This window comes from Rosa rugosa, chromosome 1 (genome assembly GCF_958449725.1).
Source record: "Rosa rugosa chromosome 1, drRosRugo1.1, whole genome shotgun sequence".
NCBI classification, from domain to species: Eukaryota; Viridiplantae; Streptophyta; class Magnoliopsida; order Rosales; family Rosaceae; genus Rosa; species Rosa rugosa.
In genome coordinates, this window is record NC_084820.1 from 16,822,526 (window position 1) to 16,936,477 (window position 113,952).

General features: G+C 39.0%; 8 protein-coding genes, 1 long non-coding RNA gene and 3 pseudogenes across 21 annotated transcripts; 6 read left to right on the forward strand and 6 right to left on the reverse strand.

Moving 5' to 3' along the window:
* Positions 1-975: 975 nt before the first annotated feature.
* Positions 976-6,911, reverse strand: LOC133721353 (cytochrome P450 81Q32-like). Its single transcript, XM_062147938.1, has 2 exons — positions 5,890-6,911; positions 976-1,741 (listed from the first exon to the last, which is right to left on the reverse strand). Exons 1-2 carry the CDS (start codon positions 6,799-6,801, stop codon positions 1,133-1,135), a joined length of 1,521 nt encoding a protein of 506 aa, XP_062003922.1. The 5' UTR covers positions 6,802-6,911; the 3' UTR covers positions 976-1,132.
* A 10,701-nt stretch (positions 6,912-17,612) lies between these two features.
* On the forward strand, positions 17,613-19,143 carry LOC133714879 (protein PXR1-like). The gene is made up of 4 exons (XM_062141175.1): positions 17,613-17,789; positions 18,091-18,216; positions 18,695-18,790; positions 19,135-19,143. The coding sequence occupies exons 1-4, from the start codon at positions 17,613-17,615 to the stop codon at positions 19,141-19,143; spliced, it is 408 nt and encodes a 135-aa protein (XP_061997159.1).
* A 6,398-nt stretch (positions 19,144-25,541) lies between these two features.
* On the reverse strand, positions 25,542-26,701 carry LOC133714951 (cytochrome b561 and DOMON domain-containing protein At4g17280-like; annotated as a pseudogene).
* Positions 26,702-28,417: 1,716 nt separating this feature from the next.
* Positions 28,418-31,784, reverse strand: LOC133721361 (uncharacterized). 11 transcript variants are annotated; one of them, XR_009852173.1, is made up of 10 exons: positions 31,429-31,782; positions 31,217-31,286; positions 31,020-31,063; positions 30,739-30,914; positions 30,570-30,640; positions 29,999-30,228; positions 29,642-29,905; positions 29,420-29,549; positions 28,886-28,952; positions 28,418-28,798 (listed from the first exon to the last, which is right to left on the reverse strand). XR_009852173.1 is itself a non-coding variant. In XM_062147951.1 (3 exons), exons 1-3 carry the CDS (start codon positions 29,591-29,593, stop codon positions 28,719-28,721), a joined length of 321 nt encoding a protein of 106 aa, XP_062003935.1. In that variant the 5' UTR covers positions 29,594-29,635; the 3' UTR covers positions 28,418-28,718. The 11 variants fall into 11 exon arrangements, 1 of the variants encoding a protein (XP_062003935.1); XR_009852172.1 differs by having other exon boundaries at positions 29,420-29,569; positions 29,642-29,716; positions 29,855-29,905; positions 29,999-30,640; positions 31,429-31,778; XR_009852168.1 differs by having other exon boundaries at positions 30,496-30,640; positions 31,429-31,775.
* A 2,758-nt stretch (positions 31,785-34,542) lies between these two features.
* Positions 34,543-35,740, forward strand: LOC133727412 (uncharacterized). The gene is made up of 4 exons (XM_062154994.1): positions 34,543-34,879; positions 34,954-35,055; positions 35,193-35,357; positions 35,493-35,740. The coding sequence occupies exons 1-4, from the start codon at positions 34,646-34,648 to the stop codon at positions 35,529-35,531; spliced, it is 540 nt and encodes a 179-aa protein (XP_062010978.1). The 5' UTR covers positions 34,543-34,645; the 3' UTR covers positions 35,532-35,740.
* Positions 35,741-45,212: 9,472 nt separating this feature from the next.
* On the reverse strand, positions 45,213-46,937 carry LOC133727460 (isoflavone 3'-hydroxylase-like; annotated as a pseudogene).
* Positions 46,938-47,859: 922 nt separating this feature from the next.
* LOC133742081 (small ribosomal subunit protein eS28-like) lies at positions 47,860-48,158 on the forward strand (annotated as a pseudogene).
* An 8,283-nt stretch (positions 48,159-56,441) lies between these two features.
* LOC133721428 (cytochrome P450 81E8-like) lies at positions 56,442-58,277 on the reverse strand. Its single transcript, XM_062148049.1, has 2 exons — positions 57,345-58,277; positions 56,442-57,210 (listed from the first exon to the last, which is right to left on the reverse strand). Exons 1-2 carry the CDS (start codon positions 58,233-58,235, stop codon positions 56,572-56,574), a joined length of 1,530 nt encoding a protein of 509 aa, XP_062004033.1. The 5' UTR covers positions 58,236-58,277; the 3' UTR covers positions 56,442-56,571.
* A 13,009-nt stretch (positions 58,278-71,286) lies between these two features.
* Positions 71,287-78,346, forward strand: LOC133721447 (WD40 repeat-containing protein HOS15). The gene is made up of 14 exons (XM_062148070.1): positions 71,287-71,495; positions 72,396-72,541; positions 72,652-73,009; positions 73,784-73,872; positions 73,990-74,036; positions 74,498-74,648; positions 75,257-75,320; positions 75,454-75,612; positions 75,704-75,825; positions 76,284-76,358; positions 76,766-76,819; positions 76,927-77,000; positions 77,512-77,586; positions 77,818-78,346. The coding sequence occupies exons 1-14, from the start codon at positions 71,435-71,437 to the stop codon at positions 78,035-78,037; spliced, it is 1,695 nt and encodes a 564-aa protein (XP_062004054.1). The 5' UTR covers positions 71,287-71,434; the 3' UTR covers positions 78,038-78,346.
* Positions 78,347-78,496: 150 nt separating this feature from the next.
* LOC133721438 (pentatricopeptide repeat-containing protein ELI1, chloroplastic) lies at positions 78,497-80,500 on the reverse strand. Its single transcript, XM_062148059.1, has one exon. It carries the CDS (start codon positions 80,425-80,427, stop codon positions 78,568-78,570), a length of 1,860 nt encoding a protein of 619 aa, XP_062004043.1. The 5' UTR covers positions 80,428-80,500; the 3' UTR covers positions 78,497-78,567.
* A 13,935-nt stretch (positions 80,501-94,435) lies between these two features.
* Positions 94,436-95,378, forward strand: LOC133727413 (zinc finger protein 7-like). The gene has a single exon (XM_062154995.1). The coding sequence runs from the start codon at positions 94,644-94,646 to the stop codon at positions 95,259-95,261; it is 618 nt and encodes a 205-aa protein (XP_062010979.1). The 5' UTR covers positions 94,436-94,643; the 3' UTR covers positions 95,262-95,378.
* A 5,412-nt stretch (positions 95,379-100,790) lies between these two features.
* Positions 100,791-105,715, forward strand: LOC133727414 (uncharacterized). Of its 3 annotated transcripts, none has more exons than XR_009855173.1 (7): positions 100,791-100,904; positions 101,741-101,819; positions 102,536-102,603; positions 102,802-103,751; positions 103,838-103,945; positions 104,095-104,480; positions 105,417-105,715. It is a non-coding gene; the product is annotated as an uncharacterized LOC133727414 (long non-coding RNA). The 3 variants fall into 3 exon arrangements; XR_009855174.1 differs by having other exon boundaries at positions 102,544-102,603; positions 104,028-104,480; XR_009855172.1 differs by having other exon boundaries at positions 102,544-102,603.
* Positions 105,716-113,952: the final 8,237 nt, after the last annotated feature.

The window sequence follows — 113,952 nt, forward strand, 5'->3', positions numbered from 1 at the left end:
AGCAAACCTTTTATCTAGTTGAAACCAGCGAAGACAAGGTAACGCCCTAGCAACCCAGCAAAGCTAAAGTCACGCTTTAGCAAACCTTGTGTTTTCTTGTACTTCCCGGTGATTGCATTGCTTAACCTACAATGTTGAGTATCGATTCGGTGATGCAAGATATCACAACAAAAGTCTTTATCCGTAAGGCACAGAAAAGAACATTGTGACGAGGTTGGTGCTCTCCTCGTCCACACCGTTTGAGAAGAAATTAGGTCAAGGGACTCCCTGACGACTACACCATCGGTGTTGGCACGCTCACGCATCAAAAAAGAGATTGTTTGCTAGTCCAAACTAGGCGGAAGCCAAACACCTTTTATGGTTTTTGGTATTATCGGTTTTGTTGATTAAAAGACAGAAGCTAAACACTAGAAGCGAATTTTAAAGAAGACGACTCATGATGAGCACTGACCCCCGAGCTCGCAGGTTTTGTTTTTTCAGTCCCTCAATAACATGTAATCAATAGTCTACGGTACTATTAACTTTCTTTTTCAGATTATGCAACCAATTTCTCTGGTCACTTGGTGAAACTTTCTCAGGCTAATAATCTCATTCCGAGTCAATGGAGCTGCAAGCCTGCAAGGAACTGAATTCCATGAACAAAGAAAAAGCATCACTCGGTACTGATCACATACATATCAATATTCTTTTGCCTTATCTTATCTCACATTATGATTCTGAAACATGTACACTACGTTCTATACTTCTAGTGAGCTTGGCAGTGGATATCTAGTTTGAGTTTGGATTTGATTAAATTAAATTCAATTGGACAGAGTCGAACTGGGTGGAGAGAGGAGTAATCAGGAGTGGTTTAGATTCTTATGATCGATCATTGTTATGTGATCAAAGAGGTCACTATAACTAAAGAGAAGTATGCAATTGACAATACAGGCAGGTGTCGAAGTCACTAGGATGTTCTTATTTCTTAGACAAACCTTTTATACGAAGATAGAAATGATTGATCAATTTGCACCCTGATAATACAAATATACAGTACACACATTATTTCAATGTTTTGATAAATTACAAGACTTGGCACAAGGAAGAATGGACATATCTTTTAATTTACAGTACTCTTGCCCTGCATTTTCATCTAAGACAGAACCTTGTTCACAATTGGGCGGGCTTTGCACATAGCCTCCAGTGGCACAGCTTTAGGCATTGTGAGTCCTTTACCTTCACTCATATCAACCTTCATCTCACTGACTTTTTCCCACTCGAAACATTGTATCAATGATCCCAAAGTTAAGCCAACCACACGTTGGGCCAAGCCCATACCAGGGCAAGCCCTTCTTCCTTGTCCAAATGGCATGAGCTTGTATGGCTCTTCTCCACCATTTGCAAACCTCTCAGGCTTGAAGCTTTCAGGGTCATCCCACAATGTTGGATCTCTGTGTATGGCCCACGCGTTGATCATTACTATCGTGTCACATGGCACGTCGAATCCTCCAATGGTGCAGTCATCAGATGTATAATGTGGTACTAGTAGTGGCGCTGTAGGGTACAAGCGGAGAGTCTCAGAGATGATACCTTGTAGGTAAGGTAATTCGAAGATATCTGGTTCATCTATTAAGCGTTCTTGTCCAAATTTAGCATCCAGTTCAGCTCTAGCCCTTTTTAGCACCTCAGGATGGTTGAGCAGATTGGACATGGCCCATTCCAGTGTCAAGGATGACGAATCAGTACCCGCCAAAAGCATGACCTGAAAATCATTGATGGAAGTTAGATTGTCGCCATAAGCCAACAACTATGGAAGCTGGTATTGGCACTCCCTAAAAGTTTATCATCCACCAGTTCCTGTTCATTACTTTTTCTTTCATCATTGGAATTGTTAATGCTACCCTCACTTTCTTTTTTCTTTCTGTTAGAGCCCTCACTTGTTTCTGATGTAAGCAGAAGAATTCCTAAAAGTACTCCAACCTAGAACTAAAAATAATGAAATGAAATAAAAACCTGATTGTGGGAATAATTTATTGTTTGGAGTTTGGAGTATATCTTGGAAAGTTAGTAACTAAATGCTTTGAATTGGTTTCTGTGTGTTCTGGGGAAAAAAAACAAAGGATTGGTAATGGGAATTGGTGTTCATTTTTTTTTTTTGGGTAACATTTTGGTGTTCAGTTTTATTCGTGAGAGATTGCGTATTTTTTTACGTACTGTGTCTTGTTGCCTTGAAAATTGTTAATTATTTTTGGTGTTGAATTTCTCTCATCTGGAAAAGAACACGGTTTTCTTCTATTTAATTGTTTTTGTACTTTTGTGTTTTAGTGGGGGATTCGTGTGTTACTGGAAAGCCATGGCATCATGGAATAGGAAAATGATAAGTTACGATATTGTAATGTTTAATCCATTACGTTTGCCATTTCTTTATTGTTCTGTTTGGTTTTGAAATGATGCTGAAACAAAACGTTAGCAGTGAGCTTTTGAAGTTTATTTTTTCTATTGATAGAATACTTGGCCGATGAAAAATATTCTGGAAGCCTAAGGAGTAGGGCTGTCAATAGTTCGTGTCGGGTTGGGTTCGTGTCGGGTCAAAGTTCATGTTGTGTCACAAGAGACAAATCCAAACTCAACCCATTTACTAATCGTGTTGAAAATTTAAACTCAAACCCAATCTATTTATTAAACGAGTTACCTATTTCCAACCTGCCTAACTCATTTAATAAATAGGTCGTGTTGTGTTAGACAAAATGACCCATTTAAGGGTTAACACTGCGATCCATTTAACTAAAAAAATGCAAAAATTAATTAAATTCACCAAAAACTCCATAAGACGAAGAATACAAATAATTATATATAATTCATAAATAATTAAATCCAATAATGATGAAGCAAAATATTTCAAATTGTCCAATTCTAAGATCAAATACTCCAAACGTTCAAAATTTCAAGAAGAAATATAGCATAATCGGGTGTGAGGCGGGTTGACCCGCAGCCGACCCATTTATTAAATGGGTCATGACGGGTTGACCCGCGGCCGACCCGCTTTTTAATCGTGCGGGTTCAACCCGCTTTATTTCGGACAGGTTTCTAGTCGTGTTATTGGGTCGTGTCAGAATTGACAGCCCTACTAAGAAGTAGTAGAAAACTATATGGGAAAATCGTCCAAACAGTGTCTGAACTTTTCCAGACTTTTAATTTTCATACCTATATTTTGAAAAATATCAAAATGGTACCTGAAGATTTAAGCCCGATCCAATATTCATACCTAGGAACAGTAAAACCGTTAACTCCGTTAAATTTTCAGGGGTATTTTCGTCTTTTCAGTATTCATCTTCTCCAAACCAGACAAATATAAAAAGAAATTAAAAAAAATATTAAAAAAAGAGCTTGCCATGGCTCGAACTCACGCAGCCTAACTTACTTCTCAGTATCTTAGCCACTGGGTCAACATTTGTTGGTTGTTAATCATTCTCTCTTTCAATAAACTAAATCTAATAATGGATATGTTATTAATCACTAAGAACACCAAGAACACCTCCATTGAGAGCCGCAGAACTCAGCTACCTACCTCAGTTTTCTATCAGGAGAAAAAATTAAACTCGGGTTCTTTACTCCTAATGGAAGCTCTGGTACTAGAAGATATGTTGGAATTCGGTATTACAGATCAAATCCACAGTGTGAGGCATCAACCACCCAATTATTCCCTCTCAGTGATGGCTTCCCCGGCAACCCAATCTTCTCCAGCATCTTCTCTGCTTCGATTTCAATCATGGCTTCGCCGGCAACCCGATCTTCTTTGCTTCGATTTCAATCAAAAATCCCAAAACCCACAATCCGAAAAATCAAATTCAATTATTTGCAGCTGAAATCAATTTCAATTTTTCTTTTTTTGATGGGTTTGGGAGAAGAAAACAGAGAAGAAGGAAAGAAAAGTCGTGATTAGGTAGATGCATGTGGAAATTTTGGTAGCTGTAACAGCAAAAATGGTTTGGTTTGCAATTGTTTGTTCGGTTTTAAGCCTAGTTCACCGGATAATTGGAATCATGGAGATTATTCGGGTGGATGAACAAGGAAATTTCGATGCTTTAGGTCAGAATCCGACGAGTCTGATAGCAAGGGAATATGAAATTTCGGTAATTCCACTTTGGGTCAAGTCTGGGTTCGATCTCTGTCAGAAATGGAACGGCGAAGCAATTCCGATCTCTGTCGAAATGGGACGTCATAGTTTGGGCAATCTGCTGGTCAGCCTTGATGTGGGACCCTAAGTCAGGTTCTAGGATGTCGGAGGACGTTTCCGAATTCAGGTCGTCGATGTAGATGAAGGTCGGGTTCCAATCAAGTATGGGTCTGAGCATGGATGTTGCACGTTCTTGGAATCATGACAGCAGCTGTTGGCGGTGGTCTGACATTGTACGCCGATCTTCCTGAGTTCTTCTGGATACGGGTATACGAGTATTTGGATCTAGTATACCATTTTGATATTGGTATTTGAATCTTGTATTGGGCATGGTAGTTATTGGCATACTTTTCTGGTACTGGTATGAGAACAAACAAAGTTGTTCTTCGTATGGTATAGGTACGAAGAACTCCAAATTTTTTTTTTTTTTTGTTTCAGAAGTACTGGTTTTACCCCTGAAAATTTAACGGAGTTAACGGTTTTACTGTTCCTAGGTATGAATATTGGGACGGGCTTAAATCTTCAGGTACCATTTTGATATTTTTCAAAATATAGGTTAATAATGTCTGGAAAAGTTCAGACACAGTTTGGACGATTTTCCCAAACTATATTGATTTGATACAAGTTATCACTGATCACTGATGACGTGGCCAACAAAAAAAAACACTGTTAGGCGACTATGCCATTTCAGCCCTCGGATCAGCTGTTAGTTAACAAAGAGGACAACGTGAACAAAGGATAGAAGAAGAGATTAAACAGCGTATGGTATGGTGAATGGCCGTTTCTAGGGTGCGATCTTGGAGGTCATTTCGATGTCGGCGACGGACAATATAGGGCTGATCGATGTTGGATTGGATGTTTGGTGGTCGTAGGAGGTTGATGCCCGGATCTCTCGGGCGGGGTTGGATTAAGACCGTGGAAATTCTTAAGTGGAAAACCCAGTAAAATACTGGTTTCGTAATTTTGGCATCTTAAGTGGAAAACCCAGGTCCATGCTATCTCCCCAATTTTGGTTTCTACTCATCTGGGATACAATCGTCCTCTGATATTCTAAATTGGGTTCATTCATTCATTTTTTTTCAGTTGTATAACACGTGCAAGGCATTTGATTCATGAGAGATTGTGGCTTTCTTACTTCATTTTGAGAATTATGAGAATTAGATTCAACCATTATATTGTTTAGAAATTATGAGAATCGTTTATTCCATGTAGAATAATTTTGACCCATTTATTGGTTGTGCTCTGTGGAGTGGGAACATGATAATGTCCTGTTGCCTTGAATTATATGTTTTTGTTGGTGTTGAATTTTAAATTTTTCTCATCTAAAAAAGAACATGGTTTTTTATTTAATTAATTGTTTTTGTACTTCCTTTTTTTAGTGGGGGATTCTTGTGTCTTATGGAAAGCATGGCATTATATTCAATAGAAAAATGATGAGTTGCGATATTGCAATGTTTAATCCATTGTTTGCCATTTCTTTATTGTTCTGTTTGGTCTTGAAATGATGTATAGCTGAAACAAAAAGTTAGTAGTGAGCTGTTCAAATCACTATATTGATTTGAAAATAAGTTATCAAGAATCTGAATTGATTTTTTTTCCCTTTTTTAAGTGACATTAAAAATAAGGGGAAGGTTTTGCAAAAAGAAAGGCCTGGGCAAAACGAAATGAGGACTGTCAGCAAAACTACTTTCTATCTATGTATCTTGATGCAGAGATTGAATAATTGTACTAACCAGTATATGCCCTTTGATAATTTGGTCGGTGTAGTATTCCGGCTCTGATTCTTGCAGAGAAAGTAAATGGTGGATCATCGTACTTGCTTCACTCTGACCTGATGTAGTTTTACTCAGCTGCTGCTCATCGATCAAACCTTGCAAGAATGCATTCATCCTCTTACTCAAGTCCATCACCTTCTTCTCAAACCCGGCGCCACTCCCAAACCATTTCAAAGTAGGCAGAAAGTCTGAGGGGTTTGTTACGCCACCATATGTGAAAGCCTCCCTCATGATATCTCTGAACCGTTTGGACTCATCTTTGTCCGAAACATCATCCCCATAAAACCTCTTCCCTGCCACCATTGTCATTATGATGTTGAAGGTCATCTCAGACAGCATGGATCTCAAGTCCACCTTTGCAAAATCTTCACGTGAGCTGCGTGAAAGTTTGAACAGCAATTTCTTGACCTCATCCTTTCTGATGCCTGAAAAAATGTTGAGCCTACTGGTAGAGTAGATCTCTGCGGTTCCAATGCGGCGTAGGTTGCGCCAGTGATCGCCATAAGGAGACTCCACTACGGTGGTGTAGTTGTAGCCTAGGTGCTTGCCTGTGAGCATGAAGCGAGGACGGTTTGCCAGAACAAGGTCGTTTTGGGTGAAACATTCTTGAGCTGTTGAGGATGAAGACACTACAACCACGCGACGTGAGCCAAACCAGAGGGAAACGACGGGGCCATATTTCTGTGAGAGTTGGTGGAAGGTTCGATGAAGTGAGGGGCTTAGGAGATGGAGATGGCCAAGAACTGGAAGAGAAGGTGGGCTTGGTGGGAGGTTCGTGTGGCGGTGTTGTTTTGTTCGAAAAAAGTATTTGAAAGTGATTGAGAGGATGAAGATGAGGGACAGAGATGTGTAGAACAAAACGCCATCCATGATTTCCTTCTTGGTTGATATATTAGAGATGCGTGTATACTTATGTAGGGAGATATGTGACTGCCGAAGTAAAGAGCAAAATATATAGTCTGAAGTCTGAACAATGTTGTGGTGAGTTGATGGTCAGCTCTTATGTTTTTTTATTTATGGTGGAATTAATCCTACGCTAGCTGTGCCATTTTGTTAGTTTATACTCATTTGTCTGTTCAGAAGTCTAATCTTGTTTATTTTAAGTTCCGTAATTTGGGTGTGTTCAGTTGTTTCTAGTTTTTGAAGTGATTCGAGTCTGCGTCTAGTTAAAGATCTGATGATTCGTCCAATTAATTGTCTTTTGTATTTCCATGTTTTATGGCAGAAACGTCAGTGGTCCCTTTTACCATTAGAAGAAGAAACATCAATGGTCCCTTAGAAAGCGTCATCAGGCGTTCATATATATGACTAAACAAAAGATTTACAGTGCCTTGATGGATCCGGCAACAGCATCCTGTAATTTATATATTATCCTGCGCTATCAAAGCTTCAAGATGTGTTTGAAATGGCTACCGACGGCTCCTGGAAGGCAAGTGTTAAAGTACGATTTTGTACATCAATTGGGGACATGGCAGTTAATTGAGACATTTTATCAAACACCTTTGCTCCTGCCTCTCAAGGGAATTGTCAAGGAAGATATGTTCCAAGTTCGGGGGAAATTGCTTACTGGACTCAGTTGATTCCTTTATGCACAAGGTATCTCCGTTGCTACTACAGTACAGTTGATTTAAATATCAAGTTGTTTTATCCTTTCCCACTTCAAGAAGGACAAATTTAATGTTATTACTATTACAAATGGACTTCTTGTAATCAAGTGTAGGGATACAAACAGGCAAAGACAGCAACTTCAACCTATATATGACCATAAACCATTGTATCCATTGCCTTCACATCTATCAAGTTCAATACAAATAATGTTTTGTTGAAAGTTGGCTTGTACATCGTGGCTCCTAGTCATAATTATTATTATTTTTTTTTTATATAGTTGATTGTGGAAACTGATGTTTTACTTGTTTTTCTTAATCATCTTAACAACACTAGCAACTAACATATAAGATTCCGCAATAGCTTCAAGGATTCAGCTGTACTTCATATCAGGCCAAAAAGAAATTAGAAAAAAAAAATTGTCAGATATGTAGTTACCTTGGGAGAAGTTAATGTTAAAACTACTAAAAAAAAAAAATTAGGGTCTTTGAAGCAAAATACCAAAATGAGCTAAAATTATTTCACTTATCCCAGCAGCAGATTTTTATTCTCACTAACCCAATTTAAAGTAAAATGACAATCTTACCCTCAGCCTAATTAAACAACTACTATCATGTCACTCTCTCTCTCTCCCCCCCCCCCCCCCAAAGAAGGTGCCTACCCTTGGAACTCCATCATCACCGCCCAATTTATCCCATTTATCCCAGCAGCAGATTTTTATTCTCACTAACCCAATTTAGAGTAAAATGACAATCTTACCATGAGCCTAATTAAACAACTACTATCATGCCACTCTCTCTCTCTGAAACCCCCCCCCCCCAAAGAAGGCGCCTACCCTTGGAACTCCTCCATCATCACTGGCGCGGCCACCGGCGGCTTCCTCCAGATGCAACAGGGCCTCGGCGCCACCGCTAGGTAACCAAGAAGCGCAAGATCGACGAGAACAGCATTGTTTTGGACACCAACCCCTCCATCCCCAAGCTCGATGGCGGTGAACTACTCCTGCAATGTGCTCGAGTATGTTGACTTCACCGATATGTCCAATAACTCATTGGATGTGTTCGTATTTGACCCCCCTCCCTGTTGTAGTGCCACCACCATGTCCGGGAAGTTCTTGTTGCCGCAGCTGCTGCGGCTCTACTGTCGTTTATGGACTCGGCGGTGGAGAGCGACAACACCGAGTTGCACCAAAAAAAGCTGACCTAGAGAAGATCCAAACGGCGTCGTAAGGTGATTGTGAGTGCGACGCCGAGGAGCAGCAGGTAAGTTCCGTTTTCGATAGTTTCTCATCGTAAGATTCTGCTCTCTCTTATGATGCTGTCAAGGGACACTTGGAAAGTATATGGTGATGAAGAATCTCTTGAGGAAGAACAAAGTATAATACTAGCTGCAAGCTGCTGCTACCTGGGAGGGTTGAATTGAATGATTTAGATCAGACCAGATCAATTTGTCAGCGTATAATGGCTAGTACAATAGTACTATAAGATCTCTAACTACTACTACTACTAATTTTCATAATTGTACTAATGCACATCCTAACAGAATGCATTGATTTTGTTATGCCCCACGTGCATTTGGATTTCCATAATCCTTTTAGTATCATAAACCCAGATGGCCGTGGTCATAAACCCATGTGCATTTGGTACCAAATTACCTACTTTGGTAAAATGGGGGTAAAAGGCCCAGAAGGAAAGACAAAAAGAAATTATTGTCTCCAAATAAGACATTTGTTGGGGGCAATAAACGTTTATTGCCCCCCTCCCCCAATAAATATTTTGAATTGATGTAATTTTCTCTTTTTTTTCCTTAATCAAAATTTTATTTGTCTAATTTTAGATAGATTAGTTCCCACTCTGGTGACCTAAAGGTTTATTAGGGGGCAATAAACCTCTCCGGCGATCTATGAGATCTCCGACGACCTCTTTGGGGACCTCCGGCGAGGTTTCATAAACGAAACTTTTATTGCCCCTATAAATGTCTGTGATTACACGCATTTATATATGTGTAATTATATCTAAAACATTAGAATTAAGCTAATCCTCATGTCAATTATTATGTAATTAATCTAGTTTTATTTATTTTGTAGAAAATAAGCGGAGTTACGGAAATCGTGAGAAAATGAGGCGAAATTGGAGCTAATTGAAATTATCGACAAAAGAGCGAAATAATAATGAGAGTGATTAATTAAACAATGTTCAATTAATTAAACAAATATTTAATTAATTAGACAATTGTTTAATTATAGAAGGAGGCACGTGGGCTGTGCATCAACAGAGTGAAGAGATGGCTTATTAACATTAATCATCCCCACCAATGACCATGTGACACGTGGCAAGAAAAAAAAAGAGAGAAGACCAGTTTCCCAGCCACCCACACGGACCATTGCTTTTCCTCCTTTAATCACAGCCATCGATTACTAACTCATTCTCTCCTCTCCCTTCAAAACACACCCAAACCCCATCAGACTCTATTCTCTCTGACCTCACCCTACCAGCGCCGCAGACCCCCAGATCCATATTCTCCATCCTTTCCTCCAACACTAGCCGCACACACCCACCTTCATATTTGTCATTCCTTCCCATTTTTTCTCACCCATCACCTCACACTCTCTCCTCTTCCCTTCTTCAATTTTTATTTCAATCTTTTGGGATTAGACACTCAAGGCTTCAAGGGAATCATCATCAAGAGCACACATCCATTTTTGGGTAGTTGAGTGAAGAAATCACTTGGTTCATACTAGCCCATAGCTAGAAGTGACCAAGCTATCTCTCATCTCTCTTCCTTATTATCTCTTTCATAATTTTTCTCTGCTTTTGGTGATGTATTTGATAATGAGTTGTGAGTAGTTCAATTTTGGGAGTTAGGGTTGTGAAGCCCTAACTCATCTTGTATAAATATTGATGCTTTACTTTTAATAAATGCAATTTCCATTGTGTATGCTTTAAATCCAAATTTATTGGTCCTTAGAAGCATGTTTCTAGGCTTTGTCACCCTTTGAAATTATGTTGTGGGCAATTGTGATGAATAGATTGATAAATTGACAACTTATTAGTCTTGTTGCATCTAGGATTTAAGTGTGGTAACCATTAGCTAGCTTAATTGTAGCTAAGCTTGCTTGGGTCTCTATTATCTTGCACTCTAGGCCTCTAATTTTAGATATTGCGGCCTTAACCGGCGTAATGTCTAAGTTAGAGAGTTGATTGTGGCCCTAACTGGCATAATCGATACACCGAAAGGATAATTTGTTTAGTAGCCTTGACCGGTACTAAATACGAGACTTAACGCATATAGAAAATGCATGCATTTGTGAAATTGGCATCGATATTTGCAAGAGAGTTAGTGTGAATCACCCAACACTCCCATGTTCCCATTACTTTGAAATCCGAATTTAATTTCTTGCTTGATAATTAGTTGTTTGCTTTTATTTTAGTTTGCATTTAATTTAGTTTATTCCCAATTCAAAACTCCCAAACAAAATTCTACCTTCCATTGTGCATAACTCATTTGGGCTACAAGTTAGTGGCTTTGATTAGGCTTAGTGTGAGCTAAGCCAAGCATTGCCAAGGCTTGGTGCCTTGTGAATAATATTTTTCTTTTATTTTTATTTTATATTTTTCTTGTGTGCTTTTAGTATCCTACCGCCAATTACCTCGGTTAGGTCCAACGCCTAATCCCCGAGGTACGATAATCAAGGTCCAAATACTTCCCTTACTTGACAACGATTCGTACGCTTGCGAGAGTTTATGAGTCAAGTCAGTCTACTAGGGGCAATAAACCTCTCTGGCGACCTATGAGATCTCTGACGACCTCTTTAGAGACCACCGGAGAGGTTTTCAGAGAAGTCAAGCGATCGGTGATCGGATTCCGGCGTCCAGTGACATGACTCCGGTGAAGACTCCTATCACTTCTCTATCTTCCATTTTTTATGTGACAAAGGGGTAAGGGCAAAATAGTCTCAAAAAAAAAAAAACAAAAAAACAAAAAAACTTAATTGGATATTAGGGAAGAACTTATTAGAGTCTGTTAATGCTTGGATCCGTTGGGGATCTAATTAACGATAAGTAAAGAGAGAGAGAGAGAGAGATTGACACAAGATGTATAGTGGTTCGCCTCCGCATGAGCGGGAGACTACGTCCACTTGAAAGCTTATACTAGTGTGTCGAGCCTTGCGGCCTAACAAGATTACAAAGTATGTAATGGGATGTCCTAATTGTGGGAGGGGGGCATTCCTCTTATAGATGAAGGAATGCCCTTCCTATACTTATTCTTCGATGTGGGATAAGTTTTCACATAATTCTAGTATAGAAAGCTTAGAAGCATGTAGAAAGCTATGTTGTGGTGACATCTTGGCAAGGGCGGGAAGGTGGCTTCCCAGTGGCGGATTTGTGACTTCCGGATACCGCCGCGTAGCCTGAACATAGGGCTACACGATGCATGTCTCGGTTGGGCCTTGCCATGTCTTGTGGATGTCCCAAAGTGGGTGTTACTTATGCTTGGTGACGTAGTAAATACTCCATATTATTGGAGGTATGTACAAGTCCCCGAAGTCCCCAAGTAAGAGGAGCTTCTTGGTTGGGGAGTTATAACCACGAAGTCGTCAAGCATAAGTAACCGGGCGGCACGGGGCCCCTACAAGTCCCCGAACTCCGTAAGCAAGAAGGGACTCGTTAACCTGCACAACAAAAACAAAAAGCAGGCATACGTAGAATGCGCGTTGCATGGAGCAACAAATGTGAATTGTATGGATATGCGTTGGCATATAAAAACGTATGAGGTGCGTGATACATGTTGATGTATACACGCGAATGGCGTCGAGGACGATCGATTATGACGTACAAGCTCGAGAGCGCGTATGGTCGTGTGAGCATATGGATTGCATATGATAAATGTAAGTTGTACGAGCGCTGCGAAGGTAAGCGTTTGTAGCGTGTAAATGATGAGTACGTGAACGCTTGTGTTGGTTTGGTTGTCGCTCGTATTAATGGAACGCGAAAAGAATTCAATTTGTCAGGAGCGACAAATGGTAGAAGAATTCCATGTTCCATTAACGTGTGGTGTGTCGAGTAGACATGAATGTGAAGATTGGAAATGCCGGGAAGGCATGAGCGGGAAGCTCAAGGGGGATGAGCGGAAGCTCAATGGGGTGCCGGGAAGGCATGAGCGGAAGCTCAATGGGGATGAGCGGAAGCTCAATGGGATGCCGGGAAGGCATGAGCGGAAGCTCAATGGGTTGCCGGGAAGGCATGAGCGGAAGCTCAATGGGTTGCCGGGAAGGCATGAGCGGAAGCTCAATGGGTTGCCGGGAAGGCATGAGCGGAAGCTCAATGGGTTGCCGGGAAGGCATGAGCGGAAGCTCAATGGGGTGCCGGGAAGGCATGAGCGGAAGCTCAATGGGGCGGGCCCCCGGTAGGCCCCGCTAGAGAGTCCCCGACTCCCCAGCCATGTTTGTTGAGGGGGAGCTGCACGGAGCAGAGGGTGTTGGGAAGCGATCCCAATCTTTGGTACCCAAGCGTCGGGGTTAACTGCCGGATCAATGGCTGCCGTAGGCTGTGTTAACTAGTCCCTTGCTGCCGGATCAATGGCTATTATGAGGCGTTGCCTGACCGCTTGGCGGTTTTTGGTCGTAGACCGTGGACTCGTACAGTGTATGTGCACGAAAAAATGACAAAACACACAGAGCAAGCATGTACAAGTAGTAAAGTGGCCAAGAACATGTCGGAGGCATGCCTAAGGGTTTATAGAGACATGTATAGCCATGGCATTGGCTGTAGCTCAAATTGCAAGAGCGGAAAAGGTAAGACATTGTTACTTAACTTATGCCGATTTGGAGGCTAGCGGAGTTATCCGAGCATGACGGTCCGTTGCTTGGCGGATAAAGTACTCCAATAATGTCCGTCGAGTCGTAGTTGCGGTTGAATGCGCAATGGAAATAGAAATTTCCTTGAAGCAAAATATATGATTAATATGTGGATTTGAAAAAATCAACACCAAAAATTTGCATATGTACTTTGATGGAATTATAAGCAAAGTGTATAAGCAAATGTAGTGCTTGATGACAAATATCATGCATATATGTCTATTTACTTTGAATGTCAAATGGGTGAGGAACGGAATTCCTTATGTGCGATGATGGAGCATAGCCGTGACGGCACCATTTATATGTAAATGCACTAGTCAAATGGCACAAATAATCACTTGAATTGACATATGCAAGTAGCAGCCTATACATGTGTGTACACGTTCCTGCCCATAAGATATATGGCTATAAGCATAGCTCAATTAATGGACCGATAAGTGTGTGACGTTGCACATACGTGGTACTATAGTAGAGCATGGCAGATCACGTAATTAGCAAAGCAGGCAGAGACTATTAAAGCATAGGAAATGATCTTGTAGGCCTGTTGACTATTATAAGCACGTGGTAGGCATATACACATAGCATGCTTAACAGATGGCATGTGCGTATAATATGTAGAGTGGTGGACATATGTATGCCATCATGGGCTACCAACTTTAAATGCATGGCATGTATGTGCTTTTGCAAAGTAATGAGAATATAATATATATGCTGTAGCTGATGATAATAGGCATATTTAGATGCTTTAGCTCTGCACTGAAGAAAACTCATCTGTTTTTTAGTTTGTCAGAGAGAAGACGTTGATCTGCACCCGAGGCTTGAGGCAGCAAAGAGGGACTGCGAGATTGAATGGGTGCCCAAAGCAGTTTTCTGAGTATGAAGAGGAGGTTGAAGATCCGCCCAGAAAGTTGAAACTTTGCCCAGAGTATTGAAGCTCCGCCGGGAGTGAAGCTCTGTCAACTAGCTTAAACACAAACATGTTTAAGCGGAGGAGGCTGCAGTCGCTGGCGGAGGAGCACAGCTGAGCTGGTTATCGCTGATGGAGTAGTGCAGCCGGCGGTGAAAAAGTCTGGCGGAGCGGAGCATGGTGCTCGGCGGAGCAGCTGGCCGGTCGAGGCAGCCTAGCGGAGCATGGTGCGCAGTGACGGACCGGAGCGGAAGTTGCCCGGAGTTTCGCAGCGGAGCCAAGGTTGGCGGAAGTTCTCGTTCAGCGGAGCGGAATCCGCTGCCAGAATCCGACGAAGATGCAATCTGCAACAGGGAGCTCGCAGCGGGGACTGCACACCGGCACTGCAGTGCGCAGGGGAGAGCCGGGCGGTGCCGCACTGGGCGGAGTGTGTCCGCTGATGAAGTCCGGCGGAGCCGTTTCGGAGTGGAAGCTCGAGCTCGCAGCAGAGACCTGATGTATGGACGCTGACCCGGCGACATATCGAAGGAGGAGCGCAGCGGAGGCCTGTAGTGGGCGGAACTGCGAAGTTGGGCGGAGCAGGAGAAGGAAAGCGCTGCACGAGAAATTGTTTGGGTGTGGAGAACAATTTCTTGGGTGTCCAGAGAAATTTTTTGCCGCCAAATTTTTTATTTTTTATTTTTTTTTTTTTTGAGTTGGGCGTTGACCGAGCCTTCATCAGCGTTGACCAAGCTTGTCGGCGTTGACTAGCCTTGACCAAGCCTTGTTCGGCGTTGACCAAACGTTGACCGGCCCTGATGGGCGTTGACCGACCCCGCTGGGCGTTGACCGACCCCGCCGGGCGTTGATCGAGCATTGACCGCCCCATATGCTGGTGTTTCTGCAAGTTTTGACCACTCTATGGGCGTTGACTAACTCCGCTGGGCGTTGACCGCGTGTTGACCAGCCCGCAAGGTGCAAATTTCTGCACACTCTGCTCTAGTTGCCTCCAAGAGACATCAATTCAAACATAAACTCAAAGAAGGAAGGAATTTCTTCAAGCTCCGCTAAGCAGACTTAGCTCACGGTAGGTGACGAAGCCACTGTGTTGGCTTCCCACAGACGGCGCCAATGTTAATGCTTGGATCCGTTGGGGATCTAATTAACGATAAGTAAAGAGAGAGAGAGAGAGAGAGAGATTGACACAAGATGTATAGTGGTTCGCCTCCGCATGAGCGGGAGACTACGTCCACTTGAAAGCTTATACTAGTGTGTCGAGCCTTGCGGCCTAACAAGATTACAAAGTATGTAATGGGATGTCCTAATTGTGGGAGGGGGGCATTCCTCTTATAGATGAAGGAATGCCCTTCCTATACTTATTCTTCGATGTGGGATAAGTTTTCACATAATTCTAGTATAGAAAGCTTAGAAGCATGTAGAAAGCTATGTTGTGGTGACATCTTGGCAAGGGCGGGAAGGTAGCTTCCCGGTGGCGGATTTGTGACTTCCGGATACCGCCGCGTAGCCTGAACATAGGGCTACACGATGCATGTCTCGGTTGGGCCTTGCCATGTCTTGTGGATGTCCCAAAGTGGGTGTTACTTATGCTTGGTGACGTAGTAAATACTCCATATTATTGGAGGTATGTACAGAGTCATTATGGATGAGTGGGAAAAAAAATAAGTGAGTGGTGTAAGGGAGAATAAAATACCTAAAATTAGGGTAAATGGTCAAAATTAGGTCGGTGAGCTGTGACCTGTTGGTAAATTATAATTCCAACATTGTATAGGTCATGGGTTCGATTCTCACTGACATATGTAAGGGTGGGGTGGGTTAAGGGTTTAAAAAAAAAAAAAAAAAAAAAAAAAAAAAAGGGTAAATGGTCAAAACAAAAAAAAATGATGGGGTCATGACCACTTACCTAAATTAGGCCCAACAGGAACCCAAACACTCCACCAAGAGATATTTGTGCCCACTTACCCAAAGTAACAGTAAAACAATGCTTCTGGGCTCCGAAAAAAAAAATTACAAAGCGTGCCACTAACACCTACCCACTAACAACACGACTCAATTCACATCCTTTTCAGTTTTCTCTCTCTCAAAAATCAAAAACGTTTCAAACCTCCCTCCCTCCATCGCCGATTCTCTCTCTCTCTCTCTGTTAAATGAGCACGATACTCACCGAACACCGGCGATTAGGATTCAAGGTCAAGTAGCGGTTGTATTTTCTCCTGCTTCGGAAATATCGAAAGAGGTAAAAATTGAATTTTCGATTCGTTTTTTCAGATTTTCAGGTCTTCTTTGAAATCGATTACATAAATCTTCGATTTAAACTAGTTGATAGCTTAAAATTGGTTCATATCTGTGAAATAGACTTTGCATGTGTGAAAATATGTGAAATCTAGGGTTTCTGGTTCATACGTTTGAAATAATATTGTGAATGTTGTTTTTTTTATTATAAACTGTTAATTGAATGAAAATGCAGACTTATTGAAAGCCTATTGTGGAGTCGAAACAAAAAAAAAAACATATTATTGCCCCCCAATAGAAAAGTCTATTGGGGGGCAATGATCACTGCTCTATTTATTAAAGTACACTAATCTGTTATTGGTTAAAAATGGAGTTTTTTTTGTGGTTTATTGGGGGGCAATAGACAGATTATTGCCCCCCAAAATTAATAACTGATATTAGGGCTTTGAAAAGTCTTTTGTTGTTTTGTGTTTATTTAATAACAATAATCTGTTGTTGATTGAAAATGGAGTGTTTTTTGGGTAGTCTATTGGGGGGCAATACACAGATTATTGCCCCCCCCCCCCCAATAATTTCTTAATTGTGGTTATTTAATCACTGAAATTAGGGCTTTTAAAAGTATTTTGTTGTTTTGAGTTTATTAAAGTGCAATAATCTATGAATGATAGAAGGTGGTGATTTTTTTTGTGGTCTATTGGGGGGCAATAGACAGATTATTACCCCGCAATAATGTCTTCTATTGGGGGTCAGTAATGTTAGAATGTTTGATTTTGAATGTCTAAAATGATCATTTTGGTTTTGTTTGCGTGTAGAATGGCAAGACCAAGATTCAACCTGTTGAGTGACTCCAAATACGAAGTACACAGTTCAGAGAGTTCAGATCAATTTTCTGAATCGACATTTAACCAAACACTGCAAAATAAAGTAATAGAAATTAAGAAGAGGAAACGACAACAAGCAGAGGAGAGCACAAAGGAGGAAGAATCTGATGAAGAAGCAGTTAATGAAGAATCAGAAGGATCAATAGAAGAATAATCAAAAGAATCAGAATCAGAGGACGAACAGACAACAAAGCAGTTTGTAATGAGGACAAGACGACAGCAGAAGAGGAAAACAGTTCAAGATGAAGAGGAAGATTCTGATGAACCAGAGAAGAAGAAGAGGAGAAAAGTTCAACTCCTGAAGAGTAAAGGAAAGAAGGAAAAGAAGGAGACAAAAAAGCAGAAGGAGGGCAAAAAGGAAAAGGGGAAGAAGGAAGTGGTACAAAAAGCAAAGATTGACTGGAAGCAGCAGAAATACACGCTCAGTTCTTTCTAGAGAGTGATAAACGCCCACAAAGAAAGAGTACCAAAAGAAACAAAGGAAATATTGAGGGGTACAGATTTCGGGGACATGATCGAACCCTTCCTGCAAGACAATATTACTAAGATACAGCTGCACAAGCATGAAGTGGACCTTGAAATAATAATGAGGCACTTCGACCGAAAGGACAACAAGTTCAAGTTTGGCGATGTTATGCGGGAGATAACAGTAGAGGATTATCACTGCCTTATTTTACCAGCTAGCCGAAGGAGAAGTCTTCAATGTGAACAAGAGGGTCAGCAGAGACGAGATGGAACACTTTCCATTATTTGGCAGCCCTTTAAAGAAGCAAGCTGTACTGAGAACAGAGGTGGAAGAAAAACGGGTAAAAGAGTTGACAAGGCCAGCCAAACAGAGAGATGCAAAAAAGATTGCAGTGTTGATGATCATGTATCTTTTCAACACTTTCTTCTTTAGCCGAATCGGGGCTCAGATTACATGGGATATGGTCGTTGTTTTTGAACACATTGAGACCATAAACAACTACAACTGACCAAAGCTGATTCTCGACTTCTTAATGGAAGGGTTGCAGAAGTATAGGAGAGATAGTCCAGCAACAATGAATGGATGTCTGCTTCTCATTTACTATTGGTTCCTCGAGAAGACCAAAGCAAAGAACTGGATCCCGGGAAAGCAGAAGGAAACTCCAAGATTTGTCTGATGGTCGATAAAGGAAATCTTCAACTTGGTGCAGCTTTACAAGAACGAAAACTTGGCGGTGGTAAGGAAAACACAAAACACAAAAACATTATATACGTGTACATATTTTCTTATTATATCTAACTGACTTATAAATGTAATAGGATCTAATCAAAGCTGGACCGTGGTCTGCGGACCTACGACTAGATGACCTTGAGCTGGATGATGAGGAGCAGGACACCCCAAGCTTCGACAACTGGGTAAGTATAACAAACTGAGTTTGACTCTATTACATTGATTAAAGACAAAAAAAGATTAGATGTTTTACTACCCCCCAATAAACTAATTATTGCGGGGCAATAGACAGATTGTTGCCCTCCCCTCCCTCCCTCAAATAATGTCTTGAATGTGCTTCATTTATTGCTGAAATTAGAGCTTTGAAAAGTAATCTATTTTTTTGGTTTTTGTTTATTAAAGTACAATAGTCTGTGAATCATTGAAACGAGAGTTTTTTTTGTGGTCTATTGGGGGGCAATAATTTTGTCAGGTTTTCACTTTCGATGTTTTTTTTTTACTTTAACAAGTTTTGTTCTATTATTTGCAGGTGCCTTAAGCAAGCCAAAAGGAAGAGAAAGAAAATGAAAGGCTTACGGGAAATATCAAAGAGCTAATAAATGAAATGGAGGCAGCCATCGGAGAGATGAATCCCACCGAAGCAATGGAGGCAAAGTTGGAAAGCCTTGCCAAAGCAAATGAAGACCTCAATGCAGAGATCAGGGATCTCTTGGACAAGCTAAAGCTTGCTGACGAGAAGACTAAAAGTCTTGAGGATGAAAAGAAGACATGGGCACAGGATAAGAGAGCCGACAAGAACCTCATCAGGGCTCTCTACATTAGGCTTGGAAAGGAAAAGGGAGAGAGTCAACCACCACGAAGTCCAATTCAAATGGTTCAACTTCCGCCCCAACAACAAAAAGTGCCCCAAGATGAAGTTGAGGAAGAAACTCCAAACTATGGAGCAAGTATGGGAGATGAACCAGATAATGCAGCAAATATGGGACATACGACAGAGATGGTGGTAGCAGCATCTCCTGACTCTATGCATCTATCTGAACAAGAAGAAGCAAGCTGAGTACAAGCTCAAAACCCAAAAGGTACAAAAGTGCAAGCAGAAGGTGGCAATGAAGAAGATGAAGAAGATCTCGATAACATGTTAGGATTATTGCAGAAAAAGAAGAGAATGAAGCAAAAGAAAAGGAAAAGGAGAAAAAGAAGAATGTACAACCAAAACAGAAGAAAACAATTGAGATCCATTCGATAGAAAAGAATGTCAAAACGTACAAGAGGGCTGCCAAGAAGCCTCAAGAACAGGAATGGGAGTACAACACTCCCGAAGAAGCAAATGCGGTGAGGTTGAAGAAAGTAGCACCTAAGAGAACTAGGATCGTGGACAACAAGATAACAATCAAGGGTGTCAACTGCGAGAAGCCAACTTGGAGAACACTAAGGTCCGGAGTGGCAAAGCACTTTGAAGAGTTCTTCAAAGTTGCAGAGAAAGACACGTAAGTGCACAACCTGATTTCATTTAGTAGAAAAATTCAATTTCTGGTTTACAACTAATAAGAATCAAATTTTTCTGTTTTCACAGATCGGAATATTGGACCAGTAGCGATCTATTAGTCCAGATCACCAAACATGACCTCAGAGTAATAATCCAAGAGGGGGATATCGAAGCTAATGTAAGTTTTTCAGTTCTGTGGTCCATTGAATGTGTTATTGGGGGGCAATAAACTATAATGTTGTTCACTTATATAGTTCTAATCGAAAATGAAATGACACAATTGCAAGTGATTACCATATACATTGGGATGTTGAAGGCTGATGTTGAAAAGCAAAATGCTCAAGTGGGATTTCTCACTGTAGATGCAGCGGTAAGTAATTGAAACAAAAAAATGGAGTTTTGTGTTTATTTAAGAACATTAATCTGTTGTTGATTGTAAATTGAGTGTTTTTTTTGTGGTCTATTGGGGGTGTGACAGATTATTTCCCCCCAATAATTTCGTAACTATGGTTCATTAATCATTGGAATTAGGGATTTGAAAAGTCTTCTGTTGTTTTGACTTTATTAAAAATCAGTAATCTGTTGTTGATTGAAAATGGAGTGTTTTTCGATGGTCTATTGGGGGGCAGTAGACTGTCTATTGCCCCTCACTAATGTCTTTATTGGAGGTCAGTAATGGTTTATTTACCCCACAGTTTTCAGTTTTAATTTGAATTAACTTGGTTGTGTTGTCTATACAGTACTATGCAATATCCCATGAAGAGAAGCTGGAAAAAGGAGAGAACACTAAACCATATGAGTGTGGTATAGAAACATTGTTGATTGAACAGTTGTGGTCTGATTTCGGTTTGAAAAGGGTGCTAATACCTATCCACAACAGTTCCAGCAACCATTACACCTTGCTGGTAATTGACAATGAAAAAGATGCTTCATTCACCTGAATTCATTACGGACAGCAAGGGATGAATTCACCGATAAGGAAAAGTACCATGTAAATGCTCAAAGAGTGGTATGTAATCATTTCACAACACTTGGTTGATTTTCATACTATTTTGGATGATTTTCAAGAACTAAACTTTTATATCTGCAAAAAACAGGTGAAGCACATAAGGAAGTTCATACATGTAGTCAAATTGACCAAGATAAAATTTCCAGATGATAGCCAAGATCCAGAGGTCACAAGAGAGAAATGCAAAGGAGAGGACGACAAAGAGAACCTAATTCTAGTAGAAGAAGAAATGACCGAGGAGGAAAAATACACCAGCAGGCAGCAATTGGATTTTGCAGAACAATATCGGGGAGAAAGACTACGAACTTCAGGAAGATTTTGAATGCCCGTAGCAGAACACATCATCGTAAGTACCTCAAACCAAATTCTTTGATGTTGTAGTTGTAAAAGATGTTGTGGTTGACTAGATTTCTAAAGCTACAAAACAAACTGTTTGTCTATTGCCCCCCAATAAAGTTAACATGAATTCATTTATTACTTTACAGTGCTGATTGGGGACCTTTTATGCTACATTTCATGGAGAGCATAATAAAAGGGGAGGAACCACGCAAGGAAGCTGGGGACAGCATGAGGAAAGGAATTCTATAGAGAATCATGAATCTTGATGAAGCTTGGAGAAAGTGAAGACTGTAAAGTAGGATCTTTACTTTGAAAGTAGGAATTTAACTTTGGGATTCTGAAAGTAGGGATTGTAGATTCTCGTATGGAACTTATTTGCCAATTACAGTGAAATGACATGATTTGGATGATATGATATACTTCTGTTCCTTCAAATTATTACAGGTCCTTTCAAAAAGTTGCTGATAGATTCAAGTCCCGCAAATAATCATCTTTATTGGGGATCATAAAAAGTTTATTGCCCCCAAATAATTTTTTCTACATATGATCAGAAATAACTTATTTGGTTTTAAATTTGTTTACAAAAGAACAGGTATTCAAATTCAATACATGGAGAACTCAAGTTGTCAAATAATCAGGTTTATTGGGGGGTCATAAAAACTTTATTGCCCCCCAATAATCTTTCAAAAGATGGTCAGAAGTTACTCAGTTGGGTTTTAAATTAGTTTGCAGAAGTACAGGTATTCAAAATCAATATTTGGTGAACTTAAGTCCCCCAAATAATCAAGTTTATTGGGGGACAATAATCTGTCTATTGCCTCCCAATAGACCTCTTATAAGCGGTCACTGGAAACTCCATCCTATTCAAAATTTAATCCATCTCTTAAAAAACGACAAAAAATCAAAATAAAAGTCAATATCAATCATCCTCAAGAGAAAAATGTTATAATGGGCTTGAACATAAACAATTATTGCCCCCCAATAAACCTATTACTGCCCCCCCTCCCCCCAATAAAAACTGTAAAACCTAACAATCCTTTTCGTACTACTGCTGAACAAGAGGTTTTGTGCAGCTCAACTTGTTATGACTGCCCATTTTTCCACAACGGCCGCATCGAATCAGCTTCTTTTCAACCTCTCCATTAGACTTGAACCGCTTCACCTTAGGTTTCCCGGGTGGCCTCTTTGCAAAAGGAGGTAATATAAAGTCAGTAGCAGATTCACAAGAAGACATATCAACATTGGTTATCGGCCGAGTAGGAAAACTATAGCTCTTCTTGTACATATCAACATGAAAGTACTTATCAATATAATCATACACATTTTCAGAGGCAGCTTGTATTGCGGCAAGGCCATGAGGACAGGGAAAGCAGTTGGTTTGCTTTTTCACACATGAACATTCATTTGGAAATGTTAACTACATAAGAAAATTCAGATCGAACCTCATAAACACCAGGGCTAGAGTAATGGACACTGAAACGACGGGATTTGTGCATCTCCTCCTTCAACCTATCTTCCATTTTGGGAGTTAAATTTGTGGTCCAACGTTGTGCCTCATCTCTCCTCTCACTCATCTGCTCCATTTGTTTAATTCTGGTCTGATCCAACATACAATATACCGGCATCAAACACTCAAGCGCAATCCAAGAATTAAATGATTCAGCAATCCCATTAGCCATAATTTCATAACGGCAGCTAGTATAAAATGCACGGCACCAATTTTTCACTGGAATTTCACCAAGAAAATTGTCAATAATCTCAACACCCCCCCCCCCTTCTCTAAGCAACTGCAAATTGAATCGATATTCCTTCTCAGTAGAGGAATAGGCAAGCTTAAAAAACTTCTTCTTAACCTCTTCTATCAAAACAGAATTACCTTTACCCCTATCAAATATTTGCTCTAGTTGGGATTTCCAGGTTACTGATGGAAAAGTAAATTGAACCAACTGTTTTGGTTTGGACATAATTTTTTTTCTTAAAATCGCTTAAACAAAACCAGTTACAACATTACAACATAAACTAGAAATATTCGTTATATTACAAGAGAAACAAAGATACAATTATACAAAAGTAATTGATATTCACCTCTTAGCGAAGCCCTAGGGTTTTGAGCAGACAGCGGCACAGCAATCCGAGCGTGTTCAAGTGGACGGCGGCGCAGAATTTCGGCGTCGGTCTCGGCCAGGTAGTACGCTTCCGTTCTCTGGGTTTCTTTTCAGAGATAGTTTTGATCTCGAATCGACACAGGATTGTTTCAATCTAATCAAGGATCGGAGTCGATCTTGGGCGGCATCTGAACGGAGTTCTTGGTAAGTTTGGACTCACGTTGGGCAGCGGTGTTTGGGGACGAAAGCGAGTAGAATCGGGAAGAGGCGAAGTAGATCTCGGACGGAGAGATTGGATACGCGGTCGAACGATTCATAGGCGGCTGTGGTGCGATCGTTGTTCTGCAACACTCCTGGTTTGCAGGTGGGATTAGGTCGGTAGCTTCGCTGGTGAGAGGCGGGGACGGCCTGATGTCCTGCTGGAAGGGTCGGCCGCCGGATAATTGGTCGGTGGCGGCAATGGTATGGCAGAGGTTGTTTAGGGTTGCTGCTATTCTTGCTCAGGTTTGGGTTTGGTCCTCTGGGCCTGGGCCCAAAGGTGGGTTGTTGGGCTCAAAATTGTGGACCAGTAAGGAGGGTGGAGGGTGTCTTGCCACCCTCTTTTGGCACTTAGTGATGAAGCTGGGCCTGGCCTGAGATGTGGACCTTCTTGGGATTTCAGGTCGACTTATGGTCCAGGACCAATCGTTTCGGATCATGACTTTTACGGGAGTTGGTAATTATCTGGAATAAGGTTGGTTGTCAACCGGCTTATGGATGAGGAGTTGTTCATATTTGTTTGCTGGGAAGTGGTTTTCTGTTGGTACTACAATTGCGTGTCTGGCTACTGGGAGGCTAGTTATGATTTTGCCCTAAGAGATACGGAGTAGTTCTTTGTTTATAAGCTCGCTTTATAGTAAGCTCAAAATAGACTTGTAATGAGTTTGCATTTGCTTAATAGAGTTCGGGTTTTGTCTGTATCCTATTCAAGTACATGGTAGACTCTAGCCCATTATGGCTATTGAATCTAATGCAGTCAATATCCTGTTTCAAACAAAAAAACACCACTACAACATAAAATCCGACAGGAATTTTTTTGTCTTAAAATAAGGAAAGCTCTAGCCGTACACATGAACCTTTTTAATTAGATCGAGCCAGTCATAGCAGTACTGTTATATATTTTGGTGAAATAATGTAAAACTTAATATGATTAACCAAGTTAGTTTCATAAATTTTTCTTTTATCATGGTCATAGTACGTTGATTAAATGGCCTATTGGTACGGTTTGTCAGGAGAAAGAAAACTGAACCAGCTTGACGTCCTATATATAGTGGTTCGAGGGTGGAGAACCGAACGAGACAAGTCGCAAGCTTCAAGGCTCGTTTTGAGGTCATTGATATTAATTTAAGAATAGTCGGTCTCGTATGGTCGTAACGTCACGTCGTGCCTAAGAAATTAATTAGTATTGGTCCGGCGCTGACCGTACGGTGGATGAATTTCAATTAGGTCAAGTTTGGTCTGAAAATTGGGTTGGCATTACATTATGTGTTGGGGTCAGTAACTTTTAGGTTTGACAGTAGACTTTAGATTTGGGTCTGTAATTTTTGGTTTGAGGTCAATAAAAGAAGATTTCAAATGTTGTAACGACTTGTCAAAAGGTGTGACATTTTCACAAATAACTTCTGGCTGCTCCACTAACTTCTTCTTTTTTTGTATGTTTAAGAACGGGATCTCTGTTAATAACTTATTATGATGATTGTAGACAATAAAGTTGCTCAGAATTGGTTTTAGTAAATGCAAATAATATGGACGTCAAAACATCTGCTCTTCAGTTCGGGCCAAAAAAGAGAAAGAGAAAAAGAAACATATGCTAACATAAACTTAATTAAGAGAAATGATCGAGAGACATCAATGTGAAGATTGTTCATGTTTCAAGAGATGATTCAACAATTGTTCAACGTAGAATATAGATATATACAGAGAAAAATTAATATTAATGCTACAGGCTGTTAGACGACTCAAACAGTTTCATCCGCCCTTTGTTCCAGTTGTGTCTTCGCAGCTTGAGTCCTCTTGTTGTTCCAGTGGATGAACGCTGCCCCTACTACACCGAGAAACACCAATGCAGCGAGAATCCCCATGTAGGCATACCTCCACGACTTTGGCGGTTCCAATATATCAAACCCTTTGAATATGTTTACTATGCCAAGGACAATTGCAGTGTAACCAAGGGCATAGTGGAACAAATTCCAGAACCGCCTATACTTGTGATCCGGTTTAGGCCGCAAAAGGAACCCAGCTAGCACCTGGACTGTGGCAAGACTCATCAGCGTGATGCCTATGCATTTGTGACCTTTGTATTCGATCCCTGAAGACTTGTGACCCAGGCACCCAGCATAAGTCCGGTGACCGAGCCAGCAATTCCACCAAGAGAACCCAAGATTTGGCAAGAAACGTGAACGTAGAACCATGCTGGACCAAACCCTTTGAAATTCCGAGCCACGATAGCTCCCATTGGCATGAGTATACCCCAACTAATGGTGTTCATTATCCCATGGGCGATTTTCATGGTGGATACAGAAGAGTGATGTGTACGGGTTGCTTCGACTTTGCCTGAAAGAAAATCCAAGGTGCCATAGGATTTAAGGTTAGGGCCTGACATCGAGTGCATACCTGGTGTGTTACCATGAAGAGGTCCTTGTTGCCATAATTGATTCACAGTTGTAACATTGTTTGGGAGCCCTAGGGTGGCAAAGATAGTGATTTCTTCGTTTTCGTAAACCGCGGACAAGGTGTAGACAGGAAAGGAGAGGTTCCCTTGCTCCAAGTGAGTGTCGTAGCTTTTTATAGGTGATGAATAAAAAGCCATGGTTCCATCGCTTCTTTGAAAAGCAACCAAGGCTTGTGAACCCACCATACCCTTGGAACTAGGGTTTATCGCCCACGCCGCCCATTTTGAACCGCCAACTAGGGTTTCTCTGAATGCAAGGTCTACTGTTCCGTTTGATGGGAAATAATTCCAGTAAATAGTGGAGTTTAGGACTGGTAGATCATTACATGCTGCAAAGGTTTTGTGGTTAGGGGACTGGTGGGTTGAGCAGGGTTGTGCGGTTAGGGTTGATAGTGAAGAAGTGAATAAGAGCGAAAGAAAGAAGAGTGAATGAACAATCTTAGCCATGGTGCAAAAAGAAGGAAGAAATAAGCCTTCGTGTTCAAGTTTTTGAGAATAGTATCTGTTAATGAAGGGAGTGATCAAGCAGAGACGGAGAAGAAACCTGTTTTGTGAATCAGGAAACTAGCAATAGGCCCTCTTAAATATAGGTTTCTTTTACCAAACCAATACGGATTAGGATTTCCCTTATTACTTGATGGTTCGATTAACTGATTGGCCCAAATCAATAAAAAAAAAATCCCAAACAAGTCTCAGATCTAGGTCTTTAGCTACTCTAGTTGCTGCAACTTCCTGTGTCATGTTATATTTGTGAAAAGGAAAGAATGTTTCTTAAAATTTTTGCTAGGTAAATTCTAGTACATCTAGCAAATTAAAATCTTGCAATATATGAGAACAAGAGAGCCAAACCTCTTTTTATTTATCCAATAATTAAGAAAGTCTTTTGCAGTCTAAGCCGGTAGAAATTTAGTACTTAAATAACTTTATATCTAATGATCCACCTAAAAAGACTCATTAGACATAGACACTACAATAATCTTACTGACTCAACCATCAATAGCAATAGGACCAACGTAAGGTTGTGGGCTATGGGGTGGATATAGCCCAAAAAATGAAGATTTCTATTTCCTAATGGAGAAGTATCTGCAACATAATACTTATTTCAAAAAAGAAATTTGAAATTTGACTAATTTTAAGCTAAATTTGATCTCCAGCAGACTAGCTAAATAAAAGCTAAATTTAACTTTAGCTAAAAGACCTAGCTATATTTAGCTAGAGAGGAGAGAGAATTTAACTTGAGATTTATGTATTCTGCTGGAGCATAACTCAATATTTAACTAGCTATATTTCAGTTTTAGCTACTTTTAGCTATGAATATAGCTATCACTGTTGGAGATGCTCTAAACTAAATCAGAAAAGTCATTTAAGAGTCTATAGGCACTACTAGGATAAAGTTCATAGACATCAGTTCACAACTGATGTTAAAAAAAAAAAAATCCGATGTCTTAGTGGGTGATGTTAAAGATCGCCAAAACTAAGACATCGGTTCATAACTGATGTCTAGTTTGCAACGAGACATCGGTTTAAGGTTCAGAACCGATGTAAAAACGTTAATGTGATCACCATTTTGGTGTGTTTAGCTATTGTCAAACCTTCATATTTTGGCATTAGATGCTTAATGAAATATAGGTCTAACAACACAATTATCCATTTTAACATCGTTATTGATTTAGAAACGATGTCTGATAATATTTTACACATCGGTTCATGAAGAAGAGCGATGTCCAATGTTACGTTGGACATCGGTTCCTTGGTCTATATCGATGTCTATATTTATGTTAGACATCGGTTTTTGTTTATATATCGATGTCCATAGTAATTCTAGACATCGGTTTTTGTTTATATATCGATGTCCATAGTAATGCTAGACATCGATTTTTGTTTAAGAACTGATGTACATTCTCTTTCTTGACATCGGTTTTTGTTTAGTAACTGATGTATTATATCTTTTTTGACATCGGTTTTTGTTTCCAAACTGATATATTTTCTCTTTTCTGACATCAATTTTTATTTTCAAACTGATGTAATTTCTATTTTTTGACATCAGTTCTTCATCAGTAACTGATGTTTTTTTCTTTTCTTGACATCAGTCTGTGAATTCAAACTAATGTTATAACCCTTTCGTGCTGTATTTGGTACTAGAAAGCTGATCCACACATAACATGAAATTCAAATATTGGGAAATTGCATTAATTTCTATACAAAATTAGAGCTTCAAGCATCAATTCAGTTGTACATGTATAATGGGATGATTTTATTCTGCAATAGATACATAGTTTGAGGACTTTGACAATCCTGAATTACAATTACATATCTGAAATTTGAAATTTGCACACACAAAAAAAAAAAAGAGTACCTAAGGGTCATCATCTTGTGTTGGGGAGTCTAGCCGTCACAGAACAGTCACTGGTTCTGTGGCAATTGATGTTCTTCACTCAAGCCAGTCAACAGTTCTTCACTCATTTCAGCTCGTACTGTCTTTGTTTGGCGGACAAACTACAAGGAAGATTCTGTTGATGAAGGAAGATAAAGTGCTTATCCTCTCTGCATAAGAAGAAAATTTATAAGACAGATTAGATGTCAGTGATTCGATGTTAGTCTATCTTTACACTATTAATAGGGAAGTGAGACCTGTTTGGAAGTTGATCAAGCTGGGATTACAATCAAATATTGGCAGATCATTATTCCCATCCTCCACCTATGTACAACCAAACAACCAAAAAAAGTAAAAAGCAATCTCTGATGCTCGATTTAGTACTCACAATCAAACAGAACAATCTTCAAAGTCAATATTACAGTCTCTGATCCTTAATACATCGGATCAACCAAAAGGTTAAAAGCAATCCGTGATACCGAACCCGATAGCTAATCAGTTGAACTCATAAATCTATGTGGAACAACATTGTTGCAGCAATGGGCTAAATGCTAATCTCAGTCCACAAATGTTTTTTGATATCAGTAGACTGTAAAAGTTTTAATAATCATGTTACTGTACAGATTTCTAAAGGAATTTTCTCTGCTCATCACTGTTTTTTAGTTGGAATGACGGCATATAATGAACAGTACTGCTCATAACAATCTCGCACCCTATAATTTTCTATCAATATATTTTCCTTAAAATCAACTTATCTAAAAGCAAAATAATAAAAAATCTGTTACTCATACCTTGATTATGCTCTCTGCACAAGTAGAGATCAGAATAAAGTAAATTGGTATCAGCAAAAAGGAATAGAGAACCGAGACTTGAGCTGGGCTCCGAATCAAGTATCCAATGCATGAGTACTTGCCCAATCCTCTGCAAAAAGGAATTATAATCTCCAAACCAGAAATTAAAGCCATATCACAAAAAAACTCACACCAAAGTCATGAAGAATCTGAGTTCTTTACCTCAATGAAGCAGTCATGGAAAAAGAGATGCAGCAACTGAGCCGAGACATTCCTCTGCTGGCCGTAAATCCAAGCCTGAGGGCACAAGGAAGCATATAATGAGTACTGAGATATTCTTAGCAGCAGTTAGAGAAGGAAAGAGCATAATTCTATATTGTACTTTTCCACTATAAACACATCCTACTGAGAAAGAAAAAGTCTATATAACTAAACTAATCTATTCTTCTCCAAAGCAGTATCCAAAGCTTGCAAGATATCTCGGAACTGTGAAAGAAAAAAAAAACAAAACAAAGCTTATCTCAAACTCCATACAACATATATATTTTATCATAACTTAAGTGTATATAACATTCTTACCTGCAAGTGCTAGGCTGCTAGCTTATCGGCCAAATAACAGGGCTTCTATTTCATGGCAATATCCACCTAAACTTTTCCCAGCAATATGAAACCAAGCTTGTCAGCAGAAAATTTTCCTTCATCAATTTGTTGACTCGGTTTGTCCCAAGAGGTTGCTGAGCCATTTACAAATTTAAATGCTCCTTGCTTATGTTATTTTGTAGCTGTCTATTGACTCTCTAGTTCGTGTCCTTTGAAGGTGTAAGCATAACAAGAACACAAAAGGGGTTAATTATAAGAAGAACCAAAACAGAAAGTAAAAATTTAGAGAACTTATGCCCGATATAATCAGAACCATCATTGAACACTCTAAATAAATCAAAACAAAACACATTAGTTAACTGGGTTTTCAATTTGCGTCCCGGTTGAGAAGAAAAATAAACAATTGAAATTTAGAAATAACCAATTAAATCATATTGAAGGGAAATACAAGACTATAGATGCGATTTAGGTGTTACCACAGTTCAATTTGACAAGGGCTCATCTTATGTTCTGGGCAATGGTGTGGCTATCCACTAATGAGACCGGGTACCTTGACGTTTTTGCTGTCGCGAACTACGGCGCCGCAATGCTCGCCGTCTTGCTTTTAACAATATCTCCAATCTATGATTAAACATAGAAGATAACTATCAACAATCACCAGTAACCTAAATTCAAATTGAGAAACAGAAACTCTAACCCCCAATTTCACATTCTCGTACCTGACAAATTAATCCCAAATTACTTCCACATTCTGGTGATATAATTGAGAAGCTTCTCAGAATCATCAAAGAACAGAGACACCACTTCCACAACAAAATCTGGGTTGCTCTCATCTTGAAGTTGTTAAAGCTGCAAAACCGGGCCATCCAAAAGCCCCTTCTCTCCCAAAAACCCACTAGGAAACAAATATGACCAAATAAAATCAAGAACACAACAAAAATCAAAACAAACCCATCTGAAAATTATTCATAAATCTCAACATTAATTTTATGTTCCTTACCTCCAAAATTGACAGAAGCTTGTAGCTTCAACATACTCTTGTATCTGGAAAGACCCAAGCACAACTTGATAAGCGAAATAACTAGGACTCAGCATCCAACCCAATTGGAACTGACAGAATGAAATCGAACCAACAACAAGGCAGCAAGAGCAATTTGAACATTCATTCATTTAATCAAGAGTAAAGCAGCAACTTACCCGAGCTTGAAAATTTCTGAAGCGAACCAAGTTTCCAAGAGCAAGATCAGTTGACCACGAGCCCGATACGCTGAAAACCCAGAAATTAACGAAAGAGTGAGACATATATCGATTCTAAACCCAGAACAGATCGATTGAAAACATTAAACCCAGAAATTCAATTCAACCCAAAAATTCAAGCAAAATTGAGAGGATAAAGATGAAAGTGATACCGTCGGGGTGGAAGGAGAAAAGAGAAGGAGGAGGGGCAAGGCGGAGCTCCGGCGTGGACTGCGTCTTTAGCTGATCTGGTGAATTGGAGAAGAGAGATGAGAGAACAAGTGTGCCAAAGGAAGAGGAGGAGGAGGATAGCGGAGGCGGAGGCGGAGGCTGAGGCAGAGAGCAGTTGGGTGCTGGTCGGAGGAGGAGGATGAGGAAGAGGAGGCAAACGAAGTGTAGTCGGGCGTTTAGGGTTTGAGAGAGAAAATTAACCGAGTATAGTCGCGTGGGAAACTGACCAAGTGTTGGAGGCAAACGAAAATTTGTTCCCCCGCCTCATCATTAACCGAGTATAGTCGTTTCCGCCCTTTCTCAAAATTTTGCAAAAAAACAGAGACATCGGTCAAAAATGATAAACGATGTTAATTGTAAAAATAGAAATCGATTTTCCAAGAACTGATGTTACAAATCTCTTTTACATCGCGTGAATTTCTGACCGATGTCTATGACATGATGTCTATTAACATTATTCTAGTAGTGAGGGCTATGAGCTGGGCTAAAGGTGACCTTTTATATAGCCCTCAGGCTATTTTTTCATGGGCTCCGCATTGCTAGTATAAATAAATCATATGAGAAAAAATATAGAGATCAACGGCTGAGATTGATTAAAATCTGCAGCTGGCTGATGTCAACTAGCTATTTCAAAATGTATCCGTTGGTTTTTTTTTTTTCAAAATGTAACGGCGCTTTTGAAAAAATAAAAAATAAAAAAATAAAATATTCCTATAAATACTCATATCACCTCATGTTCATATCTCACATTCTCTCATATTTTTTTCGACCTCAAAATCTATTTCTTCTATCTGACCTAGTCGTCTCTCTGCTAGGGTTTGAGAAACCTCTCCTTTACAGCGGCGACTTCTCCGATTTCCTCTATTGCTCGCCAATAGAGGCTATGGCCGTTCTCTGGCTGCTTCTTCTCTCCTTCGTTGCTTTGGGTGACTGTGTTTCTGTGATAGTTTCGAGTTTTAGTGGCAATGGTGGTGCCGGACTCGATGATTTTGCTTGGTGCCGGACTCGATGATTTTGCTTGGTGGGTAGACCGGATGCTGATTGGGTTGAGATGGAGGTCCACGTACGTGGTGTTGTCCAGATCGGGGCCGAGCGACGGTGGAAAGGATTGGGTTTTTCAGCCCGATCTCATTGAAAGTTCTCTAGCGAAGGCTGGCCGGCTCGTAGCGAACTGTGCGACTGGGTCTGCTGCTCTCGACAGTGGTGTAACGGCTGGAGTTCCTGGTTGTTTTGGTTGGACCCAGACTACTACGTTTTGCTCGGGTTGTAGTCCTTCGATGGCAGTGATGATGGTGGATGGCTCTCGCTCATCGGAGGAGCCGATCTGCTGGCGCCGTGATAGAAGATGGGGTTGTCCATGCTGCGGCAGCTGGACGGAGGAAGCTACTGCACTCCCATCTATAGGCTGAGCCTAATTTCTGACATTTTGGGCTAGCTCAAGGCCCGCTGATCCAGGGTGGGCTATCCTTGCTCATCCCAAAGAATGGAGTGGTTGGGCCTTAAACTAGGGTGTGGGGCTTCTGTTTGGGCTCTTGCTTTGGTTTACCTATTTGGTATGGGGTTGGCTAGATTGGGGCTCTAGGGCCTATAGTACTAGTACTATTTAAATTTTGCTTCGGTCGCAAACACTAGTGCTCGGTTGAAAATATTTATTAATTAGCTTCTGAGCATCTAGTTTTTGTTAGAATAATGGTGAGTGGACTTCCTAAAAAGTTGGTGTACTCTGGGTTTACGGAGTTCTATTTTATATAATAGGATCTTTGTATGTCATAAAGGACAACTCTTTTTGTTGACCCCATTGGGGTGTGTCGTTTGGTACTACTTGCTGAATTATAAAACCGGGCTGACTGGCCTATTTCGATTCAAAAAAATATTTTTTTCTACCTCCTTACTCCCATATCTAAAAAATAAATAAAATTTTATCAAAAAATAATTATATAAGTGTATAAATAGTAGTATAATTATAAAATACTATATATTTGAAAAATATAATAAATATAATAAAATAACATGATATTTAAACTTATAGCCCTAAGGGTTGGAGATTGTCAAAATTATAACTCTTACTATTTGCATGAATAGTAATTATCGGGACTGAAATTTAGCCCGAGAGCTATTTTAGCTCCCCACAATTGTAGATGGCCTAAAGTACAAATCTTGATTATCATATTCCCCTTTCTAGTCTCATTCAATTAATCCAAAGCTCATTCTCTTCTCTCACCGATTTCTCTCTCCATCTCTGATCGCTGTCATCTAATTTCTTTCTCTTCTCGTCAAAAACAAATCAAACTCAATTATTTCCTCCTTGTATATATGCTTCTAAGTCATGCTTGTTCCTCTTGTTAGCTGTGCTTGTTAATTATTTTGCTTCTGATATGGTTTTTGTTTAATTGGGGTCTTTATTTTTGTTGTAAAAATGAATGAAAGCAGAATTTTGTAGATCTAAAAAGGCTCTAGTAGAAACATATTCTTCTTAGATCAATTCATGGTAGATTTGAAAAGATAGATATGAAAATCATGCTTGAAAACTTCAATCTACATGAAAAACTGAATCGATAAGGAAACCAAAGCCGAAGCCAGTTAAACCGACTCAGTGGATGTGGAAAGTTTTTTATCGGCTTCAGTGACTGAGATGTTAAAATCGAGTCCACCCCTAATCATAGAGTGTACTTGGCATCCGTCGATAATTGGGTGGGTCAAGATCAATATTGATGGAGCATGGAAGCATGAGACAAACAATGGGTTATGGAATAATTTTTAGAGATTATAATGGTTGTTTTCTAGGAGTTTTTGCTTACAATATTGATATTCTTAGCTCCGTGACGACAGAGATTATGGCGGTTATCAAGATAATTGAGCTAATTTGGATTCATGTTTGGAAACATAAATTTAATTTTCAATATACAAGTCACGCAAGAAATTTTCATTTCATTCTTCTAAAAAAAAAAAAAAAAATCATTAGAACCTTATTCCAATTTTTCATTCCATTGTTGCCACCCGGGTAAACTGGTAAAGTGGCCGAACTCGCGAGCAATCGGTTTCAACTTTCAGTACTTTAATTAGCCCACGGTTTTGAGTTGGTGCCTTTACTGCTTTCCTTTATATATAAGACAACATATAACAAAGAGAGCTCCATCAAGAAACGGAATCTAGCAAAACATGGTGGGTCAGTGGACGGTGGCGAAGCCAAGCCGGAGCGACGACGTTTTGGATGCCGACGAACAGCTCAGGATCGCCACCCAGATCAAAGCTCAGTTCGACTCTGCAGCGCCAAAGCGACCCATGAAGCCGAATCGAAGCGAACCCGATTCACCAGCTCCAGCTCTCTCCATCGTTGACCCAACCAACATTCCTGAGCTTGACAAGCTTCGTACTCTTCAGTCTCAATCCCATGTCAGTAACCAATCACCGACTCGTCGTTTTCTTCTTTTTCAGGTTCTGTAGTTAATGGAGTTTTGATTTAACAGGTCAGAATCTCAGATGAGGGAGCTAGCATCATGGTACAAGATGAGTTTGTGGATACCCAATATTACAAGGAACTGAATTCCATTGACAAACAGCATCACATGGTATATATGTTCTAATCAAACTGTCAATTGCTTTCTTTCTTTCTTTTTTTCTCTGAAAAAAAATATATGTAGTGGTTTCTAGTGAGTTTGATTATGAAGGTTTAATTTGAATCTGGATTTGATCATAATTTGGACAGACTGGGACTGGGTTTATAAGGGTGGAGAGGGAAGAAGAGGGAAATGAAGATGGCTATGATATTCAGTTGAATGGAATTCATGGTGGTTCAAATGGTATAGTGCGGGCTGGTTTCAGAAGCAACCCTGCAACAAATGACTGGATTCCCAAGACTGATGAAGATCTGGTATGGATTTAGAGTGATTGTTATTATCATTGTTAGTGATTGTTATTACAAGAATTAAGCATGTAATACTGAAGGAATTGGGAATGTTCTGTTTTATTAATTGTACCATGTTTCTTTGTTCTATATGATCACCAGGTCTTCATTTCCTCAAAGCCAAATCGAAGTGAGAACTGAGAGCTGTTTTTAGATCTGGACAGATCTCGTGTTGTATCAATGTACTTTTCTATAGTTCATATTCATGTCATAGTCATAGCTCATTGGCAAAAAGGACCTGATAAGTATGGATTTGAGGGAAGCTTCCAGATTTTACTCGTAAAAAAATTGTCTTTGAAGATAAGCACCAAATTCTTATTTTTTTTGTCAACTAAGCACCAAATTCTTTACTGTATTGTGTTCTTATCCATTTCCATTGTAGATAAAATTTAGTAATCGATTAGACTGGGCCAACTGACTCTGCAATGCACCTAACCGGTTATTTAACTCAAAGCTGTCCTAATCAAACGAAGCTGTTTCAAAGAAATTTACTAGTTCAATATAACTTAATTCTTTACAAACCTTAGACACAAAGATACAAATGATCGATCAAAGACTCAAAAGCGACATAATATTATTTTTCTAAACTGCAATAATTATGCTGTGTGCTCGGTAGGTTTAGTGAGAACATTGTTTAGAATGGGTCGTTCTTTACGCAGCCTCTAATGGCACAGCTTAGTCATATCAACTTTTTCCTCGCTTACTCTCTCTCGTTCAAAGCATCAACCCTAAGGTCTGGCCCAACGCCGCTCCAGGGCAGGCCTTACTTCCAACTCAAAAACCAACACCTAATATATGATTGATCAGTCCTGATCACATGGTCAGCAACTGACCAGGGATCATTTGCTCAATCACCGTCCGATTGAAATCGGACGGTTCACAACTCTCTTCTCCTATCTCATCACTTAGCTGTGAACCGTCCGATTTCAATCGGACGGTGATTGAGCAAAAATTCCATGGTCAGCAGCTGACCATTGGAACGGGATTGATGATATCAACCCTTAATATTTCTGATTTAACTTTTCACCGAAGTAACCAAAAGTTACATTTGATGTTATCCAGCCATCCGTTCATGTTAGTGAAAATACACATTAGTGTTCTAAATCCCTTGGGATCAAAATGGCATAAGCTTGTATGACTCATTCTTGACTTCTTCTCACTTATATCTGAAATATTGTAAAGACTAGCATGGATGCCCGCGCGTTGCTGCGGGTTTTAGAACGAAATCTGAAAGTTTAGGAGGATAGAGCATCTAGTTAAGAACTAACGTATATCATGTTTTACTGAAATTCAGTGTTCAAAAACATATTACAGTTGCTGTCGAAATAGCTTGCCAAAAATAAGTTGTTGTACTTATAGGCTAACTTGGTTACAGCAAATGCCTGATCTGGTTGCTAAAAATAAGTGATGATGTCGATTGCTAATCATGCATGCTGAGAAGTTGTTAGCCTAGTGGTGATCTGTAGTGGAGGTTGTCCAAAAAGTTGCTTCCTCCAGCTCTATTTACATAAAAAGTGCTGCGACACTTCAGTCCATTTTTTCTTTGCTGATGATTTCTGTTGATGATGTTGCTGATTCAACACTGGTTTCCCTGTCACTGTGAAAGTAAGAAATTATAAAAGAGATAGTAAAGGTCAGTAATTATAAAAGATGTAAGTTTCTTATCTCAAATAGCAATAGTGTGAAGCAATAGATATGTCTAATATTGTAATGTGCCAAAAAGAAGTTGGATACTGGAATTGTAAGTTCCTTTAAACCAGAATAAATTCAAATTTCAATCAACCATCTATTCAATGCAAATCAATATCTACAATCACGGAAAGTACCTCACAATGATAAAAAAGTAGTTAGATTGGATCAACTCTAACAATGAAGCAAAACAACTACAGAAACTATAGGAGATAATGACATTGACAAAAAAAAAAAAAAGGAATGTGAAGGAAAAGAAGTGTTCATGAAGAAAAAAAATAAGAAAAACGAAGCCTTCATGAGGAGACCAAATGAAAAACTACACAGAAACAACATCAAAGAAAAAAATGATAAATGCTAACATATGCATGAAACGATTTACTGAATCTAACCCCTTTCCATATGTAATTCCACAAAACACACCTCAAATGCAAACCCACACAGAACCCAAGTTCAAATCCGAAACTAAACACAGCTAGAGATAAACCTACAAACCCACCTTCTCTTACAAAACCAAAAGAAACCAGATTTCCAAGTCTTTTGAGAGCAAGTGAACCTTAGAAAACTGCAAAACTGTAAGATCTGAATCACAATTACTGACTTCCATACCAAAATTCCATTTTCAAGCAAAATTATTTTGGCTACATAAATGAGCTTGTCTATAGAGAATCAAAATAAAACTCTAGAGAAAAAATGTGTTGGAACTGAAACATAATGAACAGAATGAGAATGGAATCAATACCAGACCTTCAGATTTAGTCTCTTCAACAGTGAGCCTCACTTGCAAAACCAACACAGAGAAAAGAAGGCTTGATATATCAGCAGGGCGGATTGTACAGACAGTGTACTAAAAATTAAGAATAAGCATATTGAAACTCAACATCAATTCTCTTTCTATCAATTTCTGTGTATAAAATGCATCTACATTCCATTTATATCTTATCACTATTTTGGCTGTGATTGATCTTTTTCTGTTGTGACATGACATGTAGTTATAGAGGAACGAAACTTAAGAGTGAAGAAGCTGAAAAAAGAAGTTGGAAACACATTGAAATCAGTTAAGAATAGGAGGGGAAAAAAAACTATCAAACTTTAATGTTCAAAAGCAAACAGTATTTAGCTATTTATGACACTTTTACAAATCTGAGTAAAAAAATAAAAACAACTCAAGTAATATCTTTTCAACAACGTAAATAGAAGAAAATTCTTAAAACCATTGACTTGTAGAATGTTTTGAGAGCCTTTTCATAGCTATCTTGTTCATTTCTCAACATATCCTGAAATATATCCAACATTGTATTTAATCGTGATCTTAAGTGCACACACTACAGTCTGCATATACATTCAACGGTCCATGTTATGACTAAAACTATATGTATGCCACGTAGATCAAAAGTTACCTTAAAGAGACATCTGAAACTGCCTTCTCCAACCTTTTTGTGGCTCAAATAGTTGTTTGGATAGATAATATTAGCAGCCAAGTCAAAAACAATGGTAATTCCAGATCTTCCTTCTTGCTGTGCCCCAATTTTCCTGCAAAGCAGTGAAAGGATTAGGCATCGTAGGTGAGCTGATCTTCTTTTACAAATTACCATAAAGTGAAGTAAAGACCAATAACTGTATTATATTTCTAAGAGAAAAGAGCAGCGTGCAAACATATAAAGCCACTGGGTGCTATTGACTTATTAAGACCAGGCAATGGTTTCTAGAGGAACCCATGATATTGCACACATTCAGTATATTTAGAACAACATTACACAATAGAATATCCTTTTTCTTTCACCTAGAGCTTCTTAATTAAACACTCATATGGAAGAAAATAGTAATAATCCTAAACATCATACCAAGATATCCTAGTTCAAAAAAATGCCTGTGTATATTTTCTTCATCATTCAGTCATAGCACTTATCTATCATTATTCATTAAAAACATAGTATACTTGTTTACTGCGTGCCATGCAAAATGAAGACATTCTAAACCATTTGCCACTTCTGTCTGCAGTATCAACTTTTATGCACTATAGTAAATTGAAAAGACATACTAATATCAAAAAGCAATGTTTATGTGCTCTGAACTTTACATGAAACAGATATTTATGCGCTTTGAATTTGATAACAAATTAAGAGAAAGAAAAGAAAAGCAATGTTTTTTAGTAAGCATACAACTGAAGTGTTTTTGGCAAAAACTGAAAGCGCACACACTGATTTTTACTAATGAAATAGAAATATTGTAAAATATGAATGATTTCAATACCATGAAAATAACGACGTTAAATTTGCTCTAATTTTGATATGTACCTCTTTCAAAAGAAACACAAACTGATTCCCCCTCCTCTCTTTCTCACTGCAAAAGGAAACCCCATAAAACAATTATATCAGATGCTACTAATCAGATAGATTATAAAAAAAAAAAATCCTCCAACTTCCAAGCAATTACAGAAACAATTCCAACTGCTAATTCCCATGTTCACTCATAATATTGTAGCAAAATTGCACAAATCATATATCTGCCCTCTACCATATCAACCTCATATCTTAATCACCACCCAAAAATACACACACACACACACACACACACACACACACACACAAAGAAGGCCCAATTTATTGCACATTGAGAAAATGGAAGCAAAAGTAGCAGACCAATAATACAGACCAAAAGAGAAGACACAGATCTTACAGCAGCAGCAAGTGAAATCTGCATACAAAATCAATCCCAATAATTTTTTAGCATCGCAACAGATAACACTGCATCATGAACATGAAGAATGAACAATTTCCACAAAACCACATACAATAATAATAAAAAGAAAATTAAAACCTGCCCCTGAACTCAAAAAGAAGACACAGATTCAACAAAACAGAAATTTAATTACTTGATCAACCAATTGCAGCACCTTTACCTTGACATAATCTTTTTTCATCAATGTTACCACCCCGTAGAGTCAATAAGCAATTGATTATCAGAATCTTCCTGATTCTCTTGGATAGACTGATTGTTGACCGTAGGAGATGGTAACATTAATGAAAAAAAAATGTGAAAAAAAAAAAAAGATACTGCAGCTGGTCGATCAATTCACTCACACATGCATGAAACAATCTGCCAAATCTAACTACTTCTCATATCTAATTCCACAAAACACAGTCGAAATGGAAAACCACACAGAACCCACATAAAAAAATATTAAAAAAAAAAAAAAAAAAACCAAATCTCCCACAAAACCAAATTCAAATGCCAAACCAAACACTCAAAGGAAATTTTTAACCGGACAATAGAATCAATTCTTTGTTCTCTGCATCCATGGGATAGTTTACTTGGTGGCAAATTAACACAGAAAAAAGAAGTATAGCAAGTTTAGGAGGATAGAGCATCCATGAAAATAAATCTAGGATGGCCTCACTTCAGGTTTGGACTGGCATAAGTTTGAGTGTTAGTAAGGGATGCTAAAAAGCATCACAAATGATATTAGGTATGGATGCTCCAAATAATTAGTCATGGACGCTTGATACTCCAAATTGGATATAAGTGGCATGGAGATATAAGTGTATCTGTGTCAGGAAAATTGTTTTTAGCATTAGATATAATAAAGATTCTGTTTTGTATATATATACACATTTCCTGAATTTGTAGATATAAATTGTTACAGCAACAGATATACACTTATATGGAATTGATATGAAACTATATGGACAATTATATGCTCAAATTGTCAATTCCATGGGATTTAGTGTTTTATATACAATTGTCAATTCCATATAAGTGTAGATATAGTTTTGATAAATTATATATTATCAGTGTACCGAAACCCATGTAGTTTGTACCGAAACCCATGTTGTCCATATAGTTTCCTACAGCTAGCTATAAGTGATATACATTGATGAGGGTTATTATCAGCATGGATATTATCAGTGTAGATATAAATTGATATGTGTATATCTGTAGATATAACAAACGCCAGTATTAAATTCTGTTTTGTACAAATTCATTTGACTATGGGGTGTCCAAAACTTTATATTTGTCATGTGATATACACTTATATCTATTCTGATAATCTAAGTCTTACCTGCCATTCTTTCTTATAGCATCCATTCATTATTAGTTTAATGCTAATTGTAAGAACTTCTTTTCAGTTTTCAGTATGACAACCTAGATTTGTGATCCATGAGCAATAAGAAAGAAATAACCGTACATGGTTCTGGTAGAAGTGGGAAAAGCAAAAGACCCAGAAACTCCTCCCACTTCTGGAAAACCTGATCAACGCACCTCTCTCTCTCTCTCTCTCTCTCCCTCCTTCCATGCCTGGCAATCTGAAAGTAAAATCCGATCACAAAAATCCAAAGCAATTTCAATAGATTTGAAAGCAAAGCAATTCGAAAACCCAAAGCCACAAAAACGATGCAACCAAGCATCAAACCACAAAACCCAAAAGAAAAACACAAATTAAAACCAAAAAAGCCAGATACCTCAGATCAATACCCAATTACCCAATCTGATAATCGCAAACTCCTGCATCACCGAAACCCCAAATCAATGACATGCAAAGAACAAACAAACCATAAATCGAAAGAAAACTAACATGATGAGGACATGCAGAACCTATTCTCTGCAATTCTCTCCCTCTCTTTCACTCTATCAACAACAGAAACAGCAAACCTTACAGCAGGTCATAAATATTTATAGATCCAGTATTTTGCATTGGTTTGTTATAGTAGTTGTTGTTCTTGCTTCCATTTGCTTCGCTCTCAGCCAAGAACGAAGAGAGAGAGAGAAAGGATCGCGTCTACCTGCTCATCACGTTTTATACCATTAAGCCAACAGACGAAGGGCAAAACTGTCACTTAACAAAGTCGGCTCGGCTCGAGCCGGTCCTGTTCATAAGCCGATGAACAGTGAACTGAGAATTAGAAGATTATAAATTTTGGGTTGTGCTAAAGTAGCATTTTAAGCGGATCCGTTGCTAATCTGTCTTGTTCCCCCTACTCCCTCGATCAGTTTCTTCTCAATCCACTACCCTCCAACCCAACTCAGAACCGGCAAAAAGTCTGAAGGATTCGCCACCCCACCATACTGCAAAGCCTCCTTCATGATATCCTTAAATTGCCTAGCCTCTCTGTCATCCGACATAGACCACTTGTACCTCTTCCCGGCCACCATCATCATAATGACGTTGAAAATCTCCTACTATTACACTAGGTTTCAACTTTAGTGTCACATATTTACCAAAAAAAACTAGTGTCACATCCAATATCTTTATTAGTAAAAGCAAGATTTTAAATTGTTGCGGTAAGCTCGCTATATATAAATGGAAGAATGTCGAGATGTTTATTTTGTTGGAATACTTATATTTCTTTACAAACCTCACAAATATTGAAATTATTCAAAGACGTGCATAAAAGGTTACATCTAATTAAGCCTCTTCAAATACAGTACTCCCGTTCTCTGACGCAATCGGATTGATAACTAGGTTTACCAGCAATAAACCTAACAAAAGGGTTCTGGAGTCCACCAGAGATAAAAGAGAAAATTCTCTATTTTTATTGATAAAAGATGAAAGATAGGTTCTGCAGCCGCTTGCGGCTGCATAAATAAGAGAAAAGTAACCCTAGGGTGACTAACAATGAAACCCTAAAGCCCACGGATTAAAACAAAACAAATCCAAAATAAACTAGAAAACCTAAAATAAAAAGAATGCAAAACTAGCCTAAAAAATATTAAATCACGAATCAGATAATTAAAACGATACATTTTGGCCTAAATCTGATAGGGCTCACTAAAGTGAGTCTTGAAGATCTCGTCGTTTCCATTCTGGAAAGGAATCATGCGTCTCAAACAGACATTCTGGCCAAAAGTTAGTAAAATCTGATTCAAAATCAAAACCTAACTTTTCACACGAGAAATCCGAAAAGTCCAAAACCAAATCTTCTTGAATATTCCAGCGGCTAGTAACCTGATTACGCGTGAGTACTTATTTTCCAATCACTTTTCTTGATTCTACGCCGCTTCTTTACTTTGATGGTTTTTCGGCTAAACTGGGTCCATTCTCGTCCTACATCATTCTCCTCCACTATGAAAGAACTCGCCCTCGAGTTCCTCTTGAATAAAGGACAAGAATAGGGAGACAAAAGACCTGAGAAAAAATTAGACAATTGAACCTGTGAGCTATTGGCATGATCCTCTGCAAACTTTGATGGCACAATCATGAACCCAACACCAAAGATGAGTCTGTCATATGCATTTTGGCTTTCATAGGCGACCTGTGTAGATTCTTTTCGGCTCTCAAGGTTGCATTCTTGAATGACATCTGGTTCTGAATGTGATGTAGGACGAGAATGGACCCAGTTTAGCCGAAAAACCATCAAAGTAAAGAAGCGGCGTAGAATCAAGAAAAGTGATTGGAAAATAGGTAACTCACGCGTAATCAGGTTACTAGCCGCTGGAATATTCAAGAAGATTTGATTTTGGACTTTTCGGGTTTCTCGTGCGAAAAGTCAGGTTTTGATTTTGAATCAGATTTGACTAACTTTTAGCCAGAATGTCCGTTTGAGACGCATGATACCTTTCCAAAATGGGAACGACGAGATCTTCAAGACTCACTTTAGTGAGCCCTATCAGATTTAGGCCAAAATGTATCATCTTAATTATCCGATTCGTGATTTAATATTTTTTAGGCTAGTTTTGCATTCTTTTTATTTTAGGTTTTCTAGTTTGTTTTGGATTTTTTTTGTTTTAATCCGTGGGCTTTAGGGTTTCATTGTTAGTTGCCCTAGGGTTACTTTTCTCTTATAGAACCTATCTTTCATCTTTTATCTCTGGTGGACTCCAGAACCCTTTTGTTAGGTTTATTGCTGGTAAACGTAGTTATCAATCTGACTGTGTCAGGTGGTATCAGAGCAGGTCTTTCCTGTCTCTCTTATTTACCTCGATTATCCATGGGTGACGAACGTACTACCCCAATTACAAGAGCGGATTTGGATGCCCTTACCGCTCAGATGACAACTCAAATTGCTGCCATGAACGCTTAAATGGCAGAATTTTTTGGGTTGTTGGAAGGAAAAAACAACAACAAATGTAACAGAGGCGGGGAAGGACAACGTGCTAGAGCTCCACGTGGTGGTGGACGTGATATTAATCATGATTATGAGGATCTCATGACCAAGACTGATATTCCTTACTTTTCTGGTCACATGAGCGTGGAGGATTTTCTGGATTGGCAGGTTGAAGTGGATAGATTCTTTGAGATCATGGAAGTTCCAAAACACAAGAAGGCTAAGATGGTTTCTCGGAAGCTGAAGAAAGATGTTGCTTATTGGTGGGATCAGTTGCAGAGCTCTCGTCAGAGGCAAGGAAAAGAGCGTGTTCAGACATGGCGCAAGATGAAAGGTCTTCTTAGCGAAAAATTTCTACCTAGAGATTTTTCGATCAAGAATTACCCTCTTAAAATTTTTGAGAAGAAGTTAAATTCCAAAGAGTTTGCTTTGCCCGTTGAGAGTAACAGTTTAACTGAAGAGAAGATAGAAAAATTTTCAACAGAATAAGCCCCACAAGAAATCATCCATGATGAAGAAGAGATTAAATATGAAATTGCTCGTGTTGACATGGTTATTAATAATGAAGAAGTTTTGGAGCCTGCAATAAATCATTCTGATGTAGGACGAGAATGGACCCAGTTTAGCCGAAAAACCATCAAAGTAAAGAAGCGGCGTAGAATCAAGAAAAGTGATTGGAAAATAGGTAACTCACGCGTAATCAGGTTACTAGCCGCTGGAATATTCAAGAAGATTTGGTTTTGGACTTTTCGGGTTTCTCGTGCGAAAAGTCAGGTTTTGATTTTGAATCAGATTTGACTAACTTTTGGCCAGAATGTCCGTTTGAGACGCATGATACCTTTCCAGAATGGGAACGACGATATCTTCAAGACTCACTTTAGTGAGCCCTATCATATTTAGGCCAAAATGTATCGTCTTAATTATCCGATTCGTGAGTTATCTATTTTCCAATCACTTTTCTTGATTCTACGCCGCTTCCTTACTTTGATGGTTTTTTCGGCTAAACTGGGTCCATTCTCGTCCTACATCATTCTCTAGCTAACCTACTTGTTCAAATAGTTTGACACTTCGATGTTTTACCTATAGCTTAAATAAGAATTTTGTTTACAATGGGACGTGCTCTACACATAGCCTCCAATGGCACAGCTTTAGGCATGGTGACTCCTTTGCCTTCGGTCATATCAACATTTTTATCATCTACTCTCTCCCATTCAAATCATTGAATCAACGACCTCAAAGTTAGGCCTACCACACGTTGGGCTAGACTCATTCCAGGGCAAGCCCTTCTTCCCAGTCCAAATGGCATGAGTTTGTATGAGTCATGCTCGCCATTTTTGAACCTCTCGGGCTTAAAGCTTTCAAGATCATCCCACAACTCAGCATCTCTATGTATTGCCCACGCATTAACCATTACCATTGTGTCACGAGGCACATCGAATCCCCCGATCATGCAATCATTGGACGATAAATGCGGCACCAAAAGCGGCGGCGGATAAAGCCGAAGTGTTTCAGAAATAATGCTCTGTAGGTACGGAAATTTGGAGACATCGGGTTCGTCCACCAAGTGATCCAAGCCGAGATGAGAGTCCAATTCGGCTCTAGCCTCTTTCAACACATGAGGATGGTTAAGAAGATTTGACATAATCCATTCCAGTGTCACCGCTGATGTATCGGTTCCCACCTGTAGTAATACCTGAAATGAGCATCTAGTTAATTAGTAATACTTAAGAAAGAACTGCCAGTGCTGCAATAACAACGTTATCCTGTCTAAAATAGAAACTTCTAATCAGTATAATATAATATATATATATATATATGTATAACTGATAGATGTATGTACCCACCATTATAAGCCCTTTGATGATTTGATCAGTGTAGTACTCGGGCTGTGATTCTTGCAGAGAAAGCAAATGGTCAATCATGGTGGTTCTGTTAACTCCTTTACGCTCATCAATGAGACCTTGAAGAAATGCATCACTCTTCTTCCCCAACTCGCTCATCTTCTTCTCATACCCATTACTCCCAACCTATTTCAAAACCGGGAAGAAATCCGCCGGATTCGACGCGCTGCCGTATGTGAAAACCTCAGTCATGATCTCCCTGAACTTCGTGGCCTCCTCTTTGTCCGAGTCGTCGATGTCGTCGCCATAGTACCTCTTCCCCGCCACCATCGTCATTATGATGTTGAAGGTAAGCTCATTGAACATGGACTTCATTTCCACCTTGGAGAAATCACCTGAACTCGATAGTTCTGAGCCAGCTTGAGGACCAAGTGTTTGACCTCGTTTTTTCAAATGGTGGAGAACATGTTGAGGCGCTGGGAAGAGAAGATCTCGATGGCGCCAATGCGGCAGAGGTTGCGCCAGTGGTTGCCGTAGGGGGCGGAGACCATGGTGGACCAGTTGTAGCCGATGTACTTGCCGAGGAGCCCTCTAGGGCGGTTGGCGAGGACGATGTCATTTTTGGTGAAGCATTCTTCGACTGCAGCGGAGAAGGAGACTATGACCACCCGGCTAGAGCCGAACCAGAGAGAGAAGATGGGGCCGTAGGTTTGGGAGAGGCTGCATGTGGAAGGTGCGGTGGACTGGGGGTTTGAGGAGATGGAGGTGGCCGAGAATTGGAAGTGAAGGGGGGCTTGGTGGGAGGTTGGCGTAACGGCGACGATTCAAGAAGAGGAACTTGAAGGTGAAGAGGATGAAGATCAGTGACAAAGAGGTGTACAACACAATGTCTTCCATTTTTGCTTGGTTTGCTAGGTTGATGTAATATGTGAAGAAGAAGATAGAAAAGTACGTATTTATAAGGACATATACGAGAGAGTACCGGGACGTTGAATTTGGATTTTTCTCTATTTTTTGGTAGAAGTTTTCAAATTGTATCTTTTTCAACTTGGATTTTTCTCTATTTTTCGGTAGACGTTTTCAAATTGTATCTTTATGGCGGCGAGAGCCGAACCAGAGAGAGAAGATGGGGCCGTAGGTTTGGGAGAGGTTGTGGAAGGTGCGGTGGACTGGGGGTTTGAGGAGGTGGAGGTGGCCGAGAATTGGAAGTAAAGGGGGGCTTGGTGGGAGGTTGGCGTAACGGCGACGATTCAAGAAGAGGAACTTGAAGGTGAAGAGGATGAAGATCAGTGACAAAGAGGTGTACAACACAATGTCTTCCATTTTTGCTTGGTTTGCTAGCACTACTAGAAAAACAGGTTCTTTCACACGGATGGTATTGTCACATAGCTTCACACGGACGAATATCCGTGTATAAAGTGTTATAGTACACACGGAAATCCGTGTGTATATATTTTTCACACCGACTATTGTGGCCACATAGGGTTCAGATTGGGACCCAATATTTTACAAGTCAATTTACACACGAATTCCGTGTGAAATAAAGTCAAATTTAGAAATTCCTATAAGGTTGTCAGATGGTAAATTAAAAATTCAAACAGTTTTCAGTGTGAAATATTAGTTCACACGGATATCTGTGTAAAAATATAAATAAATATTATAATACCCACTTAATTTTACACGGATATCTGTGTAAAAAAATATAAATAATAAAATTCTAATACCAGCTTAATATTCACACGGATATTTATGTAAAAATATAAATAATAAAATTCTAATTCTTCATCTCCGATCGAAAGAGTAAAGACTCTACTCTCTCCATCTCCCTCATTCTCACAGATCTCTCATCTCTCTCCGATTTTCTCTCTCAAGAATGGATAGCGAGCTGGGATATTAACATACACACCCACACACCTAGTCAAGCCGCCTCCAACCTCCAAGCCAAGCCGCCTCCTCCTCCTCCAGACCCTCGTCTCGAGCTCCCAAATCTCAGCATGGAATCGATTGTGAAGCATACCCTGGTGGTGAAGGTGATGGGCCGGACCAGATCTAGAGGTCAGTTGACCCAAGTCTGAGTCAAGTTTCTCGACGACCAGAACCGGTTCATCATGAGAAACGTCAAGGGTCCTGTCTGGGAGGGCGACATCCTCACACTGCTCGAGTCCGATAGAGAAGCAAGAAGGCTGCGTTGATGGGTTTTCGTCTTCGTCTTCAACGATGGAAAAGAAAACAGCTATGTTCTTTGCTTTTAACTGGGTTTATGTTTTGTAGTGTTGATTAGCAAGAAAGACTGGTTATTGTAGTGTTATCTGTAATTCAATTTCCTCACTTAGCTCTTTCTTGTGATTCTTTCTCACAGCATACAGATCGACACCATTGACCGCGGCAAACAAATAGAGATTTATAAAGGTATATATAATAACTTTTGGTTTGTTGTTTATTTGCATTCAAACTTACTGATCGATCTATATTGCGTCAGAGATTGAGTAGCTGAAACTGGATCTTATTTGCACCAATACTTGTGTATGATTTACTGCAATAAGATTGACTTAATACACATTTACGCAAGCGTACGTATCATTGTCAAGATAGGGAAGTATTGTGCCCAAGATTATCGTACCACGGGGATTAGTGGCTAACCCACAATCCTTGGGTAGTCAGAACTAAAGTCACTAAGCAAATAAAGGAAAAATAAAAATAAAATAAAAATGCTAATCCAAGGCACCAAACCTTAGCAATGCTCGGCTTTAATTTGCATCAAAAGCCTAATCAAAACTAAGAGCCTAGTGATGGCTATTAACAATGAGGTAGAAATTGTCATTAACCATTGTGATTGTAATTTTCTGAAAAGACCAAGTCAAAAACTAAATTAACAACAACAATTGAAAATGAAGAAAAATAAAAGAGAGATAGATTTTGGGTGCTAGGAATCACTCTCTAGTAATTTCAATGCAACGAACACATTTCAAGCAAACAAACATATATTCATGAGAACCAAATCCCGTACTTAATGCCGGTCAAGGCCACTAAGCCGAATTTCCTTGAGGGTATTCACATTTTCGGTTAGGACAAATATGAACTCTCTAACTCATGAATTAGTACCTTACCAGGGCTACCAAAACATGAGCTAAAGGCGTAGAGCTCTAGAAATTAGGGATTTAAGCATGCAATAGTTACAACCTAAAATGTAATGAGTACGTAGTTCTCTACCTAATGCCGGTTAAGTCCACTAAGTCAATTTCTCTTATTTGGTATCCATTCTTCCGGTTAAGGCAAGAATGAACTCTCTAACCCTAATCATTATGCCTTGTTAGGGCCACAACGTCTAGAATTAAAGGCGAAGGGCACAAAAAAATAGAAACTTAGGCAATCATTAATTCTCGATTAAGCAACTACTTGACACACCACACTAATTACATGAAGCTAGTGAACAAAAGAACCACCAATTGTATCACACAACATAAATCTCAAAACATAACAAAGAGAGTGGTCAATTCCCTAAAATTTATGCATCAAGAATCAATTGACATAGTAATTAGAGTGCACTCATATGAAAATACATTATTTATCACTTGAAAAATATGTCAATTACATCAAAATTGAGCTAGAGTTAGAAACCCTAGCTCCCAAAAGTAACTACTCACAACCCATATTCATGAACATCAAAATTACAAAATTCAAATAGCAAAGAGTAGAGAAGTGTAGGAGAAAACAAAGATAGTCACAAATAGCTATGAAGCTAGCATGACTAGCCTTGAATTACAACCCCACAAAATATCCAAATCTTGAATCTTGTAGAGATTTTGTTCCTTGATAGATCCTTGAAGCTTTGTGTGAGTAGTTCTTCAAATCTCAAAAGAAATTATAAAGAAAAGAGGAAAAATGGAGGGGAAGATGGGAGAAGAGAGCAGCCCAAAGGGCTGCCCTGTTTTGGTGGTGTGCGGCTACTGTAGAAGGGTTTCTCCCCTGGGCGAGGAGTATAGGAGTATATATATGTGGCTGGGTTGTGTGGTCTACGAGCTAAAGAAATAGATAAGCTCTGCGTGTCAACACTTAATTGGTGGGCCAAAAGCAAAACAAAATCCGCGCGTGAGCAAGTGTGATAAATATCTGGGAGCCTTCAGTTCGTGAAAGGAAGAAGAGGTAAGGATTTGATGATTAATTGGGTGTGTGTGTTTGGTAGGGTGGTAAGGCTTTGGTCTCTCATATGAGAGGTCAAGAGTTCTAGCCCCATCAAGGGTGGGAGTGGGGTGGGGTTTAAAAAAAAAAAAAAAAAGGATTTGATGATTAATTGAATGAAGGCCACGTGCTATTAGCATTTGGCAAGTGAATGAAAAGGCAAAATTGCCACGTGTCAAGTGAGTAATTAATCAATGGGTAATCAACCCATAATTTCATTGTGTGCTGCACGTTTTGTGTCTTGGTTAATTAAGCAATTAACATATCCATAATTTTGTCCTTTCGTCGAAAACTCAAATCTTCACCATTTTCGCGCCATTCTTTTCTCGTTTTTGCAACTCTGCTTATTTCCTACAAAATAAATAAAAGTAGATTAATTACATAATAATTAACTCGAGGATTAGCTTAGTTATAGTATTTTAGATATAATTACCCCATAAAAATGCGTATAATCAAAGATCCCAGATTTGCAAACTTTCAATGAAGAATGATGAAGGAAAAATTCCCAGATTTGCAAAATCTCAATGAAGAACGATGAAGGAGAGATCTCCAGATTTGCAAAACTTCAATGAAGGACCTAAAACAACATGAAAATAAATGGAGGACCTAAAAATAAATATCTAAATATTTGAATAATCTGGAAATTACAAAAATTCAAATGTTTGTAAATTTGGAATTTAATATAATTGGGATTCATATGGGACCCACCTAATATACCTCACACAGACGAGTTTTCCGTGTGAAAGTGATTTAGCAACGCTCGCAACACGTACAAATTCTGAATCCGTGACTGTACTGTGTGAAACTACCCATACACACAGATTTCCGTGTGTATTTCAATGTATTTACACAGAATCCATCCGTGTGGAAGTACCTGTTTTTCTAGTAGTGTAGGTTGGTGTAATATGTGAAGAAGAAGATAGAAAAGTACGTACTTATAAGGACATATACGGGAGAGTACCGGGACATTGAATTTGAGATTGGGAGAGGTGAACTTACAACCCGTGTTCAGTGGCGGAAACAGGATTTGATCTTAGGGGGGGTCCAGACATATGTAAGTTGAAAGTAAAAAAAAAAAAAAAACAATAGTATAAAAATAATTTAAAAATCTTGAGTCTTAACATCAGATTGTAGTAAGGTAGCACTAAATTCAGAGTTTTCGGGCGTTTTTCTTTTAGTAAATCATGTATCAAGTGTCTTTTGTGTGGATGACTTACAAATCAAAAGAAAAAAAAAATTACATATAAACAATGAGTATTCAACAAAATCAATCGTAAAAAAATAAGCCAAAAAAAAAAAATCAATCTAACAAAGCAAAATGAAAGAATGGAAAAAAATATAATATAACAAAAAATAAATAAAGGTATCGGACCTTTTTGCTTTGCCTGGTGCGAGAGAGAAAAAAATTAGGTTACAGAATTTGCAAACCACCAACCCCAATATATAGAATAAAAGCTGTCAAAATCCTAATGATATATGAATATTTATTAATTTTTGTTTTGACTTTCTTCTCTTATCCTAAATTCCTAATTAAAATTAATATTTTTTAACCTGACAAAGTGACAATCACGTGGGTTAGAGAATGGGGGAGGTGGGGGTTAGAATATTATATATTTATGTGTACAATTCAATTTAGAAGGGGGGTCCAGCCGTTGCACATACACATAAATCAATAGTTTAATTAATAATAGACATATAATATTATATATCTGCCAAAAAGCTGAGGGGGGTCCGGACCCCGTCAGACCGAATGACGGGTCCGCCCCTGCCCGTGCTAATGTTTTACTCTTCTTCTATAGAGTCCATTTTTTAACTTGGATTTTTCTCTATTTTTCGGTAGAAGTTTTCAAATTGTATCTTCATGGAAAAAGTGACGAGTACGTTAAAACACATTAGGCGTGTACAAGTGGGTATATGCATGAAAGTAACAAGGATTGGACATTTGCCTTTTGGGTTCATGTTTGTGATTGTGATTGTGATTGTGATTGTTTAGATTTGTTAATTAGTGTCATAGAGGTTGTATTAAGCTTATTTACATGTTATGTTTGCCAAATTATTCAACAGATTTATACTCACATATTTAATACCTTCACATGTCTCAAATCTAATACGTACATACTAATGAAGGGAGATGATATTATCTTCCAAAAAAAAAACCCCTAGGGTAGCGCTATGTGTGCAGCCACCAAACCGAACAAACAAAGCGACCTCCATAGCCATTCCTTTGATCCCAAACCCGTCAACATGTCCAACTTTGATGCTGTAACGTCATCCTTTGCTGCATCACTTGCGCTTGCTAGCAGTGATGTGGTGGATGTCTCACGAGCCTCGAATGGAATCCAGAGACGAGCTAAGCAATCCTTTCTGTTGGAACGTCCTCTGGATGAAGAAACCGGCCTCTTTGAAACGTTTTTTCCGGCGAGTATGGGTCCTTGATAAGGATTTCAAGATTCAAGAGAGGGCTCCAAATCGTTTTGTCCTGGCATTTGATCTGCGTAAGGACCGTAACAAGATTTTGAAGGGTGGACCATGGCGATTTAATCAGGCTTTGGTTGTGCTTCAGGAGTATGATGGCATCAAGGCTATTGAAGAGGTTAATCTGACTGTCCTCTTCTTCTGGGTTCGAATTAGCAACATACCGCCATTGTTTGAAGAGCCTGACATGATCAGAAATATTGCTTCGATGGTTGGTAAGTACCTTGAATTGGATGATAAACTCTTTGCAAATATGGGCAAGGTTAGGGTTCATGTGGCACATGACATTTCGAAACCCTTTTTCCTCATGAAAACCCTAAAACTGGCGCCTGGGGTTGAGGTTGAGATTTCGTATTTTTTTGAAAATCTGGTGGGCAAGTGTGATCATTGTAATCTGATTTACCATGAGGGAGACCATTGCCCTTTGCTTGGTAGCCATGCTACAACAGGTACAGGACGTGGAGTTGGAGAATAGAGGAAGGAATTTGTTGGTCCTTTTCTAGGGTTTGCTGCTAACACTTTTGTAGATGGAACCTTTCGTTTTCAAGGTGTGCAAACACCTATTCTGCCATCTATCTGCAGGTCTCTAGTCCAACCCAAGGAAGCATCTAAAGCACGCAAGCCTATCATACTACGTAACAGAGCCGCCCTAAATCCCACAGAGATGGAGAAGGAAGTGCACCAACCCTTGGCGTTGGCAGTGATTGCAGCTCCAGACCTGGAGGTACAAGCTGTTGTACTCAACGCTCCAAGTGAATGCATGGAGCTTGAGAAAGAATTAGTGTCTGCAACAGCCCGAAAGCTTCTAAAGATACAAGTATAGCAGCGCTGGTTGAAGAAGGTAACAAAGAGAGTAGGGGTGACAAGCGTCAACTCCCCCTTCTCCTGCTACATCTCCCCAAAAGCTAAAGATCCTACTGCCGGAGTTATTCAAACTGCTTCTGCCTGATATCCAAGCAAAGAAGCAAAAAATGCCTATGTTTACAAGTAAGTTCTCTGCCAGGTCCTTGGGTATAGTTGAAGCTCCTGGAAATATTTTAGTGCCTAAAGATTTCATGCCAACAAGCTCTGGAACAAAGAAGAAAAGAGGAAGGCCTCTGGGATCAAGGAATAAAAATCCCCCAAAGTCAAAGAAGGTTGCGGATGCGCAAGAGACTTGTTTTGCTTATCTCTCCAAACCTCCTAGCCCAACTGTTAAGGGCAAGGAGAAAATTTAGTTTTTGTCTTTTTCTAAACTTTGCCTAATTGCTATGCGGTACTTTTCATAGTTATTAGGCTCGCTTTTAAATAAGTGAGCACTGGTTGTCTAATGGGTGGTGCTAGCATACCACGTCCTAAACTTGTCATAGGTATGGCAAGGGAAGGTATGTATCCGTGTCATTCTGGCTTGAGTTGAATGAATTGATGATTTGGTTCAAAAATTATTCAACAGATTTCATTTATTTGTATTAGAGACTATATGCGTTTTTAATTTGTGAGTATTCTTCATCTTTAATACTTTCAGAACAAGAAATTAAAAAATAAAAAAAAAGAGAAGGTAACAAACGAGTAATATTTATCCTCATCGAATATTATTATTAATCTATATTATTAAGAGAAGAGAGTTTGTCAACCAAATCAAAAAATTTTACCAAAATATCCCTCCTATATTAAAAAACTTTTACACTGAAAAATTCGAGAAGGACAAAAAAGCCAATTCACAAAATAAAAGAAATTTAATAAAATAGTACAAATACAAAAATAAAAATGGTGGATCAGTTTTCTCCAAATTATGTAAACTAACTGCCTAGTAGTTCTAATTTTACTAATAACTAGGAATAGAAAATCTCGAGAGAGAAAACTAGGGCAGAAAACACCGCACAAGCTTGGTCGAGGGATAGCCGAATTCCTCTCGTCCGGCGGTGCTCTGCATTGGCATGGGGCTTGCCTCGTTGTCGTTGTGAGGCTGCCAGACGGGTGTTGGTGGTCGAGGGTTCTCTGGCCTCTAGGATTTGCAGTACTCGAAGCCGATAACGGGATCTAGTTTCGTTCTGGTTCGAAGCCTCTAGGTGGCTTGGGCAATCGTGGTTCCGATTCAAGGGGCGGCGTGAGCTGGTGTTGGGTCCAGGCGGCGGCGACAATGGCACAACGTCTTTTGCCGGAGTGCGATTGACCTTTTCTGGGGCATATGGGATCCGTTTCCAGTTGGATCAGGTCTGGTGCTTTCAGGGTTCGTTGATGGCCTCTCGGTGGTGGCAGCGTGGTGTTGGCGGGGTTCCTTGAAGCTGGGCGGTGGCAACATGATTGCGGCATGGCGTGGAAGCGATGGCTGCTTGCTGCGTGCGTGCGTCGGTCTCAGCGTTGGGAGGTGGAGGTGGAACTCGGTTGGGCCAGCTGTTGAGCCCAGGGTGCTGTGATTCTTTGGGCTAGTTGGACTCTTATTTAGGTTTTCCTTTTTTTAGTTTTTTTTTTAGGTCTTTCAGGGGCATTCTAGTGGATTTTTTCCTATCTAGTTTAGTATTGGGTCTTGGTCTTGTCGACTTAAGTCTCAGTGTCTCTAGTTGTACACCAATTGAGGTCTCTAGGAGACTAGATTCACTGGTTCAGAGTTAGGTTGGGAGGGCCGGTTCCTTCTATTTTATTTAGTTATTCTAGCGCCTCCGGCGTAGTACCAAAGGGGGATCCCACTATGTCTACGTTGTTTTCAATGTCAAATGAGTGACCTAGTTTTATGTATCACTGTGGGTACTACTACATCTTCTTGTCTGTCTAGATAGCAGCGAAAGGGTATGTAAGGGTCATTCTGGCTTCTGATCAATATATTGGCTACTGCCTTCTTTAAAAAAAACTGCCCAATAGTTCTCCACACTCATAGGGTGTTTTTGACATCTAGTTTTATATAATCACAACTAACAAGACAGTCTATGAAGCAGGGAATCAAGAACCAAGGATGGCCATGTTGAACTTTTTCATAACAAGCATCACCAGCAAACAAATTGTTATATGAGGTCACAAGCTGCCCAATCCTATAGTTTGGTTTGATCGTGTTCCGCGAGATGCAGTTACTGCTTTTAATTTTGATCTGTTAGGTTATGGCTGCCCTAGAGACTTCTCCTTGTAATATTTCTTTTTCTTCTCCAAAAAAATAATAAATAAATAAAATAAAATAAAAAATTGTTATATAAGATCGACGATTGGACATAAATTTAAAGTGGGGCAATTGATTTTGATCCCTTAGCAAGTCTAGATACGTGGCTTTTTCAAGGTTTAATTGCCACAATTATCCCAAAAAAAAAAGGGTTTAGTTGATACAAATTAAACTTTTACTGGTTGAAGATCGACTGTCTTACAATTGGTCCTCTTAGTCTTTAATTGATCTATTTTAATGAGACTAAAGGTAATTGATATCTCAATGATTTAAGAAGAAAACAGCGGTAATCAAAAGAATCAGTTTCAAAGAAGTTACAGGGAAACCACTGCAAGTGGCCTAGTGGTTCTTGCCTAGTTGAGTGTGCTCCCCAACCTAGATTCGAACCCCGAAGCTGTCAAAGTGGCCAGGCACTGTGCTGCAATGCACAGTTGGAGCATTTCACATGCGTTGAAGGGGCTTATCTTGGGCCTAGGAAGCCTTTGGGTTCTCTTTGACAAAATCAAAAAAAAACAAAAAAAGTTACAGGGAGTCTCTTGTAACTCTGCACAAACCTTGCAATGCACAGTTGGAGCATTACACATGCGTCAAATGGGCTTATCTTGGGCCTAAGAAGACTTTGGGTTCCGCTTGACAAAATCAAAAAAAAAAAAGTTACGGGGAGTCTCTTGTAACTCTGCACAAACCTTACACAGTTACATGCAAAGATGGAGGAAATTATTGAACGAATCGAATATGCAAAAGCTTAATTACATACAAAAAGAAACGGTTGCATTTCAATTACATCTACCCAAAGAGAGTTTTGCGACACCAGACCTGTATCGTCAACACATACTGAACTTGTTATCCATAGCTGAAGTGAGAAATTTGTTCACAATGGGGCGTGCCTTACACATAGCTTCCAAGGGCACCGCTTTAGGCATGGTGAGTCCTTTCCCTTCTTTCATGTCAATCTCTTTTTCACCAACTCTCTCCCATTCAAAGCATTGAATTAACGACCCCAAAGTCAAGCCTACCACACGTTGAGCCAGACCCGCTCCGGGGCAAGCCCTTCGTCCGAGCCCAAACGACATGAGCTTGTGCGACTCATCACCACCGTTTTCAAACCTCTCAGGCTTAAAGCTTTCGGGATCCTCCCACAGCGCGGGGTCTCTATGTAGAGCCCATGCATTGATCAACACCATTGTGTCGCGTGGCACGTCAAACCCGCCGACGGTGCAGTAATCAGATGAAAGATGCGGCAGTAGAAGTGGGGCAGCAGGGTAGAGTCGGAGAGTCTCGGACACGATGCTTTGTAGGTAAGGCAGTTTTGGGACATCAGGCTCGTCCACTACGCGATCTGGACCGAGATGAGAATCCAATTCCGCTCTAGCCTTCTTCAATACATGCGGGTGGTTAAGAAGATTGGACATAGCCCATTCCAATGTAACTGCTGACGTATCAGTACCCGCCAATAGCAATACCTGAAAATGAACATCTACTTCATGAATATATATGATTGATTAAGAAATTCAAATAGTGCTAAGTTGCTAACACTACCTCTAAGATCAAAACTTTTATTTCTATGTAGTGTAAGATAGAATTTTGTACTAATTACCACTATAATCCCCTTGATGATTTGGTCAGTGTAGTACTCTGGCTGTGACTCTTGCAGAGAAAGCAAATGATCAATCATGGTGTTTCTCTTAATCCCTCTATGCTCATCAATCAAACCTTGAAGAAACGCATCAGTCCTCTTCCCCAACTCCCTCACCTTCTTCTCGTACCCACCAGCTCCAGTCCAATTCAAGATCGGCAAGAAATCCGCCGGATTCGCCGCCCCGCCGTACGCAATAGCCTCCGTCATGATCTCCCTGAACTGCTTGGCCTTCTCTTTGTCCGAGACGTAGACGTCGTCGCCGTAGTACCTCTTCCCCGCCACCATCGTCATTATGATGTTGAAGGTGAGCTCGTTAAACATGGACTTCATTTCCACCCTGGTGAAGTCTCCGGAACTCGAGTTCTGAGCCAGCTTACGGACCAAGTGCTTGACCTCGTCTTTTCTGATGGTGGAGAACATGTTGAGACGCTGAGATGAGAAGATCTCGATGGCGCCGATGCGGCGGAGGTTGCGCCAATGGTCGCCGTACGGGGAGACGACGACGGTGGACCAGTTGTAGCCGATGTACTTGCCCAGGAGGAGGCGGGGGCGGTTGGCTAGGACGACGTCGTTTTTGGTGAAGCATTCTTCGACAGCGGAGGGGGAGGAGACTATGACCACGCGGCGGGAGCCGAACCAGAGAGAGAAGATGGGGCCGTAGGTTTGGGAGAGGCGGTGGAAGGTGCGGTGGACTGGAGGTTTGAGGAGGTGGAGGTGGCCGAGGATCGGAAGTGAAGATGGGGTTGGCGGGAGGTTTTTGTAACGGCGGTGTTTGGATTGGAAGAGGAACTTGAAGGTGAAGAGTAGGAAGATGAGTGACAGAGACGTGTAGAACCAGATGTCTTCCATTGTTGATTATGAGATGTGAAGAAGGTTGGGGGTGATTATTTATAAGTAAAGATAAGTAACGCATGCGCAAGTAAAGACGAGAATAGTCTGGGTAGATTTATATTATGACATCATGTGGATGCAGTGTTTTAGGCAGAGGAGTGTTGAGTTTGATAGGGGTGAGCGCGGTGCGGTTTGGTTCGGTTTGAGGCCCAAACCGCAATCAAATAGTTTTTTTCGGTTGGTCTATATATCAAACCGCAACCGCATTACAAAAGGGCTGAACCGATTATTTCGGTTACACCATTTTTCGGTGCGGTGCGGGTCGGTTTCGGTTTGGAGTGATTTATTAATTTCAACTAGAAAGAGAGGGTTAAAATCAGACTTATTTTTACCTAACAATTTCAATAAGGCATAAATAAATTTTGAATGCATTTAGAGTCCACATAAACCGGCAAATGTCACCCAAATATCAAGCAATTGCAACTTGCAGAAAGACCATAGCAACTTATTACACACACACACACACACACACACATATATATATATATATATCAATAATCAAGCAAACATAACAACTTATTACAAACTGAAAACCTAATCAAAAATGGATTTCTTATATATTGAAAACCAACATTTCCATCAATAGAGAAATAATAAATAAATAAAATGTAATTAAAATAAATTCGGTGTGGGTCGGTTTAAATCGGGCGGTTTATGACCCGAAACCGCAACCGAACCGCTTTTATACGGTTCGGTGCGGTGTGATCATAAAACGACACCGTTTTAGTTCGGTGCGGTGCAGGTCGGTAACCGCATTTCGGTACAAAATGCCCACCCCTAGAGTTTGATATGCATGGACGCGCGGCATGGTTCTTCTTTCAGAGTCGTAAAATGTGTTGTTTTCTTTCGCTCTTCTGAAATTATGGTCATCTTCAACTTGGATATTGATGGCAAAATGAGTAAATGACAGTGCATTCCGGTATATATTGCTATTTGTTTGTTTTCATCTTACATTTAAGTGGTTGGAAGTCGCTCCCAAACGGGCATGGATGGGATCATTTGGCTTCCTGTAGGATTTAGAGTAGGATGTGATGATTTCGATGGTTTTTAAGTGAAGTGGTCGGTGGATTGTGGAGAAAATTAGGTGGGCGTTTATGCGGATTTTTATTTTATTTTAAGTTTATTATAAAATATATAAGTGTTTATTTAAAACAAAATACTATAGTTCCCAATGATTGATTGAAAATATGGAAAAAAAAAGAATATCACAAATGGTCACTCAACTTTTACCTATTCGACACTTTGGTCACTCACCTTTTAAATATATCACTTTCCTTTTAAATATATCACTTTGGTCACTCAACTTTAACTATGTTATTCACTTTAGTCACTTTGGTAATTTTTTTCATTAAAAAAAAATTATTTGCCACAATAGTAATGATATTTTCGTCTAACCAATTATAAAAAATTGAGAAATCTGTATTAGAATGAGTGGGAGAAGTGATTGAAGTGAGATAAAATGCCACTTGGGTGACTAAAGTGATTAATAAAGTAATAGTTGAGTGACCAAAGTGATATATTTGAAAATTGAGTGACCAAAGTGTCGGATGAGTCATAATTGAGTGACCATCTATAGAATTCTCCCTATGGGAAAAATGTTAAGCATATAATGAATACTTACAAATCAAAAATTAGTTCTTAAGCATTTGATATAAAAAATAAAACTATTCTAAATATTTTTCATAAAACCGAGATCGAGAATAGTCGAGGCGGGTAGCCATTTTATAATGCCCAGGCATTGCCTAAGCTGCAGCCCAAAGGAATCTACTCTCAGCGGGTGGCCATTTTGTTGTGCCTAGGCAATGCCTAAGCGGCAGCCCAGAGGAATTTTTAGAACACTGTCAATTTTAAAGGGTATTGTAATATTAACAAAGATTTATATCTTTTCCAATGTTTTAAGTATATCAAAATAACATAAATTTTACTTGAAATTTTTTAGTTTTTCTGTATTTATCAAATTTTCAAATGATATTTGATTATTTTTTCAATATTTTTGTGAAAATAAATTATGTGTTTAAGGACACCTAGTTTGTGTGTCTGGACCAAACTCTGATTACTTGTCTGAGTTACTAACCCTGTTAGTTTTACCGATATCTACGGAGATATTTCAATCATTGTATGATTCAGTTACCTTGTAAGACGCTGGTTGTAATCTTCTATATAAAGAGGCCCCTATTATCATTGAAAGCACAACTCATTCTCTCCCAATTTAGTTTTCCTAAAACACGTTATCAGCACAAATCCTTAACCCTGAAACAAATAGCCAAAACCTAAATCCGAATACAAAACCTTGAAACCCTTTCTTCCTATGCCGCACACCTTGAATACCTTGACCCCAGAAGTCCAGAACCGGCGGCGGAATCCCAAGAACTGGCCAGAAAAGTACCGAACCGGCCCCTGGAAGCATAAATCAATCCTCCACCAGTTCGCCGCCTTCCGGACCTCTTCTTGCCACCAAACTTTGTCAGTAGCAGCGTCTTGACCGGAGGATTCCAGAAGCGGTCAAATTATTCCAAGAACCGGCCGGAAAAGCATAGAATTGGCCTCCAAAGCCACTGAACCGAATCTGTTAGCCTTGGTTGGATAGCCTCGCCAGCGCACCCTTGTGCCTGCCTTCGCGCGCGCCCCTCGTTGACCCCTCAGTTAGCCTAGCCAGCGCACCCCTCGTCGACCCCTTGCCGCACAGCTAGCCTCGCCCAACGCCCTCACTAGCAAACCCTTCTCCTGCCCCTCCCAGACCCGTCTGTTAGCCTCAACAACGACAGCCCCCGTGGACGCAAGCGACAACCTAACGCATGCATGCAACAGCCCCCCGCGCACGCACGCAGCAGCCTCGCTGATCCCTCAATAACCCCTTAGTGAGCCTCTCTACCAGCAAGCACCTCCGGCCTCCGGCAACTTTTTCCAGCCATCTCCGGCGACCCCAAAAAGAGGTAAATTTTTTAAAAAGTTCCCGCTTTCAAGTAATTTACTTTCTTTTCTTTTCTCGGGGACTTGCAACCTCCCTTCTTCTAACCTCCACTTCTTCTTTTGTGGGGAGACCTAAGCCGAACTGTGGGGGTTCGTGCTATCTTCAAGCTTGGAGCTTGTTGAGATCTCCAAACTTAGAGTTTGTAGAGAATTTATGATCGACCACTTTACATCATTGTTTCGATCAAATCCAACACCTCTTAGAATCTAATTTCTTGGGAGTGATTACGCTAATAAATTCCTAATTTCTTGGGAGCGATTACGCTTAGAAATTTCTTTTGTTTTCATGGTAGTCCTTTTGCTCCGAAACTAAACATTTTTCTTGTTCTCTTTCCGGATGAGTAACATGAACAAACTGGACTTTGCTCCGTTGGGAACAACTAGCTAGCTCTGGATATCACAAGTGGGTTCGTAATGCCCGCCAGCATCTCAAGGCCCAAGGAATCCTAGATACGATTCTTGAGCCTAGATAGGACGTGCTAATTGTTGAGTAAGCTCAAGCTTTGGAAGCAAATAGAGCAGTCTTGGAGGCAAATAAGGCGAAAGCTGTCATCCTAATGACTCTTCATATGGATGATTCACTCCAGTACGAGTGTCTAAATGAAGAAGACCCTAGAAGGTTGTGGGTCTACCTCGGAGAAAGCTTTGGCAATGTCTTGACTCCCTACTTCCTGACCTAGAAGTGAGATGACATAATCTCCGCTTTTGTGACTTCAAGACTATTCTTGACTATAATTCGAAAGCACTTTGCATTAAATTCTTAATGGAATTCTGTGGTAAAGAGATCACAGATGAGACGATGATTGAGAGGACTCTCTTCACCTTCCTCATCTTTGCATTGATGGTTGCTAAGAACTATCGAATCGATGTTACTACAGGACGGATCACAAGGTTTCATAAGCTCATTGGAGCTATGAATATAGCTGAAAAGCATGACAACATCCTTATGAAGAACTATAATTCGAGACCAGTGGAAACATAGACTATTCTGGAGTCTAATTGTAGTCGCGCCCCAAAGGGAGGGCGCCAAGAGCAAAACCCTAATCCTAGGGATACTTCTGGACGTTTTGGTCCATATAATCGCTCTACTTGGGAATGTAACCGCCAAAATAGGCGGACACGGAACCGAAGAGGTCAACGTGGAAAGAGAGAGGGAGGCTATGCCTTTGTCATGTTGGTGGCGCTACCAACACTAAGAGTCATTCTTATGACGCTTTCAAAGTGTCTCAATCAAGGGAGTCTGAGCACGTAGATGTATGTTCTCGATGTGGAGCATCCGGTCATTGGGCACACATTTGTAGAGCTCGTGAGAATATTGTCCCCGCCTACAAAGCATATTGTGAAGTAAGAGAAGCTCACTATATGAAACAAGAAGATCAAGAAGGTGATCTCGAACTAAGGGTTGAAAACTTTAAATCTAACTGGGATCAATAGATCCCCGATTTTAAGTAAGTCTTTATTTTTTCAAGAGATGTAATATGACAATTGCTACAGTATTATTAGTGGATGTCATTGGTTAAGTTTTTCTTCAACTAGGCTCATCCAAAGCGAGTATGATGTCTAGGAAGGTTTTAAGATAAGTGGTACTTTAGAGAGGTTTGCTCCACCAATATCTCTCTACTCACCTGGTCATATTTATTGTAGAGTTACTGAAAGAAGTCAAATGACTACCTTTGTTTTGCATTAGCTAGTTTCGGATTAGATTTTCGTAATAGTTAAGAAACAATCATGTACACCATTGGCTTATGAATAAAATTTCAAGTTCTTTTAATTGTGACTCTATTTGAAATTCTGAGCAAATTACTTTGTGACTACGATGGCTTTTGTGACTACGATGGCTGAGCCATCATGATTGGAATAGCCCAAATTCCGCTTGCTAAACTCTCTACGCTCCTAGGCAAATAGAACCCTATTGAGCTATTCGAGCCAACGGATTCTATGCGAAAACGTATATAGAGAACGAAAAAGAGTTCATTTGCAATATATTTAATGATTGCGAATAAATGTGCATCTTAGAGAAAATTATGTGTCTCTCTAGTGGACTTTATGTCACTACTATTCAAGCTATTAAATCCAATAAAGTTTTGAGAGAAGATCTCTTATATTTAGACACATATTGGCTTTGTCACAACAGGATAGGTCATATATCCTAGTCATGATATGATGATCTATCTACTAAAAACTTCACACGGACATCCATTCTTTCGAGCAGAATGAAGCAAGAATCAAAGATTGATTCTTGGACTAAGTGTGACCACCGCCGCTGCCCCTGGCACCGCCGCAGTCCACTGCCAGCCTAGGGCTGATGCAGTCCATATCCATGACGTCATGGTTGGCATCCATCATGGTGATGGCGCCCTAGGTAATGCTACAATCATCAACTTTGCTTCCAATAGCGTTTAAGACGCTCAGGCCCAACCAAAATCCTCATTGGTTGTTTCTAAAGCCCCTCGCTCGTTCTACAAAGCCTGTTCCTTAGGGAAATTAGGACTGAGACCGTCCTACGCAAAGGATACGAAAATACTCATTCTGTTCTTACGTAGAATCCATACAGATTCTATGAACCGATTCAATATTTCATGACGTTTAAATATTTCATGATGTTGGTTGACACGCAAACACGCTGGTCACATGTTGTGCTATTGTTCACTTGTAATGCTGCTTATGCTACACTCCTGGCACAGATTATATGGTGACGAGCTCACTACCCAAATCATCCAATTCAGTCAATTGGACTTGACAATGCTAGAGAGTTTACATCGAAGACTTTCGATAATTATTGCATTTGGATTGATGTTGGACATCATATTCCTATGTACACACTGAAATGGTCTAGTAGAAACGACTACGATGGTTGCCCAAATATTGGTAATGCACACCAATCTCCCTATATCCGCTAGGGGTGATGCAATATAGCATGCAGTTATGCTAATTCATCTACGACCCACCACCACTCAAGCTATCTCTGCGTTATAGCAAGTGACTGGGTACAAGTATCTCGTATTTACGCATATTCGAGTGCGCCATTAATGTGCCTATTGCGCTACCACAGCGCACTACGATGGGTCCTCACAGATGAATGGGCAAATACGTTGGATATAAAACTCTAACAATCATCCACAAATTAATACCCTTGCTAGGTGATCTCTTTACCGCTAGATTTGCGGATTGTCACTTTGATGAGACAGTCTTCCCGTCGTTAGGGAGAGATAAGAACACTGATATTCAATAGAAATGACAGGAATTGTCGTGGTTCGTCCCCACTATGTATCATCTTGATCCCCGCTAAAATGACGAGATCACACATATCTGCTGCAAACATGCCTGCAAGGATGGACGTCTTTACGAGAGGACGTAGCGCCACCCTACACGGAATTAGGCATGGCACCAACGCCATAGAGAGTGACACTCTGGCGTTATAGGCCATGGCCCCATCTAGGATGCGTGGGGGGCTCGTGGGTTCGAATGATACTTTGGCACAACCTGATCATTTGATCATCGACATTCAAAATCCATCTCATGAGAATGTTCCAGATTAAGGTTATCGTTGAGGGACGCCTCAATGTCAGAACCTAATCCTGAGAATATAGAGCCCTTTGAAAATTACATCAGTGTACATGAGACGTAGGATAAAAACTCCAACATGATTGATGATGTATTTGCGCATTTCATTGCGCATGAGTTCCTTGAATTTGATGATATCGAAACCATGCTCCTTTGATGAATGATAAATGCTAACGTAGATAAATTTGGCCTAAATGGAAAGATGCGATCCAGGTTAAGTTAGATTCTCTAACGAAGAGGAAGGTTTTTCAATGCAGTGATGTTAACACTTCCTAACATAAAACCTATTGACTAATGGGTCTTCATTAGAAAGCGTGATGAGAAAAAGAAATGGTAATCTCGATTCTTGCCTTATGGTGCAAGGCTTCTCACTAAATGCCCTGGAATCGACTACGAGGAGACATATTCTCTCGTAATGAATGTCATTGTACTTCACTACCCTGTCAGTTTGGTAGTTTCTGAATAACTGAACATGCAGCTTATGAATGTGGTCACTACGTATCTTTATGGGGATCTAGATATAGAATATACATGAAGGTTCCTGGTGAACTTCATTTACCCAAGTCAAGTGTCTCTAGATCACAGAGCGCGTTTGTAATGAGGTTAAAACGCTCACTAATTGACTACTTGATTGGGAAGGGATATGTAAATGCCCTCGCATTTCTATGACGAGTTCTGGATTTTATCGTTATTCATGTTGGTGACATGATCTTCATTGGAAGCCCTTAAAGAGTTAAGGGAAACCGCTGAACACTTGAAATCTAAGTTTGAGATGAAGGATCTTAGGAGAACACGATTATGTCTCGGTTTGGAACTTGAGCATCGTGTTGATGGATGCTTAGGTGTTTTGACAAGGTCAAGCCTTCAAGCACACCCATGATCATCCGTAGTCTTGATCCTAAAAAGGATCCTCTTCGTTCGAAGGATGATGACGAAGATGTGCTAGAGGCAGAAGTACCCTACTTGAGTACAATATGGGCATTATTGTACTTAGCTCAATGCACAAGACCGGACATCTCATTTGTTGTGAACTTGTTAGCTAAACATAGTTTAACGCCAACGCTACGCCATTGGACTGGTGTAAAAGATATCTTTCCATACTTGAGATGTATGATTGATATGGGCTTGTTCTATCCCTACATAGAGATATATGATTGATATGGGCTTGTTCTATCCCTACATAGAGATGATGGATTCGGACCCATCACACACCAGGAACGCCACCAACACTAGCATGCGTCCTTTGTCCCTATCCCAAAATGACATTAGCGTTTTGGAAGGTTTCTGATTTTGGGTATCTCTCTGAGCCACACAAATATCATTCCCCAACTGATTATGTGTTCACCATAGGTAAGACCGCAATATCTTGGAGATCTATAAAACATACCATAGTTGCTATATCTTTGAACCATGTAGAGATTATTGCTCTTCACGAAGCAGATCGTGAATGTATATGGATTGGATCCATAATGACTCATGTTCGAAATAATTGTGGTTTAAAGTCTACCACAGATGAGCCTACGAGCATTTATGAGGATAATGCTGCTTGCTTTGAGCAAATGAAGCAATGCTACATCAAAGGCGACAACACTAAACATAATTAGCAACAACAGACTCTCCTCAAGATCAGAGTGAACTAGGTTCAATCTGAGGATAATGTGGCAGGTCATTGCCTAAAGCCACTTTTGAGAAACATGTTGGTAGCATCGTTTGCGGAAGTTATCCGAACTCCCACGATAATAGTAATCAGGGGAAGATGCAAACATCATGGGAGATGTCTACATGTATGGTCTCAAAATGTGAAGGGTGTGTTGTACTCTTTTTCTCCTTCGACCGACGTTATTTTTGTCCCACTGAGTTTTTGTTACTCGACAAGGTTTTTGACGAGGCAATGAGAGGAGCACCACGTTTGAGCGACACAAGGGGGAGTGTTTAAGGACACCTAGTTTGTGTGTCTGGCCCAAACTCTGATTACTAGTCTGAATTGTAATAGGGTTAGTCTTACCTATATCTACAGAGATATTCCAATCATTGTATGATTCAGTTACCTTGTAAGACGCAGATTCTCTGGTTGTAATCCTCTATATAAAGAGGTCCCCTATTATCAATAAAAGCACAACTCATTCTCTCCCAATTTAATTTTCCTAAAACATTATGCTAGTATATTTTCAATATATAAAACCTTACGTTTTGTCGATAAAGTTACATATCTTTGCTTCTCTTGATTTTTTTTTTTAAAGAAAAATCTCTTTGAATTGCAAAGCAAATACACGATATAATGCAAATTGAAGCATAAAATCAAACATATTCTTGCTCACTACAACAAAAGCTATAAAATTGACATGTATAAAAGTCTATCTGCCCATCTTATTGTTTCTTATATTTGTGATGATCATTAGGACAATAGGGGTAGACAGTAGCAAGAATGACCACAAATGACTTGAAGTTGCAGAGGGGAACTTTTCTCAGTAAGGACAAGGTCATATATAGGAATTGAGAGATCCTATAAGAACATTGATGATCATGATCATCACCATGATCATATAGCACCAAACAAAAATCCATCATAAGAACCCTCTCAGACAAGTACTTGATGGGTTTGTAAGAGTGTGTTAAACAGCGACAAGCGTGGCCCGTGGCCCACCATTGTACCGATACTGTCCCAACTTAACCACCCATTAGGTGTTGGGTTTTAATCACAAAAGGCCTCGGTACAATTGGGTGAGATCCACCCACTTATAAGTTATATTTTATTTGTCACTTTTCCAATGTGGGATCTTTCCTCTCCAACACGCCCCCTCACGTGCAACCTAACTCTAGGTCTGCACGTGAAATTAATTCATTCAATTTCCACTTTGGAAATTGGGACACAAGTCTCATATCGGAGACTTGGTCGATACAATCCAAGGCCCACATTGGACACTTGGTAATTTCGATGGCAATACAGGGAACCCCAATTTGGGCTCATGATACGTGCCTACGTGGAGACGCAATTGAAGAAGGACCCGCTCTGATACCATGTTAAACAGCGACAAGCGTGGCCCGTGGCCCACCATTGTACCGATACTGTCCCAACTTAACCACCCATTAGGTGTTGGGTTTTAATCACAAAAGGCCTCGGTACAATTGGGTGAGATCCACCCACTTATAAGTTATATTTTATTTGTCACTTTTCCAATGTGGGATGTTTCCTCTCCAACAGAGTGAAATTAATAACACAAAGAGGTTATGTTTGCAAGACAGTCATGTAATACCCTGCAAATTTGTGACACAAACTATATGATTAGTTAAGATGAAATTTTTGAGATTAATTTTATTATCTCGGTAATCATTAAGGGTGCCTAGGACAAAAATTTTCTGAAATTTTCATGAGTGATAATGTCCAATTTGAGGACTGGGTAAGTTGGTATTAAAGTTCCTATCGAGACGAGTCTGTGGAAATTTACGTGAAATTTTTCGGATACTCAAGCTATTTATTAAAATTTATTTGAAATAAAGGGAATTTAAGTGGTTGAATCTAGATAGTTGTCTATCACCGCTTAATCTTGACCATTGAAATTAAGTATCTATAAGTTAAGACCAGCTGAGGAAGGGGGGAGAAGCTTCTTCTTGCTTCGTGAACATACACACAGTCTCATCTCTATCCACTCACCGACTCACTGACGCCGCCCAAAAACCAATACTCTTAATCTCTATGATTATTATCATGGGAGAAGGAAGGAAGGAGAGGATAGAAAAAAAAAGGACGGAGAAAGACGGGGTCTCTCGGGAACCCTCGAGAAATTCCCCTCTCTCTCTTCTCTTGCAATTTGTAGGAAGCTTTCTGCTTTCTTTACATCACCAGTAAATAACATAGCAAGGCATAGGATTCGATATTAATTATCAATCCGATCACAGCTTTGTGAAGCGAAGATTCACGTAAATTTCGCTAAACCACGCGAATTTCATCTTTACTTGCTCTTTCTTGTCGCTGACACAAATCACGCCAAGACTGGCATCACCATGTTTGATTCTCGTGAAGAACTCATCAGCTAAGCCATGGTTTGATGAGGAAATGTTGAGGTACACACTCCCTCCTTTTCAACTAGAAGGAAGGCGATATGCAAGAGCAACGGCTCTGTTAAATTCCCCTAATCAAAGGTAAACTTGTTGAAATTCTGGTAATTTCAATTCGGGTTTGGGGTGTTACAAGTCACCATCTGGCCTCATAAATTAGGAGTTTGTTCAACTTGATCTGACCAGCTCTTACCATATGTGCTAGTCACTGGAGGATCTAAGCATAGACTAGGACGGGCTCAAGCCTGTTCGAGATTTTTGGGCCTAAAAAAAAAATTAGATGTATACTTTTTTTTTAAAAGTGGGTATTATCCATAGTGGGATAGTCCAGACTCCAGAAGCCCAGCCCAGCCCAGCCGAAGTAACTCTCCACTCCCAACACTTTGTCTTCGTCTCCGTCAATTTCAAATCCAGCCTTAATTTCCTGAAGGAATGACTTATGACTCATCTCCATTCTCGGATTCTCCCAAGCCACAATCTCTTCATAAATCATTCCAGACAAGCGTCCATTTCTTAATTTCCTCTTCAACCTCTTGATTCAAGCAAATTCTGGTTCATGCTTCCACTCATCGACTACGGACTATTGAGCTATTCGAAGTTTCGAACTGGAGAATCGTCTCTCACAGTCTCACTCTCTCCTCCTCCGCCAGTGCCGCATGCGGCTCTCCCTTCTCCACTTCTCTCAGAGAGTCAGAGATCAAGTCTTATCTGGTATGCAGCCTGCTTTCCGAGTCTCCGTCTCCTACTCTCCTTGTTCTGCAAATCTGCAATGTATTGTTTAATTGATGTGGGTTAAATGTGATGCACTGATGTGGGTCTTCTTTCTGCAATTTATTGTTTAATTGATGTGGGTTAAATGTGATGCACTTATGTGGGTCTTCTAATCTTCTTTCTGCTGCAGTGCTGTGCAATTGTTGTGGGTTTAATTGATTATTTGATTTCAAATTTTCAATACTTATCATTATCAAGGTCAGTAGGTTAACTAGGTTTAATTGATTTTGTCAACTTATCAAGGTCTGAAGGTCGATCAGTTCATTCAGTTTTCTTCTTTCTGCTGTGCAATTGTTGAATTTGTTGTGGGTTTAATTGAGTTCGAATTTGTTGTATAACGATGCTCTGCTAAAGTGCTAATCAAGTTTGGGTTTAATTAAAGTGTTGTGCTAATGAACTCTGTGCTTCAAACAGGAGGCTTCTTTATGTTTGTTTGTTTAATTGTGATATGACACTATGAATTGGAACTACGAACTGGAACACATGCAAAAATGGGATTTAATATATATATATATATATATATATATATATATTTTTTTTTTTTTCCTTTTTTTTTTTTGTTTAAGAAATCTTAGCCCGTCCAAGATTTCAATCTTGGATCCACCATTGGTGCTAGTGGTGCTACTCTTTCATCTAATTTAACATGTGATTTGACTAGTAAAGATGGCACCACTGATTATCAATGTTGAATCACTTGCAGTGTCGGTGCATAAAAAAGAATTTCGCACCGAAACAGATACAAAACTTGATTCTAGCTAATGGTTGAAGACAGACCCCGACTGTCGTCAATCGGCGTTGACATCATCTTATGGATGACGCACCCCACTACGTCAGCGAGTTTGTTTTGTTAGTCAATGCGTCACTGAATACGTGATGCCTACAAAAGCTTGAGCAAACTTGCAGATAGGATCATAGGAATAGGAACTTCAGTGGGATTCTTCCTTCAAGTTCGAATGTAGTTGCTCTGCATGTGCATCAAAGTCCGTACAAACACACCTTTCTTACAGTCGGGCTTTGAACCTAAACTAATTGGTGGATTCATTGAGAACTATCGGGCTTTGTTGCAATAGTACACCAAGACACCTCCCTGTCCTTGCGAACCCGAGATTATTATGTATGCCCATGCAAGTTAGCATGTAATTGCCGTTGTGAAAAGTCTTTTTTTTTTTCAAACAACTGAGAATAGACAAACAGTTAGTCTCTAAGTTGAATTTAGACCCTCCCACTACAACGAAAAAATTTATGTCACTGGACCAAATAATATTGGACCTCAAACTTCCAAAATCTCGGTGAATCTTCTTCAACCATATCTCAATCGAGGAATGATGCATTGATTCAAAAGTAAGCCAATTACATGTGGTATTTTTACACTACCGTCATGATAACCTCAAGTAACCAACTTGTTATGAGTTGGGCTAATCTGGTTTAGAATCGTAATTGTCTCCAATTGGGTCGGTTGGGTCTGGCTACGGCCCAATGGACTCGTGTTTTGGATAATTGGAGGGTAAATCCGCTTATTCCCGGGTCACCGCAAGGTCACGGATTCACTACGCCAGATGGCACAACCTGGGTGGCTGGTAATCAAACCCAAGAAAGCGAAGTTAAAACTCTCACATTATCAGCTTTTTTTAAAAAAAGAAACCAAATAATGAAAAAAACCTCAAGAAAATAAAGAAGGAAACTCTGCAAAGAATTCCCCACACTTTTCCCTGGTTTCCGTTCAAACTCTCTCTCTAGCGCCACATGATTTTGTGACCTCTCATCCATACCATTGACGCCGGCGACTTTTTCCGACGATGACCTCCATCACCTCCGTCGAGCTCAATTTCCTCGTCTTCCGTTATCTTCAGGAATCAGGTTTGCAAACCCTTAAGTTCACCTCTGGCTTTATGCCTTCATACTGTAATTAGATTTTGCATGCTAGGGTTTCTTAGCACAATACAGAGAATTTATTTTTCAGATTTCTGTTGCGGAGCTGCAAAATTTTACTGAATTAGGGTTCAAAATTACAATTCTGGGATAACTGTTATATTGGCAGCTCGTTATGTGTAGAGAGGAGGGGGAACTTATAGATCTGAAAACTTTAATGTGTGTAATTTAGCTGTATAGTTATCGGAATCTTAATGTTCATTTTTTTTTTTCCTTTCATATTCGAATTATGCTGCTATAATGTTTGCGGTGAACCGACTAATCATCATTGTAAAACTGAATTTATTGTCATGGTGCTGAGAGTGGTGTTTGTGCAAGTTGTGAAATCCTTTGCTCGCTCTTGGTTCTGTTTCTGTTTCCTTTTATTATTTTGGTGAAGCTCGCATTAGGTTATGATGTTGCGGAACTTTAGCTTTAAGATGATGGCCATATATAACTTTTTACCATTTTTTGCTTGCTGATGTAACAGTCACTGTTAGTGCAATTTCTATGCCTTCATCAAAAGGAAAACTAACTGAATGTGGTCGGTATATAAGATTTGAGAGTTAGTAGTATTGATACACTACCCATAAGCTAAGCAGTTGCAGAAGTAGACGATATTGTAACATCTCCTTAAAAGTTACAATAGTAGAATGAGAAGTGTGGAATAACCTTATGAATGTTAATAAAAAAGCAGATGTCCATCCATAAGTACGTTGTACAGTTGTTATCAAAAGTGTGAGGAGTAAAGCGACAAAGATGTGCTTAAATCAATCTACCATTAGAATGCTGTTTTTGGTGCAATGGATTCTTTTGTTTACCTAGTTTCTTTTTTCATCACTATTGCAGGCTTCACACACTCGGCTTTTGCTCTAGGATATGAGGCCGGTATTAACAAATGCACTATAGATGGAAATTTGATTCCACCCGGTGCTCTCATTACATTTGTTCAAAAAGGGCTTCAGTACTTGGAGATGGAAGCCAACTTGAGTAATGTTAGTATTCTTAGGTCTTTTCTATTAATCTAATTTTGGCCGTTTATGTTGAAATTTTGTATGCACAACCCAGAATGTATGCTAATCAGTGTTTGTTTTAAGCTTGCCAGAGTGATGCAGAGGTGGATGAGGATTTCTCTCTTTTACAACCTTTAGATCTCATCCAAAATGATGTTAATCAACTACGCCAATTGATAAAAGATAGAAAGAAAAATTTGCAGAAGGATAGAGATAAGGACAAAGACCTTGAGAAAGAACATGAAGGAGAGCGTACACGAGTAAGAGAGAAGGAAAGACTAGAAAGGGAGAAGGAATTTGAAAAGAGCAGAGAGAGGGTAGAAAAGAATAAGGAGGTAGAAAAGAACAAGGAGCAAGAAAAGCATCATGAGGACCATAATGACAGAGATAGGGCTACAGACCAGGAAGAAAAAGTCAATGTCAAACATGAAGAAAATGGAGCTTCTGCAGGTAAATGATCGTTTACCGAAAATATCTTCTTTTCTTTTTCTTTCTTTTAAATTCCTTGGGATTTCCCTAAGTTCAGAATAAATACAAAGATGAAGCAGACCAATGTGCATAGTTTGGTTGTGACTATATGTTTGTTCAATGATTCTTTTACTTATATGACTGTTATGAAGTGAGAACTATGACATAGTTCCTTACCTTGAGCCAGCCCTGGTATAAGAGAGTTCTTAACATGTTCGTTATTTCAAGGATCTTAAATTATATCTTCCAGGATAAATCATCTTTTGGCTAGCAATGGACTAAGGAATATATATTTTGAAATTTGGAGGATCAACTTTGTGCTTAAACTTTTGAGATTGGGAGTTTGTAAAGGAAGTATGGAATAGTTTACATCCTACATGGGATAGGAAGTAAGAAACACACCTAGAAGCTCGTGTTGAATTAAGAGCTGCTACAGTGGGATGTGTTTCTCTTCAGAATGAGCATGGTTAAAATTTAATGCCAATTGCATGCTTCATTTTGAGCAATTGTCCACCAAATTATGCATTGTTCACAACAAAATTTGGTGTGCGTTGAAAAAAACAATCAAATTTCTGTTCAACTCTATGGTAAGGCGTAAGTCATCGGTTCAAATCTGATAAGGAAAATGTTATAGAACCCCTTTTCACTTTACCTAATAGAGCTGCAATTTGACATTATTTCTGCATTAATGGTCTCTACAGATACTATTTTCCTGCAATTTTTCTGTGGTAATCATATTTATGTTTGTTGGAGCAGAACCAATGGATATCTCGACAGCTTCAACATCTCAGGCATGTGAAATCCCTAGTTCTGATGTGACCATTCTAGAAGGCCATACATCTGAGGTTTGAGCATGTTTTATATATTCTGGCATTATGCACCTCGGCTCTTTTTCTTAGTTTCTTCTGTTTCCATATGCATGTCTCTATGTAACATTTTATATCTCTTTCTTTCTTCATTAGGTCTGTGCTTGTGCTTGGAGTCCAACTGGATCTCTTCTTGCATCTGGGTAGGTATTTCATTGTCAAATTGTTCATATTTAGTTACCTATCTATTATCTATTTGGCTACTTTATCAGTTATGTATTGTCACTAGGGTTGAGCACTGCCGAGCAACATGCTAACCCTCTTAGCCTTTGGCAACTTATCTTTAAATGATACATTTGTTTGCATATATTAGGTCAATGTCTCTCTTTTCAGAGTCTGCACACTTTAGTTTTAACTATCTGTGCTTGTTATTAATTATAGCAAATGCAACATTGTTTAAGATTGACATGATTCAGTGATATGGGATAATCATGTTATCTTTCTGCCTGTAATGCCTATTCTAATATGGGTTGTTGAACACATGGTGCTACCACACTAATCTCTTGGGATGCGATTTTAAAAATGTTGTTTATTTATATATTTTTTTAAATTCTTTTCCCTCTCCTTCCCTCTCTCTTTACACTTTTGGTTAATTACTTTCTAGGTCTGGAGATTCTACAGCTCGCATTTGGCCAATTCCAGATGGAAGCTCTAGATCTGGTTTACAAAATGGTGCTTTAAATGTGTTGGTGCTAAAGCATGTTAAGGGTAGAACAAATGAAAAGAGTAAAGATGTCACGACTCTTGATTGGAATGTGAGTCATGTTACTTTGCTTGATTATCTGATAAGGCCTATCAAATTTCTTGTAACATATCTGCTTGCCATATGTATGTTCTTTGCAAGTGTTGTTTCAAGTTTCAACCTGCTAGAAAAGCATCAAGTTTATGTTCTTTTCTTTGTAAAAGCAGAAGTATAAAGCATGCTTAGTATATAAGGAGAAACAATAATGCTAACTTGTAAGGGTTGGTGCATCACGGCCAAAAGCATTGACTGGAGCCAAATGTGCGCAATTTTATTGGCTCCATGAATACATGGTTTCTATGGAGAGAAGACCAGGTTGTTTGCTGTAAAACATGAACTTAGTACATGAAGGGATTAGTGGTGCAACGAGTTGTCTTTGCTTTCACTAGTAACAGTTTTTGCTTTATAAGATGTTGCTTAATCAATTCATCTTTTTGGGGAAAAAAAAAAAAGAACAAATGCATTCCACCACATGTCGAGCATGCTACTTTACTGTATGGAGCATTTTATAATTTATAGTGCAGTAGCTTCTTCTCTCTTGTTTTCTACGTCTTCTAGATATATATATATATGTATTTTACCTCTTAAATGTATATGTAAGCAAAGCTTCCTTTCATGCAGGGAGAGGGAACACTGCTTGCAACTGGCTCATATGATGGGCAGGCAAGAATTTGGAGTACAAATGGTAAGCAGATGATTATCGTGATTATCTTTCCTGTTTTTCTCTTGTTTCAGTTGATGTCTGATTTTGAGATTACCATTCACCAATCTTTTTGGAAGTTCGTCACGAGTTTAATCTGGCTGGTATCCTTGATCAGGTGAACTAAGGAGTACTTTGAACAAACATAAAGGTCCCATATTCTCTCTAAAGTGGAACAAGAAGGGAGATTATCTGCTTACGGGAAGCTGTGATAAAACTGCAATTGTGTGGGATGTGAAGGCAGAGGAAGTGAAGCAACAATTTGAGTTTCATTCAGGTATCTCTTGTTTTTATAAAACAACCAATGTTGGTTTTCTGCTAAACAATTTCTGTTGTTGTGATTAACACTTTCCCTCCCCATCATTTAGGTCCAACACTTGATGTTGACTGGCGCAACAATATGCAATTTGCAATGAGCTCCACAGACAATATGATATATGTTTGCAAGATTGGAGAAAACCGCCCTATTAAAACTTTTGCAGGACATCAGGTATGCTTATACATTCAGCCTCTTTAGATAAAAAAGAGGTTAATTCTCCTTTTAATATATTATTTTTCATTTTAATGTAAGAGTGGAAAGGTAGGTTTAGATGTACTTAAATTTTTGAAGATCTGTTTGCAATGCCCAATTCAAGCCTTAGTTCTTTTGATATTTGTGCTCAAGTTCAAGTGAATAATTACTAAATCCTATCTTTGCATTCCTAGCCATATCCTTCTAGAATTTTTTTGTTTTGTTAAAGTTTACTCACCTTAGTCACCTGCCTTTGATCAGTCAAGTGGAAAACCCCGACTATTTGGTACTTGAATTTGCTCAGGTAGCAAAAATCAGTCACTTGATTGCTTTTGAGGACTATTAGAAAAACTTTCGCTGATCTAGGCACCTTTTTTCAAACCTAAGGTACTTGTTTCTCCCTTTTGTGGCTAATCTAAGAAATTTGGCTGTTTCAGGGTGAAGTTAATTGTGTGAAATGGGATCCAACTGGCACGCTGTTGGCTTCATGTTCTGATGATATCAGTGCAAAGGTTATTTTCTTTTGACATTTTAAATTTGTACTTTTCTTCTTCTTTTTTGACACAAAAAATGGGAGAGTTTAGCCACGGTAAATGTAGCCTACCAGTCTGAGTACAATTCCCCACTTCATAGTTAGAGAGATAACTAGGTTAATCAGATATCAATACAGCATGGGGAATGTGGCATGGCCTTGGGTTTAAATTTAATTTCACATGCTGCTTGTTAGAACTCGAGTGTTCTTATCACAGGATAGCATTGGGTTTAAACTTGATTTCATATACTGCTTGTTAGAAGCTTGAGTGTGATAAGAAAACTTTTATTTTTCTTATTTCTTCTTGGGCCTTGCATTTTCAAATTACATCTATCACATTACTGAGAAATATATTGTATTTGCTGCTTATATGAAATCATGGTATAGATATGGAGCATGAAGCAGGAAAAGTATGTTCATGATTTAAGAGAGCATTCTAAGGTATTCTTCAGCTCTGTGTCCTTTCAAAGTTTGATCTGTGGGTTTTCAATCAGGTTCTTGCAACTTAGTTTTAAGGATTCATAGAAGTATGTGAAACTGCATTTCAGGAGATATACACTATCAGATGGAGTCCGACAGGACCAGGAACAAACAACCCTAACCAGCAGTTGGTTCTGGCAAGGTAAGTATGCGGCTTCCCTGATGAAGTGAGATGGCACTGGATTTTCTAGATTTGTATATATCATGTCAGCAATTGCTTCAATTTTAATTTCTCTTGTTTATTTAAGAACTCAAATTTTTTTAATAGACAGCATTTACATGGGTTCCATATTTTTTTTTTTTAAACGTTGTCAATTTATAGTTTAGATAAAGCCAAATGTTCTCTACTCTTAATTATAGTTTTGTTGCCATAAACTGTGCAGTGAGAATCCTATTCTTAAGCCACTGATCTTTATTCATTCTGTTGCATTTGCGTTGTGTTCTAATTTTTTAACTCGAACTTGATTTTAACATCAAACCTGAGCAAACAATAATCTTAATATTTAGATCTATTTTAGTCTTGATGCGAATCTTTGTATGAACATTGCGATTTCTGAACTGACTGTAATGTTAATATATTACTCTTCTTCAGATTAAAAACTTATCCTGTCTTTCTAAAGTTCCAAGGTCTGTCTGTTGTGCATCATGTGCAGTGCGTCATTTGACTCTACTGTAAAGCTATGGGATGTGGAACTAGGAAAACTTCTCTACAGCTTGAATGGACACAGGTACTGGACTTAACAGAACCATAGGAGAGGATAATGCCAAAAGTTGGTTTCTAGTAATAAATGTTGGACTGCTCCCTTTGCCAGACATGCATTTATAGTTAAAGCTAAAACAGATGTTATATTTCAATTAATACTAATCTGACTTCTTTTATTTTTATTTTTATTTTTATTTTTATTTTTATTTTTATTTTGTTGGATTATATGTATTAATACTTTCAATTTAATCAACAGGGATCCTGTTTATTCCGTCGCCTTTAGCCCAAATGGTGAGTATTTGGCCAGTGGATCTCTTGATAAATCGATGCATATCTGGTCACTAAAGGAAGGCAAGATTGTGAAAACATACACCGGCAATGGCGGTATATTTGAAGTTTGCTGGAACAAGGAAGGTGACAAAATTGCTGCATGTTTTGCCAACAATACAGTCTGTGTTTTGGATTTCAGAATGTGATTCTGAGGTGAAGATGCTAAGCTGATTTCGTGTTTTGAGAATTAATTGAATGTCAAATCCCAGCCATAGATTAGTTTGTTGGATTGATTTGGATGGACAAAAAGTGTACTTTTAGTTGGATTAGGTTTGGTTTTAACCATAGATCAGATTGAGGAACTGTTCACTAATCTTCCTTCGGTTAGTTTGTAAGTTATCATGTCTTTATTTTAACTGTCAACCAGGCTTATGTTAAGGGTATGTACAGGATTATATTAATTTAGTTTGTAACCTATTTGAGATGGGCTTGTTCAATGGAGCTTGCTTCTCACACATGCTGTTCTTCCAACTTTTTCATAGTTTTATTTATTTGTTTTTTGATTGGGTTGAGTCACTTTGAATCAAAACGTTCACTTTCCCAACTGAGTTGAGGAACTGGAGATTACTTCCCTGTCAGATTACATTATGGCTACATGAGGCTAATTTCTGTGAGATGAAAACTACAGTATGCATTTGCATTACAAAAACAAGGTATAGTCAGTGTAATACATTATTTACCAGTAATCACCACAAGAGCATGAACCATTCACAAAGTGGTGAAACCTATTTCTGTCCCTCATTACAATCTTTCGTCCAGTGATTTTTGATATTAACTTGGTCACAGCATGACAGTCGGAACACACACGGAGGTTCTTCACGATTTTGAGGGTAGTTCCGGGTTGAGTACTGATCAGCCCGAAAGCAATTGCAAGCTTCTCACTATGAACTTCAAGGGACTGCTCTTTTTCCTTCTCCCCTAGATCGTGTAAGACAGTTTCTGTTTGTGGGGTGTAATCGTGGGCCTTGAGCCAACCATTTATCTTCTCGATCATCGTATATACCTCTTTGGTCCTCGGGCACTTCTTATCCCCGGCTAGGAACTCATGTACCTTATTATTCACTTCAATTGAGCTACAGCCGGGCTCCTTCTGAATCCCACTGTTTTTCATCAAGGTCCTCACCTTTGCCACCCCATCCCAGTTCCCAGCTGCGGCATATATGTTAGAAAGAAGAATATATGTTCCAGAATTCGCAAGATTTTGTCCAACAAGGAACTCTGCTACCCGCTCTCCCAAATCAATGTTACCATGGAGTCTACAAGCTCCGAGTAAAGTTCCCCATAAGACTGGATCAGGCTCAATCTTCATGTTCTTGACAAACTCATACGCTTCTTCTACCTTCCCAGCACGGCTGAGAAGATTTACCATGCATCCGTAATGCTCAATCTTTGGTTCGAACCCATATTCATCCTTCATTGAACTGAAGAAAGCTCGTCCCTCGCTGACCAAACCAGCATAAGCACAAGCATTCAAAACACCAATGAACGTTATATCCGTAGGCCGGTACCCAATTCTACACATCTCACTGAACAACTCCAATGCCTCTCGGCTAAACCCATGCATTGCATACCCAACAATCATCGAATTCCAAACAACAACATCCTTCCCGCCAATCCCATCGAAAACGAGCCTTGCATCCTCCCAACTACCACACTTACTATACATATCAATCAAAGCAGAACCAACCTGTACATCAATCCGAATCCCATTATTCTCAATGTACGAATGAAGCCATCTACCAGACTCAAGAGCTCCAATCTGCCCGCACGCAGAGAGCAAAGACAGCACAGTCACTCCATCCGGCTTAACTTTGGCCACCAGCATTTTCCGAAACAGCAACAAAGCCTCATTCGGCATCCCATGCTGCGCATACCCGTCAATCATCACATTCCAACACACCACATCTCTCTCTTTCATTCCATCAAACAACACACGGGCCTCATCCACCTCTCCCCGCTTCGCATAGCAAGTAATCATGGCCGTTAAAGAAACCAAGCTTCTCTCCGGCATTGTATCGAACAGCTGTCTTGCACCCACAACATCCCCGGCTCTAGCATAAACATCCACAAGGCCGGTCCTCACATACAAATCGGAATCGAAACCGAACTTGATTGTCTGGCAATGAAGGAATTTTCCGGCATCAATTGAGCATGACTTCATCAATGCGGAGAACGTGAAGCAATTGGGTTGGACTCCATTTGTGAGCATTTGGGTGTAGAACATGAGAGCAAGGTCGTGAAGGCCGCGTTTGGAGTGGCTGTTGATGATGGAGCTCCAGAAGAAGACGGTGGGGTTTTGGGTGCGGCGGAAGAGAGCGACGGAGTAGTCGAGGCGGCCCAAGGAGGCGTAGGAGCGTTGGAGCTTGAAGTTGAGGATTGGGTGGTGGTGGTGGAGGTTGTGGCGGAGGAGAAGCGCGTGGGTCTGGAGGAGGTGGTGGATGGAGTTTGGCTTGTCGATCAGGAATGTGAGTCTTTCAATTGATGGTGGGTGGTGGGTCGGAGCGGTGGTGGTGACCAAAGGGATGGTGGAGCTCATGGCTTACTGCCAGATGTCTCTCAAACGTTTGGCGCCATCAAATACTGATATAAAATCATGAGATAAACCAACTGATAAAAGAAAAAGGAAAAACTCATAGGGGTCCAAATCGTGATTGCTATAGCTTTCCGGAAAAGGAAAAACGTCAGGAACAAACTACGATGTGTGGGCTTTTTCAGGCTTTCGGGTCGTTTAGGGTCTCAAAACTGCAATTTACTATTTTTCAGAATTTTCGGTTTTCTAGTTTGTTTTGGATTTGTTTTGTTTTTACCCGTGGGCTTTATGGTTTCATTGATAGTCGCCCTAGGGTTTCTTTTCTCATATATAAGCAACCTTAACGACTGCAGAATCTATCTTTTATCATATTATCAATCAAATTGAGAGTTTTCTCATTTATCTCTGGTGGACTCCAGAATCCTTGTTTTAGGTTTATTGCTTGTAAATATAGGGTTACTTTCCGACTGCGTCAGGTGGTATCAGAGCAGGTCTTCCCTGTCTCTCCTATTTACCTTAGTAGCAATGGGTGAAGTTAATTACAAAAGCAGATCTTGATGCTCTTACCGCAGCGTTTACCGCTGCCTTCAACACCATGAATACTCAGATTGGAGAAATTCGTGGATTGTTGGGAGAGAGGAACAACAACAATCGGAATAGAGGCAGGGAAGGAGGCTAGCGAGTTAGGGCTCCACGTGGTGAAGTTGTTGATAATAATTCAGAATCTGATTCTGAAGAAGAAATTGTGCAACCTGAACAACAAGGACAAGCTGACTAGGAATACAAAGTCAAGGCTGAAATTCCTTTCTTTTCGGGCAACTTGAGTGTGGAAGATTATCTGGATTGGCAGCTTCAGGTGGATAGATTCTTTGAGATTATGGAGGTGCTTGAACACAAACAGGTTAAGCATATTGCCTGGCGATTGAAGAGTACTGCTGCAGTTTGGTGGGATAAGCTGCAGAATACTCGGAAGAAGCAGAGGAAGCAGGGCATTAAATCATGGCGAAGAATGAAATAGCTGATGATGGAGACGTTCTTGCCAGATGATTATGAGCAAATTCTGTACAGGTTGTATATTGATTGTGTACAAGGCACTAGGACAGTGGCTGAGTACACTGCTGAGTTCTTACGCTATTCAAAGCGTAATGAACTAGGAGAAACTGAAAGTCAGAAGGTGGCTCGCTATATCAGTGGGCTAAAGACTTTCATTCAGGAGAAAATTGGGTTGCAAACTGGGTGGACTATGACCGAAGCTTCTAGCCTAGCATTGAAAGCAGAATTATTAGAGAAACCTTCACGAGCTTCTTCTTTCCAGAGGTATACCTATCAAAGGAGCACAGAGTTGGTGAACTCCTCAGCTGGCAAGGGTAAAGCCATATAGCAGAATTCATAGAGTGCTCCTAGGGTTTCCAATCCTCCTTGTAAAGGGACTAGCGGTTCTAGCAATTCTGGTGGTGCTCAAAATAGGGTCCCAAATCAGAAGCCTAATAATTCCTATGCGAGGCCTACAACAGAAATCTGCTATGGATGCAACAAGCGTGGACATAGGTCTAATGTGTGTCCGGAGAGGAGACAAACTACCCTTATGGATGATTATGATGAAGATGATGAAGAAGTTAGAAGAGGTGATGAATATGAAGGGGTTGAGTTTGCGGTGGAGAAGTCTCCTGAAAAGGTTAATATTGTGTTGCAGAGGATCTTATTATCTCCTAAGGAAGATGGGCAGCGGCGCAATATTTTCAGGTCACTTTGTTCCATTAATAACAAAGTGTGCAATCTGATTGTGGATAATGGGAGCTGCGAAAATTTTGTAGCCGGAAAGTTGGTGGAGTATTTGCAGTTACCTACACAGCCTCATGAGGCATCTTATTCTCTGGGGTGGGTTAAGAAAGGTCCACAAGTTCGAGTTGCTGAGTCCTGTAAAGTACCAGTATTCATTGGTAAGCATTATAAAGATGAAGTTCTATGTGATATTATTGATATGGATGCTTGTCATATTTTATTTGGGCGACCTTGGCAATATGATGTGGATGTGACTTATAAAGGTAGAGATAATGTGATGATGTTTATGTGGAATAGTCATAAAATTGTCATGGCCCCTGTTTATCAATTTGAGAGATCTGGTGTAAAGAAAGGGGAGAGTTTTCTAACCTTGTCTAGCAGTGAATTCGAGATGGAGGAAGCCTTTAAAGAATCGGAAGTTATTTGTCCAGTGGTGATTAAAGGGTTGTTGACTGCAGAAAATGAAGATATGGTGATCCCTAAGGAGGTGCAGAACATATTGGGAGAGTTTGAGGAGCTGATTTCGGATGAGCTGCCCAACGAGTTACCACCTATGAGGGACATTCAGCATCAGATTGATTTGGTTCCTAGAGCTAGTTTGCCAAATCTACCCCATTACCGCATGAGTCCTAAGGAGAATGAGATTTTAAGGGAGCAGATTGAAGACTTGCTGAAGAAAGGGTTCATTCGTGAAAGTATGAGTCCTTGTGCAGTTCCAGTCCTCCTTGTTCCTAATAAGGGCGTGTGTTGATAGCAGGGCTATAAATAAGATAACTGTGAAGTACAAGTTTCCTATTCCTCGTTTAGATGACATGCTTGATGAGCTGGAGGGTTCCAAGGTGTTTACAAAGATAAATCTTCGAAGTGGTTACCACCAGATTCGAATAAAGCCAGAGGATGAGTGGAAGACAGCCTTTAAGAGCAAGGATGGGTTATATGAGTGGATGGTGATGCCATTCGGGTTGTCTAATGCACCCAGCACCTTTATGAGGCTTATGAACTAGGTTCTTCGTCCTTTTATTGGTTCTTTTGTCGTGGTGTATTTTGATGATATATTGATATATAGCAGGACCAAAGAAGAACATCTGGTACATTTGAGGCAGGTTTTGGGAGCTTTACAGGAAAATAAACTGTACATTAACCTGAAAAAGTGTACTTTCTATACCAGCAAGCTGTTGTTTCTGGGTTTTGTGGTTGGAAAAGAAAGCATTCAGGTTGATGAAGAGAAGGTACGAGCTATAAGAGAATGGCCAGCTCCAAAAACAGTTTATGAGGTGCGGAGCTTCCATGGTTTGGCTACTTTCTACAGGAGATTTGTAAGAAATTTCAGTACCATTACTGCTCCTATTACTGAATGTTTGAAGAAAGGCAAATTTTAGTGGCGAGAAGAACAAGAAAAGAGCTTTGCTTTAATCAAGGAGAAACTTTGTACTGCACCGGTTCTTGCTCTTCCCAATTTCGACAAGGTGTTTGAGGTTGAATGTGATGCTAGTGGCGTGGGAGTAGGTGCTGTGTTGTCACAAGAGAAGAGGCCAGTAGCATTCTTTAGTGAAAAGTTAAGTGAAGCTAGTCAAAGGTGGAATACTTATGATCAGGAATTTTATGCAGTGTTCCGGGCATTGAAGCAATGAGAGCACTACCTAATTCAGAGAGAGTTTGTATTGTTCACTGATCATCAGGCCTTGAAGTACCTTAACAGTTAGAAAACTGTGAACAAGATGCATGCAAGGTGGGTTAGTTTTCTGCAGAAATTTCCTTTTGTGATTCAGCATAAATCTGGTACTCTTAATAGGGTGGCAGATGCTTTGAGTAGGAGGGCTTCCTTGCTGGTCACTTTAGCTCAGGATATTGTGGGTTTTGATCTCTTGAAAGAATTGTATGAGGAAGACGTTATTTTAAGGAGATTTAGTCCAAGTGCAGTAGCAATCATGCAGTTGCAGATTTCTATGTGAATGATGGTTATTTATTTAAGGGCAATCAGCTATGTATTCCTAACTCATCGTTGAGGGAGAAACTGATCAGAGATCTGCAATGGAGGGGGTTTGAGTGGACACTTGGGCCGAGACAAAACTATTACTAGCCTTGAGGAGAGGTATTTCTGGCCACAGCTGAAGAAGGATGTAGGAGCTATTGTAAGGAAGTGGTACACCTGCCAGGTTTCTAAGGGTCAGTCCCAAAATACTGGTCTTTATTTACCTTTACCTGTTCCTGATGATATTTGGCAGGATCTTGTTATGGATTTTTTGTGTTGGGGTTACCCCGAACCCAAAGAGGTGTGGATTCTGTGTTTGTGGTAGTTGACAGGTTCTCCAAGATGGTGCACTTTATAGCTTTCCAACTACTGATGCTTCCAATATAGCCAAACTGTTTTTCAAGGAGGTAGTTTGTTTGCATGGAGTGCCCAAGTCCATTACTTCTGATAGAGACACGAAGTTTCTTAATCACTTCTGGATTACTTTGTGGAGGATGTTTGGCACAGCTTTGAATCGTAGCAGCACAACTCATCCTCAAACTGATGGGCAGAAAGAGGTTACTAACAGAACTTTGGGGAACATGGTCAAGAGTGTTTGCGGGGATTGGCCCGAACAATGGGATTCTGCCTTGCCACAGGTGGAATTTGCTTATAACAGTGCTGTGCATAGTGCAACAGGGAAGTCACCTTTCTCATTAGTTTATACTATTGTTCCTCGACATGTGGTTGATTTGGTGAAGCTTCCTAAGGTTTCTGGTGTTAGTGTTGCTACTGAGGGCATGGCTAGAGATGTGCAGGCTATTAGAGAAGAAGTTAAGGCCAAGTTGGAATAAACTATTAATGCTAAGTATAAAGCTGCAGCTGACAAGCATCAAAGAGTTAAAGTGTTCCAAGAGGGCGATGACGTGATGGTGTTTTTGAGGAAGGAGAGGTTTCCTGTTGGTACCTACAACAAGCTGAAGCCAAGAAAATATGGTCCTTTTAAGGTGCTGAAGAAGATCAACAACAATGCTTATGTTGTTGCACTTCCTGATTCCATATGCATTTCTAACACCTTTAATGTAGCTGATCTGCATGAGTTTCATGAAGATGAGGTTCTTTATCTTGAAGAGAACTCGGGGTCGAGTTCTTCGGAGGTGGAGGAGACTAATGTAGAATGAATGGCGATCCAAATTGGAAAATGAGGAAAACCCGGTTTGCTGCAACTTTGGCATTCGGTGTCCGAATGAGTTTTCTCATTTATCTCTAGTGGACTTCAGAATCCTTGTTTTAGGTTTATTGCTTATAAACTTAGGGCTACTTTCCAATTGCGTCAGATTACATACCAACATAGTCAACTTATGTCTTAATTATAGAAATTAATAAGAAGTCAAAATCTAATTGAATTGAAAGATGATCGAAAACCTGATACAGCATTTAAATACTTGGTGGTGTTCTATAATTTTTTTATTCATGTATTTTTATTTTAGAAAACGAAAATATGATGAAAATGTGTTCGGCAATATATTTCTCAAAACATGGAAAACAAAAATTGAAAGTATATTCAACTTTTATTCTGAGAAACTGAAACAATAATTTGACTTTTTTACTTTTCATTTTCCCAGTTTAGGAAATATGGAGAATATTTTTTCGCACTAAATTATTGAAAAAGTTTTCAAATTTGAAAAAGTATAATCTGAAAATAATTTTTAAAAACGTGGCTGAATAGGTTCTTACAATGTCATAAGGCAAACACAGTGGGTGTGAACAAATGAAGAACCTAAACGAAATGCAAGTAAATAGAAAAGAAAAGAACTTTAGGAGGATCAGGGGTGTCAATGCAGATGACGTCGCTTCAGCGGCTTCGACTTGAGGAGGGGGACATGTGTCGGTACAGTTGACCTATTGACTGCAATTTGAAAATAAAGGGTTAAGGTCGCAAATTGTGAAAAAGAAAAAATTGAAAAAAAGGGGAAAAAGGGTCTCAGAGTTTAAGGTTTAGGGTTCTAACAATCGCAAGAGAAGGCGATGTTGTTTGCTGAGCTCTCTCTATCTCCGTTCACAATTTTTCAAAATTCTTATCATTTATTGAGTATAATGATCACATTTTTTTAACTCTAAAATCTATACATACAACAAATATTTTCAATGAAAACATCTAACTAAAATGCAAAAAAACTTATTTACTGTGGATCTTGATTAAAATTACCAAGTGTGTAACTGCACAACAAAGACATACCTAAATTTGAGTAAACAAGTGTCTTGCTTGTTGGCTTGTTGCTTTCATATTGGATTCATTAACATGTTTGTGTATTGATAGTTTTTTTTTTTTTTTTTTTTTGAAGTGGGCCTGGTGCGGCTGCCCTGCCTTGATTAATGAAATTGCAGAATACAAGAGGGGGACATAGAGCCTGAACCCCAAATTACAATAAGCATAGAGAGAACATCCTATAATAAAACCCGGATTCTCCACAAAATCTATGTATTCTAACAAGCACCAATTAGCAAAGAGTGCACGAATGACTACTCTATTTGCTTTGACATAGTGGTGACATATCGGAAAGAGAACTCTATTACGAAGAAGCATAATTACCTGCTTTAGCACAGCTTTCCCACTATGTTGCCGCACGGAAATAAATCCGGCGACACTCAATTTCATCCTGCCACTAGGAGGTTGTGTCCATTTGATCAAGCAAATAGTTCGCCGCCTCGCTAGGCCAGACAAGGCACACTGAGTGTGCATACCGGGACAAAGCCCACGTCGCCCTAACCAAAAGTGGTAGGGACTTATTGCCGGCATAGAGCCACGTTTAACTAAAAATAAGTAAAAATAAGACAAAACAGAAAAGATAAATGGGCCAAGGGACAAAACCCAGACCCAACCTCCAACAGGCCCAAGTCGAAGCAATTGGGTGCAGAAATCAGAAACCTTACATCCCACCGGCGCCTCCGATGTCGTCCCACCACCGGCGGCAGAGCCACCGCGACTGTCGTCGAGCCATCTAGCCTCGCCGCCCCTCAGGTCGGAGCCATACAGCCCAAACCAAATCGGGTCTAACATATCCGATCTGAACCCAGTGGTTCTCGACGATGCCAACGTCCGGCCATCACCGGTAGGCGATCTCCGAAAACGTGACACCACCTCGAAACATCCACCAATCCATTCGCGCTCCTCCCTAGGGCAAGACGATGCCGACACCGCCTTCCAGTCATCAGCCCGCCCTTGTCCTTCGCCGGCAAGTCCGCTTATCGCCCCGAACAGCAAAGCCATCATTCTGCAGCCAATACCCCAACTGGACCTATGAACATCGGACACAAGGTCCATTCTAGCCCATCCGACGACGCCGCCACTAGGGCGTGCCGTCGGACCGGGCATACAATCTTGCCGAACGACTGCGGCTCTTGTTTTTGAGAGAAAAGGTGTAGGGTTGTTGTTTTTTTGTAAACTGTATTGATAGTTTATGAATCCATTGATGTGTAGTTGTGTCTAATTGTTTTTTGTCGGTATTAATGATTTGTAGTTTCATCGTATGATTGCTAATTCAAAGTGATATTATTATAGTTATAATTTCAGTAAAAACTAAAACGGATAATTTTTATTTTTTAGGGTCTTGATATTAATATTTGATATTTCCAATAGTTTCGAGAATGTTTGCAAACATTTAATCAAAATTTTAATCGAAAAGTCAACAAACATTTAGCAAAATTTGAACCTTGTTTGCTCAAAGAATATCAAAACTACTCAACCATCCTTGTCAAGGTTTTATTTAGTTGAAATGACTTTATCTATAAGGATCTGGATCAAGAGACGTCATATTTTACACAAATTTTGACACACTTTGTGAGCCATTAGACTTTAAAATGCTTAGCGGAACTACATGGGGGCGGGAGATGGCCCTGGCCCCCCCAAACTTCTGAAAATGTACATGTGTACATCTGTAATTGGTTGTGGATTTAATGAGATTGAGACCATAATCATCATGATTGGCCCCCTCAATTACTCAGCTATGCATGAACTAATGAAAGCAATAAGAAATAATAATATATTTCACACAATTTGTTTATCTAATCTATTAATAAATGCTTGTGAAAAAATAAAAAGAATACCTAAATAAATGTTGTAAAAGAAAACATTAATACATAACTTAAAATATTAAAGCTTGATTTACAACTGATAAATATATCATATGTTAAATTAATTTTTATAATAGATTTTTTTGTCAAAAATACTTCATCATTTTTCGGCCCCCCCACATATAACTTTCTAGTTCCGCCACTGGCTTAGTGGTTCAGATTTATTATTTGAATGATGTCAACACAATACCAAGTGATGTGGAAATTACATGGGGCATTACAAATTTCTAATCACTTTTCTTCATTAAAAGAAAAAAAAATTAAAATTTAAAAAATCAATGTCAACAAAAACTAAAAAGAGGAAGAAGAATAACAGAATAAGGAGTATTGTTCCTATCAATATTGTACACGATCAAAAGAAGAAGAAAAATAGCAAAAAAACACTTAAGAACGCCAAAAGGGATTGGTGCCTTCAACCTCGATTGGGCTGTATGTCTTTCAGTTTAGAATGAGCAAGCATACCCGCCATAAAAGAGTGCCACATGAATAAGGATTGCTGAAAATCTTGCAAATCCTGATCCAATGGATAAATCTTACAACTTCATTATATGCACTTCTAAAATTTCTTATCATCCACATGGTTGGCATTAAGCCAAATACATGCAAAACTACATGAGAAATGTATCATTTAACAACTATTCTCCACAATACAATCAAGACTTCACACAATAAAATGATGAAAAGTTTGAACCTCATGGGTCCTTTATGCGGTCCAAGAACCGAACTGGCCCAATGATTTTGTAAACTGGCCCAATTACTCAAATTCCAAAAACCCTAAATTAAACCCTTGGTTTCCCATTTCCCAAATCCCAAACTCCAACCCCATGGCTTGGCGCGGTGGATCGTCCCTGTCGAGATCTCTGATCTCCGCCGCAAGAACCTCCACCGCCCGATCACCTCCGTCGATCTCATCCCTCCCTCGCTCTCCTCCGCTCCGTAATATGGCCTCCGCCACTCGCCGGACTCTCTTCTCTCTCCCCGCCAATGTGGGACAGCTGGCCTGCGCTCAGTCGCTGCTGCCGTTCCACAGCGCCGTCGCCTCCGTTCGTATGACCAGTCACATCTCCGGCGAAGCGCGCGCTTTCTGCGAGTTGTCTCAGGGTACCTCCATTGATCCCTCGTAATTGTACGGACTTTTCTATTTCGTTGCTTATTCTTTTCTAAAGAAAGAAGTGAATTTTTGTTGACTTATTCTTCTCATATGTGGTTATTAGACTGAGTTTCGTTGCTTATTCTTCTCATATGTGTAAAGAAGTGAACTTTAGATGATGATAAATTCATTTAGTGAGGAAAGATGGAAACTTGGGAACTATTTGTATGCATTATCATTATACGTGTTTCCTCAATTGTCTGTGTGATTTGTTATACTTGAATCTTGTGATTCTAATACCAGCTTAAACCCATGATTGAAATGCCAAGGAGTTTTCTAATGTTGAAATGAACTATTGTCTCTGTTGTATTTAGCATTGTTCTGATCATCCTTATGGATTATGGTGGTGGTCTATGAAAGTCATATGTGTAAGTCGTTGAAAGAATGGTGACTGCTATGATTAGAACTGTCCATTCAGTTGTAATGTATGATCTCTAGTGTTGGGCTATCCGACCTTTAACATTCAATTATTTGAGTATTGATTGTTACATATCAGCTTACTGGTCCTCTGGGTGTGTTGTAGGTACTTGAGCATACTTGGGTTGGATCAACACAGCAAGAGTTGCTGCATTAGGTGGGGCTAGTAGTACATCCAAGAGGAGAAGAATTCCGTGCTCCTTAATCTTGATAAGGTTGCGTAGGAAGTGATGTCAAAGTGTAGTGGATAAGTTCTTTCACAACTATTTTGTACTTTTTGTTATAAGATATTTGACTTGTAGAGGCTGTTATCTTTAAATGACAAGATCATACAATTTACTTGTCTGATCATATATTTTTTTTCTTCTTCGTATTTATTGTGTCTAACTTTTGAGATCCAAAGAGAAATAAATTTATTATGTTCAATTGGTCTCCCTCCTTTAGCTGAATTTCTTTTTGCTTAATCTTATAGGTTTTACAGTAGCTAAGTTAATGAGTAAACTATCTATAGAAGGTTTCAAGCTCCATGATTGCTCAAGTTGTTTCTGTTGGATTTTAACAAATGTCAGACCCTCTTTATGAAACAGTTGAACTTCATGCAACACGGTGCATATAGAATGCAAGTTGGTTAATCTTGACAAAATGGTCTCTTACCTATCTTTGCACGTTCTGAATGTTTTTTTCTTACTTCAAGCTCCATGATTGCTCAAGATATTTCTGTTAGATTTTAACAATGTCAGACCCTCTTTATGAATCAGGTGAACTTCATGCAACATGTTTCATATAGAGTGCAAGTTGATCATCTTTATGAATTAATCTCTTCTCTATATGTCCACGTTCTGAATGTATTTTCTTGCTTTAGGAACCGAAACGATTCTTGGTGTCTCAGCATTATGGAAATGAGTAGTGGAAATTGTATTTTTACTTTGATGTTTTTTTAAAATATAGAAGAAGATTGTACTTATCACTCGTGAGTCTAGATAGCGGACGCCCTGTCATTGTTTCATTGAAAATTTGAAATAGAGTGGACTCCTTGTTCACTGTTTTGTAACCTCTTCTTAGCCTTTTCTCTTTGTTAATGAAAGTTGGGTTTCCCGTGAGAAAAGATTGTGGAAGATATATGCACGGAAGGACACAATCATATATAGGGTTTAGGAACAGGGCAAGATGTGGGTGCTTGCTTATGTGCTAATGAGCATTATAGTGATTTATTCTCTATCACCTCACATGCTGGTGTTTGAACCTCACCAGGCACTCTACCCTGCGGCACTTAAAAGCCTTGGTTAGTGCCGTTGTCTCTTTTTTCACATGTTACAGACTGATATGAGTTTGCAATTTGGACTGATTGAAGGGCCAAATTGAGCTAAGGCTCAAGTCGGGCTCATAATACGTTTAGATTCTCACACACTGAAACAAGCATTGTGCTCACAGTACACTCCAAGTCACTATCTCACTTTCTTTTCAGGGGCTCATGGTCTGTTGTCTGTCGCTTAAATTATTAACGAACACGGAGTCCGTCCGGAAACAAACAATTGAAATGTGATAGCAGAACTGAACCTCATTCCAGCTTTCTATATCTGTTTGGAAGTTGGGACTGCTTCGTTATGAATTGCTTGCAGTCGGCAGTGCTTTACCAGAGAGCACTTGTAACTCTTGTTGTAATCCCCAGATAGACTTTTCTTTGCTTCTTTGAACTCTATAACTACGGTTTAGGTATTGCTTTTGACATGTTAAGGCCTTAGGAAGAACCCCTTAAATTCAGATGAGACTGGTTGGATAACAGGTTGAGTGTGAAGTGACCAGGCAAATGGATAGTCGTCCAAGGGAAAGAGACTATCACTTGCTTACAAGAAATGAAGAAACACTATCTGAACCGGTTTATGGCCTTCCCGGTTGCATCAGCAATTAGATATTTGTAGATCTAAAGAGTAGCTCTCGAGTCCTTTTCTGGCCGCAGAAAAGCTTTGATATTCCCATATTATTAAAATCAAGTTAACAATAGATTTTCAGAAAATATCAGTATAAGAGCACTCCTAGACTAATATATCAGAAAGTCATAGTCATAGCATAGAGAACTACTTTAGGGCTTGTCTTGCCCCGTGGCATATGGTGCAAACTAGCTCCCTCATTTGGTATATTTACATCGTTGATACTTGATTCTGTGTATAAGCTGAGGAGTATTATTTGCTTCTTTCATTTGGCATCAGCACCTGCTCAGAGTCCATATTGTTTGAATCTTTTAACAACTGCTTTACTTTATAGTTGATACTGAAATATTAAGATGGTTAAATTCTGCATAATATGCAGAGGAGGCTGAATTTGATAGAATAAGAATAGTACTGAGAGCCAGATGACCACCTTTTTTATTTTTATTTTTTCTTTGAGAATGAGATGACTACACCTTTGATTTCCAAATGCCTTGCGGATTCCTTTATGAAACAGAAGAAGGTATTGGGTATTCTCACGAGTCAGCATTATCGAGTCAGTTATACGAGAGGTCGCATAAGACTACCTCAGCTTAGAGATTAGATTAGTTTAAATATTATTTTTTTAGTTTAATTTCATATCATCTGACTCATCAATCCAACACTGCCACAAAATGATATCTCAAATGAAGCTTTAGAATCACACCCTTGAGAAACCGGGGGCTTCTGTTTTGTTTTCTACTCGTATTAAAATGAAACCTTTATCAGAACAGCAAGATTCTGATATCTGAGAATAAGCACGAGTGTGGTTCTGGTTGCACTTCTCCTATTATACATATACACAACGCCCCACTACCTCAAAGACATACGCACAATTTTGATCCTCTTGTTTGGAAGACACCCCATTTGAAAATAGACATCCCACCTCTCCATCATGCTTTTTTATCACCATTGTATTGACACTTTGCTGGGTCCTCTACACCTTTTATAAAAGCTAGTATCAATGCATCATATACTTTTGTTCAAATAGTTCATAATAGCATCTTCAACAATTCCAACTGTCCTCATTGGTTCAGAAATACATGTCATGTATGAACTCATGTTCATGGGGTTAGTGTGTGTCTTCGATTAAGGCATGTTGTACTGCTCGGAGTAAAGCCAAAACAATACATACACCAGTGCAGTATTCAATAAAAACATCAAATGTCATAAACCGGCTCTCGAACAAACCTTCACAAGTGCATATTAGTAAGTAACTAAGTACAATTGTATGGTACTCGGAACCTAACATAAACATAGTGAGCATATCATTGCCCTATTTTGCCGTAATTTCTGTTAGTTTTCGTGCTATATTGACTGTTTTTGTTCTATATGAACATGATGTCGTGGTGTGATCATAGGAGATAGAATTGGCAATGTGGTGATTATGATAAACCAGAGTGCTTTGGCCCAGAGCTAACAAGCAGACTAACGTACTGTGAAATTGGCCCCCCTTCTTCCCTTCATTTAGGGACACCACATGTTAATCAACATCAGTTCTTGGTCTTAATATTGTGCAGCTAACCTTTAGCAGGACCAGCATGTGGTCATAAATATGTATGGCATAAAGAAGCGGTCCAAATTTCTGCAGTGGTCATTGTATAAATTTCAGATCTCAAACTCTTTTCCGCTTGCAATTCAACGGTCAGAATCATTCACTCTTCAGTATAAATGACCACATATAGTTTAAATAACATGCTGTTTTCATCTATATAGTTTAAATGACCACAAGATTTCTTAAAATAACTTCGCATAAAAACTTTAAAATGGAATGATTCCGATTATCAGATTACATGTAGGGGCACAAAATGAATGGTGGATGTTTTTCTTTAGACCAACATGTATTTATTTATATGGGAAGTTTAAATCTGCAGTATGGGGCAGAAGGACATATGGTGCCTGTTTGTTTGGGTACTTGCATTTACGATGCATGTTTGGACTGCACTTCTTGATAAGATTTCCAACTTGTCTATGTTGTCCAAGCACCATTCATGTGATAATTTTTAGTTATCTAGGGGACCCTAGGCCACCCAGAAAACCATTGTGCTGGTTCGAACATCTCAAGGCCACAGGAAGAGTAGATCAAATTAAGTACAAGGATCTAAAAGTGGACATTAAGCGTTTTGCAAGATAATCTGCCACCATATTTGTTTCTTCGGTCAAAATCTTCAAACCGGCTAATATCTTAATGTGGTTTTGTGTACTAATTAACAATAGCACAAGGAGACCCAGCTATATCTGCTTTCAATTAATGACATTTTTATTAGTTGCAAGTGTTTGTTAGTAATAGGGAGAATAGTCACTTTGGTTACTCAATTATGACTCATTCGACACTTTGGTCACTCAAGTATTACACTGTCATTCACAAAAGTCACTTTGTTGTGAGAAAAAAATGCCCATTGGGTGACTTTTGTGAATGACAGTGTAATATTTACCAAAGTGATATATTTGACCAAAGTGTCGAATGAGTCATAGTTGAGTGACCATTTATGGAATTCTCCCAATATTCATTCATAGAGAATCACTTTATGGTGTGAAAGGAAAGATGAGTATGGAACTATGTAGGAATACGAAGCTTGAATTAATGGCCAATAGCCCAATACCATTAGATGACATAAGCATATGGCCTGCCTTTGCCTAAAAAAGTTTCAAGCATTTTAAAATATCCACAAGCCAATTCCTCTCTCCATTATGTTGCCTTCTCTTGTCAGACACATGAAAATTCCTTGATTTCTATTTTAGACCAATCTCACCCATTTCTTCAAGCCTCTTTCAAAGAACTTTCCATTATTGCACTTCTCAAAGTGAGTGTTTGATTACTGCAATGATTCCCACAAGGGCAGAAGAAGAAAAAAAAGCATATGAGATTGCAGAAAACAACCAGGATTCTGAGTCAAAGCAAAGTGATCATGATGATGATGAAGGAGTAGCTGATCATCATGAGGATGATAATTTGAGAGATTGGTTGAGCTTAAGCCTCAATAAAAATGATCCATCATCAAAACCAGGCAGTAGTAGCAGCAAAAATAAGGTTTTCTCATGCAACTTCTGCATGAGGAAGTTTTATAGCTCACAAGCCTTGGGAGGCCATCAGAATGCACACAAAAGAGAGAGAGGAGCTGCAAAGAGGTACCAATCTCATAGGATGATGATGACAACGATGATGGGGTTTCCCTTCAATTCTGTAGCGGCTCGTTCACTTGGTGTTCAGCCTCATTCACTTGTGCAGAAGGAAACCAGACAAGGGTCTTCGACGGTGGCTCGCTCAGGCGGCGATGGTTTGAGCACTGGTTTTGGAATGCCATTCATGCTTGAAGATGCTAGGGATATGATTTGGCCTGGAAGTTTCCGAGTGGAACACAGATTGCCAAGTAGTACAGATGATCATCATCAATCAGATCATGTACATAATAAACAGCTCGACTTAAATTTACGGCTGTGATTCTAATTTCCTACTATTGCTTCAGCTTACTGTGTTTTTGAAGCCAAGTTCTTGTTGTTTCATTTCTTCATCCAAATATTACATGTTTTGATCATGATAATGAATTTGGATTACCGATCTCTTTCTTTCATCGATCCTTGACTTTTTACAGAAAGTGGTCGATAAGAGTTCTCCTATTTTCTTTAGAGCCACATTTAAAAGTTAGATTTCAGATGAACCATTCTAATTGAAAGTCGAGAATATTTGAGATCAGAAAAGCATATAATCGATCGTCCCTTTTTTTTTTTTTTTTTGAATGGTATAATCGATCATCCTTCACTGGCGCAGGATATGAACTAAATCTCTAGCTCTTTTTAGTTTTTCATCTGGATTGATGTGACATATGTAGTTGGTTATCCATCCTTTCATTTCTTATAGGATAGTGCTATAACGCCAAACTTTCAACCGTACTAAAAATAATTCAGTCTCAGCTTTAGTACTGGAAAGGAGGACACTAGTTTGTGAAGTTTTCTTGTCGGCAAACCTTGTGAAAGTCAGTTGTCCAACTACAGTTGGGACCTCAAATTTATGGCCATTTTGATTTGCTCACTAGTCACTTCACAAATTATGGGCTTGTAAGGATCAATGGGCTTATTTGACCAGGTGATCGGGACCTCAGAACTCTATGCCTAGATTGAAGATTTTGTAAACTCTAGGCTTATCTGGGATAGGTACTGGACTCCGGGTTTCTTGAGAGAGACTTACGTACGGCACCCGCACTACGTGGTAGTGGGGCTGCCCAATCAGTGCCCAAGTAGAGAGGTATTTTGGGTATTTCACATTAAAAACCAGGGGCAATTTTGGAAAAGATGGAAAATTTTCTTTGTTCTAATTGGAGGCCCGCACTGCCACATGATGCGGCAGCCCCTATGCAAGAATTTCTCGTGTTTCTAACCGGAATGAACGTGTGAGGTTTGTTATGTTAGTAATTTTTTTTTGTCATACAGCTCATGTCTTGAAGCGTGAATCATTATTTGTAAACTTCGCTTTATATAAAATAAAATGAAGAAATTGACGACAATAAAATTTTCACATTTTTTTTTTGTTACGACTAAAGAAAAAAATTGACACATACATCCCTATCTTTTTGATACACACCCACAAATTTTTCTGTTATATTATTCTTTTAAAGTTTCTCTTATGAACACCGAAAGTAAAAATTTAAAACACGAAGAAAAAAAAATCAATATCTTCTTCATTGCTCATAGTTTTTTTTGTTTTTTTTTTATTAAAAGATACGTTTATTCATAGACTGATATTGGGTAATAGCAACTCAAAAGCAAAACTGTCCTCATTTGCAGCAATTACATAGGAACTGCCTCAAATAAAGATTGAAGTCATGGAGGACCAACCTCCTCACAGTACATTGAAACTACCATTGTTAAAGCCTTTCGAGCCAAACCATGTGCTATTTGGTTGCCCTTCTTTCGAACATGCTTCCAAGAGACAAACGCAAACTCACGCATCAATGATCTTATCTCATCCATAACAGCACCCACTTCACTCAGGTCCATCCCACCCTCATCCAAATGAGCTATTACATTTTGAGCATCACCTTCAATCTGCAGATGTGAAATGCCTAGCTCTCTGCATAATCTGATCCCATACAGTAGCGCCATGGCTTCAGTTGCCATTGGGCTTATCATAGCTGTAATGGGAGCCGCCAGAGCACCTACAAGACCCCCTGCTCATTTCTAATAACAGCTCCAAGTCCAACCTTCCCATGAACCAGGTCACACACGCCATCAAAGTTAAGCTTCAAGAAATTGGATGGAGGCGTTGTGACTACAGTCTGGTCTTCGTCCCTTGATCTGTTGGTCTGAGTCGTTGGCTGCCGGCTCTCCGAAGCTTTCTCAACCTGCTCATACCACTCATAAGCTTGTGAAACTAGTTTGTCTAGTTCTAGGCATTTTCTCCCATGAACGTCATTGTTTCTATTTCTCCAAATCCACCACACAATTACCGCGAACATCTCTAATTCCTTTCCTTGACCAGTAACAGCCACATGTAGTAGCAAATCAATGAAGTTAGGTTCCTTCCAAGTTGAGCAAACCAATTCCAGCCAAGTCCGCTTCCAAACTTTTTTGGCTTCTAGGCACTCCCAAATGCAATGCACTACTGTTTCTTCTAGATACCCACATCTTCCATACCTCCCATTATAACTGATATGCCGCTTCAACAAGCGCTCATTGCAAGGTAAGAAAGCATGGCAAGCTCTCCAAAGAAAAAGCTTGACTTTGTTAGGAATTTGATGATTCCAAATAATACTCCAACAATTTTTGGAGTTTAAAGCACCTTCCTTACCACTACTGCCAGTCCCAAACTCCCTTTTTAATTGCTCCATCCCCAACCAATATCCAAATTTCACAGTATACTTTTCATCTTTACAAAAGTGCCATATAGACGCATCCCTTCCCCCACCTCCAGAAAGCTGAATAGAGAGGATTTTCTCTACATCAATAGGGAGGAAATGATTTTCGAGATACTCCACATCCCACTCTCCTGGCCTCCGCATAAGCTGACTAACCGGAATGTCTGTCGGCAAGAAACATGGCGTGATGACTTTGAAATTCCATGGTGTTGGCACCCATTTATCACTCCAGAATCCAACCCGCTCACCACTACCAATTCTCCATCTAATCCCTCAAACTGCCAGATCCCTTCCCCACAAAAGACTTCGCCATATCAAAGATGGCTTTGGACCCAGAACAGCCTTTGCCCAGTTATGATTGGAACAGTATTTAGCAAACAACGTTCTGGATACCAAAGACTCAGGAGATAGAGCTAACCTCCACAATGTCTTCATTGCTCATAGTTGTTAACTTACTAATTTTTTGATATGGATTGAAATAGACTAACATTGAAACTGAATATAAAAATTACAAAAATGGAAATAAATCAAATTATGATTTTATTAGGAAATTTTAATAAATTTTATTTTTAAATTGATATAAATTTCATTAAACAAAAATATTTTTTTTAATGAATATGTCATATAAAGATATTCTTGGAAAGAGAAATGGGTTAGATAAGTAAATTTAATAATTGAAATTAAAATGTAGGGTGTAATGAGCAAGAATGGTGAATAAAGAAAATGATAGGGTGGCAATAGCCGCACCCTTCTCTTATGCCCCTCTTTACTAATTAGACAATAAAAATCTGGGCATTTGTTTCTCTCATACTATGCCTCCAAACTCTTCTTCTTGCTACCCAAATCGATGTTTCTAAGAAATTTGAGTAGTCATGAATATTGGGTTTTCTGTACATCAGAGTTATTTAGTTCAGAATTCTTGGTATATGGAGAGTTTCAAGGCTTGCTAATAATTATGGCTCTCTCCTTATGTGATTCCTATGGATTCTTGGAACAATGAAACCATTTGCAATAATTCTAGTATCGACAAGATTTTCTTTTCATGAAAGAAATTAACAAGGATGGTGGTGGAGAATAACAATGTGATTTCTATTGGATTATGACTTGAGAGGTTAAGCCTCTCTCCCCTACTTTGTCCCTATATATCAATTAATCAAATTCATAGAAAGGGAACAAGAAAATTCTCGATGTGAAGATACTTTCACGGGAATTGCTCCCTCAATTTTGATATTTAATTCAAAAGATAGAAGGGCATTTTGGAATTATGAAAATTTTAAGAAAGTTGAGAGAGGAATTGGATGTGTATATATAATGTCTCACGGCTAAAAGCCAGAAAAGCTAATTAAATAAGTACAAGTCTCAATCTCAGTAGACCCTCTTTATCTTTTTTTTTTTAGGGGAAAGGAAGATATATTCTTGTGATCGAAAAGATCATACGACCGTACAAGGTCAAGCTAGGAGATCCGAAGATCACCCATTACAATCGTTGCTCAAGTAGTGCACTGACTGCACATTAAAAATAACTACTAGCCTAGACTACTCCGCCTTGATCAATGAGAGGCTACAACACCAAAAACACCAGTACATCCGCCTAAGACCTTGGTGTACATCAGTACTGATCCACTACAACAAATCTGGGCATTAGTTACCAAATCTTAGTGACCAATCTGTAATTGGTCATTAATAGAATAGAATTAGTGACTAAAATTAGTCAGTGGTCACTAAAGTAGTTGGCGGCATAAATTTTCAGATTCCCGCCTAATCATTAATTATTAGTGACCAAATGTATAATTAATAGTGACCAACTTGGGTCTGGCCACTACATGTTTTATTACATTTAACAAATACGTTGTCGTTTTAGAGTTAGTGACCAATTATTTTTTTTTTTTAATACATTTTCAAGCGGCAAACTTTTATAGCCCGATAAATTTCGCTGCACCCTTATTCTGAATTGAAAGCTCCATGATCGTGTTCTTCTCTCCGTCAGGTTGGGTAGTTTGAGGAGGGTGTATTGTATTTGGATTTGTGCAGACTTTTTTTAAATGACAGACTTTTTGAAAAGTCCACAGACTCTTTAAAAAGTTAATAGACTGTTATGGATTTCTTAAAACCATTGATTTTAGCAACAGACTTTTATTGATTCATGAAAATCTATATACTTTATTATGAATGACTTCTACAGATTTCCTAGCATGTACAAAATATAAAAACAAAAAACAAAACAAATGCAGCCCAAACACAAAACAAGATAATAACTCGTTGTCTCTTCAATGCTCAAGTATCTTCTAATAGAAATTGACTCAAATGAATGATCGTTAGTCTGTCTAGTGAGTTTGTTCTCATTCCTAATCTCCCAACAACATAAATATGCAACATAGATCACTTGATGTTTATGGTTAATTATTCTCATCAATTTTGTTTTCGCCGATTAACATATATTGTAGCAAATATTGGTCAATGTCTTGATCTAAAATCAATCAATTGAAATTCAATTGTTCAACCTTTCTTTGAACCATAATATAAATTCAAATTAATGAGAATAATTAATTAATAAGATAAAAGTTAGTATGCCATTCAAGGTCTTAGGGGTAGACCACAATATTTGGGTTTTAGGGTTTCATAAATCATTTTTATTGCTATTAGGGTTCGAAGTATCACAATTGAAAAAAAAAAAAATCACATTCAAGAACTACAATGAACATGTTGGGTATCAAAAAACATTGATATCATAAAAGATTAGAGAAAAATAAAAAATTAAGAAAGAGAGATGATGAAGGACCAACTTCTTCGTGTGTAGAGAGAAGAACTTTGATAGACTTTTTCAAATCTTTGGTTTGGAGGCTGGAAAATTATTGGAGTTTGGTATGTATAGTTAACACTACAAAGTCCATGATTTTCTAATTCCATAAGTATGAATGATATTTTGAATAGCTCTATACTTTTATTCATTTTTAAAAGTCCTAATTGAATACCTCTAGATTTTGGTGGAATTCATGAAGTCTTTAAAAATCCTAATTGAATACCTCAAAACTTTCATGGACTGTTAAAAGTCTATATTGAATACACCCAGACTTTTAAATTTTATAGATTTCTTTAAAACTTCCACTAATTCTATATACAATACACCCCCCTGAATCAACGACTCCATCGGTTATCGACTCCGACTCCGACTCATATCGACTTCTCCTCTGTTCCTATTGGCTTCTTCTTCTTCTCCAACGAATTACTTGATTGTAAGTATCTCTTTCATGATTGAGAGGCTTGTTGAACTGATTCCACTTCATGATTGAGCTATTTGGCTTTAGGTTTTGTTTATTTGGCAATCAAATTGATTTTGGGGTCTGAATAGAGAGGTTTCATGAAAAGTTTTGGTACTAGAATTAATTTTAGGGTTTTTAGTGTTTCGGTTTTGATTTTTCTGAAGTGGTTTGAAGATGCTATGTACCTCTTATAAGATAACTATTGCTATTTGATATGTTTAAATATGAAAGAGGCTTTTGTGGAGAGACGGTGATTGTGGGAAGGTGAGTTGAATAGAGGAGGAAGGTGATGGTTTGGATGGGAGTTTAGTAACTCTGAGTGGTGATTGGTTCGAAATAGGGTTTGGTTTACTTGGAATCTAAAGGCTTTGTTGCCATGGACGTATGAAAGTGAGGACTGCATTTTCTCTCTCTATTTGAGAGTTTGAGGACCTTGTTTTCGGTTCAGGTGTTACTCTTTTAAGTGAAGTGCCCGCCTTCTCAAACACCCCAGGCAAAATTAATATGTTTAAATATTAATTTTGAAAACTATTGCTATTGTTTCTTTTGAAGTAAATGAGGAATCCTCAAATTTTAGTAGGTAGTTGGTTATTCTCTACTAAGAAAATGAAGGAAAACTGCCCTGTGTTTCCACTCTCAATCCTGATAATGCTTATAGGATTGGTTGGCTTGGCAAGGTGTTGGAAATGAATGACAGTAGACAAATTTTGTGGATCCCGGTTCTTTGCAGTTAGAAATTTGCTGCATTTCAACTATATTTAGAGAAACTTTCATGTATCTCGAAATTGAATTTCTCTTTTTCTTTCCAGAGGGACCCTTGAACTCATGGAGAGTGAGCAACACAATTAAGTTGTAGTGACATGCTATAGTAGAGACATTGCTACACAGGTGACATGCTAACATGTTTATTTGGATTCTCATTTTTCTGGTTTAGTTTTGTTTGGCATTGAAAACCTCACAGACCTATTGAAATGTAAAACAAAGTGTGTTTCTAAGTTCATATCACCTAGTACACCATAACTGTTTGATTAAACTTACAGAAGCCATATCCCAATCTTGTGTGAAGTGATGTTCTGGAGCTAGATTTGTTTCTCTCTCTTTTTTATATAAGATTTTTAGTCCTTCTGTTAGTATAGTTCGAAATTGCTAGCATTTATGGGATATGTGATGTATAAACATATGGACATGGAACCATTTTAGCGGATTAGAAAATGACCATATGATCAGTTTTTCATTTTTGGTGTTATCCTATATCTACACACACTCACACTATCTACATAGAACTCTTCAAACTGATAACTAAGCCTATTGATTTATTTATATCTTTCTAATTAAAGAATTTTTTGGATAGGATTTTGATAACAGCGATGATTGATAAGCTATTGCTAACTTGCTATATGATTTTGATAATTTAGTATATGCATTGTGATAACATAATAGCTTGATAAGTTGTTTCAATATGCCATCCCTTTTTTTAATTTTTTAATTTGAACTCGTTTTGTTCCAGAGTATATTCAAAGGCATTTAACATTTGTATGTTAAACTATTACTGGTCATAGCCTTCATAATATCTTTTGATTTTCAGTTGCTGATTAGTTTATTAGTTGTGCAGCTTGCAACGATTGAAAAGGTGCCAGAATTTCTCAATATTCTGCTTGCAAAAGAAAAGAAGGTATGACTTATTTCATTATTGCTTTTACAAATTTTTATTGTTATGAAACATATTTATGGTCTATCTTATATTTAAATATAATAAAACATAGCCTAGTAATTGTTGGCTAGTAAAGTAATATGGTCCTTATTTGAATAGTTTTCTATTGATCTTTAGTTTTACAGCTTAGTTTTTTTTCTCTTTTCTGATATTTGCTAGAGTTAGTCTCTATCATTGATGGATAGGAGTTGGATTCAGTTACGCACTAGGGGAAAGCGAGAATATATCAATGGGGTGAAACAATTCATGAATTTTGCAATTGCCCACAAGAAGCCAGGGTCTGAATTAATTCCTTGTCCATGCATGGATTGCAATAATTTTCGTAAATATAGCCCAGACCAAGTTGAGGATCATTTATATGCAAATGGAATGGCTATGTATTATACTAAGTGGACAAATCATGGAGAAGAAGACAATGATTTTGAACCAGAAGATGATATCATGGAATTTGAAAATGAAGAGGATGTTGATGATGTAGTTGAGATGTTAAATGAGTTCCAAGCTCATGATGATAGCGATTCTCAAGAACATGTCCCTATCATGGAAGAAAGTAAGTTTAGACGATTGATGAGCGATGCTGAGCAAGAGTTGTATCCAGGTTGTCAAAAATTCTCTAAATTGTCCTTCATTGTGAAGTTGCTTCATTTGAAGATAATGTTTCGTGGCAGCAACAAGTTCTTTACAGCATTGCTTGATTTAGTCAAGGAGGCATTACCTGATGGAAACACATGTCCCATATCTTATTATGAATCAAAAAAGGTTATTCGTGACTTGGGTCTCAGTTATGACAAGATTCATGCATGTAAAAACGATTGTGTACTCTTTTGGGAGAAGTATGAATATAAATTGGAGTGTCCAGTATGTAATGAGCCTAGGTACTCTTCTGATAATGGCAAGAAGAAGGTTCCCCAGAAAATCTTGAGATACTTTCCCTAAATCAAGAGAATTAATAAATTTCTTTTTCATCTACAATACTTGCTATGAATTCTAGAATTTTTGATTTGATCTTTACACAGAAAACAAGCGAAAAAAACAAGACAAACAGGGACAAGTTAGAGATAACACATTGTGCAGGGACAAAGGCATTTAGTCGTCTTAGAACTGAAAATGTAAGCTTCAATTTCTGTTTTGTGTCAAAGCATAATTAATTATGGAAGTTGTATATATGACATAGATGTTTTTGGTTGTGCAATAGTGAAATCCTGAAACTAGAGAGGAAATTGGTCGTATTGACCTTTTCAAGCTCACACGATACAGTGAAAAGATATCTGCATGGGTTGGTGATACAGCAAAGAATGCTTTTGTGAGTTGTCATACTTTTTATTTTAATTATTGCATCATACAGTATTCATTAAATGACTTAATGTTTCCACTCTTTTATATAGGAAGAGATGAAAAATATACAAAACGAGCCACAAATGAATGAAAAATCTGGTGAAATAATGTCTGCAGATGAGATCTATGATGAAGTGCAAAATTGTTGGTCCACCACGATCAAGCTATATACGTGGCTTAGGAGCAGGCCCAAAGCCTAAAAGGTCTAAATTTTCTGCAAATGATGCTCAAGTGAGGCAGGCGAATCAAAGGGCATATGAAGCGGAAAGAAGAGCAATTCAGCTTGCAGATGAATTGATGGCTGCAAAGTCTACTGCAGCTCAGCAAAATGAGGAGTTAGAGATGGTCAAAGCTGGTGCAGCTCAACAAAATGAAGAGTTAGAGGCAGTGAAGGTTAGTGCTGCTCAACAAAATGAAGAGTTGGAGGCATTAAAGGCAAGACAAAATCAGACTGACACACTTTTACTCAAATTGATGGCGCAGTTGTCCTCCCAAAAATGAAGGTATGCATACATATTCACTTGTGCTATTGCAACTGCATAATATCATAGAAACATAATTTTACTGTAATACTAAATACTGGGCATTTCTTTTAATTTGTCTCTGTTATGATATTATCTTGTTTAAGCTTCCATCAATATCTCAGTTCCATTGCCTACATGTTGTTGCAAAATCAAGATTGATAGGTTTTAGCGAAGTTGTTACATAGAAGATTTGTTTATGGATATGACTGATGGATATTTTGCCATTGCTACCTTTAGATTGTGTTTTGCCCATGTGCTCTTGTTAATTAATGCAGATTTTGCAGAAGACATAAAATGTGGTAAGTTGAGCATAAATTCTGGGCTTGTTCAATTCAAATTGTCTCATGGTTTTCTGGGCAGTAGTACTGATTTGTCCCCACAAAACCTTCTCTCACTTTACCTGCAGCTTGATTTTGATTCCCACAGAAAGCTGATAAAGAATGAAGTTAAAAAGAAAAAGAGAGTTCGTGTCTTTCACTCACTCACAAAAATATTCCAGCTCTTTTGAGTATTCTATAACAGCTCCTTAAAACCCAGACCCAGCTCAGCTTAGAGTCCTTAGACCAAAAGCACCAAACCCCTTGTTTCATTTTTTCAAAGGCTGAGTTTTTGTTTTGGGTTTTGTCTGGTGTTGAACTTTGACTGTGAACAGTGGGGTTTTGTTTGTTTTGGGTTTCTGGGTTTTGTTGGGTAGCTTTGGTTATGATATTATCTTGTTTATTAAGCTTCCATCAATATCTCAGTTCCATTGCCTACATGTTGTTGCAAAATCAAGATTGATAGGTTTTAGCGAAGTTGTTACATAGAAGATTTGTTTCTGGATATGACTGATGGATATTTTGCCATTGCTACCTTCAGATTGTGTTTTGCCCATGTGCTCTTGTTAATTAATCTAGATATACACAATATGTACAGGTACAGCATTGAAAAAATTGGCAGATGAAAAGGGCATCAAGCAACATACATATCATTGAAGGCTTTTGAACTTCTAGGAAGACTTGTATGTACTTCCTTTTATTTTGAAATGGCTATCAAGGATGGATATTGACATTTGTATATTTTGGATTTAGAAAGTTATTATTTCAAGATGGAGGTTGATGTTTATTATTGGATTGATATAATCAACCCTTGTTAACCATCAGTTTTACAGTACATTTTCATATGGTGGTTTTGGGATATTGAAGGCTACTATTGAGTCGTTTATTGCATAAAGAATTGACCATTGTTCACATATTTGATTTGTAGTGACATGAATGACCAGATTTGTTATAGTTAATAATGCCAATAGAACAACCAAGAATAATGTTACCAAATTACTAGTGACCTAGAAATATGGTCACTAGAACCGTGCGAGGGCATGGCTTTAAATGAGCTGATTTTGTTATTTAGTGACTATTGGTAATAGAATTTAGTGATGAATATGTATGTCACTAAAGCCATTATTATTTGTGACCATAACATCGTGGTCACTAAAGACATGTTGAATTAGTGACCATAAAATCGTGGTCACTAAAGACATTTTGATTTAATGACCATAAAATCTTGGTCACTAAGACATTTTGAATTAGTGACCAACATTGTAAGTTGGTCACTGAATACAATCAGTGAGGGACTTACAGTGACCAAATTTCCTAGTTTTAGTGATCACTGTCATGGCCACTAATGCCCAGATTTGTTGTAGTGATCCTTGGACACATTGTAACAACCCAAAGAAACAAGGTATACAGGGCCAAGGCCCACTGCACCCACCAGTAAAAGATGGCGCATTATTACACAAAAATAACAAACAAATAATAAAATTGGGCCCAAAGCAAAGCCCAGACCCAAGAGCACTCAAACCCTAGCCAAACTCCAAGCTGCAGCAGCCACCACGCCTCCACCACGTTTAAGAGACCCTAGCCATCGCCACGAGTAGACGTCGGACGACCATCCACCTCGCCATCGTCGCCAGCACGCCGACAAGAAGCACCACCTCCCCCAAAACACATCCATACCAGATCGGAAAACTCCGATCCAAAACGGCCCCGTCTAAGCCCCACCACATGTTGTCCTGCCAGCCGCGGCCGTCGATCAAGGGACAGAGCGCCGATACCACCAGTCTCCCAACGCCAAAGCCTCCAAACGATCAGAAGATGCAGGCCCACCACAGGCTTGCAAGCTTGTCAAGGTCCAAGTCGCGCCGTCGCAGCACAGGCTGAGAAACGGCCATCAAAACGTCCCCGCCCGGCCGCACTCACCGTTCATCGACAAGGCTAATAGCCTAGCGCGGCACGGGAGCTGCCGGACGAGAGCCTCCAAGCTTACCTAAGGAAACCTAGCCGCCCTCTCCTTGAGAGAGAGAGAGAGAGAGAGATGCGAAGTAGTAGACCCTCTTTATCTTCTTGGAGTCTTTCCTTGATATAATCAGGCTGTTTTTCAAAAAAAAAAAAAAAGTTATCTCAAATTCAAAGTATGCTGAAACTGTGCTAAATCATCTGCAGACATATTACATTCTCGATAGATATGCATTGTCGTACAATTCAAATTTCTCAACCAAAGAGCTTTGAAAACTGTGATGATGCCATGGAAAGGATGGGTATCATCCCACTCTTTTTTAACCAGATTAACCACAAGAGAAGAATCAGACTCAACCATAATATGGGTACGTAGCATTTTGTCTCAAAGTCATTTTCAAATCAATACACAAAGCCCACAATTCAGCTACAAATATTTTTCTTATACCAAGATTGCCAAAAAAACCACAAACCCAATCTCCATCACTATTTCAAATCAACCCCACAGCTGCAATGCAACCATTTGAAGATAATTTAGATCCATCAATATTAAGCTTTATAACATCACAAGGAGAATGAGACCATTTTCAGAGAACTTGATCTCATAAAGGCCGAGTACTGGGGACTTTATTAGCATTAAGTCAATCTTCAAAAAAAAGTTGAATTACTAACGTTGGATTGGAGGGAGATCAGAAGCGACGATCAAATATTGCACTACATTGCCACTTCCATATAAACCAACAAGTACACGCAAAAATACTTTGTCACTGAATAGAATTGCAAAACTCATTAGTCGATCGCAAATTTGACAACAATTAATCATCAAATTAAGTTATAATCAAAATAACTTCTTCTGCACTGAGGGATAGAGATAATGTTCCAGATCAGTTTAGCTTTAGGACAACCAAGAAAGATATGATGCAGAGACTCTAGAGGATGAGAGCATAGCAAACAAGCTGCATTGAGTGAGAAGCCATAGGAAAGTTTTAATCCTTGGAGGAATATTAATTTTCCAAAAGAAGCTCAATCTTGATTCAGTTTGATTATCTTGACGACAACAAATACTGTAAGCAGACTTAATAGAGAAGTTTCCATTAGAAAACAAGCCCCAAATACAAGCATCATATAGACTGTTAGCTCTCAACCCCTAAAAGAATACTGATGATTTTTTAACTTCATTTGGAAGAATATCCTTGTTCCACTGACCTCAATAAGTCGTCTGCTGCATACTCTGAAAAATCAACATTATCAATATTCACAAACCTCAATTCAAGTAAGAACTTTGTTCCAATCCATTTCTCCATCCAAAACTTTACAGTCCTACCATCTCCCTATCACCATTTCAGACCCTTTTAGAGTTTCAGCTCCACAACTAATACTTTTTCAGGTACGAACATATCTATAACCTTACATTCAAAATCTTTTTAAATGGGCCCTAAACGCTATAGCCCAAAAAGAAGTCATCAAAACTGGTTGAACCCAAAAAGACTTTTGTTCATACATAGTGTTGGGTAGGAAATAACTCTATGGGTATGTATAAAACTTGTGCATTATATGTGTGGTAGAACATCTCTAACTAGTAGTTGTCTTGACGTATATTCTTTCAAGTAGAATTCCATAAACAATTTCCCCGATTCCCATGAAATGGACTACATATCGATCCTAAAATAATTCTTGAATACTTTAACCAATTAATTTCAATCATTAGCCTATCATGGATGAACTCATATGTACTCTAAACTACGTAGCAGTCTTAGCATCCATGTGAAGCTAGACAAAACTTGGATTCCTCATGCATTTCTCGGAGACTAAATGCAAATGACCTAGGAAACAAGAATCAAGAGCGAACGTAGATGATGATCTCATATCTCATATATAGTATAAAAGCCTCACACGTACAGAGAGAGCTAGCTCGATCAAAGTCCTTGACCAGGATCTTTTTTTTTTTTGGCAAAGAGTATTTGGGAGGGGGCAGTCAGGTTCCCTAGCCCAAGAACATTATGGTCTACCATTGTCTGAGGCAGGCCTTGGCAAGAGCCCAACTAACATCTGGGCCCTAAACCAGTTACAATTGGGAGTAGACAGACCCCACAACGTCCCAAAGCCCACACTACCACATTGAAGTAGTCAGGTGATAGGACCTGCAGGCATCCGCAATCAAACCTACGAGATGTCTTAGACATCCGTGAAGTTAGCACGTTTCACCAGCGTTCACATAGGCTTTACAAGACCTCGGCACTCAGCAACCTACCAACAAGAGATAAATTGACAACTCTTAGGCTTGAACCTTGGATGGGGGTGCCAACCAAGGCAAGATCCTTGCTTTTGCCAATCCTGCCAACCCTTGTTGGCCTTGACCAGGATCTTCGGTTGGCCATTAAAATACTGCTATATTTGACCCGGCCAGCAGGCTTCTGCAATATTCGGCCTCAGTTCTACAGTACCCACCGACCCTGTTCGTCTGAACACGAAACGAACAACTAGCTATTAAAACTCAACTTAGACTTCTGAAACCTAGCTACTGTAACCTCCTAGGGTTAGGAAACAATAACTTATTGCGATGACTCATAAGCCTGCCGTGTTTGAATGTGCAAAGTGCAGGAGATAATTAACCCTAATTGGCTAGGCTATAGATAGAGCTCTGTAGCGCTTCTAGACTAGCTAGATTGCATGCCTTGGCTAGAAAGATCGAGACCCTAGATACTATTTAGGCCACTCAAGACTTTGGCTATACAGTCTTGGTTTTCTTGTTGGGATGTATCATTGTATTATGACTTGGTTTGCGTTTCATGTTGCTTCTCTGCATGACAAATCCCATATTTTTCAGCATTTGTAATAATAGCAGTCCACAATATACTATGTTTTGCTTAGACCAGCTAGTAATCTGTCAAAGTCTACAAATGTAGCCAGCTATATATCTGTATATACTATATATATAGGCTGCAGGTATAGATCGTGAACGTTCATTTTTTCAAGACGTACTTAGTCTCAGATCAGAAAACATAAAAAAAAACACGTTAGCTAGTCAAATAATTAGTTCTCATGATAATGTTATTTGACGACTGTGTTTGTATGTACAGTTTAGATGACTAAATAAATTTTAGTTTTGAATATGAATTTGAAAAAACAGTTTTTTTTTTTTTAAATTAAATAAAGGATTAGGCGATATTAGTTCCTCTGCGACATCCGATTTGGGGTGACTGGCACCCACCCACAATCTCGAAAGAAAGGGGGCCATCGCAACCGGGAACCCACCGCCCGTCCCTTTATTTTATTTTATTAATAAAAGAAAAAAAAATTCACAAGAAGAGAGAGGGGGACAAGAGTCAAAACCTCTCTGAGAAAAAAATGAAATAAAATACTCAAAGTGAGCACTGAGCTAAAATAGTTACAGACTGATGAATATAGCAACCATGCAGCAAAAACCACGTTTGCATGAAATCTGTCAAGCACATCAGAATTTAGCTAATACGGAAATTCGGTAAACCTTGCAGATTGTGAACAAAGGCAGCTGAAGCACAAGGAGGGCAAGAGTCCCACCAATAATGCCCCTCATAATCCACCCCATAGTTAGCTAAGCAGTCAGCCACTTGATTCCCTTCTCGATAAATATGTGAAAAACTAATCTGCATAGAGGAGAGAATGGTACAACAATTGACCCAATCAACACTTAGACGCCAAGGGACTGAGCAATTTCTATTGGCAAGAAAGTGAATTGCTACCGCTGAATCACACTCAATTCATAGAGAAGTCCATCCTTTTCCTGATGCTATTAAAACGGCATGAATAATGGCTTGAAGCTCTGTTTCTAGGGCAGTAGCAATACCCATGGAACCAGCAAAACAACCCATACAATTGCCCGAGTGATCACGAAAAATACCTCCAAAGCCCGCGAGGCCTGGCGTCCCACGAGCAGCACCATCTGTATTAACCTTTAACTAGAAAGCACAAGGAGCATGCCAATTTACCTCACGAATTTGATGTGTTCTTGAGCCTCTACCGCTGATTCCAAGAGCACTACAAATACAAAGCTCATCTACTAAGTTACACATAATTCCAAAACCCCAAGAATCAACCTATCGAATTTGTTGCTTGATAGAGAGTGAATCAAGTAATCAGCAGTTAAGCGACGCTCATTTATAGCCTATGAGTTAAAGAGGAGTAAACAGGCAATTGTTCTTTGGGATAGATGGGTTTGGCGTCAATGCTTTCGTCCTCGAAACTCCATTAGTTTATGGAAATTTCTTCATGGTAAGCTTTTAACAGATGATCTCTTATTTCAGTGAGGCTTTTCTTTTGCTTCTATGTGCTCTCTCTCTATAAAAACAGTTTAGATCATTGAAAGAAAGTTTTAAAAACGTTTATTCAATTCTGACTATTAAGATGTGCATGCGACTTTCATAATCAAAACAGTTTATTTGTAAGTTAAATTAATAGATGAAATTACAAAAAATCAAACGAATAAAATTGCTTTCGATATATATGATCACCATTTAGAAACGAATTATTAGATGCCAACATAATCAACTGCAACTCACAATCAATTTCATAAAAGCAAAACTATATCCACAACCCTACTATCCTTTTCCTTTCTGTTGTCGACGGAAACAGCAACTCTGGGTTCAAGGGCCCCAAAAGCACCAAGATATGGAAGTACAGACCATCGTGACAGCATACTATTCCATAGGTAATAAAAATAATTTCTGAACCAGAATGCCTGATGACCTAATTAAAATTTGAAGCAGAGTATCATCTCCGATAGGATAATGCACCGAGTGCCCATTCTGGTCTGACCAGAATTGGGCAGATAAAATTATCACCTCTCTGATCGATGCTACATGGGTCGAAAAGATAGATAGAAATTAAAAAGTAAGTACAAGCATCCCAAGTTGATGAATGCATATATGGGATCAGTGCTCGAAATAGTACGTCACTTTGTCAGACATGACGATGGGAAGGATGTCTCTCCAAAACAAGAACTCAGTGGATCATCATGTCTGCTGCTAGCAATCAATTTACTGCAGAAACGAGCTGTACAATCTGTCCTTGGAAAGCCACAATTGTTGAAAGAGAAGGGATAACTCTACTTTCACTGCTCTTGTCTCTTGAAGTTCTAATCATTCTATGCAATAACATGGATTTCAAACTTGTAAGACCTCCCCATTTGATCGTAATCTTAACCATTTCTTATAAAATCAGAACTACCATAAAGTTTGTGCTAAGATTTAAAGTTTGGGAAAGTTTACAAGAAAAAGAAAGACAGAAAAAGTACAGATTCTAATTCTTGTAACAAAATTATGTGAAAGATGATTAGCACAAAGAAAAACCCATGTAATTTGGTAGATGACTAACACAAGTTCAACTGTGAAAAAGAATTTGAAGTAGTAAGGGGCGATCTTGGTTGTGCTAGACTGCTAGTATATACTAGCAAACTGACCCGCGCAATGTTGCGGGTTTTTTTTTCTAAGTTTCATATGTAATAGATGAATACTCGCAATCTAAAAACATCAACGTCTTAGAATATGATTTGTTGAGTTGTTGATAATAGATTAACAAAAAATGAGATACAACAAAAAAATAAACTTTTTCCATGATTTGTAGAAATTTACAAATACAAAATACAATTGTTTTTCCTTTAAAAAAAAATGAAAGGATATGGCAAAAAAAAAAAAAAAAAATTGTTATGGCAAGATTGTAATTTCAGTCAAAAGCAAGGGGCAAAATTATATTTTCAATGAACAGTGCTCTAGCGGCTTTAGTATATGTATAATGGCCGGAGGTTATAAGTGTCAAAAGGTAATTTTGTATTTTGATTTCGTTGGTTTATTACTGTTATATACGTCATTAGTTAATGATTATACAACAAAAAATAAAATCCCAAGTCTAAAGGTTTGTTCACCTAAGGGACAGTTTTGAAGGGACTGTGAGGGACAAGTGAATCTGACGGCTGAAAATAAATGCACAGTTTTAAGTTGTTATAATTTATGGTTTTATATTTAATACATGTGGTTTAGATGCATTTGTCCCTCACAGTCCTTTAAAAATGTCCCTTAAGTGAGCAAATCTCCCAAGTCTATACGATTATTGTTATTTATATTTTGGTTGAACGTTTAACGATGACCAAAACCATTCCTTTGGTTCTTCCATTATCTTTAGTTCTTTTATATCATATTCCTCTTGAATAAAACCATAAGAAGATAAACCTCTTAATTTATCTACTTAATTTGTATCCAAACGTTCAGACTCTTGTACGTAATAAGGGGATTGAAAATTTGAAATTCACACTCCTAATTTTATAATCCACACTCGATGTTTTCTTTTTTAGATTCTTAAGTTTATCCATTTTGTGTGTGTGGATTGTAAAAATTAGAAATTAAGATACTCAAAAAAGAAACATGGTGTTGGATTGTAATATGGGGAGTGAATTTCATACAATGCCTCCATTTCAAATTGAGCAATAATGCCATTACAAGGATTGCCATTACTCATATATTGTTTCTCTTGTTTATTCTTTTTGTGGTTGAATTTCCCTGAAAGATGTCATTTCACAGATTGCAATGGACATCATCTAAGCGTGTGCCTTTGATATATATGACTACATGCATGTTGACCCCAAAAACATGCATATCATATATTGCGGATTAAAATGTTCATCTCTCATTTTATCCTTTTCTCTTGCCTGGCTATATGTGCCACTTACACTAGCTAGCAGCTGGACCGTTGACATATGGATGAAGAAAGAAAATTAAGGAACCCGCGGTTATTGGCAAAACTACAACTGGTGTTAACCAAGGATATCCAATATATATACACATGGCCCTTGACCCTTGTAGTGAGGGATTTCTTTTTTGGTTTTTTTATAGGGATAGGGCATTAGATCAACTTTTTAATTATATTTTGGCATCTCAACCGTTCAGTTTTTAGGTTCTAATGTGTAGATCGCTTATGCAAAATTTCAGCCAAATTGATTATCATTAAAGCATTCAAAATAACGATTTAAAATTATAAGTATGAACGGTTCAGATTTGACATATTTGGTTCGTCCATTGATTTAACCTAGTTTGATACCTTAACAATCACCGATTTGGCTGAAAATTTGCAGAAGTAATCTACACATTAAGACCTCAAAACTTAACGATTGAGATGCCGAAATGTGATCGAATAGTTAGTCTAATGCC

Excerpts from the sequence above, each read along its gene's own strand:
- LOC133721361 (XM_062147951.1), bottom strand. The coding sequence starts at position 29,593 with ATGGCTTTAATTTCTGGTTTGGAGATTATAATTCCTTTTTGCAGAGGA. Across the intron at positions 28,953-29,419 it reads GTGCAGAGAGCATAATCAAG|GTGGAGGATGGGAATAATGA; the intron begins GTATGAGTAACA and ends GGTTGTACATAG. Across the intron at positions 28,799-28,885 it reads CTTGATCAACTTCCAAACAG|AGAGGATAAGCACTTTATCT; the intron begins GTCTCACTTCCC and ends CTTCTTATGCAG.
- LOC133727413 (XM_062154995.1), top strand. The coding sequence starts at position 94,644 with ATGATTCCCACAAGGGCAGAAGAAGAAAAAAAAGCATATGAGATTGCA.
- LOC133721428 (XM_062148049.1), bottom strand. The coding sequence starts at position 58,235 with ATGGAAGACATCTGGTTCTACACGTCTCTGTCACTCATCTTCCTACTC. Across the intron at positions 57,211-57,344 it reads TCATCAAGGGGATTATAGTG|GTATTGCTATTGGCGGGTAC; the intron begins GTAATTAGTACA and ends GTTCATTTTCAG.
- LOC133721353 (XM_062147938.1), bottom strand. The coding sequence starts at position 6,801 with ATGGATGGCGTTTTGTTCTACACATCTCTGTCCCTCATCTTCATCCTC. Across the intron at positions 1,742-5,889 it reads TTATCAAAGGGCATATACTG|GTCATGCTTTTGGCGGGTAC; the intron begins GTTAGTACAATT and ends AATGATTTTCAG.
- LOC133721447 (XM_062148070.1), top strand. The coding sequence starts at position 71,435 with ATGACCTCCATCACCTCCGTCGAGCTCAATTTCCTCGTCTTCCGTTAT. Across the intron at positions 72,542-72,651 it reads TGGAAGCCAACTTGAGTAAT|AGTGATGCAGAGGTGGATGA; the intron begins GTTAGTATTCTT and ends TAAGCTTGCCAG. Across the intron at positions 77,587-77,817 it reads TACAGCTTGAATGGACACAG|GGATCCTGTTTATTCCGTCG; the intron begins GTACTGGACTTA and ends TTTAATCAACAG.
- LOC133714879 (XM_062141175.1), top strand. The coding sequence starts at position 17,613 with ATGAGGACAAGACGACAGCAGAAGAGGAAAACAGTTCAAGATGAAGAG. Across the intron at positions 17,790-18,090 it reads AAAAGGGGAAGAAGGAAGTG|CTAGCCGAAGGAGAAGTCTT; the intron begins GTACAAAAAGCA and ends TTATTTTACCAG. Across the intron at positions 18,217-18,694 it reads CAGAGGTGGAAGAAAAACGG|GATCTAATCAAAGCTGGACC; the intron begins GTAAAAGAGTTG and ends TAAATGTAATAG.
- LOC133721438 (XM_062148059.1), bottom strand. The coding sequence starts at position 80,427 with ATGAGCTCCACCATCCCTTTGGTCACCACCACCGCTCCGACCCACCAC.
- LOC133727412 (XM_062154994.1), top strand. The coding sequence starts at position 34,646 with ATGGTGGGTCAGTGGACGGTGGCGAAGCCAAGCCGGAGCGACGACGTT. Across the intron at positions 34,880-34,953 it reads CTCTTCAGTCTCAATCCCAT|GTCAGAATCTCAGATGAGGG; the intron begins GTCAGTAACCAA and ends TTGATTTAACAG. Across the intron at positions 35,358-35,492 it reads CCAAGACTGATGAAGATCTG|GTCTTCATTTCCTCAAAGCC; the intron begins GTATGGATTTAG and ends TATGATCACCAG.